The sequence below is a fragment of the Neofelis nebulosa genome, chromosome 10 (genome assembly GCF_028018385.1).
Source record: "Neofelis nebulosa isolate mNeoNeb1 chromosome 10, mNeoNeb1.pri, whole genome shotgun sequence".
NCBI classification, from domain to species: domain Eukaryota; kingdom Metazoa; phylum Chordata; class Mammalia; order Carnivora; family Felidae; genus Neofelis; species Neofelis nebulosa.
In genome coordinates, this window is record NC_080791.1 from 58,517,284 (window position 1) to 58,638,869 (window position 121,586).

Here is a 121,586-nt window from a genome sequence, read left to right on the forward strand (position 1 = left end):
TGAGAACAAAGGACTCTCACAATCACAGGCTTTTAAAACTCCTGGCATCTCACATGAACCTGCGAAATCTTAGCATTACAATCCCTGCACTTAGGGACCTCAGAGACCATCTCATTTGAACCTGTTATGGTGCAGCTGAGGAAGTGAGCCCAGAGAAAGCCAGCACCTCATCTTAGGTGGCACAGCACATGCTCCAGTAAACCAGGATGAGCTGCGATGGTGCTCTAGAGGCACAGTCATGAGCTCCATGTCCCACTGAGGCCCTGCCTGCAGTGGGGACCCTGTCCCAAAGGATCAGAGGCATGGGATGCAGTTGTTTGCAAGGACCCTGAGCAGATGTCAGTCTCTGGGTTGCGGACCAGAAGTGGTAGCGCCCTCTGCTGGCTGCACTGGAATTTTAACATGGAAATACAAAGGAGGAGGAATGCTGGGGGCTCCGACTTAAATTTCAGTGCTCTAGGGGTGCCTGGCTGGCTCAGTCAGTGGAACATGTGACTCTTGATCTCTGGGTTGTAAACTGGAGCCCCACACTGGTTATAGAAATTACTTAAAAATTAAAAAAAATCTTTTTTAAAAATTTCAATGCTCTGCACTTGGCTAATCCCCAACTGGCCAAGTCCTACCCCTCTAAGGGCAGGCTTCCCCCCTATGTCTGTGCCTTAGCTCCATGGGGAGGTCTAAGGAGGAACTGAGGCTAGGAGGCCAGGGTGGGTGGGGCTCAGCCTGGGGCAGGGCAGACGCTGAGCTGAGGCTGCTGGGCCTGAGAGCTAGGTGCAGTCCGAATTTAGGTCTAGACCCTGACATGGGTCTGAAATCCCACTGGGGTTAGGTTTTGGTGTCGCACAGAAAGAGGTCAAGTCTCAGTCTGCCATTGCCAGACTGTGTCACTTAAGCAAGTGACTTTACCTCTCTGAGAGCAAGCTCCCAGCCCAGGGTGTTGTGAGGATCTATTGAAACCCCATTGTCAGGGGTACCAGCTTCTTCTAGAAAGAAGAACCCCTTCCAGGCTCAGAACCCCTATCTGCTCCCTCTCCTCCTGCATCCTCAGTGTTTGCCCTGTGTCGTCCCCACACCCTGGCATCTGGGCTCTGCCCCTACTTGTCCCTGATACCTGCTCTATATCCACCTCCTCAGTTCAGTCCTGCAATCTATCCCTGATCCAGCTTAGGATGCCTGTTCACTTGCCTTTGCCAGGCAGGACTCCTCTTTGGCCATAATGGGCCCAAAATAGCACTTCCCCTTGCTGCTTCCTGCAACCTGGCCTGTGGCTTAAGGTCTGTGAGGACAGAAGAGAGAATTGGTGTTTGGCAGGCATGCAAAATATGTGAAGGTCTCATAGAGGTCATTTGGGTCCGGAGAGGGCAGACACTTGCCTGGGGTCACACAGTGAAGGGAGGCGAGGGCTGAGATTTGAGTGCAGACATCTGAGTCCCCTATCTCCTCCCCAGTCTCTACCCGAAATGTCTAAGCCGGGGCCTTAGCCAAATTTGCTGTCCCTTCACCAAGTCTTCTGGACCTGCAGATTATTGCTAGCCCCAGTTCAAGGCATATGACGGGGCCCCTGAAGACCAGCTAATTTAGTTCTGTGCTTCAGGGGTTCTAAGAGTCATTCTCTGACTGTTCTGATCACAGGAAACCTTCCTGCCTGGGCTGTCCTCTACACCCACCCAGCTTCCACCCCCACCCCACCCCCCAGCCTCAATGCTGCCTTGCTGTGTGATCTGAAATAAGTCCCTATCCCTCTCCTTGCCTCATCTTCCCCCTGAGGTAGATGTCTAGCTAAACCCTGCCCTCTGTCCCTAGCCCAAGGAACCACTTGGAGAATCCCTTTGGAGAAGAGATGGCTCTCTCTTGTCCTCTGAGGTCAGAACACCCCACCCAGGGCTGGTTTAAGGAACTTGAGCCAGACACCTCATGAGTAATTGGATGTGGCTCTGGCTGCTCAGACTCTGTCTCTCCTGTCCTCCAGCCACTCCATGTGACTTCCCCTCTTCTCTTCCCTGAGCCACAGAGACCTGAGCAGACAGATCGCATGTGAATCCAGGCTGTACCACTTAGCAGACTGGTGACCTTGAGGAAGGCATTTAACTTCTCTGAACCTCAGTTTCCTCATCTGAAGAAAGAGAATAATAATGGTACCAACTTCCCGGGACCATTCTGAGGATTGAGATGGTCCATGCTCCTGACTTGTAGCAAATAATAACTGGGAGCTGGGGTTATTGTTTTGTGATATTTAAGACCTAAAAGGAGACCCTAACAGAATTCTCCAGATTTAATTCAACAAATATTTATTGAGCATCTACTACGTGTCAGGTACTGCAGGCAGCCTAGGGATGGAGCAAAAAACCAAAATGAAGTCCCCTTTCATAGAGCTCACGTTCTGGCTTCCCCTACCTCTTCCTCTCCCCCAGCTGGGCCTACACCATGGACTCCTCACTCCAGCTGGCCCCCCTCCCCTGCTTGCCTTGCCTCAAGCTGTGCTCTCTTCATACCAAACCTAAGCCCCACTTCTTCCGACCCCAATGGCCAGCCATGGCCATACCCTTTAAAGTACTGGTTCTCCACCTCAGCTGGCGAAATTAAAACATGGTGTCCTAAGACAGTTACTCTTGGAGGATAGACTCAGAGGGGACATTTGGGGAGTTTTCAGGCTGACAAATACTCGGCTTTTTGATCCGGGTGTATTTACATTATGAAAATTCATCAAGCCACACACTAACAACTGTGTACTTCTTTGTACAAACATTAGACTTCAATCCAGTTCCCTTGGAAAATACTGATACCTGGGTCCTACACTCAGAATTCTGACTTAATTGGCTTGGGATATGGGCCGGACCCCTCAGGTGATTATAATGTGCAGCCAAGGTTGAGAACTACTGCTTTTGAGGAGCCAATTCTTCTAGGACCCTCCCCTGGGCCTGGGGCCTGATAACTATTCATCCCAGGACCTCCCTCCCCACAGCTGACTGGCTCAGGCATAAACACCTGTCCACAGGCTGACCAATGCCCTGGGATGTGGCCTCCTTGGTAACAGTGGGCTGGGCCTGGCCCAGTCCTACTAAGGTACTTGAGCTGGGAACATGCTGGGAATCCGGCCTTGGGTATCCAATGCCAGAACTGAAGTCTGACCAGGACCCCTATGTTGAGGTGAAGAGGCCCCAAGGCCACAGAAGCTGTGAAGCAGTGAGAACAGCAGCCATCTGGCAGCAAGGGAGGAACCAGAGTCTCAAGGTGAAGAGGCCAAGTGTCCAGAGATGGAGTGCCAAAATGTGGGCCACTGTGCTGAAAACTATTTACTGCCAGTTCCCCTTTCCATTAACTATCCCCCCTTTTATTTCAGGGCAGAACAAATCTCTTCTTTGTGGGGGAAAGGATTAATGGCCCCATTTTACAAATGAGGAAATGAAGGCTCACAGGGGATACAAGTCATTCAAAGTCACATAGCTAGTTAGTGGTAAAGTCAAGATTTCTGTCCAGCTTCAAAGTCTGTGTTCTTTCAGCTTTGTTGCACCATGAATTCCACACAAACGTTGCCTTTTACCCTGGAATATGTGTGTTTAATATAATCCCCTCCTTCCCAGATCTTCCAAGTGAAGTGATGCTGCAGGGAGGTGTTCCATGCGTGTCCTGTGGCCTTGAGGGCCCAGCAGACCCAAGATATGTGTATACCAGTTTGCAAAGCATGAACCTGCATTCCCCCTTCAGCAAATGGTATGTGTAAAGTGTTAATCACTTAGGTGGGAAAATGTTCCAACGAGTTCAGCAGAGCTGGGGCATGCTCTGCCCTTCGCAAGTGGTTGTCATCTTCAGCCCCGTGGGTGTACCCTGGTGGGAAGAGATCTGCCCTGCGTGGACTGGCCGGCCCCATGGGTTTGGCCTCTGTATTCTTTTTCTCTTTTTCTTTCCTTTCCTTTTCTTTCCTTTTTTCTTTTCTTTTCTTTTCTTTCTTTCTTTCTCTCCCTCTCTTTTTCTTTCTTTCCTTTTTCTTTCTTTCTTTCTTTCTTTCTTTCTTTCTTTCTTTCTTTCTTTCTTTCTTTCTTTCTTTCTTTTTCTTTCTTCTTTCGAGATAGCACCAGTGGAGGAGGGGCAGAGAGAGAGGGGACAGAGGATCCGAAGCAGGATCCATGCTGACAGCAGCAACTCTGACACTGGGCTCAAACTCTCAATCCGTGAGATCATGACCTGAGCCAAAGCCAGACGTTCAACTGACTGAGCCACCCAGGCGCCCCTGCATTTTATGTCTACTTTAATGACATACTGTTTTGGACCAGAAATCAGACAGACTTGGATTCTACCCTTGCTCTATAACCTGAAATCACCTTAGCTTCTGTCAGAATCCCCAGCCTCACATGAGGCTTTGCTGCAAAGAACACCGTTTCCTGGAGGAGCTGTATAGGCTCCCTGGTCGCCTAATTTTTTGCTTACTGCCTGGGTCAGCTTCAGATTCCCAAGCCTCATCCCAGATCCAATGAATGAGAAGCTGTAGGGAGCCTGGGAATGTATACTTACATGGACAATTATGTATCACACTTCCTGTTTACACATGTGGCCTGTAAGGGATTCTGACACGTAGCCCTGGTTACAAAGCAGTGAACTGGCATAAGCCCTTGTTTTCCTGATGAAAGAACTATAGCCCCCACAGGGGCAGTGACTTGCCTAGGATAACACAGCAAGTGGCAGCCTTCGCATCCCAGCATCCTTCTGGGTCTCCAAGCCCTCCCTTCTGCTCAAGTGAGCAGGTGTTGGGAGGCCCATCAGATGGGGAGCCCCGAGGTTGCTGGCTGGAGGCCACTATGCCACTGATGGGGAGCAATCATTTGGTGTTTCTATTTATTGACTCTTTAAAATTCATCATCCGAGGAAAGTTAATACATGACTGTTTGGTAGCAAGAGAAACATAATCTAAGACCGCAATGACCCACGCACCCCAAACAAAAACAGAACCAAACAAACCCCATCTGAAACCAGACCTTTGGAGCTGTAGCTGAAGAAGCAAGGGGGCTGGGGGTCAGACTGGCTCCTGCAGTCCAGGGGGCAGAGAAGAGGCTGCCCTCAAGTGGTTCCCAGTTAAAGAGGCCATGTCCAGCCCCTCAGCTCTGGGCATTCTTCCTGGAGGGGCTGCCCTGGCAGGAAGGGTGTGAAGAGAGGGACTCAGTGGTCAGAGTGAAGGGGCTCTTAGGCCCACACTCCTAAGGTGACCATACTGCCAGTGCATGAGACACAGGGGCTGGGGAGGCAACTTTATGGAGAGCAGGGGCCCTTTCCTCTTCCCTGCTCAGGCCAGGAGAGAGCCTTGCCCAAGTCCCCATCAGTGTTACCAAATTTGGAAATGACTAAAGGCACTGCCAAGAAGTTAGGAAATACCAAGGCCTGGGGAGGCCCCCAGATGGGAGTCACTGTCCCCAGCAGTCATCATCTTGTTCTGGACGACTGAGGGTACTTGGTCCTTGGCTCTGGATACCGGAGGGCAGCCCAATCAGGACAAGGCCGTGGAAAGTATATGTGAAGAGGCAATGTTTTAGTGCCCTGAACATGCAGTGTGTGTGTGTGTCTGTGTGTGCACACATGCGTGCAAGTATGTAATGGTGGGGGGATTGGTCCTTCCAGGAAGGCTTGCTTAGGGTCCTAGGTGGCCCCCAAAGCAGATACAGGGTTTTTTACCCTTCTGTTATTTCTTCAAATCACCCCCTGCCCAGGTCATTGCATAAATAAGTGCTTGGGAAGGTACACATCTAAAAAGGAACATAAATACTGTACATGGGAAAGGATTCTGCCCCAGCCCTCCCACTGTCCCCAGAAAACCCTCCAAATATTGCACATGGCCCTCCCTAGCCCCATGGGGTCCAGGCCCGGCTGTGTCTTTGGTAGAAGCTCCAGGGACAGAGGTCCTGGGCAGCCCACGTGCCCCCTACCCCACCCCAATCATGACTGGGAACACCGCAGCAGCCAGAGGGTTGGGAAAGGCCTTGGCCCACTGGCCAGCAGGTGTTCCATCAGTAATACTTCCTCAGGGATAGGAGGGAGCCCACACAGTCACAGGTGAGCCCCTGGTGGGACACTCCCAGTCAGAGTCTGCACGTGGGCTAGGAAGAGGCAAGCAGGTTGAGGGCAAGTGGGCGGGCAAGTCCTGGGCCACAGTGGACAGGGTCACACCCTCCATAGGAGGAGGTGGTTTGTGCTATCATCTCGGCCCACAGTCTCGCTGCTGCCACCACCCCCACTGCTGAGTCGGAAGTCCTCATAGCCGTCACCTCCACTGATAACCAGCATTTTAGGCCTGGCTGAGGCAGGTCCTCGGTGCCGAGGGGAGTCCCGGTGCTCCAGGGATGGAAGCTTCTCAGGGCCTTGGGAGTGGAGGGAGAGGATCCGTTAGCCTGGGGGCAACTGGTGGCTGTACTGTCCCCTAAAGGCCTGCACCCCAGAAGACAAGGAACAGAGACAGGTACATTTCCTGAGGGGATCCTACTTCCTGCTAGCCAAGAACTTCTTGTTTGAAAAGAAATGCCCACTTCTTGGCAGTCACACAATTTACCTCTATCTGTACTTTCTAGTCAAGAGCGGCATAGGTTCCCAGGGCCACACCACTTTCTCTCAGTTACTGCACATGCACTGTCCTCCTCATACCACTTCCTGCTTCCAACAGCCCTTTCTCGGCTAGGGAGCTTAGGTCTTCTCCGGACACAGACCACTCCTGCCCGGCTTCCCTGCTTCCCGATTCCCACTGCCACTTCCTCTTGGGAATATGGTTTCCTGCCCGGTCAAAGCAAGACTTGCCTAATTGTAGCCTCCTTGATGTACATCATTTCCTAATACATTTCACTTTCTAATTCTCATAGGCCACTTCTGTCTTATCTACCATTTGTGTTCTACTTACTGGTGCCATTTCTATTTCCTGCTCTGCACATCACTTCCTGACTCCACTTTCTGCCCCAGACATCATCTCTAGTCCTCTTTCATCTCCTGCCATATACATCCCTTGCGGTGCCATAGTCTAATTCTTGGGTTATAGTTCTTACGGTTCACTCCCTGTCTACCGTGACACTTCTAGATAGAGTTTTACATACAACCCCTATCCTAGGAGGTTTTATTTTGGGGTTTCTAGAGCCTATTTCCTGTCATATATGCCCTTTCCAGCTCTGTATTACACTCTTCTTCCCTCTTAAGCCTCTTCTGGCAGGACAGGGGAGTCTTAAGAGACTGAAGAGGATCCCAGGATCCCTGGATTGGTAGGATGCACAAACCTACCCGTGTCTGGGGGAGGTGGTGGGGTTGAGCAGAGCAGGTTGAAGCCGTCCGGCAGCTGGACTGCAGCCAAGAAGCGGACGTGGCCGGTGTGTCCCTGGCCTAGGCCAGCGGGGCTAAGGGGTGCTCGCGGGCAGCTGACGGTACTGGGCGAGGTGGGCATGGTGAGCACGACGCCGGCACTGGTGCCCACCCACAGCAGCTCTTCACACACCAACAGCGCTGTGATCCTCAGGCAGGCAGCCTTGTGCTGCCGGATGATGGCGTCCGAGCCTAGGGTGCAAGAGAGACCAGAGCTGAGGCCGAATTCTCGCCCTGGCTCAGCTTCCTCAATGATGGGGCAGAAAGGCTCCAAGGGAAGGGGTAGTGGTGGACTGAGGTCAGTACCTGCCAGCATCCTGTGCACGGGAGGTGTGACGTCTACCTCTGCCAGCTGCTCAAAGGTGTCTGGATGGTAGAGACACACGTGGGCACTACCCTTCAATGTCACCCACACACCCAGGCTGGAGTCCACCATACAAGCCACGCTGCGGCTGGAATCCTGCCCCACATAGAATGTGTGCTGGTTGGGGAGACAAGTAGAGTGCAGGTGGGTGACCGGCAGGCTTGCCTCCTCTGCCCCTTCCTGCCTTGTGCTTCACCAGTGCCCCCCTCATCCCTTACAGCTGCCACTAAACCTCTCCAGAAAGCCACCTGGACTGACAGCAAAGGCAGCCTTCCTCCTTGATCTAGATGACCAACCTATCAAAGCTTGGCTTCACTGAAGCCCCGACTCAATCCTCAGAAATTCAAATGGAGCTGCCTTTCCCCATGAAACTCCATGACTCCATGATCAGAGAATTTTAGAGCTTGAAAGGTTTTCAGATCAATCATTGGGCTCTCCCTGGACAGATGGAGGCTTTCTTATTGCCCCTATGGTCTCATCTCTCACTTTCATGAGTCAGGCTCACCTCAAATCACCAACTGTGTCCCCACTACCCACCCCCCCGCCCCACTCCCCACTGCTACCTCCAGCTGCAGTGTGTCAGGGCTCAGGACAAGGATTCGGTTCTGGCAGCCACACCACAGACGCCCACCCACAGACACCATCTTGGTGATGGGGCTCCCCTGAGAACCCAGGGTCACTGACTTGAAGTTCTGGGGGTCCCAGAAATGGCCTGGAGTGGGAGTGGGATAAAGAAAACAGAGTAAATTCAGTCCACTATTGCATTACCCCCACACCCTGAAATGAAATGAAATGAAATGAAATGAAATGAAATGAAATGAAATGGTGTCCTCATTTATACACAAGGACACCAAGGCCCAGAGAGGGCCTGAGAGTTCCCCAAAGCCACATCTTCAGACTCATGGCCCCAAGGCCCCACCTGTGCTCAGAAGACAGTGCCAACACCAGCAAGGGGCTCGTGGGGGGTGGGGGAGGGGAGGGTTCCCACCTGCTTCTCTTTGGTAGACCACAAGTTCTCCATTGGCCAGAGACACAAACACCTGGTTATTCAGATACCTAGGCAGGGAAAAGAAGGAGGAGTCAGGGGTTTCAGGAGGCCAGAGGAGGTCACCTTGGGCCAAAGCATCATAGACAGAATGGCTATGGTTCCCGAGAGACCACCCCTCCAGGCAGGGAAGCCTGAGGCTAGGAAGGGGTAGGATTGGCTCATAGTCAAAGAGTATATGAAAGGCACAGCTAGCCTAGGGCCAAGCCCCTGGCCTCCAGCCTCCACAGAAAGGAGGGGCCAGTCGAGTAGGGAGACCTGGGTGAACAGCAGGAAACCTGCATGTGTAGAAGGGTCTGGACTAGGAGGACTACCCAAGGGCCTTACAGGATGCAGGTCACAGAGGCCGCATGCTGAAGCTTCATGCTGTTCCTGCGATCACGGATGCTGTCGGAGGACTGGTACACGTGGACACTGTGGATCAGGGGTGTGCACCTGTGACAAATGCTTGCACACACCAGCCCCTGAAGTATCCCTCCACCTCTGTCTCCACCACCATCTCCTTCCTGCCAGGTGCCTGCCCAAAGCACTGAGATCCAAGAGCCTCCCTATGGATCTCAGACTCACTGGCAGCCCTGGCTGCCAGTACTCCTGAGGTCTGACCCAAAGCCCTCCTGCTTCTGCTTCAGGATACCATATGATTTCCAAAGCAGAGAGCTCAGGATACCATATGATTTCCAAAGCAGAGCTCAGTGTCCCCAGCCCCTCTCCTGACCTTACCAGCCATCCTCAGTGCCCAGCCACACAGAGCTCTGGTAGGCCTCAGGGTCAACGCTCAGCAGGTCCTCAAGGCTGCCCCGGGTAAAGGAGCCACGGCTGGAGCGGCGAAGGGCTCTCCCATCCATTGGGCTGGTACTGCAGGGACCGCCAGGTCCAAAGGAGCCAGACAGTGGCAGGAAGCCAGGCTCCTGCTCTTCCTCTGAACTGGTCGTCTCTGCCGTGGCCTCCTTGGAGCTTGGGGTCTCCTCATCTGAGGGAGACAAAGGTCTCTGCCTCCATTCCACCTCTGCCAGGCCCAAACCTGGTATCTTTCTAGATCTCCATCTCCCCTCAGTGCATCCCTTCTGGCCATGTCCCTCTTGAGGGCCTTCCATAGCTGTTCTCCTGTCCCGGCAGCCTCTGCATAGCTCAGGCCTTGTCATTCTGCTCACGGACAGTCTAGTGCTACAGGCTGCTAGTCCTAAGCTGTCCCACTCCAATCCACCAGCACATCGTGGACAGGGGGATCGGCCATTCTACTCCCTACTCCATCTTCCCTACTTGACCAAGCATTTCATGATGTGTAGGATCTGGCCTGACTGTCCTACTGCCCTTGGGTCTTTGGTATCACAGCCCCCGCCCACCTCACTGGCTCCCACTGCTCTGCATGCTGACCTCCTGAGACTTGAATCCATGCTTTTGCCTATGCTGGTCCCTCCTCACCCATCAGTACCTGCTGTGCTGCCCCCTCCTCTGCGCAGTCCACCCTGCCTGACAGCCCCAAACTGGGCACTCACTGCCAAAGCTAGAGGAGATAGTGGACCGGCTGGCTTGGCTCTGCAGGGTTCCCGAGGGGCTGGGCGAAGACTCATCATCAGAGTCGCTGTCAAAGGGCACCAATTCTGGGCGAGTGTCCCCTTCGGCGGGGCCTGGTGCCATCTCCAGCCCCGAACCTGCAATGGAGATGTGCAGGCAGGGCTGGGGCCCTGGCTCTGCCAGCGTCGCTGCTTCTTCGTCCGCAGCCTCAATGTCCAGTTCTGGACCGGGGGTCTCCAGTGCCGTCTCTGGGGGACTCCTCAGTGAGGCAGGCTGGTCCCTGTGAGATGTAGGATCGGGGATGAGAGCCTCCAGGAGCCAAGGCCCTGCCCCACTGGTCCACAAGCCCACTAGGCCCAACCCCATCCACACCTGCAGCCACGTAGGGGTAAAGGACAGGGACTCTGGCCTGCTGGCCCACGCACACCCCAGGCCTCACCTGTGGCTGCGGCGCTGCAGGCCGGGCACCGCCCCAATGCAGAGGATGCGGGCGGAGCAGACGGCGATGCAAGCCTCCACGTCGGGCTCAGCACGCAGGCTCAGCAGGCATACCTGGCCCACGTAGCCATCGCTGTTGCACACCCACACTTCGGGCATGGGCTCGGGACAGCTGCTCAGGGTCGGAGCTGCACACGAGAACTGCAGAAGACACCAATGGACAGGGGAAGGTGAATGAAGGAATTATTGCCAACTTTCCAGACTGACCAGCAGAACAGAGGGAGGTGGCCCTGCGTGGGTGTGCGTGAATTCCCAGTACACCCCTCTGAGTACACATGCACACACACACACACACACACACACAAACACATGTGATATTCTACACATCAAATGCACGTATGCCTGTGTGATAGAAGTATCATCCATTCATATACACATACATCCATGCACATATAAACCCCAAATATGCTCACATATCTATGTGGGTAACAAATGTGAAAAATAGTAACCTCTGTCCATAGGTAGGCAAACTCATACAAGCACATAAATTAGACAGCTTCATGCTAATCACATAGCCTTTGTCCCCATGCACACATATAGACATGCATGGCCATACCCATATGCGTGTGACACATATACAGTATTCACATGCATGTGCAGAGTTGTAGGCTCCAAGACACAGAGGGCAACCACAATGTTCAAGGCATGTACATAACGTTGTACACAAAACAAAAACACATGAACATGTGCTGGCTTTGAATACGTGCACCCACATGACCCAGGCACATACACGTACCTGCATGCCACTGCGGGTTTTCATGATGGGGATGGCCTTCAGGAACTCAGGGTCTAGACAGCTTTTGCTGGATGCTGTAGGGAGATGAACAAAAAGACACTGCTTAGCATCCACCTCACTTTTGCTCATTTCCCTTCCTCCCCTGCTCCTCGGGGTCTCTCAAGGGAGAATGAGGGGGCTGTAGGATATGTCCTGCTTGTCCCTGGCCTCAATTTTCCCATCTGTACAATGTGGGAGGTAGACCTAGAGGTCCCTAAGGATCTTCTAAGACATGGACCCTGATGAATAGCTTTCCCCGATCTAGGCCTGCTCAGAGTGTATGTATGTGGGGCGCAGAAAGAGGGGTCCTGGCATCCACTCCCACAGTAGCACCCCACCCTAAGCTCACCCTATCCATGGAATTCCCTCCCTGCCGAGGAGGCCCTGGAAAAGTCCCACATTTCTCTGTAGGAGTCTCAGTCCACCCTCCCACCAGCAGGCACTGAAGCACAGAACACAGCAGTCTTGGGACTTCTGGCTCCTGATCTCACAGACCGCTGCAAGGTACTGCCCACTGCCTGGGGGTGCTGGAAGGAGGACGCCAGCATGGGCCTGGCTTACCCAGCTTCCTCTTGGCTTCATCAAACGCCTGCTCAAAGCCGAGGCGGGCATCAGGGTGGGGGAACTCGAAGATGAAGGAGTCAGTGCCCTCAGGCCTCGTGGTACACAGCTCCAGCTTGGTAGGGGGGAAGGAAAGCGCGTAGCACAGCGCCTGCTTCTCTGACAGGTCCCGGTGCATGGCAGCTGAAAGGTCCCGCAGCGCTTCGTCCAGGCTCTGCCGGGAGGGGACCCAGGCCTCAGGCCCTGACATCTCCCCACAGCCTACTTCTGCCCTGGGAATGCCAGTGGGGACCTGCCTCTCCCCTCAGACAGAAAATGAGACTCTGTCTTCCCCCCTGGAGGAGGTAGCCTGGATTCTCCCCCAACAGACATGATGGGTCCTCTCTCCTCCCTCAGCTAGGGACGGAGGTGTATCTCCACCCTCAGGCCTAGAACACATCACTTCCCTCAGCTGGGGTGAGGCTGTATTTCCCCCTTCCAATAAGTGACAAAGATGACTGACCTCTTCCTCAGGCAAATGAAAAGGCTGCTCTCTCTCCCTCAGTAGGGTCTGGCAACCCCCGCTGCCCCATTCCCCCAGCCTCAGACAGAGGGCACAGACCTGGTGGGGGAAACCAAGGTTCTCAGAAAGCTTGCTCATCTGGCCCAGAGTGGTCAGGTCCTCGTCTAGGCGGCTGATAGCCTTCTGGATGTTCTCCCGATTGGTGGCTTGGGATGCCCCTGGTGGGAATAGAGGAGGGCCATGAGCAGATGCAGAGGCAGACAAGGTCAGGCGTGGACAGACACTCTTCTCCTCCCTCATAGTCTGCAGTTCAGCATGGGGAGTGGCCTGCCAAGCTGAGCGCTTGTAAGCCCCAAGACCCCAGGAACAAAGGCAGCTCTCAGGGAAACCGCAGCCCTAGGAACAGGGAAGTGGGCCTGATTCAGAGCCACTTGGCTGGCTGGTCCAGCACAAGGGTGCTGGTCCCTTGGAGAACTCCCTGGAAGAGCACAAAGAATAAACAGCAGGCGGCTCTGCAGCTTATGCAGGCTCCTGCTGACACGGGAAGCCACGGTGGTGTGGTGTAGCCTCCACAGGGGAGTCAGCCAGGCAGCCAGAGCCTCAGGCGCTCAAATCTGCTGACCAAGGGACTCAATTCCCCCACAAAGAAGGGAAAATGAGCTGATGCCCTGGATTTCTCTAGTCCTATCCCATACCTGACCAGGGCCAAGTAGCAGGCCCCACAGGCCAACTCAGCATCCCCACACCCTGCACTGCCTGGCTGGGGGTGTACACCCTGGACCAGTAACCCACAAATAGGCAGAGTAGACAGCAGTGCAGTGTTTTAGAAAAGCTGAGGCTTGGGTTTTCTCCTTCTCCTTTTTTTTTTTTTAAGTTTGTTTATTTGCAGGGGCGGGGGGGGGGGGGCGGGGACAAGGAGCAGAGAGAGAGAGGGAAAGAGAATCCCAACAGGCTCCACAATGGCAGCACGGAGCCTGACACGGGGCTGTCTCACAAACCACGAGATCATGAACTGAGCCGAAACTAAGGGTCGAATACTTAACCAACTGAGCAACCCAGGCACCCCTCTCCTACTCCTTCTGAAGGAAACTGTCTCCCCATAACCCTCATTGCCAGGACAGCCGTGTTTTCTTCCATATGACCATGCCTCTCTCTAGCCATACTTGATTGAATCAGAAGTAGACACCTAACCTAGTCATTTTATCAACTGGCCTGTGTTCCAGTGAGAAGAGACAAACGGGACCGATAATCGGCTTGTATCCCTACACAGGAGCCCACATGAGGCAGGCCTGGGTTCATCCCGGGGGCCACCTCAGGTGAGCCTAGGGGCAGAGCCTGGACCTGAACTGACTGCCAGCCCAGAGGTGCCCACGCCACCATTCCAGACCAACCATCCCCCTCAAGGGGACTTGTGGATCCTGGAGCAGACAGACAGATGGAGACACAGACACACATGTACACACAGCAGGAGGAGCAGCTCTTTGAAACCACCTCAGCTCCTGACAGCCTCTGCCCCAAACAACACAGATCTTTCCAACCAGCCTTGTACTTGGACTGACTTGAGTGAGGCCCTGCTCCCTGGGAGTGAAACTGCTGGACCAGAGCAGTGTGTCATCACCTAAGGGGATGCTTGTGCGGTCGTCAGTGGCTGGTGGAGGGCACGTCTGTGGCCTCTGCACTGCTCCAGCCTAGGTTAGGTCCCTGCCCAGTCAAAGGTGATCTGCACGGATGGGTCTGGTGTGGTTCTGTGGGGGACAAACCCATCCTACATGCAACCCGCCTTGTACTGGACGGGAAAGTGAGGCCCCAAAGCAGAAAAGCAGATGGATAGGCAGCCAGCCTGGCCACAGCTCAAACCCTCCAGGAGGGCTTCTTAGAGGAGGACCCCAACACCCAGAAGTCCTGGGCAGGCCTGGGCCAGCCCCACCTTTGATTATGTCCGCATCTTCCAGTGGCAGCTTCCACAGCAGCTTGTACTTGCTGGCCGTGTCAATGACGCTGGCTGCCGTGTACCTGTGGGGAGCCAATGGGGTGCTCTGGCCTGGGCAGCGGAGTGGGGCCCAGGGAGGGACAACTGCTCCCCCCATGCCAGAGCCCAGCCCCACCCCAGCCACTCACAGGCTCATGGAGCTACGCCGCAGGGAGCCTGACTTCCGCTTTAAGGTGGTGCAGACAATGAGGTCCGTGAACAGGAAGAGGGACCGGTCCTTCTTGCCACCAACTGCCTTCTGTGGGGCCCGAGGCAGGACTCAGGCCCAGAGGCCCACCCTCCTGCCCACAGTGCCCAAGGGGACAGCCAGGCCCACAGAGGGGTGAGGGCTCTGCCCCTGATTCCCAGAGGCAGAGGCAGAGTTGGGACTCGACCCGGGACTCCTGTTGTGGGGAAGAGCAGGCAGGCCCATGGGCGGCAGGTATGAGCAGGAGTACGAACAAAGTGGGGAGATGGGAACAGGTGGGTAGACAACGGGCCACTTCTTACCACTTCAATGACCATCTCCTGCCTTAGGAACCGCCGCAGAGGGGCTTGGAGCTGTGGGGCAGGAGAGACAACGCATCTTGAAGGCCAATTCTTAATTCCATCTCCTTCCTAGACCCTGGCGACCCCTTGGTCCCACTCCATGTGCCAGGCCATAGAAGCACATCCCATCCCTCCTCCTGATGCTGTGCTGTCAGGCCACAGGACACGTGGCCTGAGACCGGCATGGAAGAGGACATGGATTTGGACAAAGATGTGTGGGGGACGCTGGTAGACAGGGATGCAAACACACTGCAGACACTGCGGTGGATGTGGACGTGACCATGATGACCTCAAGTGACCACGGACGGGAACAAAGGCATGGGTGGAGTGGGATGGCACTCACATCCTCCATGCCCTCAATGTGAGCCTCAATCTCCTGCAGCACACGGGCATGTCGCTCTGCCTCCTCGGCACTCCGCACACCCTTGTTGATGCGTTCAGCCACCTGTTTGATGTTCCGCTGAGCATCCAGCAGGAGCGGGTGGTCTGGGTGGTCCTCAGGTGTGTGCTTCAGGAGGTCCTGGGGTAGGAATGAGGACCAGACCCCTGCTTAGCTGCCCCTGTCAGGCCCTGGGGCCCACACTGACTGCTGGACTCGGAGGGACTATAGGTGGATTCCAGAGAGGACTTATTTTCCTACCCAACCCCTGGGGACTCTGATGCCAGGCTCGACCAAGTGGGGGCCTCAGAGCCCCCTGCATCCTCCAGGCCTTGCCTCCCTGCCCACGGACCCTATGCTCACCTTCACCAGAAGCTCATAGCGTGGGATCCGCTGTACAGGCTTGATCATGAGGTCAGATAATGCCTGCTTCTCCTTGTTCTCACGCATGCTTTGCTGAAACCAGAAAGAAGGTGGATGGGTACCCAGGTGAGGAATGTCATGCAAAGAAGGGAATGTCCAGGGATGGGTCCCCAGCCAGCCCCTCCAGGCCAGCCCAAGAGCAAAGGCTGACCCACATACTAAGGCTGTGGTGCCCAGGCTGGGAGCTCTTGGGCAATCCCCCCACCAAAGCTAGTCCACGAGGAGGGTCATGTCCATCCCCCTGAGCTAGCCCACAGTACCTCCAGGAACTTGAGAAAGGCAGGCCTCGCCTCCTTGGCCACACGCACGGCATCCTTTGCATTGAGAAAGTTATCAATGTAGGCAGAATAGATGTTGACCAGGACGTCTTTGGAGAACTGTGGGTGAAGAGGCAGGTTGTGGACCTTCAAGGTATCTCTTATTCCACCTCACCCTGTCCTGGTTTCTAATGATTCACAAGCCAACATCCTTTCCCTCCAACCAGACATAATATGGTCTCTAAGGGCTTGGGCATTTGCTCCTACGTCGTGTGTACATGTTGTAGGTGCGACTGGTCAGGTGTGTACATATACCTGCACACACATGTGTGCATTACCTATGGTTTGCGTGTCATGGATGTACATATGCCTAGATGTGTCCTGCCAGGACACCACACCAGGTTCTCCCATTTCCAACTGGGCATTTCCATCCTTGGTCTCCAACCCCACCAAGTCCAGCCAGGCAGGTCTCCTTGCTCACTGTCCTCTGAGTGACACAGACTCATTCCACCTGCTTGGCCTTTGCTCATGTAATTCCCTTCACCAGAATGCCCTTCCTGCACCCAAATCTCACCCACCCTCAGCGTTAAGCTCCAACTGTGCCTCCCCAGGAAGCACTCCCTGCCCTGACTAGGGCTCTTCCTGGAACTATACCTGGCCTCTGGCCTCCCTTGATCTCCCAGGACAAGTCTCCTCTCTGCAAAGAGATAGGTACACCCATTCCATCCAGTAAAGCCCTGCTCAGGGCAGGCACACAGCTGGTGGCTAATACCCACTGGCCAGATGACAGCTGGGCTAAATGTGAAAGTTCTTGGTCAGAAGCCCTGGCTAGGAGTTGGGACATCCCAGTTCCTGTCTCAGCTGCACCATGGATGGACTAGGTGACCTGTGGTGGTATTTGTTTCTGGCCCCTCTGGGCCTACAAATCCCTGTGTCTCTGAGGTGCTGACTGTCCTCCTCCCCAACCCCGGGTGTACTACAGGGCACAGGCTGAAGCAACCTGGAGAGGAAGACAGCCCCCATCCCCTACCCCCTACCCCATCCTGGCACAGAGCATTCTCTGCTGACCCTTCCCTGGGGCCAGGGCTTCTGCTCCAGTCAGACCCTGGTCAGCATCACAGTCCAGACAGCAGAGGAACCTGGTGACACTGAGGGTAGTGATAGCCTAGAGATGTCAGCACTCAACTGGGGTCCCATCACTGCTGGGCCAAGGTTCCTGCCACATCAGTGTCAGGTCAGCAGGTACCTTCTAAGACCTTCTTAGGCACAGGCCCACCCAGATCATCACAAATACATGAAAAAACACCCACATCTTATAAAAATAGGTAATATATTTTTTTTGTTAGTACAATTCTTGGAAGGATTTTTACAATTTTGCTTTTGAAATTATTTTGCTCTGAATAACCATTTAGTTTGTGTTTGGCTACGATTTATCAGTCATCATCATGCATCCTTGGGAATTCTGGCAAAATAACAAAATGTAACTTAAGTTTTTTCAAATGTAAGTTCGTATAAATGAATTTAACAATTAAAGAAAATGGCATGTTATGGTTTTATAGACATTGAATTAAATGTTTATTAGTTTTACTTTTTCCTAAGTTTATTTATTTATTTTGAGAGAGAGAGAGAGCGAGAGAGCAAGCCGGGGGGGGGGGGGGCAGAGAGAGAATCCTACATTGGAATTCGAACTGAAGAACCGTGACATCATGACCTGAGCCGAAATTTAGGGCTGGACGCTTTACCAACTGAGCCACCCGGGTGCGCCCATCAGCTTTGCTTTTACAGTTCTTTTTGAATTTTGAAGCTAGTACTTTTTCTAAGGTCCCAATCACTATTGTAGGATCCTGAAAAGCTCCCAGGCAGAAGTCTGCTTGTGGTGAAAGGGAGCACAGGGTGGGGTAGAGTGTGGACGCTGGAGCCATATTTCCTGGAGTTGAACCCTCCACCACTTATTAACTGTGACTTTGATTGGTCACTTTTATCTATGCCACAGAGTCAACTTTGAACTCGAGGGAATAACTGCACCTTTCTCCTACACTTACGGATATACATAACATATTTAAACTTTTATTTTTAAGTAGGCTCTATGCCCAATGTGGGGCTCAAACTTATGACCCTGAGATTGAGAGTCCCATACTCTACCGACTGAACCAGCCAGGAGCCCCCTATAACATACTTAGAATAATGGCTAGCACCTAGGTGCCAAGTAGTTAGCTATTCCTATTAAAATGCCTGATGGAAAAAAGGGCTAGTTACAGTAAGGGTTGAGGTCAATATCAGCATCCACTGGAGGTCCGAATCAGTGTCAGCACCAATTCAGGTGCTGTAACCAGAGTTGGGTCCGGGATCAGAATCAGTATCTGGATGGGGTTGGGGTCCATGCCAGAGTCCAGCCAAGCTCTGGGGTTGGGCAGTGTCTAGATTCAGGTCAACCCAGAGGCTGCAGTCAGTGCCAGTGTCTGCTCAAGTTCTGGTGTTGGATTTGGGATCAGGGTCAGTGTCCAGATGAGGTGGGTGTGGGTGAGGGGTCCATGGCAGCAGCAGCCCCTTCCAGGAGGGGCCCAAGCTTGTGAGCACTGCCGCATGGGTAGTAGGGCCACTCACCGACTGGACAAGCAGGTCTCCCACCTTCTGCTGGGCATGCCAGGTCTGCACACAGTGCCGCACCTGCTCTAGGAACTGCTCATGGTGCTCCAGGAGCTCAGGGATCTGGTCGAAGATCTCGTCCACCAGCGACGGGTCACACAGCAAGGAGTTCTCTGGCTGCTTTAGTGGCTGCATGTAGCCCTGGGGGACCCACAGGGTCAGTACAAGTACCCTCAGAGGGATGATAGCCCAACCCACCAGTACAGGTGCAAAGGAAATCTCCTGGGTCTGTAACTCAGTGGCCATGCCTCCTGGATCTTCCTCATTAGACTCAGAGCTCTAGGAGGGAGACAGGAGGACCTATCCCCATGCCCCTCACTGTGCAGCCCAGGGCCTGACATAAGATGGGGGTAAGTAGGCTCAGGAAAGTTAGCTGGATGCATGAACAAACAGAGCTTGGAGTGAGGAAAGCAAGAAGACTGGGCTCCTGGGAGACCCCCCCACACCAACTCAGCAAATATTTTATTGAGCGCTCACTATGTGCCAGGCACCGTTCTAAGAACTGGGAGACAGCAGTGAACAAGGAAGACCAAATTCCCTGCCCTAACAGAGCTTACAATCTAGTCAGATCAAACACACAAATAAAAGAAATAAACAAAAATAAACCACATTTCATAAACTCTTTAAGGAATTTCTGCCAATTATTATATGCCATCTATTATAGGATGAACTTGGATTTCAGAGATGTTAAAAGGTGAAGAATGCATCTTAGAATCAATTACATGTAGAAAGTCAAAAACGAGAAGTGCTGCCGGGAAAATGAAGCAAGGAGGGGCATGGGAGGCCTTTAGTGCCACTACCTGAGCACGTTCTCACAGTTTTCAGATCTACCAGTCAGTCTGATTAAAACTATTTTTCACCTCAAATCAGTGGTATTTCCTGAGAATGCACAGCCCTGCTTAGCAGCAGGCGTGCTCATGGAGAGATCGCCCTCTACTGGCCCAAACTATCACTACAAACCAAAAAACTGAGGATGCTTGAAGAAGTAATGCAATGTTGCAGTAAAATTTATATTAAACATTAAAAAATTGGCTTGTTTTATAAAACAGCCCTGAAAAACTAAAGCTCAACAGAATCCTCTAGTCTGGCTGGGCATTCTTTTTTTTTTTTCTTTTTATTTTTTAACATTTATTTATTATTGAGAGACAGAGAGAGAGCATGAGCAGGGGAGGGGCAGAGAGAGAGGGAGACACAGAATCTGAAGCAGGCTCCAGGCTCCGAGCTGTCAGCACAGAGCCCGACGTGGGGCTCGAACCCACACACCACGAGATCATGACCTGAGCTGAAGTCGGCCACCTAACTGACTGAGCCACCCAGGTGCCCCCTGGTTGGGCATTCTTAAAAGGTCAGGAGGTGATGGTGAGGAGGCAGGCAGGCTTCCTCCCTCTTACAGCTCCTAGGCCAGTCTGAGCCAGGGCCTTCTCTGTGGCAGGGGCTGTTGCCCCACAAGGAGAGGAGCTAAGCCACTCATGTCCGGATCCTAGTGCCCCACACAGAAGCAGGCACACGGTGGGAGGAAAGAATAAACTGATACCGATGTTCCTAGGAGCCAACACCTGCACCCACTCATCACGTACTTGCTGAGTAACTACTGAGTGTCCGGACTTCTAAGCACCAGACAGCCCTGAGGGCAGACAAAAGTCCCTGTGCTTGTGGAGCTAACACTTCAGTGGAGGGAGGCAGAAAATAAGCACCATAAATAACAAAATTATTACACAGGATGTCAGAAGTCAGTAAGTATTGTGAGGGAAACAAGACAGGGGCAGGAGTGCTGGGAGAAGGGGGCTGGGTCAGGGAAAGTGGGGTTAGCTGGGAATTTGGGGGTTAAAGAAAGACTCAAAGGGTGAGGGTGACACTGAAGAAAGATTTAATCTTAAGACTTGGGTTCAAATCCCATCTCCTTCTGGCTATTACCCTTGGTGTTTAACTCCTTCATTTTAAACTCCTGGCCTATACCCGAAACTAATGTCACACAGTGTGTCAACTATACTTCAATTACAAAAGAGAAAAGAAAAGAAAAAAAAAAAGAGGCTCCTGACCTGCAGGAACAATACCAATCAATTTGGGGGGCAGTGGTCACTGCGAGAGAACACTAGGGCTGTGGAGTCCAATCTCAGTTTGAATTGAATACCACCTATGCTCAGGCAGTGCAGACTAGCTGGTGAGAGGAAGCGCCCTACAGTCAGGGTGTCAGGGATTCAACCCAGGCTATGGCACTTCCTGGCTCTCTGACCTTGAACAATTACTATACTTCTCTGTGTCTCAAGTTCATCCTCTGTAAAATGAGGGTTATAATGAGATTTATATGATTTAAGTTATGTAAAGTGCACATATTAAGCACTCAATACATGTCAGCTCTTAATATCACTACTTGTTGGTGTCCCACAGAAATCCTTAGGCTCAAAGCTAATCCCCAACGTGCTGGTATTTGGAGGTGGGGTCTTTGGGAGGTGAGTAGGTCATGTGGGTGGAGCCCTCATGAATGGTATTTGTGCCCTTATAAAAGAGGCCCCAGAGAGCTCCTTTGGCCCTTTCACCATGGAGGACACAGTGAAAAGATGGCCATCTATGACTATGAACCAAGAAGCAGGTCCTCACCAGACACCAAATCTGCAAGCACCTTGATCTTGGACTTCCTAGCCTCCAAAACTTTGAAAACTGAATCTGTATTTGTTTAAGCCACTCAGTCTACGGAATTCTTGTTCTAGCAGCCCAAATGGACTAGAATACCACTTAAGAGACGGATGACCCTGGGCAGGTTTCTTAACCTCTCTGAGCCTTCATTTCCTCCTGTGAAGAGGGAGTTATGATATCTACCTCACAACGTTAATGCAAGGATTAAATGTGATTTTATACACACACACTCACACGTACACACACAGATTTGCCAGGCAGTATGCTAAATTATACACGCATCTTTCTTGTAATCTGCACTCAAGGTAGGTACTATTATTATTCCCATTCTGCAGACAAGGAAGCTGAAGCAGAGACTGGTTATGTAACCTGCTCCAGGTCACATGGCCGGGTAAGAGGTAGTGCCAGGTCTGAACACTGGTGGCCTGGCTTGGACCTCAGTCCTTCCTTCCGACACACCAAGGCTGCCTTGAGTGACAGTCCTTGGGTTCAGCTGACACTCTCCTGACCATCTCCATCCCTGGCCATGAACACTCTCAATTTGGCCTCCTCAGAACTACCCTCCCTTGGCTCTTCCACCCGCAGGTTCCGCAAGCCTCCGTGCACGGCCAGGAGATTTGAAGGCAGAGAGGCATACCCAAGCCCTGTCGGCTTCCTGTCTGTGAACAAGGCATGAGCAGCCTCATTACCTTTTAATCTTTGCACGGGACGTGGGTATGATTAGTCACGTTTTGTACACAAAAACACCAAGGCTCAGAGAAGCGAGTGATTAGGCTAGCATCACCCAGCAGGGAAGCAAGTGACTCAAACTCTGGACTGCTTGACCCCAATGCCTTTAGCTCCTACCTAAAGGACAACAAAGGACCCCACCCCCTGCCAGACTCCTGCGTGACTATGGCTGCCTGGCAGCCAGGGGCAACCTCTTCTTAAAGATAGCATTCTGGTTGTGTCCCTTCTGTGACTTCCATGTGCTTACAGTAAAGCCCAGCTCTTCTGCAGCAGCCACAGTGACCACCTGTCCACCGCTAACCGCTCTGGATTTCTTCCAGCCCCCTGACCTTTGTTCCTGCTGTACCCTCTGCCAGAAAGATTCCCTCTGGGCTCTCCCCCTACTTAGCTCTTAACTACCTTCAGGTCTCAGCTAAATACCCCAACCTCAGAGAAGCCCTCCCTGGCCTCTGACACCAGGGCAGGCCCCCATTCTGTGTTCTCATCTTTCTGTGCACTTTTTTTTTTAACATATAAAAGCAATGTATTTTTTGTGTGGCGAAACGTACATCATAAAATTTGCCATTTTAATCATTTTTAAATATACGCTTGGTATACTCACATTAAATACATTCATGTGGTTGTGGAAGCATCATCACCATCCATCTCCAGAACTTTCTACTCTTCCCCAACCACAACGATATACCCATTAAACATGAACTCCCCACTTCCTCTCTCCCAGCTCCTGGCAACCACTGTTCTATGTTTCTCTCTCTATGAATTTGACTACTCTAGGTCCCTCATGTAAGTGGAATCATACAGTTTTTGCCCTTTAGTGACTGGTTTATTTCATTTAGCATAATGTCCCAAAGGTTCATCCAGATTGTGGTGTGTGTCAAAATTTCTTTCTGGATGAACAATATTCAGTTTTTCCAGACACACTTTCCATGCGTTTTTGCACCCTCATTTGTCCTCACGTATGGTTTGTCAGTCCATGAGACAGGACCTGATCACTCATGCTCACTGCCGAACCCTCACAGAGAACACTACCTGCACCCGGAAGGTGCTTGTTGCAGATTTGTGGAGTAAATGAATGAACACTCTGGATGTTTCCAGGGCTCTACCTTCGACCCTTTGCTCTCACTCTACTTAGGTGGCTTGAGTAAATTTGTCCTCAACAATGCCTACCATACTTCAGCTCAGATCCAGGTTCTCTGTCCTGGGCCTCAGACCCTCATATGCATCCTGGCTCCAGGGCCTTCCCACATCTGAACCTGAACTTGCCATCTTGCCCCACCTTTCACAGGTGGAGTTCCTATAGTGTTTCAGTCACCCAGACCGGGAGCCCAGGTCTCATCCTGGGCTTCCCCACCTTGCCCCTCACAACCAACCACTTACCATGCCTGGCCTGACCACTCCACTTCCTGAATGTCTGTCCCCAACTCTCCCTCTCTGTTGCCTCTGCCTGGGTCCTGGCCTCTCCTCCCCCACCCACCTTCAGTGGCCTTGGCCTCCTCTTCCACTGCCCACCTTCCTAGGAGTCAGAAAGATGTTGTAAAGTATGAGTCAGGCTATATGCCGCCCCTGCTCAAAGCCCTTCACTGATTCTCCAGGGCCCCTGGTAGAGCCCAAACCTTCTTCCTGGTATGCAAGGTCCTTACCATGTGGCCCCTGCTGGCTCCCCCGGCATCACCATAGGACCAACCCTCTGTGCTCTGTGCCAGCCACATGGACCTCCAAAAGTGCAGGCCTCTCCTACTCAACTCTGCACAAGCTGTTCCTGCTGCTGAGAAGACAGGTCAGGAAGAAGCTAGCACCTCCTCCAGGGAAAATTCCCTGACCCCATGCCTCACAGGTGCCCTCTCAATGCTTTCACAGTGACCATATACTCAGCTATGTCCCCGACAGGACTATGAGCTCCTGTGGCAGTGGCTTGTCTCTCTTATTCGCCCCTGTGCTGCCTACACCTGGAACAGGACCTGGCACACAGCAGGTGCTCAACATTTTATTCCATTCAACAAATATTTTCCCAATCAATGAACAAAATGGAAGGAGGTACACTGGGGGTGGGTCACAGATCTAAGCTCAGGCACCAGGGCTGCCAGAGGTAGGTGGCAGAACAGTAAAAGGAGGGAGCACCTGCCCTGGGGTGGCCTGGTCTAGTCTCATTAAGACCCCTCTAAGATCTCTCCTGCCCTGGAAGGGGGGCTTCCTCCTCTGAGGCAGTCACATGAGAGGGGTTCTCCATGGAAGGGTGATGTGTCCCAGGGTCATTCCTCTCTTCTCTAGCCTCCATCCCCTGTCCACAAAGTGGGTTTGTTTCCATATGTTTGACAGCCTCCTAGACTCAGAATGGCCACTCTCAGGGGCCTGGACCAGCCTCAAGCCTCACCTGCATCAGGGTTCGCAGCGACTCCACGTATGACTGCTCTGTGTCCAGCAGGGTCATGGTCACGTGCTTCCGCATGTCCTTGGGGGACAGAAAACAGAGGGTGAGCAGTGCCTTGTTCCCCTCAGACCCCGCCACCTGCAGTCACGTAGACCCAGAGAACCTATCCACATCCTCTCCCTGGCCTTCAAGGCCTGCCTTCCCACCATCCAGGACTGTTGGCTGTTACCCCAAAGCACCGTAGACCTCCACTCAGTCAGGTCTTTGCTCAGACGCTCCCTGTGCAGGGAGGGCCCTCTAACCTGCATCTCAAACTCCTTCCTTTCCAGAGTATGCCCCTCAATCCTTCACCACCACCCCCATGACTGTTGGCAGACCTGGTTATCTACTGTTTACTTCATGGTTTTCTACTGGGCTCCTGGAAGGGACCCAAAACAATCAATAACTCTCACATTTGCAAAGGAAGATGCCTCCAGCCTACCCCCCACTCCAGCTGCCAACTCTGAAAACCCCACCTTCAGGATCCGTGCTGTGGGGTCAGACCCTACTAGGTTGGGCTTCAAACCATCCCTGAGCATGGAAACTGTGACCTCCTGCCACAGATGAAGAAAAGATGGCTCAGAAAGGTGAAGTCGGTGCCAAAGGTCACACAGCCAGGTGGGGGTAGGGTTCACCCACTCTCAGACAAGGCTAGATCCCAGGTCTCTTCGTAAAAAAAAGGTTAACTGAGCTCTACTCCACACCAAGCACTGCTCTAAGCATTATACATTATTTCATCCTTCTGACCACCCTGTGAGGTAGATAGATGTTATTCTTCTTCCCATTTTAAGGATGGGGAAAAGGAGCCCCAGAAACTAATGCCTCCATCCAAGAATCTGATGATCTACAGTAGAGTCCCTAAGGGGTTGCCCAGAATCTGCACCCACACCTCCAGGTGTGCATCCCTGACAGGGCAGTCCCTATTCAATGGGAAGGCTTTGCTAGAAGCCAGACACAGGATGCTTTCTCTGTGTTCAATTCCCTGAGACCCAGCTTACCAGTGGCCCCTTGCCACCAGTTCCTATACCTCTGGCCCACTCCTCCAGGAAGCCTTCCCAGATGGTACCAGCTCCAACAGCTTCCCTTCCTGGTGAGGGATTCCACTCCAGGTCACCTCTGAGTCCCTGGAGTGGTTCTGAGCAAGGCCTCCTCTGGGCCCCAGATCTCTGGGGCTTATTCTTCCCTCCCCACGTTTCCCCCAAGCCTTAGCTCAACTTAGCCAGGACATCTGTCTGGACCCTGTCTCAGTCTCCAGCCATCAAGGCTTGCTGGGTTTGAGTGTATATTCTTTGCATGTGGCAATGGAAGGTTAGGTGTCCATGTCTGTGGTATCCCTCCACTCCCCATCCCTGGAGCCTCTCGTGGTAGGGACTCAACCAGTGGAGCTGCCCTGGTCACTGCTCTGCACAGGGTCTATGTTTGCTGAGTAGACCCAAGCCCAAGGCCTGTTCGGCTTGCCTGATCCAGCCCGTGCTCACCCCTCTGCTCATGGTATGCCTCTCCTCCCTCTGACTCTCTCCCTTTGACCCAGGGACTTGGGGTCAGGTCTTTCCCCAAACCTGTCAACAATAAGACACTCAGAAAAGTAGACCCCAGTGCTAGGAACTTAGGGTTGGGAGGTGTGAATGACTCTCCATTGAGGGAGGGGAGGAGACTGGCTCTGCTCCATTCCCACCAGCTGCAGACTCTGTTTGGTGAGAAGACACTGGGCCCTGCCGTAGAGCCTCCAGCGCTCAGATCATCTAGCCTCAGTGATTTGAAGGCGTTTAGAACACCTGGGCAGCTTCCAGTGGGAGGGAAGACCAGCTGGGCTCACCTTAGGATGGAGAGTTTGGGAGAGCATCAAGGACCAGAAGGGCCCTCCAAGAAAAAGCCCAGATGCCCAATCTTCCCATTGTCCCTCAGGGCCATCTCAGCATTTCACAGATATGACCTCATTTCCACCTCACACTCACAGCTCTGCATCATAGGTGTCATCATCTCTACTTTGCAAGTGAGGAAGTCAAGTCAGAGAGGTGACTGGACTTGCCCAAAGTCACACAGCCACTGACCGACAGAGTGAGGACCCAAGTCTCTTTAGCCATCTCAAGCTCAGTCTGAGGGCCCAAGCACCCAGAGTTCTCACCCAGACTGACTGGCTAGCCATGGGCCACAAGGTCCCAGCCATACCTTACTAGCTGTGTGACCTTGGGCCATCTAACTGCCTTGGGTTTTCACATTCTCCTCTATGAAATGGAAGGAATAAAGCCTCCTTCCCAGTACTGTGAAAGCAAAGAGCTGGGAAGCAGGGTAGCTCTCTCCACATACACTGGGTCTTCAATTCCCGGCTGGACAGGGAGTTCCCTTAGAGTAGAACCAGACCAGGCTCGGCCCTGGGCCGCACAGTCACCCTCCCCGCTCAGGTTCCCTGGACCTGGCCCTGCTATGCCCAGTGGTGAGGGTCATGGGCAGCGAGGCCTCCTGAGGGAGGCAGGGTTGGTGCTGGGCCTGATGGGCCCAGAGGGCTGGGGTAACTCACACAGGGAGGCTGACGCTGCAACACCCGCCCTTCCCAGCCTCCTCCCTGCTTGAAAGCACAGTGGCTTGTCACTCAGCTGTCAGGTAGAGGCATAGAAAATAAGGCCAGCTCTCTGTCACTGCATGGAGTGCCCTTCTGCACGTGCCCAGACACGGGTGTGAGTGTATGTGGGGGTGGGGGAGCCAGGGGAAGCAAGAGACAGGCAATGCAGCTGTCAACCAGATCAGCGGGCCCACCTGTTCTGGGCGGGACAGCCCTGTAGGCCTAGCCTCCCCCAGAGCCCGTCACCCCTCAACAGCTCCATCCCTAGACCTTCACTATATGGAGCACTGAAGTGGGAGGGAGGATGGGGGGGTGGGGTAAAGGGATACAGCAGGAAGACGGGGAGGGGGGGGGGGCCTCTCCTACCAGTAAGATTGGGACATGCTGACCCAAAGCTTAAAACCCTATATACACAGCATGAAGACAGAGACACATGTACACAGAAGAAGCTGTAAAGGCCAGACACTCCGCAAAGAGATGAAAAAGAAATGCAGCCAAGCCACCTAGCCGAGAACCAGGGCCTTCAGCCCAGAGATGTGAGGTGGTGGGGAGAAACACACACACCACAGCACAGGGAGCGGGGGGGGGGGGGGGGGGGGGGTTGGAACAGAACCATAGCCCCCACTGGAGCTCAGAAGAGCAGGATAATCAGAATCCAGGCCCAGAGAAACACACAAAGGCATGGAAAAAGCCCCTGGAAGCCTCTCCCTCCCCGTCCCCTGGAGGAGAAGAGCACTGAGCCAGGAATGGGGACACCACAGCATGACACCTCCAAGGCCCAGCAGGTCCAGTGGCAGAGAGAGAATGGCAAGGGTGGGGGGGGGGGGCTGGGAGCAAAATTGTCTACCCTCAACTTCCCATCCCCCCAGCACATATATACACCTGAGGACTGCAACAGGCCTGCAGGAAAGAGGCTGGTAAAACCTTCCCTTCCTGAGCCTGTGAACCCAGGATACCTCTGGAGACAGTCTCTGTCTACAGGCTGATCCATATCAGGCACTAAGTACCACTAGGCCTTGCTGAGGCTGGATCTCAGGGTACAGGCCTCTCACCCCAGTTGAGTTTACCAGCCCTTCTGCCATTCCAAGCTTGCATTCTGGTGGCACCAAACCTCAGCGCCCTGCCAGCCACACCACCCCTGCCATGGCTCCTCATACCTTCAATCTCCCTGCCCCCATCACTAGTCTCTGAGCCCCCAGGCCAGTGGCCACGCAGCTGGTGTGCCTGCAGAGTTCCCAGTCCTGCGCTCTCAGTAGGACCCATGTCTCCCTCAGGCCCAGATCCGCTGAGTTCTAGGTTTTGACCCAGGTCCCTGGCTGTCTCTTCCCCTCCCCCTACCTGGGCCTCCCCAGGCTCCTCAGCGTCAGCACCGCTGCTCCTGGCGGGCTCCCCGGAGGCGGTGGCCGGGCCCAGATCGCGCATATCTTCCAGCGCGATGGTGAACTGGGCCAGGGTCTTCACCATCTGAAGCATGCGGCCGGGCCGCCGCCAGGGCGGAGATGCCGGGGCGGCGGGGGACGACGGGCCCCCTCTCTCCCACCGTCACTCCCTCCAGGGGCTCAGCCCCGCCGCAGCGGCTATTGCGGTGTCAGTTCCAGCGTAGATCTGATAGCGAAAACTCGGGCGGCGGCGCTGTTGCCTCCTCGGCTCAGCGAGTGCGCCCAGCGAGCCAGGCGCGCTTGGCGCCGCTGGCGCGGGGGAGGGGAGCGGAGGGGAGTCCCCGCCCTCGCCCACCCTGCTCCGCCCACCCTCTCAGAGCCGCCCAGTCTCCCCCAGCACGCAGCGGGCGGCCCGACCTCGTCCCCGCCGCTCCCCCACGCAGCGGCCTCCCTTTGCGGACCCATCCCCCTCTGAGGACGTAAGTCGGCGCACACCAGTCAACAAAGGCAAGTACACTGAGACATGCACGTTTTGTCCACACCTGTACCCACGCAGGCACACACAGGGGCATGCACGGATCTACACAGAAGAAGCCCATGTACATAGAAACTTGCCTTCCCGCTTTGATGTGTATACATGTTTGGGTGAAGGCCAAGGGCACACACATCAACGTAGTCCCATACAGACCCTGACACACATGAACCCGACCCAGTGCTGCACAGTGGCACACGCTTCTGTCTTCACACAACTATAATCCAGCACAAACAGGCACACATACTTAGGGATGCGCATCTCTGGAAACTGACATTGTTCTCCCATCCAGGGGCAAAGCATTAAGGGCCTCATAAAGGAAAGAGACGACACTGAGTCCTGCCTACTCCCACCCCACCCAGTTGACCTGAATCCTGTATTTGAGACAGTCTCAGAGAATTCCAGTCCTATCCCCCTTCACCGCACCCCCCATCATGAGGAGGGGTTCGGGCATTTACAACCCCCACCACATCGCTAGATGATGCTTCAGAATGTTTCCAAGCATGATCCCCAGGATCTGTTCCTCAAATTGAAGGTGATGTCAGAACCCATCCCAGAACCACTTAATCAGGAGAGGGGGCAGGGTGAGCTTTGTTTCATACTAGCTGCCACCTCCTACCAAGGGGCTCTCATGCACCCTGCAGCTGACTGGGGATCCGTCTGCTGTGCCTCAGCTCTGCTGACCTTATACTCCTTTAGTGTATGAGGTCTCCCACACTCAACAAACTCCTGATGCCCTCCCCCAAACCTGCTTTCCCTTGGGTTTCCTGCACAGTGGAGATCTTCTGACCCTATTGCCCAAGGCAGTTCCCTCTATCCCTCTCTCGCCTTGTTTGATATGCCCCAACCATTTTTTTTAATGTTTATTATTTATTTTTGAGAGAGAGAGAGAGAGAGAGAGCACGCACGCACGAGTGGGGTGGGGGTGGGGGGGCAGAGAGAGAGGGAGACACAGAATCCAAAGCAGGCTACAGGCTCCTAGCTGTTAGCAGCACAGAGCCTGATGCGGGGCTTGAACCTATGGACCGAGAGATCATGACCTGAGCCAAAATGGGACACTCAACTGACTGAGCCACCCAGGTGCCCCCAACCATTTCTGTTTTATCTCCTAGAAACAGACCAGGCTCTCTCCTGCCTCAGGGCCTTGGCGGACACCTTTTCCCTCTTCTAGGAGTGTTTTTGCTTTTCCTTTAAGATTAATCTTAGTGTAAATGTTACCTCCTCAGGGAAGCCCTCCCTGATCCTCAGATTAGGCCAGGTACACCTGCTCTGTGCTCTCAAAGATTCTCAGTTTTTCTTAACCAGGTATCACAGTTTGTAATTACACATTTGAGAAATTGCTAGATTGATGACCATCTCCTCCCAGGAGACTGTAGGTTCCCTGAGGGCGGGGGTCCATGTCCCTTTTGTGAACCACAGCGTTCTGCACATAGATGTTGGCTAATACACTAAGCAGTCATCACAGGGAGGCAAACCTTGCAATCCCTGCTCACGAACCTCCCCTGGCAGTCCCATGGCACAGGATCAACCCCTCTTGCTGGCCCTTGCAGCCTCCTATGCTGCTTGGCTCCCCTGCCACCTTCCCCTGTTTAGCCCTCAACCAGGTGAGCCCACATCCTACAGCCCCGTCCAAGGGTATTATTTCTCATCCTCTCCTGAGAGGGCAGGACATGGACCCAGCAGCACTGGCCCTCTCAGGGAGTCCAAAATGTCCAAAACTAAAATTTTAACTCCTCAACAGACAAGCCCAAAGAAGTCAACGATGAAAACAAGAACAGAGAATTCCAAGAGAGTAGAAAGAGAAAACAGGTGTGACCCCCACCTGGCAAGGGCTCCCAGAGCAGTGAGGCTACATTAGGGGGCAGAGCCTGACACATGAGAAGTGCTTGCTAAGTTTGTGCTGCCTAAACAATTGGTGAACCCATCTGTCTCTCCTGTGTCCCATGAGGGCCTGGCCCAGAGTAACCCCTAAGCCAGTTTGTTGAATGAAAGAATGAATGAAAGCATGAGGGTGTGCTCTGCACCAACTCCCTTGCTGGTCCCTCTATGGCAATGGCTCTCAAAGTGCAGGCCCTGTGTACCTCCAGGAAATGTGTTAGAAATGCATATTCTCAACTCCCCCCCGCAAACTACCCTATTGACCTGACCTGAAACTCTGTATGGGGCCCAGCAATCTGTGCACTGGCAGCACAGAGCCTTCAAGGCCTAGAGCCTGCCTGGCCACCACATCCCCTCTCAGGGCACATGTCCTGGCCGAGCCCCTTCTGCCCCTGGTAGGCGGAACAAGGGTCCTCCAGGAGGGCCCCAAGCCCTCCTCTGCCTCTAGTTTGAACCAAGAATTCCAGTGAGTCCATCTGCTTCTTACCCTCCCAATGGGATGGATTATGGACTTCCCTGGGGGTGGGGCTTACAGTTCTCCTCCTCTCAGGGCTGGGCACATGGGGGGAGGGTTTGGAACAGCCAGACCAGTTGACTGAGTGATGATGTGAGCACAGAGGATGGACACACCCCGTGGACACATCTAAACAGCCAGGTCCCAAAGATAATCCCACACTAGGAGGAGGACTGTGGTTTGAGGGCCCATCTCTGGCCCATTGCTTGATCACTCTGGCTAGTTAACCCACAGCTGGCTTTCTCTCAGAGCACCTCCTCCTCCATCTGACCCTCTCTCCAGCTAAATGATCTGGGGCCTCATTTCCTCTGAGTTTTTGGGAGGCAGTGCATAGCTTGTTAGTAAGGTGCATCCATTCCTTACTTCAGTAGGACCAGGCCCTGCACAGATGAATCCACTCTGGCTGGCATCCAGGAGCTCCCAGACAATACATAGGGCTCAGCAGAGGGAGTCACCTCTGCCTGGAGGGTAGGGGGTATTCAAGGAGGGCTTCCTGGAAGAGGCAGGGTTTGAACAACATTTGGAGGTCAAGAAATCCAGAGGCATGTGGGTGCCCAGATGGCAGAGTTCAGGAGGCCGCTGCCCTGGAGAAGGGGGCTGGGCTTGATGCTAAGGCACTGTGTGCTGCAGCTTCATTAAGATGGCTAATTACATCCAAGCCTGTTGCCATGGCAACAGGGGAGCTAGTGGGGTGGGGAAAGGAAGCTGAGAGAAGGAACAGGAACATATAGCTGCTGAATCAGAGTTTCCAGGCATCACCCCCACAAAGGCATGGGCATTGGAGCCCCTCAGAGTGAGGTCAGCTGGGAAGGGGGCTGGGGGCACCATGTATGTCCAGAACACCCCTGAGCAGGTCTGGTTCTGTTATTGTTCCACTAAACTCCCCTTTTAGGTACTGATGTCTCTTTTCCTTTTGGGTATCTATGGTTGTTTGGAGTGGGTCTGGCTCAGAATAGTTTTTATAAGTATATGAGGTGGTTGGTAAGGGCCCTCCTCTCCATACTGCATACCGCACACCCCACCACAACACATATACCACCCTCCTCCCACCAAACAGCTCCTATCCTCCTTAGTCAAGGGAAGGTGAGAGGGGACAAAAGGGCTCTGCTCCACAAGACCACAACCCCACTAGGATAAGCAGGTTGGGCACCCCAGTTGGGTGGGACCACCCTTCTGCTAGTCCTGGGGAACACCTAACCCTCCCTACCTCCCCCCAGGAAGCTGATATTGCCCCATCTCTAAAAGAAATCCAATACCTTGTTTACCTGCTTCCAGACACATCTCCCACTGTGGGCTCCACCAAGACCTCCTACAAGACTTCTTGCCCACTTGGGGCCACTTGGTCCTCCTGCAGCTAGTGCTGGACCAACTGGGGCCCAGTCATGAGAAAGGACACATGGATGGACAAATGGATGGGTAATAAGTAATGGCTGACTAAATGAATAGGATGATCATAGGTGAATAACTAAGTGGAGGGGTGAATAGAATGATGAATCAGTAACAAATGAACACACAAATGGCTACACGGACACACGGTTCAATAGATGGGTAATTAACTGAGTTTTAATTTTATTCATTTGTTGATTAGTTCAACAAGTATTTATTGAGTACCTACCAGGTACCAAGCACTACGCTGGGGATTTAATTTTTTCAAGTTTATTTATTTATTTTGAGAGAGAGAGAGAGAGAGAGAAAGCATGAGTGGGGGGTGGGGCAGAAACAGAGGGAGACAGAATCTACGAATCCTAAGCAGGATCTGCACGGTCAGCTCAGAGTCCAATGCAGGGCTCAAACTCATGAACCATGAGATCATGACCTGAGCCGAGGTCAGATGCTTAACCAACTGAACCATCCAGACACTCCTATGCTGGGGATTTAAAGATAAGAAAAGAGGTCTATGCCCTGCTGGGTACCACAGTCTAAGTGGGAAGATAGGAATTGAAAAAGGAATGACAAATGCAAGGCAGGTTCTGGGGCAGTGGGTCTCATCAGGCTCCTGTGGGGTGGGGAGGGGTCTCCAGCCTTTCATATCTGCACAGCTCTGTATGAGTACTTGCCACAGAGGGTCTGGACCCCAGAGCTGCCCAAACCAGATTGGGAACACCATAATCTTAGAATCCTCACCATCACTAATGCTGTTTGAACACTTTTCAGGTGTCAAGCACCCCATTATTGCTTTCCAAGCCCTGGCTCCTTTAATCTCCACAGGAGCCCTACATCAAAGGCTGTTATTGTTTCTCCTCTATTTTACAAACGAGGAAACTGAGGCTCAGAGTGGTCACCTGACTGATAAGGGGTGCATCTGAGGTGACTGTCTCCAGGGCCCATGCTCTTAAAACCACCCCCTCCCCTGTGAGGAGAGCCCCTCTCCACCTCCCCTTAGCCTTGTGCACTCAGCTTGGCCTCCCCCACCTTCCTGGTGCACTAGTCTGCATTACCTTTCTCCAGCCTCATTTGTACCGAGATGATTACATAAACAGGTTCTCCTGACGCAGAATGGTTTGGGTGGAAAACAAAATGCCGTCAACAGGCAATGCTGGAATCAAGGAGGATGCTCTTCTCTGGGAACCAAGCCCTGGCTAATTGCCCAGATGGACTGTCTGCCCTTCCTGACCCCATCAATGTCCACCGTTATGGGAACTGAACGTTCCCAACCTAGTGGGCTATTCATTTCACTGATGGTGCTGCCCTCCTCAGGTCCTCAGGTTCATCAATGAGACCAAAGTTCCAAAAGAGGGACTTCTTGGCATAGAAATTAAGAGGGCAGACTCTGAAGCCAGACAGCTTGGCCTCACATCCCTGGCTCTACCACTTACTAGTAATGTGACCTTGAACAAGCCACTTCTCCTCTTGGGGCACCAGTATCTCCATCTGTTCTTGTCTGAGACCCCTTCCCTATTCTTCCTGTCATTTGTCCCTTCCCCGTGCCTTCCCAGGTCATGGCCTATCCCCTATAGACACTCTCTTCCGGAAGGAGGAGCCTCTCAAGGCTCCACCAAGTTCCCAAGCCTCATAGGCAACTTCAAGGGCAGTGTCCAAGCCACAGAGCTCCCTCGGGACTGGCTGCTCAGCGTGGGTCCAAGAATTCTGGGGAATATGTTTGGGAATGGGAAGGAGAGATCAAGGACCGAAGGAGCCTCAGGTCCTTCCTGCCACAGGAAGGCCACTGCCCTGCTGAGGTGGGACTGTGTGCACCTGGAGGTGGGACTGTGAGTGACACAATGTGTGTCTCATCTGTGCGGACTCACCCACATGTCTGTGTATACTCTTGTCAGTGGTCTTCTGTGACCATGTGACTGTACAGCCCATCAGTGGGTGATAGTCCGTTTGCTTCCATGGCAGAAATGAAAAGTGAGGGCCACTTCAATAATATTCAAAAGTAGCTATAGCTGGGGAGTCTGGGTAGCTCAGTTGGTTAGGCGTCTGACTCTCCATTTCAGCTCAGGTCATGATCTCTCGGTTCATGAGATCGAGCCCCATGCCGGGTTCCAGGCTAATAGTGCACAGCCTGCTTGGGATTCTCTCTCCCTCTCTCTCTGCTCCTTCATTGCTCATGCACGTGCTCATGCTCTCTCTCTCAAACTAAATAAATAAACTTAAAAAAAAAAAAAAAGCTATAGCTGTTGTTTCCTGAGCACTAAATATGTGCCAGGCACAGGCTAAGACTTTACATCACAGTCTTATTTTATCCTCTTAACCACCCCCAGGAAGGTTTGGCAGATTGCATTTTTCAAAGATAGCTATCACAATATTTTCCATGCCACATGCTCTTCTTGTAGTGTGGTACTGACACTCTTCCATAGAGTGATGAGGTTTATGTCTCCTCCCCCTTGAAACTGGCTGACCTTTGTGACTGCCTCAATTAACAGAATATAGCAGAAAAGATACTATGTGACATCCAAAGCCAGGCCATAAAAATGCCATGTACTTCCACCTTGCTCTCTTGGGTCACTCATTCCTGAAACCCGGCTGCCACGTTGTGTGGAAGCCCAGGTCACATGCAGAGGCCTGTGTATAGTGTTCTAGCTGACCACCTAGATAAGGTCCCACCCAAATGCCAGCACGATTGCCAGACCTACAAATGAGGATGCCTTCAAGGTAATTCCAGCGCAGTCACTATGTGGCTGCAACTGCATGAAAGACTGAGTGAGAGCTACCTAGCTGGGGAAACTGAGGCTCAGAGAGGTAATGATGGCCATACAGCCAATAAGTGGCATAGCTGGGGTAAAAACCCAAGGTTCTTAATTTCCTAAAGGGAGGAAGGAAGGAAGAGGATAATATCTGCACAGACCTAGATTTCATCTACTGGCCTAGAGGAGTCCAGCTGGGACTCCAACCTCAGCAGCACTAGAAAATCTCACCACTCCTTCTAGAAACTGACCCTGATAGCTGACAAGAGGTTCAAGGTGGCAGCTCTCACTCCCTGTGCTGGGGCTCAGGGCCAATTTCTGGCTGATGAACTGTGCCGGCCACCTCTCAACCCAGAAGAGACACCTCCACCCACTGCACTCCTGAGCCCCTCCTGGGCCTCCAGGAATGACGTGCACTCCCCACAACCTTGGTGGGGTCTTACTTTTACTACCAGCTCCTGTTTAGTGAGGTGCTGTTCCTCATGCATTATCTCATTTAATCCTGGCACCAATCCTCTAAGTTATGGATAATCTTACCTCCATCTTAAAAATGAGTAAACAAAGCCTCCAAGAACTGAAGCAACGTGCCCGAGGTCAAGAAGTTAGACATGGCAAAGCTGGGATTTGATGTCACGTCAAGTGACTTCACCAGGGTCACAGAGCACATAAATGAGTCAAGCCAAGCCCAGAATCCCTTGAACTAGAATACAAGCTGTATTCTCTTTCCTGGATGATTGGCAACAATAGGAGACATGGAAATAGGAGGAAGGTCTCTCTGTGTCCGCCACCTCCACCACTATAAGGTCCAAATAGGCAGAGACCAGGTCTCTCTGTGTTCATACCTGTGTCCCTGACATACACTAGGTGCACAACACATATGTGTCAAATGACTGACTTGCTCTGTGACTAAGCAGAGTTGCTCCCCAGTCTGGGATCAGGTCCCCCTCTGATCAGGGTTCAGAGTGGACTCTAAATTCCTCACCATGCTCCCTGAAGGAGGTGGTAAGTGAGGTCACGCCAGAGACAGCCAATGGACAGCCTGGCCATCCTCCTAGATTTCCTGTGCCAGGCAGGACCTTAGTGAGAAAGCTTGGGCTCCAGAACTGCACTTTTGCCAGACACCCACAGATGGCAGCAGAGGCCTGCATGGCAGAGGCTGTGGGGCATGTGGTTTGAATTTAACTGGTCTTTTTTCATGTGGGTTTTTTCCCTTTATTCTTCTCTGCCCTCCCCCATTGACACTTAATTTCAAGAAGATACAGCTGGACCTTCCAGCTTGGGAAGGAAGAGTTTCTTAACATCAAGGATAATGGCCGGAAGCAGGAGGTGGGGGGTAGGTGGATAGACAGACTCCAACAGATGTGAAAAACACCTCCTGACCAGCTAAGAAATTCTGAATTTACTCATTTCCAGGGCCCGAGAGGCTAGACTGTCATCTCCACTTTTCAGGTAGAGAAACTGAAACCCAGATCTTCCGGGACCTACATCTGAGTCTGAGAGGCCAAGTTGGCCCACTCTTGGCGGCCAGGGGTGGGGAGCAGGGATACCATTGGGAATCTAATGAAGCCTTAGAGCAGGATTTGTTAAATCTGGCAACCCTAGCTCCCAGGAAATGCACCCACCCACCCCTGCGCACACTTCTGCCCGCAATAGTGGTCTGGCCTGTCGCCCCAGTCCTAGCTCAGAACCTGTGTGTGAGATTACCTCCCAGAACCCTCTCCTCTGAGCTTGATAAATTATTTCACTCAAAATGTCCAAACCTTGCACAGCAAAGAACACTGCACAGGGATTTGGGCCCCTATGGTCTGGGTCCAGGGCTGTGACTTTCTAGCTATTGCAAACATTCCTTCCCTTCAGCCTCAGTTTCCCCACTTGGAAAATAAGAGTGAACACCTGCTGCACAGTAGGTGCTCTGCCAAGGAGGGCTCCCCTCCCTCATTTCCACCCAGTTCTCTAGCACGCAGGGAGGCTGGGGTAAGGGATCGTGGGAACGGAAGTTATCCAGTGTCTGTTTCCAGACCCTCCCGCGGGCTCCCTCCCTCCCTCGAACCCAGGCACAAGCTGAGGGGGGAGGTGGGCTCCATTTGTGTGTGTCTTCAGGGTGGGATGGGGTGTCCTGCCTCTAGAGCGGAAGATGACTCACTGGGCTGTTGGCCAGGCACCCTGGGAAAGGCCAGGCCTGCCTCAGGCCAGAGCCCCAGGGAGCTGAGATGCAAGGAGGAGGGGGCAGGGCCTGCCTGAGTTGTAGATATAATCCTGGGGGCTCTCAAAGCCCGGCAGACAAATAGAAACTATACTCGGACCACCAACGGCTCAGCCTGGGAAGCTTGAGGTGTTATCAGCTCCTACCAACCTACTAATCTGATCTCTGTTCTAGGTGTGGATGGTGCTGGAACAAAGGCAGAAGTGCTTCCTCCCCTCTGGAACTTGCAGACTTCAGTATCCGTGCCTAGAACAGAGTCTGGCCCACAGTAAGTGCCCAGTACGTATTTGTGAATCAGTGAATGAATGAAAGTAAGTTTCTGTGTAATGAATGTGAACAGCAACCTTAGAATCCCCATGTTCAAGCCTTCCTTGAAGGAAGGAGCCAGAGACAGGACCATTCCTTCTCATTCTACATATAGGCAAATGTGGCTCAGAGAGGAAAGGGTCTTGAGATCCCCCAGGGCAGCAGGCAGTCAGCTGAGGCTAGAACTGGGCCCTTGGGGCTCTTTCACTAAATCTTGTCCAAAGGGGCCCAACCCACTGGGAGGCATTGAGGCCCCAACCTCCCCTGCCCCTACCCTATTCCAAGATCCAGGGGACACCCCAGGAGAGGAGCAAGTTGCATTCATCAGTCACTCTGGCCCTAAAGTACACCCTGTGTACCCTGACCCAACCCAGAGCCCAGGGAAGCTCCTCCCATCATACTAGACAAGCCCAGGGTGGTCAAGATGCCCAGGGACAGTGAACACGGTCTGTTCAACAATCCCTCCACCCCAGCCTCCAAGGGGCTGTCACTGGGTCTGGGCCATGCTGGTAGAAATGGGCTTTAGCTTGGGCCTACCAGCGGCTTCCAAGCCTTGCTGCTCTGTATCAGCAACTAGTGACCAGTCCTAATGCCTGGGCAGCCATAGTCGCCCATGTGTGCATGTGTATGTGCATGCACACGCAACAGGATTCACAGCTGGAAGTCAGACTGAGACAGGTCTACCTAGGTAGGCTCCACTGTCCCAAGCCCCCAGGACCAGGACTAAAACTCCCAGGAAGCTGTCCTGATATCCCAGATCTGGTGACTCCCCTTCTGTTCTGAGCAGCCTTGTGCTTCTGGAGTTGCAGCCTTGCTCTCCTGATACAGATAATAAGTGGCATCCATCATCCAGCACTTTACAGTTTACAAAATGCTTGCAGAGCCTAATCTCATCAGATCCTCACAGCAACTCAGGGGGGAAACCAAGGCTCAGTGGGGAGTCATAACTTGCTCAGGTTCTTGAGGTGGCAAGGCTAGGGCTCAAATCCTCCCCTCTGCCACTAACCTGCTGTGCCTAGGACAAAAAGAGAGCAATAGCATACAAATAGAAGTTAATCTATCTGGAGGTGTTCCTTCATGCTGTTTACAAGTATTTATTTTAATCTGCAGCTAGGCCTCCTGGGTGGGCCCTATTGTTACCCTGCTGTACATAAGAGGAGATGGGCACAGAGAAGTTAAGGACTGGGCTCAAGGTCTCATAGCAGACAGGATTTGTGCCCACAGGGCACCCCAGGGTCGGGATATCCACATCTACTCCTCGGTGCAGGAGAGGAGGCATCTTCTAGTCCAGGGGATAGCAGCAGCAGAAGAGGACAAGGATACTCACACTGCCTTCTTCACAACAGCAGGAAGTGACCACAAAGCTGTGTGAATTATGCACTTATGGAGTTCTTTAAAATGCCACGGAGAGGGGCGCCTGGGTGGCGCAGTCGGTTAAGCGTCCGACTTCAGCCAGGTCACGATCTCGCGGTCCGTGAGTTCGAGCCCCGCGTCGGGCTCTGGGCTGATGGCCCGGAGCCTGGAGCCTGTTTCCGATTCTGTGTCTCCCTCTCTCTCTGCCCCTCCCCCGTTCATGCTCTGTCTCTCTCTGTCCCAAAAATAAATAAAAAACGTTGAAAAAAAAATAAAATAAAATAAAATAAAATGCCACGGAGAAATGTCCAGTGTAATATTAAGTGAAAGAAGCAAGAAGCATACATACTGCACCATCTCCACGTTGCAAAATATACATACGCAGACATACATATGGATGTATATGTACATATACAGAGACTACACTGTGCTGGTGGCTGCCCCAACCTCCAGGAGGCCCACAGCTGTGCTACGGTTTCATCTATAGAATACAGAATATAAAGGGCTTACTTAGCACAGTGTGTGGAACAGAGCTCTCAATAAATATTGGATGGTTATGAATAACCAGAGAACCTCAGAAGGCAGGTCATCTCAGAGGTCAAGTGGACCAACCCACTCCCGGGGTAAGCATCCCCTGGCAGTCCTTGCTTGTATAACCCCAGGGCCCAGGAGCTCACCCCCTCCAATGGTACCATGGTAACTCCTTCCACAATGGGGCAGGTCTGCTTGGAAGAAAGCCCAAGATGGGCCGGGCCCCTCAGTCCCTAGGCAGCATTAGCACTGGATGCTGGTGACCTGGGGAAGGATCTTCCATCTCCCATTCTAAAAACCTTGGTCTCAGACCCTTCATGGGGCGATTCTCCAAGTGCAAGTTTGGAAGAGGCTTTCTAGGTGGCTCTCTTGTCCCCAGCCCAGGTGACCACCTCTGTCCCTCCCACTGTGTCTGGGATAACAACAGAGTAGCATTTGCTGGCAGCACTTTGTGCCTTTTCCATTTTCTCCTTTGGAAAACAAATGCGAAACCAGCTGGGTCTGACCTCCTCCCTACCCCACCCCCATCCCCTCTAGTCCCCCAGGGGCGGGAGGCCCTCTCTGCCTCCTCCCTGGACAACAGCCTGGTAGAGAACCCTGAGAGGAGGGGCCCTGTGAGCCCACTGTTGCCATGGCAATGGCAGCCCTGGAATTTGACCACTGGGGCCCAGGAGTGGGGGTGGGGAGTTGGTACAGGCCGTGTGGGGGCAGGGAGGAGGGTCCAGAGGCCCAAGATAGCCAAGAAGAGCAATGGCAGGGCAGGGGTCAGGGTCCCCTCCATGGCCTCAGTTTCCCCATCTGTAAAGGGGGAAGAGGTAAGGACCTCAAGCTCTTCCCTCCCAGCTCGAACCCAAACTGGAATCTGGGTGAGGGCCAGGGATGGCAGAAGCACACCAGGCAAGTCCAACCGCCCCTTTTGATGGATAGAGACCCCAGCGGACAGGGACTGACCCCAGGTCACACAGCAAGTCCAGGGCAGTACCAGGAGTAGTCCCTAAGAGGGTGGTCTGTCCCTCTTTCTCCATTGGAGAGGACAAGGATGCCTGCTGCATGGTGGAGGGAAGAGGACCTCCATGATACGGCTACAGCTGGGCTGGGCCCCCAGTCCTCAGACAACTAACTGACAGTGTGCCTGCCCCAGCAACCCTCAGCATTCCTGGATCCGGAAGGCTGGCAGAGGGCCTGCCCCCCACCCCTGCCTGCAGTGCCAGGCTGCAGTAGGTATTTTTAAATGGGTGCCCGCCCCTCTCTGTCTTCCTGCCTGCCCACTCCAGGAACACTGTCAATTCTGCTGCCAGCCCCCCAACCCCCTCCACTTCAGCCCAGCCTCAGTGGGTGCTGGATCCATGGCCACCACCCTCTGTGCCCCTGCCTTCAGGACAGTCCTTCTTGCTGGCCATCTCCTCCCTCACAGTCAGCCCTGGGTTCAGGGTGATATCCAGGGCCCCTTCGGCTATACTCTAGGTATACTCGAGGCCCAGAGAGGGGATGGGACTTGTCCAATGTCATACAGCAGAGATGAGGCTTTGAGAATGCTATGGCACCAGCCTATGCCCCATCTCTGTCTATCACATTATACTCCTGTTGCCCCAAGCCCTTCTCACCACTCTGCCATTGACCTTCAATAGCTACAGCCTCCGGCCTTCACACCCACCTGGAAAAGATACTCCAGTTCTGGGAAGAAATAGAGTTGGAGCCATAACTCACACTACACACCAGGATAAATTCCAAACGGGTCAAAGATTTAAATGTAAAACAAAACAAGAAAAAATAAAACACCAGAGGAAAACATGGGAAAACTGCTTTATAACCTTGGAGTGGGAAAGGCCTTTCTAAATGTGACTCCAAATACAGAAGTCTTAAAATAAAAGCTTGATAAAGTAGACCACATAAAAACAAAACCTTCTGCATGGCAAAAATATACCATAAACAAAGTCAAAAATCAAGTGACAAATCTGGAAAAAATATCTACAACTCATAACCCAGAAAATAATAAACCCCTTAATACTAAGATTCCTAGAAATCGGTAAACAAAAGGCCAACAACCCAAGAGAAAAATGGGCAAAGGATATGAACAATTCATTGAAAGAGAATCCAAATGTCTCCTGGACATCTGGAAAGATAGATGCTCAGCCTTACTGTAAGATAAATGCAAATTAAACTACCCTGAGATACCATTTCACCTCTCAGACTGGGAAAATACTGCAGGTCCCACTTGGTGAGGCTGTGGGGAAACAGGCTTCTTACTCTGGTAATGGACCCCTCTGTAAAGCATCAAAGTCATAACCATATACCTTTCATCCCAGCAATTCAACCCCTAAGAAATTGCTCTAAACATATGCCAGTTCAGGGGCACTTGGGTGGCTCGTTAGGTTAAGCGTCTGACTTCCGCTCAGGTCGTGATCTCATGGTTTGTTGGTTCAAACCTCACACTGGGCTCTGTGCTGACAGCTCAGAGCCTGGAGCCTGCTTTGGATTCTGTGTCTCCCTCTCTCTCTGCCCCTCCACTGTTCTGTCTCTCAAAAATGAATACATGTTAAAAAAAATTTAGGGGCGCCTGGGTGGCTTGGTTGGGCGTCCAACTTTAGCTCAGGTCATGATCTCATGGCTCATGAGTTCGAGCCCCACATTGGGCTTTGTGCTGACAGGTCAGAGCCTGGAGCCTGCTTCAGCTTCTGTCTCCCTCTCTCTCTGCCCTTCCCCCGCTCACTCGCGCGCGCGCGCTCGCGCGCGCGCTCTCTCTCTCTTTCTCTCTCAAAAAATAATAAAAATAAAAAATAAAAAAAACATTTAAACATATGCCAGTCCATGTACAAAATAAGCTCTGAAGAAGCTTGTTCACTGCAGCACTATTTGTAACAGGAAAAGACTGAAAATATCCTAAACATCCTTTAATGCGTGGCTAAATACAGATGTGGTAATCTGTGTGATGGGACACCACACAGCACAAGAAGAGACTGTGGAAGCTCTCAAAGCACTGATAAAGCAAGATCTGGGAAAAGATCTCATTAAGTAGACAATAGTGTGAACAGTGTGCCTCTTTCTGTGTGGAAAGTGAAGGAAAGACAGTGCATTTGCTGGTATTTGCATATAGAAGGATTCACAAGAACTAATAACGGGGTGTCCTGGGTGGGACAGGGTAGGTACTAGGCAGCTGGTGAGAAGCAGACTTTTTACCTTTTCTTAAACAAGTTTATGTCCTTATTTTGAGGGGAGAGGGGCAGAGAGAGAGGGAAAGAGAAAGAACCCCAAACCGTGGCAGCGTGGAGCCCAACGCAGGGCTCATGAGATCACAACCTGAGCCGAAATCAAGAGTCAGACGCTCAATCAACCGAGCCACCCAGGCGCCCTGACTTTTTACCCTTTTTGGTTTTTCTTAACCATGTGACTATATTATCTATTCAAAATATTAAATACCTACATTGAATTTTTAAAAACTTCACCTTACAATCTGGCACCTGCTGCCTGCTCCAGGCTCCAGGGTCAGCTTTGAACAGCCTTTGCAACCTCATCTTCCTTCTCATCCATCAAAAGCTTAGCTTTGGCCTTTTTCTCAGAAACTGTCCCTTCTGTACACCCCCTCCAGAGTGTGGACTTTCTGGGCTCCCCCAGCCTCTGGGCAGCAGCCTCTGATCACCCCTGGCACTGCCCTGTGTTTCCAGCCTACGCACAGGACCAGGTCCCAAGGGGGCTCCCGGTGACTAAAAACAAGATGAAAGAAGTGGTTTGCTCTGGGACGCTGCGTTGGAAGCCTTTGTCTTTGCTTTCTCTCTTCAGTTTCCCAGGCGGTCTCCTCTTGCACAATTCCCGTGTCACCTGTGGTCTCATACAGGACACGTTCCCTGCCCACCTTGCAGCCAGAGAGGAAGCCCCTAGCCCTTTCTGCAGAGAACTGGCAAATTGCTCCTTCAGCGCCCCCACGCCTCCTCAGGTTGAGTGACGTCAGGGCTAGGCTTCCACCCAGCCAAAGCTTGGAAATGAGGCCCCAGCCTAGATGAAGGACTTGGGGCTAGAACTTGCTGGGCAACCCTGGCAATCTTGTCTCTCTCTGGGCCATAGATACTGACTGTAAAGTGAGATCATCCATAGGCAACTTTATAGCAGGGTGGGAATTTCTGCCAGGGAGAATCCAGCAGATTCCCAAGCCCACAGACCCCCACCCCACCTCCACAAAGCCCCTTAGCTCTTTTCCTATGGCAGCTGCCTGGGGGGGATGTTTTGAGCCTCTCCCAGGGAACTCAGCATGTCCCCCTCCCCCACAGATGACTCTCTAGGCTATTCTTGGTGATCCGATCCACTTCTCCCCATCCCTGGGGCCCTTCCTCAGCCAGGCCAGGCCAGGCCACCTTCTCTCTCCTTCCAACTTTATGATTTCCCACTGATCCCCTGTGGTCAGTGGTCCAGCCCAGCCACCACAGTCATTATCACATTTAATTTTCACAAAAACCCTATAATGAACGTCATCATCATCATCCCCATTTTACAGGAGCATAAACTGAGCCACAGAGGGATTAAGTACTTGCTCACAGTCATATAGCTAAGAGGAAGAGCAGGCTTTGAACTTAAGCCATCTGGCTCCAATCTATTCTAACCATTTGTACCAACACAGCTGGATGTAGGATCAAGTGTAAGCACTCAGGTTGACCCCAAACACTCTGGATGAACTGGCCCTTGCTGACCCATCAGCATCAAGTCAAATTCTACCCACCTGTATCATACTCTGGTTGCATGATGCTCATGCCATAGTAATTCCTCCAACCCATCACACTCTTACACACCAGGCCTTGGCATATGCTGGTCTCTGCAAGGTGCATCATCCTGTCTTTATGCTTGGCAATTTCTGACTCATCCAATGTTTTTGATGGCCAAAGAAGTGGGAGCCTAAGCTGTGTAGCAGGCCAGGTAGGCTAGTGCCCGAGATGGGCCAAGCCTGGTTTCTGAAGGGCCTTGGATCTGCCAGGCTCAGAGCTCAGGCTTTCTCCTGCCAATGTCCGTTCACATTTCCTTTTACTCTGAGCTCTGGGGGAATCTTTCCAATTCTAACCTAAATTACCTGCCCGCTGCCTCCCCCTGTCCCCAGTCAGTGATGGAGCTGAGCCAGACAGCATTCCCATACTGGGATCATGGCTAGCTGCTAACTCCTACCCCCCTCAAAGGGCCTGTACCTTCCCAGGCAGCAGCAGTCAACAATCAGGGTCTTCCCACCATCCAAAAGGTCATCTTCCCCATCAGGTAGAGCCCAGCTCTACAGGCCCCTATTGGGGGACATTGCCTGCTCATAGGAGCCCCAAGGTGGGGTGCTCCATCATCCTGGATACTTCTGGAAACATGGTCCCAACAGGGTTTGTTCCTTCCCTGGGGAGCTTGGCTGGGCTGAACTTCTGAGCCGGAGGAGGCTCCCTGAAGGGAGAGGCTTGTCCTGCTTGCAACCCCTATGCCAAGGCCCATCTGCCCCAAACAGAGGCAGCCTCTGCCTAAGTCCTAGGGGGCTCCATGGAAGTACATGGAGGGAGACGTGATCAAGAGGGCAGACATGCCCCCACCTTCACTTAAATCAACCAGGTTCCAAGCTGACCTGTCCTATAGAAGAAAGGTTTCCACTATTCCTAAGAGTTTGGAAATACTTCCCGGAGATGAACCCCAGACTTTCAAGTCTGGCCTTCTAGACTCCCCAGGACCCACCTGACTTCTCCACAAATCAGGAGCTTCCATGGCACCCTAGACACACCATTCCGTCACAGGCCTCTCTACCTTCCTGGTTCTCTCTGACTGAAAGGCCTGGCCTCGTTTCTGCCAGTCAGTCCTGCTGGTTCTTCAAGGCTCCAGCCACATTAGCCTCCCTGACCCTCACCCACCTTGGCCTCCTTCTGATCCTCAGTTCTCAGACAAGTCTCCCCACCTCTTCCTGGGGTAGGAACCTCTTTCTGTTTGTCCTATAGCCCACATGCTAACCCTGCCCATGTAGGTACCAGTGGGTGACAATGGAAATGAATTTTAAAGGTTACCCTGGGCTCTCCACACACATTACCCAGGCTGATTCCAGAGTTAATTACCAGGGCTAATTAGAAAAACCGGGGAAGCTGTGTAGTCAGCTCAGTTACTCCACCAGTGACAGTGAGCATGTGGGTCCTCCCCCTGGGAATAAGGTCCCACTCCAGGCAGAAAGTGGGCTGAGGCCCTCTCCCCATTCACCTGGTTCTGGCATCCACTGCACAACCCAGCTCACACGTTGGGCACTCAGGGGTTTCGGTGCAGAGATGAATTGCTCCGTCTGCATCGCTCCAGAGGGATAATGACTATTTACATTACTTGTTAAGCTGACATCTGGCTGCCCGTATCTACTCCAACTTTGCTGTCATCAAAGCTTGCTCCAGGGAACGTATGAGAGGTTCTCAGGCTGGGTCCTCACTGCTGATATCTGCATAAATGTCTTTGGGAATACAGAAGTCTGCTAGGAATTGAAAAGAAATGTGTGTGTGTGTGTGTGCGCGCGCACACACACGTATGCCTACGTGTTGTGTACCTCTGCTTTGCCGATGCTGGGATAGGTGGGGGTCTACAGTCAACTCACCCCATGGCATGTGAATTGTTTGTGATCCTTCTAAACTGCAGGATCTGCCAGGATTCCTCTCTGCATTTCCACCCCAAGCTCAGGGTCCAACGCTGGGTGGTTCTTCTCCAGCACCCATGGCCCAGGCTTGGCCACATGGAAGGTGGCCCTATGACTCAGGGGAGGAGGTCACAATGCTGCCTGAGGCCCAAGAGTTAAACTCATGGGACAGGGCTCAGGGCTAGGGGCCCAGAGGGAGACGGGGGTGGGGGGAGGCGGCCTGGGCTGGCTGCGGGTCCGGGCCTCTCTGGGCTCTTTGTCCAAATATGGAAGGTTTTTTTGTCTCCATTTGAGTCACGCCGGCCATGGCCCAAGAGATCTGCTTTCCAGATACTGCAGGCAGGACCGCGCCAGCACTGCCTGGCCTGCCCCTACCCACCCCTCCTTCCCCTGCCTGTTGCTCATCTCAGCGCCCTTCCAACCCAGAGCTTTCTCTACAAGCAGGGAGCCCAGCACCTACCTCAGCTGCACTCCAGCACCAAGAGAAAGGTCTCTGGGCAGGTGGTGGGAGGAAATACTCATTCCCTCTGCCTGCCCATCACCTCCTCTTGCACCCCAAGGGGCCCTCATATGCAAGTAAGCCATTCAACTAGTATTTACTGAGCAACCACTATGTGCTAGTTCCTGGGGCTAGGACTGTGTGCTGCAAATCCAGTCAGTGGGTTTCCTATGTGCAAAGAGGAATCTACTCTCTCCTCCCACATAGTCACCTTGGTGATGGCACCACTGCCCACCCAGGCAGTCCTGACAGCCAGGAGCCTGGGTGACGTTCATGGATCCTGGAACCTGATTGTCTGGGTTTCAACAACCATTCCCCACTTAGCTTCCCTAACCCAGGCAAAGTACTTTATCATGCTTTGCCTCAGGCTCATCTGGAAACAAGGATGATAGCACCTCCCCACAGGTAGTTGTGAGATTGAATGAGTGAATGCATGGAAAGTGCTCAGACCAGTGCCAGGCACACAGGAAGAGCTTGACAAGCTTTGCTACCACTACCTGTGACTCCTCAGCCATGAGTCGCGCCATATTCAGTCAAATACCGTGGGCTCGACCTCCTAAGACTTTCCATCCGCTTCCTCCTTGATCTCCCTGCTAAATTAGTCAAAATTCACTCCTGCAGCATTGGAGTGAGGCCAGGCTAGCCTCCAGTACCACCATGTCTCTCCTTCTGAGCTCTGTGACCTGAGCTAGGAACCTCACCTTTGCTGGGCCTCAGTGTCTAGTTCCCCCCTCCCACCCCAACTCAGTACTGGCTTGGGACAGCACCCTTTGCCCATCTGCTGGCTCTCACCTGCCTGGATGCTCAGGCCTGTGATCCCTGGGGCAGAGCCAAAACAGGGCTGGATCTAGGGGGTGGGAAGAGCTCAGAGTAGCCTGGGAACTCCCCAAGGGCAGGGCCCAGCTCTTCTCCTCCTGCCTTCCCCACTCTCTCCATGACATTTATTTAATAAATGTGTTTTGATGCCCCGTGTGCCAGGAACAGGAGGGTTTGGCAAGAGTGGAGCCACCTGACCAGAACCATGCACTGGGTTACGGGATGAACCAGGGGCTCCACCCACATCTCTACACCCCAGAACCTTTGAGTTCTTTCGTTCGCCCCCCCCCCCCCCGCCCCGCCCCGCCCCACCCAGAAGAAAGGGGTTGCAATATCTGTGAGTGGAGCCGGGGGTGGTTCCTGATACTTAGGCTGGGATGCCAAGAGGACACCTCCCTCTTGTGAAGGCCTGGTCCTGGCCAGGGGCCTCTGTCTGGCTCTGTCAGAGGCAGGGAGATATAGAGAAGAGACACAGCCAGAAGGGGCGAGGCTGGGGGAGGAAGGCAGGGAGAAGGACAGAGAAGGGAGGAGAGAAGAAAGCCCAGAACTCCAGTAAGGGAAAGGCCTGATGTAAGAAGTGGACAAGGGAGGAGGTCCTCCACAGCCCAGGCCCTGGGTCCAGGTGAAGAGGTGGGGCAGGCAGGATAAGGGCTTGCCCCGCCCTCCTCCCTCCATCCCCCCCTCTCCCCCCCCCCCCATCTCCTCCTCTAGCCTTGGGGCCAGGCCCAGGACTATTTTTAGTGCGGGGCTGAATTTAGCTGTTCCCTCGGAAATTCCTCACCCGCCCCAGGCAACGCCCCCGCTGGCCTTGGGGAGAAGCCTGAAAGCTCTGGTCCAGGAGGAGGGGAAAAGAGACCCAGGCGCAGCAAGGAGCTAGAAGGGTACTTAGGCATCTGGTGAAGAAACTGAGGCTCAGATCAGGCCCCAAATCTGAGTTACTCCTCTCCCTACAGCCTGCCCTATTCTCCACGAAGGCCTCTAGGACTGCAGGGCCACAGAACAGCACTTGTCTTGGAGTCTGGTACAAATATCACAAGGATACTTTGTCTCTGACTGTAGGCCCCACTGTAAGCACTGCTAGCAAGATGGCCTGCCTGTCCACACACCAGTTGCTCTACTGCCAGCTCCCGAGAGCCTGCACAGTGCAGAGCTTTCCTGGACTCCACCACATCTAGGATTCCCACTTGACAGATGGGGAGACTGAGGCTGAGTGACTGGTCTTGGGTCATAGCTAGCAAGGCAGCACAGGCCTGCCCCTTCTCCCCATCCCCCCAAGCTCCCTACCCAGGCCACTCCCAGAAGGAGTGGGATTGGGGGTGTAGCCTGAAGCTCTGCTGTTCTCTGGTGACCCCACTGAGAAGCAGGCACTTCCGCTGCAGCAGGAGGGACTGAAGTTAGATAGGATGCCTATGGGGCACAGCGGCAAAGACCTGAGCTGGCTCAGAGCCCCCTTACCCTTCTACAAATGCAGAGGAATGGTCTGCTCTGCTCAGAGGACCCTGCATTCTGTTCCACTGCCACATTCTCTAATTCAAATAAGGGAGATGGGCCCCACTACCCCCCCCAACCCCAGTTTCTAATAGGGCCCTTGAGCCTAAATTTAAATTGCCAGATTTTACCTCCAAATTATCTCCCTAGTCATCCTTTTCTCTCCATCCCTACATCACCTGTACCCCTTAGCTTGGGCTTCTCATCACCTGCTTTCTCCAGTCCATAACCAGAGGATGTTTTTTAATGTGTCCATCTGGCACTGCTCCTCCTTAGCTCCTAAGCTTTCATGGTTCCCCACTGCCCACAGGACAAAGCCCAGGTCATTTAACTTGGCACCAAAGGCCTTCAACCTGGCTCTTGTACACACAGCCTTTCCCTGTGTGCTCTGGTCAGAGACCTTTCTGCAGACATGTATCGAGGCTTCTTTTTCCTGCCTCATTTAGTCCAACTCCCTAAAATGCCAAGTGAGCCATGCCACCCTCCCCCTCAAGAATTCCCAGTGCCCCCTTACACCCAGCGATCCAAGTTTGGGGTTGGAACAGCAGTGAGGTGCACAGGGCAGATTGCTGCTCCTGGTCTACTATGGCTCAACCTTGGACAAGACCCCTCCCCTTGCTGGGCCTCAGTTTCCCATCGCCTCTGAATAATGCTAGGGTAAGGGATGGTTAGAAGACATCACTGGTTTCTAAAGATCCTTCCAGGCAGACCTCCTGGCATTGAGGGCCCTGTCCCTATTCTTCTTCTTCCTGCCTCCTAGCCTACCAAGAAGTTGGACATCTCACCACTATGCCCCACACCAAGGAGAGAGGGAGAGACAGAGGGGAACAGTGAGGAACCAGAAGTGAGACTTCAGTAACACAGGCAGCCAAGAAAGATGGAGTCAGTATGATTTTTGAGGGGCCAGTGGCGGGGGGGGGGGGGGTGCGGGGGGGAAGGGTCCCTTCCTGTCCTACTACCCCTTCCCTTCCACATCTGCTCCTTGACCTTCAGTGCCCTGTCCTGGGAAAGGACTGGATGTTTGTTCAAGGGGGCTCAGGGGGAGGGGTCTCAACAGTCCCAGAAGGCCAGACTGTGAGGCTGGCTGGCAGCCAGGACCACCCCCCCCACACCCCCACCCCCCCCCCCCCCCCACCCTCCTCCAAGCCCGCCTCCCTCCCTCCTGCTCCATGCTGCTCTGGGGCAGGGCCTGCTCACCCCCTGGGAACCAATAAACAGGAAACAGACACCAACCTGGTGCTTGCTCCCTCAGCCTGGCCCCCTCCAACACAGTTCCCCTACTGGCCCAGGACCTGCCCCGCCTCTCCTTGGCCCCAGAATCTCAGAACCAAGAAGTAACCATCTCAAATGTACAAACAAAATCAAGCTAAGAGGTATGGACTCCTGGAAAAAAACAGAATCCTTCATCCTGAAACCACAAGATTCTACACTCTTAACTGGCAATCTCAAAAGCACATGCCCTTAAAGTGGCCACAGTTCTGAGAGCTTCTACATCTAGGGTCCTGGACTGACAGGGCAGGCAACTAAGGCTCAGAGCTGAGATACAATGACTTGTTAGTTTTCACCCAATGAGTGAGTTAGAGTCAACTCTGACATGTCAACCCTTATCAGTCCAACCCCAAAGCCCACCAGGCACATAGACCCTCAGACCCCCTGGCTTGGAAGGGCTATGAACCCTGCTTCAGAGGCAGGTTCAAATGGGTCTGGGGCTCTGACCAGAGAGGGCTCTGGCTCTGTTAGGCCTCCCAGTTTGGGGCTGGTGGTAACAAAAGAAGAGGGGGAGCTGGATTCCACCCAAATGCCCAGCCCCTCTCTCTCTCTGCCCACCTGCCCCCTCCAAAGTCCCAGGCTACTGGGCCACTGACCCTACCCAGTCAGGACCCTACCTGCTCTCCTGTCCAGAGCTCTGTCCTCTGCTTCACGGCTGGAAAGAGATGCTGAGCATTCCGGAGTCAATGTCTATTAGAATCTTAGAATCCTAACATTTGAGCCTCTCAGTCATGAGGGAAGGAACTAACACTTCTTGAGCACCTACTATGTGTCAAGCCTTCTTGGCATGATTTCATTTAATCTCAACAATAATCCTTGGGGGAGTGAGGGGGCAATGCAGAGGAGTCTGTAAATGCTTGCCCTGGGTCTCAAAGCCAGCCTGGGGGATGAAAGGATCTGGGCAGTGCTCCTTACCCTCCACATACCATGTTCTGGGAAGCACCTCGGCCTCTCAGGCCATGAAGGAACCTGACAGATCCTCTGGTCCAACAGCACCAGGTCACCAATCCCCAACATGGAGCTCCTGGCACACGAGGTGAGGGAGCTCTTCCTCATCCAAGGTCACTTAGAGCAGCCTGACAGAGATGTAATTCCCACTCCCTCCCTAGACCCTCAACTTCCCTCTTTGCCTTGCCTCTAAATCCTCTGCTAACTGCCCTTCTTGGAAGCTGCTTCATCCCAATTTTTAGTCAGCAAGCTCAGGGCCAGCAACCCCTAAAAACCAAGCCCATCCATAAGTGACCCACTTTTGTCCCTCTCCCAGTGCTCAGCCAACCTCTCGATCCCACCCACCTCAGGGGACTAGCACCCTTGTTGAAAAGCGTTGGTAAGCAGGGATGATGTCCCAGCTTTCCCTGTGTGTCCCTACTGTCCATTAAGGGTCTCAACAATTGACTGCAAAATGAATGAATGACAATTGACAAATGAACATCGGAAGGAATGAATGTACAATAGATGTAGTGGGCCTGTGTTCAGAGGCTCTGCCTCATGCCCAGCACCTAGGGGGGATTTGGTCTCAGGAACCAACAGCCTGGCCCCTCTGTCCACCTGTTGTGGGCAGAATAATGACTCCCAAAGATGTTCATGTCCTAATCCTTGGAACCTGTGAATATGTTACCTGTCATAGCAAAAGGGATTTTGCAGATGCGATTAAGGATTTTGAGATGAGGAAATTCTCCTGCATGATCTAAGTGGGCCGAAAGTAATCACCAGTGTCCTTATGAGAGTAAGGCAGGAGGTATAGAGTGAGAGAAAGATTTGAAGGTGTGATGCTTCTGGCTTTGAAGAAGGAGGAAGGGGCCACAAGACAAGAAATTCCAGCAGACACGATAAGCTGCAAAAGGCAAGGAAATGGGTTTTCCCCTAAAGCTTCTAGAAGAAACACAGCCTTATTAACACCTTAATTTTTAGCCCAGTGAAACCCATTTCTTCTGACCTCCAGGACTGTAAGATAATATTTGTATCATTTTGAGCACTAAATGTGCAGTAATTTGCCACAGCAGCAACAGGAAACCAATATACCACCTGTCTGCCAGCCTAGACTGGAATCAGCTCATGTCCCTCTGACCTCAGGTGCCTGTGTAGATTCCGCACGCACTCTCTCCCTGCCTAGGGAGAGTCTCAGAGCCCAGGGACGGCCCCATGCCCTGGACCAACTTTTAAAATCCTGGCAGCAACAGCATCACCCCAGACTAAGCCCCCCAGTTTGCCACAAGTGTGGGGAGAGCCTCATCTGTGTGTGTGGCGGAGCCTGGAACAGCAGCTGGTGGCAAGGAAAAGGGCTTGGGGGCTGGACCTGGTGAGGCCCAGCCCCACTTAGCCTCAGTCTCCTCAGCAGCCTAATGGAACTTCAGTCTACAAACTGGGATCTACTGAGGAAAGCTATTGCCCCTGCCAACAGCCCTGTGGGGAGGTTTTATCCTTGTGCCCAAGAGCATGGAGGAATCTGTGGCTCTGGTGGGAAGGGACTTATTTAAGGCCACACACCAGGAAAATGGAGAGGCTAAGACCAGAATCCATCTCCTGACCCCTAGTGCAGCCTCTATGTGCTACCAAGTCATTCCTGGTGACCTCCCACAGCTACTGGAGGGGGAGGTCATAGATGCCCCTCTTGGAGCTCAGATACCCTGGCTGGGGCTCCAGGCCCCTGCATGTCATGGGCTGGGGCTCACTCACTGCCCAGGGCCCAGCAGCCTGGCAGTTTTCCTCTGCCTCAGTCCACCCCTGGAATGCCCCAGAGGCTTAGGGTGGAAGTGGGGGGAGAGGATCAACTCCCATGGCAGGGGCATTGGCTCCAATAGGCTCTTGCTTCCCAAGAGACCCAGAGCCCCTGTTTTAGGGCCTGCCAGCAAGGCGCCAGGCTGCCTGGGCACATTTCCCAATAAGTACGCCAGGGCTTCAAGCCTTTCTGGGAAACATGGGCTCCCCCTTCCCCCACCCTAACACAGCCATTCCAGCCAACTCTGCTCAGTGGGAACTCTGTGGGGCCAACGTATGGCCTGGGAGTCAGGATACCTGGGGCCAAATCCCATACTTGAGCCACAGGGCATTTAGGCAAACCTCTGTCCACTCTGGGCCTGCTTCTTCATCCATATATTGGGACCATGGCAATGCCCAACTAGCTGGAGGACCAGATGGGGTGGCATGAGCTCCCGGTCTCAGGAAAATGCAAGCTGGAGCTGATGGGTGTCATGGTGGCTGTAGAGGAGACACCAGTGGGATATGGCACTGTGGCTGTCCTCACTACGGCCCTGTGGTGGTTCCCCTCTCCTGTGTTTTGAACCAAGCCAATGTAGGTCTGCAGGGGGCAGTCAGTGCAGCCTACAGCCCCAGTACACCCTGGGGACTTTATCAACTTCCCCCTCCCCACCCTAATCAACCCCTCACACACTGCCCAGCAATGGGTGCCACAGTAGCTCTGTGTTCACTTTGAACGCTGGGATCCAGTCCCTCACAAAACCCTTTGGGCTGCAGCAGAAACCCACTACCCCACCACCTCTGTCCCAGCCTAAGCCACCATCAGCTCTCACCCAGATATTCCAGTGGCCTCCTTACTGGCCTCCCTGCTTCCACCGTGGGTCCCGACAGAGCAGCCAGAGCAGACCTGTGAAAGCCTAAGTCGGATCAGGTCACTGCTCTACTCACAACCTTCCCAAAGTGCCTGCCCTGGCTCACTTCGAGTAAATGCTGAAGTCCTCCTATTGGCCTATGAGATCTACCTCAACCCTGACCCACTTCCACCCTCCCTGACCTCTCTGACCTCATCTCCTACTTTGCTCCATCCACACAGTCCTCTGGATAACTTCTCAAACACGCTTCTGCCTCAGGGCTTTTGCACTTGCTGCTCTTCTCTGCCCAGAATGTACTTTCCCTGAGACGGCTAGCTGGTCTGCCCAGAATGTTCTTTCCCTGAGACGGCTAGCTGGTTTGCTGTCTCACTTCCTCCAGGCCTCTGCTCAAATCTCACTTCCTGAGAGAGGCTTTCCCAGACTTCTTGATCTAAAACAGTACCCTCTCAGGGCGCCTGGGTGGCTCAGTCAGTTAAGCATCTGACTTCAGCTCAGGTCATGATCTCAGTCTGTGAGTTCGAGTCCTGCATCGTGCTGACAGCTCAGATCCTGGAGCCTGCTTCGGTTTCTGTGTCTCCCTCTCTCTCTGCCCCTCCCCTGCTCATGCTCTGTCTCTGTCTCAAAAATCAATAAAATATTTTTTAAAAAAATTGAAATAGTACCTTCTCCCTGTCATTCCCTGCTCCCTTAACCTACTTTCTTTTGCTCCCCAGCCCCTAGTGAGGTCTCCTCACTAGTCTGGAAGTTCCATGAGGCCAGGACTTTGTTTTGTTTGCTACTGTGTCCTCAGGGCCCTGGAGGGTGCCTGGTATGTCTAGGAGCTCAGTAAGTATTTGTTAAAGGGCTGAATGCATTGCTCTATCATGGGTCACCCAAGTCTCTGATAGAAACTCCTACCACACACAACCTGTCATGTCTTTCCTGTCTCCTAGATTTTGCTCATCACTGTGCCCTTCTCCTCCTAGAACCCCTCCCTCTCTTCTCTGGCTATACAGATTCTTCCAGTTTTCAAGGCCAGGCTCCAGGCATAGCCACCTCTAAGAAGTCTCCCCTGCCAGCCCCCAGACCAGTTCTTCAACATCCTTCAGTCCCTTAAGTCTGCTTTTATATTCTGAATGGTCTGAGTGTCTGGTTCCCCAGGCCTGGGGGTGCCTCCACCCCACCGTGGGGCAGCATGTATAGCCTGAGATCACAGATGGAAAGGAATGAAGCAGGAAGGGCAAGTCCCTACACTGGGAGGGTGCTGGGGACAGAGCCTCCCAAACCCAGCTGGTCCTGGAAATGTGGGGCTGAAAAATGTCAGACTCAACCCTGGTCCATCCCCCAACTCTTCCATTCTTGGTGGGGGACCCATTCCTGGACTGTACTCCCTCCGATAGTCCAGGGCCCTTAGGAAGGAGTCGGCCCGGGTGGGGCGGGGGGAAGTTGGGGGTGGGAGAGGGGGGAATAAACAGAAGAAAGGGACCACCCTCTGCCTGCCCTCCCCATCCCACTCTCCTCTGGGTGACAAGACATTTAATTATAGATATTTGGTATCGCTCAGAACTCCAAATGTCCTAATTGCCTCCCCTCCCAGAACCAGTTTCCATGGAAAAATCACAGCAAAGAGCCAAGGAGGGAAAAGAGAGAACTCCCACCCCCATGGGTTCCCTGCCAAGGGGACACAGAGAGAAGGAAGGTGATGAAGGGCTGCAGCCGGGCAAGTCGGACAAGCCGGGGTGGGGTGGCGGGGGAGGCATGTCTGTTGGGGCAGGGGTTTGGTGCTTGGGCCCAGCTGTGGCTTGCCTTGCCATGTGACCTTAGACCCAGTGTTCTCAGAACTGAGTCTCAAAGTTCGTTCCACTCCACCTCCAGGTCCCAGTGAATTAAATAACCACCGGGAAGGTGTTCAGGCTATTAGGGTTATGCAGGTGACACGCCCCAGGTACCCCCTGACTGTACGCCCCTTACTCAGATGGCAGGCCAGTCCCACCAAGAAACAGGGATCCCTTTGGCTCCTTCACCTCTAAGACACTGATATTCTAGGACTCGGTGGGAATCTAACAGTCTGCAATTCAAAGAATCCAGCACTGGAAGATTCTCACAGTTTCCACATCTGAAGAATGAAACATTCCGAGTATCTGGCATATAGTAAGCACTTAATAAATGTTAGCCACTGTTAACTGCTAGTCCAGTATGCTAAAATTCTGTGAGTCAATCCATCTAGGATTCTGAGACACAAGTCGTTTCCTGTTTCTGGGCTATAGTTGTCACATTTGTCAAATGTGTTCAGGTATCAGTACCTGAGGGCAGAAAGTTGGGCTACAAGACTCAGTACTTGAAGGCCAGGGTAGGGGAAGCACTGGAGTGAAGAGTCTGATCATCCAGGCTATTGTGGGTGTAAGTGGAAATGACAAGGGGTGTGGCAGGGCAGGGCACGGAGGCTCCAACAGCTCTGCCTGCTCCCAGCAGATACGCAAGCAGGTGTTCAGAAAACAAAATGACCACGAGTTATTCCTCATTCCCTGGGCTCCTAGGCTCTCACAGCTGTTGCACAGAGCTTTCTTTCTCTTCCAGCAACACTCCAACACTTCCTGTTTCCCTTGACCACTCTGCAGGCTGTCTTCCCTACAGAGCTTCGAGACCACGCAGTCTAACATCCCACTGTACAGATGGGAAAATCGAGGCCAAGATGACTGTCCACGTCTCAGAGCAAGTTAGAGGCTGAGCCAGGCCTGGTACCCAGGCCACCTGCTCCCAATAGGGATACACCATGCAGAGGGCAAATAGAGACTCTGGGCTGGGAGAGACCTGAGTTTGAGGGACTCCTCAAAGCCTGGGTTGGGTCAGGGGCCACCTCTGCTCCCCAGGGACTCTCCTGTTAGCCCCTGGCTGGGTTCAGCCTAGTTTCTACCTCATCAGCAAAGTGTGAAAGCCTCTTCTCTTCCCTTCTTATTCTGGAGCTCACACCACACCATCCCCACCCACAGCCCAGGGAGCGTGACTGGAGCCCCAGGCCTGAAACAAGGGAACATTGTCTCCTCCGTGGAGGCCAGTAGGAGGGGGTGAACAGCTGCTCCCCATCTTCCTGGAGGCAGAAGGAAGGGGATAGCAGAAGGGATTGAGGCTAGCAGATAGGAGAACCTCCAGGCTTTATGAAGAGGTTGGGGAATTAGGGGATGGTGAATCTCTTTTGAACCAATTCAAGTCTACCAGGTTATACTGAGGCTCAGAGTGCCCAGCCCTGTGCTCAAAAACCAGTAGGGGGCAGGGAGGAAGGGCCAGGCCGGTCACTGAGAAGAGCTGCGGGCATGGCAGAGGGGGGAGTGGAGCCTGTTTTTTCCCTCTCTCCTGCCCCCAGGGAGGAAGTGATCACACCAGCCACTCACCGTATAATAGCCTGCCAGAAACCATTACCCTCATTGCCCCCATTTTACAGAAGGGGAAAGTGAGGTATAGAGCAGGGGTGTGACTGATCCTAGCCCACATGGGATCTGGAGCCTAGGCTCAAACTCTGCTCTTCCAAAGACAGACTCACTCATTCTCTCCTCTACAAGGCAAGAGGGGACATCAAGCTGGGTGTACAAAAGTGGGAGGGCTAGAGTAGGTGAAGCTTTGGAGGCCCGAGAGAGGCTCTGTGTTGGACAGGGAGAAGCCTGTGTTATGGACAGACATGGTGGTGGAGGGGGCTAAGCTTCTTGCCAAAGTCGGGTGGGACAGGCAAACAATATGAAGGAAGGCAGGCCAAAAGCCACCTATTCTGCAAAAACTCCTACCTCCTCTCTGGGTCTTAATGCTTCTTCTCAGGAGCATCTCCCCCACCCCCACCCCCACCAGTTTCCCTGAGTCCCTTGGTTCATTTCTGCCTTCTTCCCTAATTTAGCCTTCAAGGCTCCCAGAGGAGATAATTATATGGGAAAGGCAGCTGGGGAAGGGGCCTGGGCAGGAGCTGCCCTTGCTCATGCCCTCCCCCACCCCTATGTTCCAAAGACAGCTGGCTCTGAAATTAGGGGCATCAGAGCTGTCCTACCAGGCTCCCTTTTCCCCACTCCCTGCCTGCTGGCTCTCTCTGTGGTCTCTGTGAGAGACACCAGAGCCAGGACCAGGGGGAAACAGAGACAAGGAAAGAGAAACAAAGAAAGAGTTCAGAGGGGCCGTGAGAGTGCTGGGAACTGGGAGTGACCAAATTAGTCCAGGGTTTAGGGTTTCCAGGCTCTTCACACAGGCCCACAACACAGTGGGAATGCAGGCCATGGTTGAAATAACCCTGAGCCATCCCCACACTAGGCCCAGAACCCAACACCCAGAATCTACCTTCTAAGTCAGATGCCAGGGCATCATGACACCTAGAACTTATCTAAACCCACAGCCAAAACTCCAGGGACATCTGAAGGCAGGAGAGCCCTCAGAAAGATTGAGTCCCCAGGGCTTGGGGTCTGGCAGAGGAAGGGGGAAGCATTTCAGTCACCAGAAAGGGGGTGGGGTGGGAGAGATGAGAGCTGGCAGGATGGCGGAACAGTGCTCCCACCCTGACCCAGAGAGGCAGCCCTGCCTGTGGGGGCTGAAACCACTCCCAAACTCTCTCAAGGCCCCTGTCTGCTGAGCTTCAGCAGCCTTTTCTCTGTCCCTGCCCTCCCCTACAAGCCCCCACTCTAATCAGAAGAGGTTCTGGCAGACCACAGGCACCAAGAGGGCCTCAACTCCAACCTATGAACTGTCAGATTTGTGCAGCACCAGCTGGATGGAGACAAGTAGCACCTTGTCCACAATCCGTGATTTTACAGATGGAGAGGTTGAGTCACAGAGAAAGGCCAGGGCCACCAGTGTACTTTATGGAATCTTCTTTGCTCCTCCATCAGTAATGCCTGTACCTCTCCAATTCTCCCAGGCCCAGGAACAAACCCACATTTTGATCTGCCACAGAAGAACCACATGAGGAAGTACAGACCTATGTCAGTTGTGGGCCCCAAACCCTAACATCCTAGAAAGGGGCTGGCTGATAGGGCAGTAAGACTCAGGAAAGACTCTCACACCTCCTTGGGTATTTATAAAAAAGAATCAGACAGGAATCTCTAAAACCAATCCCTGAGAAATAGCTAAGGACTAGATGAAACCTTTTGTAATTATCACCAAGAATACCTCGAAGCAGACAAGAACTTTTGACATCAGCACCCGCACAAGCCTTTGGGGCCTGAGTAGACAGGAGCCCTGTGTCATTAACATTCTTAAAACTATCTGGGCACTTCCAGGACCAGAGAAGCCCCCTTAGACCTGGGCACCTACCTAATGAGCACACTCAAAAGGCTCCTGTGTGAGTCAGTGCGTATGGCCCTTCTCTGGCCCCACCCCTAAAGCCCCCCACGAAGGACTCACCACCTGTGGCTTGCTGCAGCACTTGCTGGCTGGGACAGGCTCATCTGGAGCCCTGGCTGCCTCAGGGGACTTGGCCTCAGCAGAGGGCGGTACAACAGGGGTCAAGCAAGGCATATCCACCGGTACTGGGGCAGGAACCTCACCAGGGTGGAGGGTCAGCATATACTGCTTAGTGACATCCTCGAGTGATGGTGCCTGCAATGTGGAGTGGGCTCTGGCAGGGAAGCCCATGGGCTCTGGCACAGCCACAGGGGGGCCAACGGAAGTCGGTGGCTCAGGTACCACAATAGGTGTGAAGGTGGCGGGCACACTCGCGTGGCGAACGTGTTTGGAGGACAGTCGGGCCCGAGACAGGCTGTTAGTCTGGTCCTCATTGCCTTCCTCTCTCTGTAGTTCCTGATGACTGCTCCGGGCTGGGCGTTTCTTGGAACCACGTCGGATGAGCCGTGGGGACAGAACATCAGCCAGTTTAGGGTCAAGGTGGAAGTCACGGTGGGCCGTGGAGGAGGCAGGTGGGGTCTTGAGTAGGGCCCTTTCAGACTGCGCCCGGCCCCTGGCAGGACTGGGCTCTTCTGGTTCTGTCTGCCGCTCTGCAAGAATGGGCTCACTGCTAGACGGAGGCAGCATGGGTTCAACTTCTCGGATGGGCTCCCCTCCAGGGCCCTCAAATCCAGGCCCAGCCAGCTCCCCACGGCGGCTGGGGTCACTCAGAGATTTCTTCTTGGGGGCTTTGCCAGCAACCCTGTCATCTGCCACACACCCCAAGGCACCAGGCCCCTGAACAATACTCTGAATAACTTCCTGGTAACCCTTGCTCTCTTCACTGCCCACAGACCAGTCACTGTGGCCACTGGTCAAGCCCTCATCCACAGGTGGGGTCGCTGGAAGTCCTGTCTTGGGGCTCAGTGAGCCCAAAAGGTTGCTATCCACGGAGAACCCAGAGGGCTCCTCAGAGGTGGCAGCCCGGTGGCGCTGTGGAATTGGGTCACTCAGAGACCTGTAGGCCTCCCCGGCCTCTCCATTGCTCAGTTCAGTCCCACCAGGGCCTGAAGGTGGGATTTTCCGTCTCCGGCGGAGGGCACCTGGTGTGGGAGGGGTATCAGGGGACACTAGGGCCCACCCTCCCAGACTATCTTCAGCCCCAGGGCCATGGTGGTTGGTCTGGGCTGAGGATGAAGAAAGGGGTCGCCACAGCCCTGTGGTACCCAGGCTGCAAAAAGCTGAAACAGGAGGCTCAGGGTCTGCCCCAATGCCCTCATCTGTCAGGCTAGACTCAGGGCCAGAGAGCTCCTCCTGGGACCGCTGCCCTTGGGTCATGTCTCCCACCCAGTCAGGGCTTCCAGGGGGGATATCACTTCCATCATCCTGCTGGGCACCCATTCGCTGGATCTTCTCAAAAACCTGACGGGCCTCTTGCACATACTGATCTTGGACAACCAGGGGCAGTGGGTCCTCCTCGGCACTTGGGCCTGCCAGCAGGAGCTCCGAGGAGCTGGGCTTCAGGGCACTGGTGCGGGATAGGCGGCGGGCCACAGGCTTCTCAGAGCAGGTAAAAGACTTTGCCCTCCGCAGAGTGGCCGTCAAGTCTTTGAGTGTGGGCCGGGTGCCAGGTGACGCTGCGGATGGGCCAGGCATGGGCCCAAGTTGTCCGCAGGGGCCACTTGCTGCTGGTGAGTCTCTGCCATCCAAGGGGCTGCTCCCAAGATCATTGGGGCGCCCACCGGGTTTTCGGACCCTCAGCTCTGAAAGGTCTGAGCGAAGGAAACTAAGCAGCGTCAGGGTCTCGGAGGCGATATCTGGATTCGACAGGGACTTCCGCTGCCGACTCTTGTCCAGCTCCAATCCTCCATCTCGCAATGCCCTCGTGGTGCCCACAGGTCCCTTGGTGCGGGTTCGAGGCTGGGGCCTTAGGAGGAGACCTTCTCCAGCTCCAAAGCTAGGCGAGCGATACATGCCCCAGCCCCCAGAACCCCGACTAGCCCATGGGTCCTCATCCTTGAGGGTCTCCGTGCTGGAATAACGGCTGCTACCACGGGAGCCTGCTGGGCTGGCTAGGTATGCGGGAAAGCTCACCTTGGCCACGCGGAAAGCTCCCCCCACAGTGTCAGACATGGGCCGGAGTCCCTCCTGAGGACCTGGTACACAGGGAGGCGAGCCAGTACCCCACTCCCGGGGTCCTTCTTCACTAGGGGCTCTTGGAGATTTGGAGGGCTCAGGACTCCTGGCTCCCCCTGCTGAGTCCATGCTGCCAAGATTTAACCCATAACTGTGTGGCCTACAGTCCTTATCCAAGAAGGAGCTTCCAGGCCTGGGTCCCGGCCTCCCTTCCCAGCGGTGGCCACCCTCACCGTCTTGGTCCTCCTCACTGCCCGAGGAGTGGCCTCCGTGGTAGGCCGGACTCTGAGCCCCGGGCGGCGGCGGCGGCGGGACCTCCTCTTCCTCCTCGCTGGAGCTGGCAGCCCGGCTGCGGCTGACAGGATAGGAGGAGGCGATGGAGGAGGAGCAGGAGCAGGAGGCCCGGGCCCCGGCCTGCGGTTGGGAGAAGCTATGCCAAGAATGTAAACCATCCGCCGGACGCTGCGCCCGCTCCTGTTGCTGCTGCTGCTGCTGCTGCTGCCGCTGCCTCCTCCCCTCGGTCCCTGGGCCGGGCAGCGGCCGCGCGGAACGCAGGCCAGCCAGGGGGAAGCACGTCCGAGGAGGTGGCGTCGGTGGCTGCCGGGGCTCCCGAGCCGGAGGCTCCCACACGGCACCGTCGGGGCTGGGCGTTCCCGAGGCCTCAGAGTCAGCACTGGGCCGCCTGGAGCCAGGGCCTCCGAAGAGCTTGCGCATCTCGGTGACGCTGGGCCAGGCCCCGCGCGCGGCACCCTCCGCCGCTTCTTCCGCGGCCCCGGGGGAGACGCCCCCGTCTCGGGCCCCTGAGTGGTCGTCGTCCAGGCGCGGCGCGTCGAAGCGCCGGGAGAGCTGGCGCACGGACGGCGAGAGGCTGCGGAGCGGGCGCGGCTGCGCGGGGGCGGCCGGGGGCCCCGACGCCAGTTTGGACACGCGCCGGGAGGGCTGGCCCGGGACGGTCGCGGCCGGCCGGCACGAGGCGCGGCGCCGCAGCCCGGGGGTGTCCGTGGCCTCCTCCCTCGGTCCGGGCCCGCCGCTCCAGCGTTCGAGCAGCTTGAACGAGACGCTGCGATAGAGCGGGGGCCGGGGCGCCCCGTCCGCCATGGTGGCAGCACTCACTCTGGGGGGGCTGGCCTCGGGGAGCCGTGGCCAACCCCCCCCCCCACGCCCTCGCCGCGAAAGGAGCGCAGCAGCCGGGGTCCGAAGGCCTGGGTTCTGCAGCAGCAGTGTGAGGGGGTTTGCGGGGAGAGGGCGCAGAGACCCAAGCAGAGGTTTATCTGCTGCGGCTCAAGTTTCTGAGGCCGCGGGCGGCATCTGTTCCATCCAGCGCGGTCCCTCCCGCCTCAGCGCCGACCCCCAGGACCGGCCCCCTCCTCGGCCGGTGCGATTCGGAGCATCGCGGCCCGGTCCGGGCAGGATCCCAGTGCTCTGCTCCTCGGCTCCGTGCCCGCCAGCCAGCCTGCCTGCCTCCCCTCGCGCTCCCGCTCCGGCTCCCGCTCCCTCCCTCTTGGCTGCTAGCTCCTCGCTCCCTTTTGTTGCAAATAAACTTTGTGGCTGAGGAAAGGGGGCGGGAGGCGGGGCCTCGCGCCCAAAAGAGGGGGTGGGCTCCGGTCGCGCGCGAGGCTAGGAATCGGGAGTTAGGGGGGAGGGAATCGGGGAGGAGCTGAAAGAGAAGACTGCTTGAGCACTTGCAGACCGAAGTAACCCTCTAGAGGAGCCCCTCTGGAACCCAGCAGGCCGAACTGCCCCGCCAAGGACTCCCTCCGGCACGCGAAAGCTCTCAGTGTGGTCAGATCCTCTGACATACAGCTGGGGCTGCGCCCCCACTGCGGTTCAGACGCTTTTGTGTGGTAACATCTTCTGCTCAAAGAAACCCCAACATGGCAACTTCCGACCCATAAACTGGTACACACCGACATTCAGGTACACCCAGAAACTCTTCCAGGTGGAAGGGGGCGGGACTCGCCGCCAGGGGGAGCAGTAGGCGCCACAGGAGACCTGGGCGCTAGCCGCTGCCCGCCCCACCCCTCACCCCGCCCAGGCCACGCCCCCCACCGGGCCCTTCTCTGTGAATCCCACTCTCCCAGAGAGCCCGTCCAGCCTCCCTTGCCCCCAAACGCCCCGCCCCTCTTACCTCTGCTGCCAGTCCAGCTCTGACCCTCCCACGCCGCTCCAGGTGCCCCACCCTCTGTGGCCACGCCCCCATCCCCCTCACGTTTCCAGCTGCCCACCCCTAGGCACGGCCCTCCACCTGCCCCCGCCGTCTCAGAGGCCCCTGTCCTCGCTGCTCCGCCCTGTGCCCCGCCCCCTCCTCTTGAGCTCCGTGATACGTGGCTCTTACGCCCTCTACCGGTCGGATTCTCCCTTTTCCCCCTCCCCCCCCCCCCCCAACAAAGTACAGGACAGGTAAAGGTAAAGCGGTACCCATCACCAAAAATGGGAGTTTGGAAGACTTCATTTCCTTTACTTCTTTTCAGTCCTTTCCTAATCCCTTCAGCCGTTTCAAACCTAGTCCCTTCGCAAAGTCCCTTCTGCTTCACACGCAAAAGGAGTTTCAACGGAAACGCCCTTGACTTGCCACTGCCAAACGAACACGACTACCTGTGGCCCTCCGCCCTCCTAACAGAGGGTGTGGGTCGCCTCTCCTGCTTCAAGCTGATCCAACCCTTGAGCTCCCCTTCCACCTCCGCCCTTGTCCGGCAAGTCTCTCATTGTACTGGGTACTGGGGTCTTCCCCACCCCCGCCTGCTTCTGCTATGTGCCATTCATCCTCAGGGCCCAGCTTAAAATGCAAGGAAGCTCCTCAACATTTGAATGAACAAATGAGAGTTTATTTGTTCATAAACAATAACATGGGTTATTGTTGGATGTATGGGTAATATGATTTCATTTTTTTTTAAATTTTTTTTAACGTTTATTTTTGAGACAGAGAGAGACACAGCATGAACGGGGGAGGGGCAGAGAGAGAGGAAGACACAGAATCGGAAGCAAGCTCCAGGCTCGGAGCCATCAGCCCAGAGCCCGAAGTGGGGGGGGGGGGGGGGGGGGGGGGGGGCTCGAACTCGCGGATCGGGAGATCGTGACCTGAGCTGAAGTCGGACGCTTAACCGACTGAGCCACCCAGGCGCCCCTATTTCATTCTTTTTATTTAATCCTCGAACCACCCTGGAGGGAGAAAATATTTCCTCTCTATTGGTCATGAAGGAGATGTAATTTTGACCACTGTCAAAGTCAGGAAATGGCAGTGCCTGGTATGACTCAAATTCAGATTTGAGGAGCTTTAAATGCCATGCTCCTCCAGTCTTCACCGGTCCCAGATCCCTGATAAAGAGGAGGGTTCTCTCTCCTTGAGCCCCCGGCAGTCTCTTCCTCCTTCTCGGGCCTGGGCTCACCTGCCCCAGGAACAGAGGATAGTCTGGTCTGACTCATGCTCTCCTCAGCAAAAGAGGGCTGGGTCTGACTAGGCTGGCAGGCCCTAGAAGCAGGAGGCCCTGGCCCAGATGAGAGGTGCAAGGAGGGGCATAGAGCAGGATGGCAGTCAGGGATTGACTCGGTTGAGGGAAATCTCTGTAGGGAGGATGCTCTTCCTCTCTGAGTTGAGACTAGCCTCCTATAAGTTCCTCACCTCAGCCTTGTCTCAGCTCTGCCTCAAAAGGACCTCTGTCCTTCACTGGGGAACTGATGGCAAGGAAGAGAATCCTGCCTGGCCTAGTGCCTCTCTACCCTTGCCTTGCTGTGTGACTTTGGATATATGCTTACACTTTTCTGGGCCTCAGCTGCCTCATCTGAAAAGTGAGGAGTGGGTCTAGAGATCCCCAAGAGTGCCTCTCTGACTCTATTTGAAGTCAAATTCTTGTTTCCTCTGAAATACTTTTCTACTCTTTGGGGAAAGTTTTGTTATGGTGGGGGAGACCCTCATCCTGACAGACACTGCTCTCCTCCAAAAACAATGGTCCCTACCATCTGAAATTTGTACTTTGCCAAACTTTTTCACATCCTGTCATATTTTGTCTTCACATCACTTCTGGAATAGAAGTTTATATTCCCATATCACAGATGGGCAAACTGATGGAGAGATGCAGAGACTCAGGTCACCTCAGCATCCTGAAGCTTGGCCTTGAGGTAGGCTGACTGAGGCCTTTGGATCAGGAATCCCCTTGGTGAGGGGTGAGGAGGGTGTTTAAGGATCTAGGCTGGGCCACCACCCAGTGGCACACTCACCCAGTCAGAGAGTGACTTGGCTGCTTCCAGCACCTCACGAATCCTCCTAGCCTCAGTACCTTCTGATTCATGATGAGACAAAGTCATCTTCCAGGTACAGAGGGTGCCTGGGTGTTTTTAGCCCTTCAAAGACTCATCTAGGAGGTTGCTGGGAACACTGGGCACCAGGGTGGAGAGGGGAACATTTCTGGGAGTCTAGAACTGGGCCCAATGCAGGCACCCTCACAAATGTGCCAGATGACCCTCAGCAAGTCACTCCCTTCCTCTGGGCCTCAAGCCCCTCACCTATGAAAGGAGAATGAAAACATTAACCCATCTACCCATAAGTCATGGTGCCCAGCAAGATCGGGGCTATAAAACCCTTGAAGAAATCAAGATAGGAAGGTTGTGATGGTCACAGTCATGGCCAGTGATGGCCCTTGGGTACTTAAGAGGGAGAAAGATAAGGAGTGAGAGGACCTCAAGAAGAAATGCCCTCCAGGGGCCACCTGGGTGGCTCAGTTGGTTAAGCGTCTGCCTTAGGCTCAGGCCATGATCTCACTGTTCATGGGTTCGAGCCCCATATTGGGCTCTCTGCTGTCGCTGTGGAGCCTGCTTTTGATCCTCTGTCTCCCTCTCTCTCCTTTCCCCTTCCCCCACTCCCCTGTTCGTCTCTCTCTCTGTGTCTTTTTCAAAAATAAACATAAAAAAAGAGAGAGAGAGAGAGAGAGAGAGAGAAAGAAAGAAAAAGAAGAAGCAATAACCTCCAGGAAGGAACTGTCTTAGGGGGAATCTGACTCCTGAGTCCATTCCCAAGTCAATTAGAAATGACCTGAGATTGTCCCCTTTCCTGTATAGTTAGACCTCAAGTAGACAGTATTGGATTATTTATAACCTTTAGTTCATGACACATTCTCACCACTTCTTTAATTGGCTCCCACCACAAAACAACTAGGACCTCAATAATGTCCTACATCTCATCATATAGGTTCCCTACCACCCATTCTCCTGCTGTCATACCACGCCGAATAATAACCATTACCTTCTGTGTTCAGCATTCCTTTGCTTTCCTTTTTGTGTAGTTTTGTTGCATCTGTGTATTCCTTCAAAGTATATATTTTCATTTTAGTTGTTACAAAAGGGCATCTTGCTCTGTGTAATTTTTTGAGATTACTTTGTACTTAATATTATACTGCTTAGGTTTATCCATATCGTCACACATCCATGTAGTGCATTCTGGCTGCGTGTAATATTCCATTGTGTGAATATAACATGGTGTATTATTCATCCACTCTCTCATGGACGGATATTTGAGTGTTTGCAGGTGTTTGCTCTTGCAAATAGTGCTGCTCTGAGCATTGTGCATGACTCCAGGTGCACATGCGCAGGAGAGCTCAGGGTAACAGGCCATGTGACTACTCGACATCCAGGAGGCATTGTCAAGCTAGGACCGAATATCTCTCTCTGTGTTTTTATTTTATTATCTGTGTTTCCTTTTACGTGAAATGCCAGTTTGTGCCTCTTCTATTGGGTTATTATACTTTTTTGTACTTTATGAAAATTCTGCTCTAACTTTTCCATGCTCAATAGGGTGGCTTAGGGAGGGCTGGTAGTATTATCATTGTTTTATACGTAAGGAAACAGAAACTTAGAGAAGTTAATGGGCTTGTTTAGAGTCACAGAGTCAATAACAGCCCTTTTGCACTGAGCTGATACCTTCTGAGACCACTGGGCCTCAGCTAAGAAACCTCTGCCCCTTAAGCTGAGTCACAAAACCCCTGGTCCCCATCATCTTTCAGCTCCTGACCATTACATGAGCTTATAGTCTCCCCAGTGAGGCCTTAGCCCTTGTTATGTTCTTCTGAGCTCTCCTCCCAGCTGTAATGATCCAGGGTATATATTTATTTCATTATTGCCTTTCTGTTTCATCAGACGAGAAGCTCGCTCAGGGTAGGGACCCACGGCTCAGCATGATGCCTGGCTCATAGTAGGTGCTCAATAAATGTTGTTTACTGGATGAACTGCCGGTTTCCTTGTCTGCACCCCTACTCTCACCCCCAGGTTCTTTCTGAGGATAGGGTCTGGGTCAGAGCTGCCTCTGTGTTCCCATCGCCATCTTGGAGGAGTATAGAGAATGTGTGTGGAAGAATGAATGAAGGAGGGAGGAGCAAGCTGCATCTATTCCTAGGACAGATCCAGTGCCCCTGGGCTTTTCCACATTAGAAAGGACAAGCCCTGGTTCCTGATTCTCTGGCTCTTCCATCTTTGGCCCTGCCCCTGTACTCAACCTACAACAGCCAACTCATATGCCTCCTGTCATGAAGTGCCTTCCCTGGACCAGGCCTCCCTGGGAGGCTTCTTCTCTCTTTTCTTCTCCACCCATCACCTCCACTTCCTCCCTGCCTGCTACTCCCTCATTCAAACACCTCCACTGCCACCATCATTCAGAAACCCCTAGGCTTTGACCTTTCACCTCTCTGGCTCCTCCTCCTGCCCAGCCCCCTAATGAAGTTCCCAGGGTTCTCTCCAGACCCTCCCTTCCTACTCTGTCCCTCAGGAAACCCATCTACCCCCTCGGCCTCAGGCCTCAAGCCGAAAGCACCATGACCACTCCCCAAGTTTTGCAATTCTCTAAGAAGCCTTCCTGGGTATCTCCAGACCCTGCTGAGTCCTAGCTCCCACCCAGGTTGAGGCCTTGTTATCAAGCTGGACCCTGCCCCCACCCCAGTCCAGGACACTGCCTGGCCTCCCTCTAGGTCCACCATCTCAGGATAGGAGCGAAGTAGAGGGACTTGTTTTGGCTGTGGTAACAAAGGCCTGAAAAACTCGTGGCTTAAAAAAGATAGACATTTATTTCCCTCTTGTGCAAAAGTCCAAATTCGGTGGCCCCAAACCGGAATGGTCAGAAACCCAAGCTGTTTCTCATGGTCCAAGATGGTGCCCCAGCTGTGAGGCCCCCATTGTAAGCAGCAAGAAGGGAGGGGAGGCAAAGGACAGACCCCACCTATCTTTTAAAGACCTTCATCCCCTTCCTGTGTTAAACTGCTGTAGGCCACTTTGCTTATATCCCACTGCCCAGGATTAAGATACCTGGTCATACCCAGCTGCAAGTAAGGCTGGGAAATGAAGTTTTCATCCTAGGAGAACTTGTGCCCAATTAAAGGAGAGTTAATACTGCAGTTGGCACTTAGCCGGCTCTGTTACAACTTCCTAGGGGGATCCCCAGTTACTGGCACTGGCTGAGGCAGGTGGGCACTTGAAAGACACGTAATAAAAGGAAAGGGAAGCGAGGCAGGTCGAGTAAGGCAAGGGGGGCATCTAGTATCTGGGTTAGAGAAAGACTGTGTGACCTTCACAGGTCAATTCTCACATCTGGGCCTCAGTATCCCCATCTGTAATTGGAGGTATTGTAAGGATTAAATGAGAAAACGTATGTACAGCACACTGCATGTGCCCAGGACCTGCAGAGCCCAACAAATGGCCACTGCTGTCATTGTTGTGGCTCCCCGGTGCTCCCCTGGGCTGGCACCAAGCCTTTCACTCTCAGGCCCTGCCAACTCTCCAGCCTAATCTCTTGCTATCTTTCCTCCAACAGCCTCTACACCTTAGGCTGTGCTGTTCCCTGCACCAGAACAAACTTGCCCTCTCTTCTTCAGTCTAATTATGGCCATCCTTCAAGCCCCAGCTGCACTGCTGCACCCCAGGAAATCTTCCTCAAGCCCAGAGCATCACCTTGGACCCCTATGAACCCACATGCTCCCCCACCCCTCACCACACTCTACCTCCACACCTTCGTCCGTGTCTCCTCTGTCTTTACCCCAGTGAGCAGACATCCCCAGCTGAAGCCCCTATCCCCGGGTGTGCTCTGGGTTAAAGTGAGGAGAGAGATTAGGGGATGGGGACAAAAGGAGGGAGGAAGAAGGGGGGAAATTCAAGCTCCCCAAATGGCACTCGGGAGTCTCTCGTACTGGCATTAATAAATGGTTTTTCCTTCTTGTAGGAGTAGATAGATGGGGCTCATGGATTATGACCCTTGTTCTGAAGGGGAAAAAAAAAGCGTGTGAAGTTTTTTTTCTTAAAAGACCAGCTGCCTCCCCAGGTGAAGGAAGGAGAAATCCCTTGCTCAGAGCCCCTTGTTTAGAAACTTCCTAGGCAAATTCCTAGAGAGAGAGACTGGAGGAACTTGCGTGCACAAAAGGCAAAGTCATTACAATAGCAACACTCATTGCATGCTTACTGTGTTTCGGCATTACTCTGGGTGCTTTGCACGTATTAATCCTCACAACCACTTTGCAAGACACATAGCATCATCATTCCCATTTTATAGCTTGGGAAGTTACGGTACAAAGAGGCTACATAACTTGCCCAGAGTAACATAACTAGTAAGTGGTAGAGCCAAGATACATGCTCAGGTTGAGCTGGGTCTGCAGTTTCCACCCTTTATGCTGTTCTGCCTTGCGAAGGGATGCTGGAAATGGAATTTACCTGTGGCCCACAATGTTCACTCTTGGAAAAGTAACCAGAGAAAGGGTCGCCATTCTCGGCAGTCTGCTAGGACAGTCATCTGGGATGCTCTGGGCACTGTGGCAGAGGCCCTCTGCCTTCCGCTCTCCTGCTGCCCTACTCCCCCATGACAGGCAACTGAAGAGTCTCATCTCAGACTCTCAACAAGATGCAAGGCAAGCATCATCTGTACTACTTGGCAGGACATTGCACTGTGTTGGGAATATACACCTTCTGACATTTCCTCACATCTCTTCCCTGTGACCCAAAGAATCAAAGTCCCTTCTGTCCAAATTATCATCAACCTCTTCAGCAAGGGCACTTTTGATGGGTTCCCAAGATGGTTTGGGCCCGGTTTTCCCACTTCCTCAGACAGCTGCAAGCACACTTCCAACATTACTATGGGGTTTAACTCCCACAGAGCCCTTCTCTGAATGCCCCCATTGCCCAACAGCCTTGGAGATTAGACAGGGCTAAAAGAAAAATGCTGAGTAAGCTATGCAGTCCTTCCCCTCCCTGCCCTGTCCCTATGCCCTGCCCTCTCTCGGCTCTACCCTCTAAGAAGGTAGACTCTTTGTCAAGGCTGGTTCGGGTACAGGGTCTGAGCAGCCAAGGGCAGGTGAAATTGTTCTACAGGTGGAAAGCTGGGACCTGGGAGGAAGGAATAAGGAATGGAGGAGAAGTGAGGGGGAGTCCGGTGGGGGTGTGTGTGGAGATATGAGGAAAAGGAGCAGAGAGGGTGAGGAGCTGTGTGGGTGGGGCCGAAAGGAGGGGTGGGTGGGGAGAGCAGGTAAAGAGGCCTTATGTGGCAGAATCCCTTGGCTGTCTTCTCAGAGACCTTCAGTGAAGATGCCTTGCCAAAGCTTTTGAAGGCTCAGGTCTGTGTTTGAGATGCCCCTGTGAGATGGCCTCCAGCAGCCTCCCAGGCACCCACAGGCCAGAATGATGAAGGTGAGAGGGCAGGAGCAGAACCCATGGAACAGTCTGTCTTGAGACTGGCCACAGGACTTCTGCACCTCCATGTGGCAGCCTCCTGGTAGCCCTGGCATGGCCCTGAGTCTCTTCAAGTTGACTTCTCCTTCTAAAATGAAGCAATATTGAAGGGCTATTTCCCTTCACTTGGGGGGGAGGGCCTGGTGGAGGGTTCCTCAGGCACCCAGGATACCCTGAGGCTGAAAGAGGCCCATGCGAAGAGATAGGTGGAGGAGAGGTGGGGTCTGGGGCTCTTCCTGGCATTCAATGCTCTGGTCCCACCCACTCCATCCCCTCTTGGACTTAACTGAAACTCACTATTGATTTGCAGCCAGATTCAACAGGTCTCTGCCTCTGGGTTTTATGCACCCAGTGCCTTCCAGCAGGAGCAGCCTCCTTCTCTCTGTCTTTTGGATTCCTCCCTGGCTTAAGCTCCACTCTTTGAAGAAGTGCTCCCTGATTCTTCCCTCTGCTCAGCCCCCACAGCCTGAAGGGTGGCCATGGGACAGATTTTGTTTTCTCAACTTTCACACACAGCAGACCATATGCCTGCCCCCCACTCCAGCTCTCTACCCATCTCCTCCAGCGCAGAGTCTAGATTAGGGCCATCCCAGGCTGGGTGAACACGCTCCCCACTTCCATTTGCTGACCTGCCACTCAGCCTTCAACATCTGGTTCAGATGCCCCCCAGCCCCGCCCTGAGAAATCTTTCCTGACTCCTTGGACTGGATCACGGGTATCCTCTGTTCACCCCTCCCCGCCAGCCATGCTTCCCTCTGTCACAGTCTTGACGTCACTTTGTCAAATGTCAGTATATCCAGTAGTTGGGAGCCTATATGGGGCAGAGCTGGGACTTGTTCTCCTGGGGCCCCGGAATCAACCCAGGCCCAAGCACAAGGTGTAGGTAAAGTTTTGCTGAATGAATGGAACATCACATACCTCCAGAGAGCTCCAGAGAGCTCATATTCATCCCTCAAAATCCAGCTCAAATGCCCCTTTCCAGAAGCCCTCACTTCCTCCTCCCATCTTCCCTCACTCCCTTTATTGGTGACTCCAAAACATTCGGCATGCTCCTCAATTACAGTGCATGTCACACGCCATTTTTGTGAGCAGCTTAACATGGTTTCCCTGCCTCTCCAGGGCTGACTGGGACCTTCTGGAGAGCCAGGTCCGAGCTTGTCTCTCTGTGCCCACACGGCCCGGTCCAGAGAAAGAGCTCAATAAATAGTCATTGATTGAGATTTTGGAGTCTGTGGGGTGACCTCACTCCATGCCCAGCTGAGCTAAGCTCTAATTCTCTGCACAGTTTGGGGTTGGTGGGGCTTCTGGCGCCACGGCCCCAGGTGTCCTTGTCCCCGGTGGGCTCAGGGACCCCGTCGCTGCCACTTGGCCGTGAGTTTCTGCAGCAGCTCATGTGGCCTCCGGCGGAACTTCTTCTGAGTGAAGTAGAAGAGAATGGGATCCAGCACGCTGTTGGCACTGGCAAAGGGCCGTGTGACTTTGTAGGCAGCTGCAAAGGCCTCCAGCACAGGGCAGGGGACCCCAGATGTAGAGCGCACCGCCAGGTAGGCTGTCTTGGTGACGTGGAAGGGCAGGAAGCTGACGGCAAAGGCGGCTGCCACCACCACCGCCATGCGGGCTGCCTTGCCACGCCGTTCCCGGGCCACTGGCCCTGCGGGGCCGTCCTGGCGGCACAGATGGTAGGCCAGGCGGCAGTAGCAGGCCAGCAGGGCCGCAAAGGGCAGCAGAAAGCCGATGACCGTGAGGGCCATGCCGTAGGGCATATAGTGGGAGGCCAGGGCAGGCGGGCTCAGGTCGTAGCAGACGGTGCGGTTACGCTGGACGCCTGTGGCAGCAAAGAGGGCTGTGGGCAGACACTGGGTCGCCACAGCCAGCCACACGGCCCCACACACTACCCAGGCGGCACGGCGGCCCCCACGCTTGTGCCAGGGGGCCAGTGGGTGGCAGATGCCCAGGTAGCGCTGGAAACTGATGCAGGTGAGGAAGAGGATGCTGCCGTGTAGGTTGGCGTAAAACAGGAAGCGGACCAGGCGGCAGGCGAGGTCGCCAAAGGGCCAGTGGTCACCTTGGGCATAGTTGTAGATGAGCAGGGGCAGGGAGCAGGCGTAGAGCAGGTCAGCCAGGGCCAGGTTCAGGGTGTACACGGCCGTGCGGGTCAGGGCCCGGCGGGATGTGCCGATCTGGGCGATGACACAGGCGTTCAGTGGCAGGCCGGCCGCCAGCACCACTGAGTACACAGGTGGCAGTAGCAGTCTCTTGAAGTTCTCTTGGTAGACACAGGTGGTGGGCGGTGAGCCCGGGGCCTGTCCTGTCCCGTTGTCCCACTCCATGGCTGCCCGATTATGCTTCCCGCATCCACAGAGGCTAGGGAAGCAACACAAAACCTGTCAGTAACCACACTCACTGACCGTCCGGCAGGCCCCCTGTCCCTCTCTGGGCCCTGATCTCCACCTGAACCATCTATGATACTCACTACCCCACGGAGACCGCACGCTGCCTTCACTTTAAGGAAACCTGGGATACAATAAAGCTCAAGCTTGGGAAAAACCCAACTCACTTTCTATAATATTCATTTCCCACCAACCTTCCTGGTGAACTTCTATTTGGCCTTCAAAACCCTAGTCAAATGTCTCCTCTTTAAGGGGAGACTGACAGACTTTTGGTTTTTGTCTGTTTGTTCCAAATCTTTTTTTTTAAAGTTTTATTTATTTAGGTAATCTCTACACCCAACAGGGGGTCAGACTCACGATCCCAAGATCAAGAATCACATGCTCTTCTGACTGAGCCAACCAGGCACCCCAGGCAGACTTTAGTTTGAATCCCACCTGTGCTACTTATTAGCTATGTGACCTTGGGCTAGTGATATACCTTTTCTGAGTCTCAATTTTCCCATCTGAAAATTGCAGGAATAACAGGCCACCTCTCAGAATGTCATGAAGTTTGAGGTACTAAATCACGCTAGGTAGGGCTTCCCCTGGGCTTTTTGGAGTTTGGAGATTATGGTTATGGTGAACATGAGTGTCTTTCTCTCCTACACAGACCAGGAACCTCCTGAAGAAGTGCCAGGTCTGATGCCTGTATCTGGGAGCCCAATCTGGGGTCCAGGGCAGTGAAGGCCCTGGTAACTCTTAATTAATCAACGTGAACAGTATCCACACACTGTGAACTGATGAAGGACAGTGCCCACCTCCTCAGACTGGACTCCACCTTCCAAAGCCATGGTTCTTCTTTTGGCTGCAATCTTCTTATCTGTAAAATGGGGGAAGGAGGTGATTCAGGAGTTCCTCTAAGCCTCCTTCTACTTGACTTGAGGCTACAAATGTCTGTCTAGCACACACTGGACCACAGCACCCTCTGGTGGCTAATGTGAAAACAGCTTCCCCAAAGGCAGACGGGCAAATGACTGAGGACCAACCAAATCTGTTGGGTTTTTTTTTAACTGATTTTATTTTTAAGTAATCTCTTCACCCAAAGTGGGGCTCAAACCCACAACCCCGTGACCAAGAGTCATGCGCTCCACTGACTGAGCCAGCCAGGCGCCCCTACTGCTTGCTTTTTATAGAGAGGAAAATCCAGGCACAGCAAGAGGCAGTGATGGCTCAATCTTCCTCATTGAGTTAGAAGCAGAGCCAACCACCTGACTGAGAGGAGACAACTAAACATAGCCCATGGTCATGGAATGTAGAGGTTATAAACCCAACTTCAGAGCTAGGCAAGCCCGACATGGGGCTCATTCAAATCCTGGCTCCCCTACTTCTATGCTGTTCAACCCAAAGCATATCACTGGCCTTTTCTGGGTCTATGTTCTTATCAGTAAAACATGTCATAGGCCTGATATACAGTAGGTGCTTAATAAATGCCATGCCATGCTGTTGTATCCTACACGTAATGCCTCCATTCATCCCTTCAGGCGAGATTTTGGGGAAGCACAAGTGTCTTACGGGGTTCCCTGGTGAGGTAAGTCTGGCTTCTTGATACTTACCTCCCAACTGGCGTGTCCACATTTACTGGTGCCCAGAGAGAACTCGCAACTTAAATCTAATGGACCTGAAAGACAAAGCCTTTGAGACAGTGAGTCAGATCATCCCCCTTCTTTTATAGGTGGGAAAACTGAAGCTAAGGAAAAGATGTGAAGTCCTGTAAATGTACACAGAGGGTGACAGAGGTTTGAGGCCAGAAGGTTCAAATCCCAGCTCTGCTACATGTGAGCCGTGGGGCCTTAGGCTCATTACTGAACTCCTGGGCCTTGGTTTCCCCATCTGTAAAATGGAGTAATAGAGTACCTGCCTCATAGGGTTGTTATGAAGATCAGTGCCTGGCACAGGGCAAGTGTTAGCTATTCTTGATGTGAATATACCTGCTAAGTCAAGTTATGAGATTTTTTAAAAATTATTATTCTTTTTTTTTTTTTTTTAATTTTGAGAGAGACAGAGCAGGGGAGGGGCAGAGAGAGGGAGAAAGAGAGAGAATCTCAAGCAGGCTCTGAATTGTCAGCACAGAGCCCGACATGGGGCTCAATCCTACGAACTGCAAGATCATGACCTGAGCCAAAATCAAGAGTCGTACGCTTAACTGACTGAGCCATCCAGGCCCCCAAGTTATAAGATTTTTAAAAGTTAAGCTAGAGCAAAACGTAACTACCCAAACTAATTTCTACCAACTTAAAATTTGATTCTGATGAAAATATTTTTCCCAGAGTCTGGGCAAATGCAAAATGAAGTTTGGATTCTCTAGTCTGTATCCCACATGCCATATTATCTTTAATTATGAAAAATTCTTTGTGGGGCTTCAGCCCATGTGCTAGCAGTGCCGGGTGCCCAGTTAGCCAGTTAGGCATGGGGGAAGCCACAGGAAGAAGCACGGGAGGACCCCCATTGTAGCCAGGAAGCCAAGATTAGTACAGGCAAGAGAAAGCTCATTTACCCATCTCTTCATTCATTTGTTCAGGCTATTCTTTCCTTTATGCATTCATTCTCCTGTTTTCACCTGCCAGGCATTTAATGCATACTTACTGCCTGCTGGATGCATGGGGGCACAGTACATAGATGTCGATGCACATAGATAGATAGAGATATAGGAATTATTTATACACATACACACACACCTACACGTACATATACATATGCTAGTCTGCATGGGGAGACCAGTGTAAGCCACAGGATAGAAGAGACTTTTCAGAAGAGAACGAAGGATGGAGCATGACCCAGGTGGTTGAGGAGGAATTCCCTGGGTGGAGAGGGGTGTGAGGATCTCTGGGTGTCCCCAGGTGAGGAGGAAAGTAGAGCAGGCAGAGCTTGAGAGGAGAGCAGCCTTCTAGGGCAGGGTCATGGTGAGGCGGAAGAAACGGGTAGAAGGAACAGTGCTGTGCCTCTGAACTCTCTTTTGCCTGGCACAGGGCAAGTGTCCTCAGACACCACCCCGAGGGAAAGCCCTCGCCTCAGGTGACTGGAGGCTCCAGATATTTCCTGCTCTCCACTCCCTGGTAAGACTGGTCCTCTTGGAAGGAGGCAGAGGCTGCACGAGGAGATCCAGAGTGAAGCTTCAGGTCTGCTCCAAGAAAGGCAGGCTTGGCTGCCACCCTGGCTCCCTCATACACTCTACCCTCTGCTGACTACGAGAGGCAGGGGCTGGTCCCAGCGGAGGGCTCCCTTGGCCCCTGCCTCCCAGCAGCTGACACTGTCTCCCTCTAGCTCTCACAGATGTCATTTCTTGGGCCCTGAGCCCTGGGCCAGCTCAGGCCCCAGTGTCTTCCTGGGCTCCGGCCACACTGTCTCTGGTGGGGGGCTTTCTAGCAAGTGGGTCAGATTACAGCCTTCCCTGTATTCCTCTGCCCTTTGAAGAAAAGCTCAAACTCCTGACATTCAGGCTCCCTGCTGAGCCCTCCAACCTTATCAAGGTACCCCTGGTTGCTCCACTCTGCCCCTTCCTATCCTGCCACACTGTTCCTGAGACAACAAGACAGCCACACAACTATCCACAGTCAGAGACCTAGACTTCCTCTCGGGCCGTTCCATCTTTGTTGTTCCCTCTACACAAAGTGCCATTCATCACATGTCTGTTTGTCAAAACCCTAAGAGCACATCCAGCTGCAGATCCAATCTTGCTTCTTCCTATCTGGTCCTCCAACTGGGTAGAGTCCCTTCTTCTGGTCCCCTCAACACCGTGGACCTCCTTTAGGTCAGCGCTGGGCCCAGCCTGCCTGCCCAAAGTCACAGTTCCTTGTGTCCAGCCCCCATGCCCCCCTCACATTGGCCCATAGCACCAACACTCACATGCAGCCTCCTGTCCCCGAAGCACCTTGGTGGCCTCAAATGCGTTGGAGCAAGGGGAGGCCAGACATGAGGCTCTCCACTCTCCTGCCCTCAACTCAGGCTGCAACACCTCCAAAGGAGCAGGCGGCTTCCTCTGTTTCCTGGCAGGGCTGTCTCTGACTGAAATAGCCCCTGCGGGGGCCACCCCCTCCCTGCCACCTCCAACACCAAGGTCTGGCGGAAACTGGGCCTCCAGGAGCAAGAAGGCGGAGAAAATGTCTCCTTCCTGGAACCCTTCCCACCCAGCAGAAGGAAGAGGGTGATGAGGGGATAGAAAGGTGGGGGAGAACCAGAGGCTGCTGGTCAAAGGCCAGCCCCACAGCCCCAGCAGCTTCCTTTCTCCTCAGCCCTCTCTCAGTCTTCTCATCTGTCAAATGGGCATGTGGGTAATTAAAGAGTTTTTGGCTCCCCCTTTAGCTGTAACACCCAGAGTCACCTTGTAGTCACTCACTCCCCCATCCATCCCTCCTTTCTCCATTCAATAGCTCATTCACTGACCTATCCGTCCCTCTACATGGTAATCTACTTATGCACTCACTTATTTGGTCACCTTCTCCCTCTCTCCTTCCCTCTCTTCCTTTTCTCCCAAACCATTATTGAACACCTACTGTATGCCCTCAGATCCTCCCACATACCTCCACTTCTCAGGCACTGTCTCCTGCATGGCAGGTCCAGAGCTCACCGGGAGTGACAGGTGTGGGTTGTGGGGATAGAGGTGATGCCCCTGAGAACTCATCTGAGTGAGATTCTCCCTGCCGGTGCCAAGCCCTCTTCCACCCCCTCCTTACTCCCAAACCAAGACTCAGAGCTGTTAGGATGGACCAGAGGAGGTGAGGCGGCTTCTCATTGTTCCAAGGAGGACAGCTCCAGTAGCAGAGGCAGCATTTGCAGGGATGACTTGGAGGAGGTGGGCTTTGGTTGGGAGAAGCTGGGGCAACGAGAGGGGGACAAGTTCACGCAGGGAGAGAACACTGCCCTGGGTGCTTGAGGCCCAGGTTCTTGTTTACTTTGGCCCCTACCCACAAGCCCCTTCCCCTCTCTGAGCCTCCTTGGCAGAATGTGGTCATAGTGGCCACCAGCATGTTGTGAGGATGAACTGCCAGGGACAGAGAGGACCCTTTTTACCCTGGCAGGTGTGAGCACTGCCCTCACACCCAAACCCATTTTATAGACAGGGGGATTGAGGAACTGAGTTGGTCCCAAAACTTTGGGTCAAGCTGAGGAAATTCGGGTTTGAACTGCTGAGGAACACTTTGGTCAGTTGTGCAAGGATTGAGCACCTACTGCCTATTCAGGGCTGTGCTAAGAGGTTGCCAGCTGAAAGTGTGGACCTTCTGATCTGATTCTAGTGGTGCTAGAGCTCAGGAGGGCAAGGAGGCCTGGCCTTCGCCCAGAAACCAGTCATTTGTTTCATTCCTAGGACAATCTCCAGTGGTCACTCCCGCCACAGTGTCTGCCCCAAGAATGGGAGCAGCCCTGAGGGCTTCCTGGGGGTGTCAGCCCCAGTGCAAGGCTTGGGTCTGAGTTCCTGCTACCGGGTTGGGGCCCAGGTGGGAGAGCTCAGGTCTCGGGGCTCATGGGAAGGAGTGACCTGGAATGGCTCCTGGAGAAGGCGTGTCTGTTGCTGGGACTTAAAGGGCCAGGAGGACTTGGCCACATGAAGCCTGAAGAGAGCACCCTAGGCAGGAGGCAGGCAGGCAGGGAATGAGCCTATCCTGTGGGAGAAATGAAGCATAGTGTAGCAGGGCATGAGCTGTGTGAAGAAGGGCCCAGTTTGAGGCCTGAGGGGGCTGGCCCATTTAAAACCTCCAAGACAGAGCCCAAGTGCCCCTGCTCTGCTCCCAAGCCTGCCAGGGCTCCTAAGTCCAGCCTCAGCCCTTCCCCACCAGGCTTTCCAGCTCTGAGGCGTACATCTGTGCTATTTCCTCTGCCCGGGATGCCTTCCAAATAAGCCCTACTTATCCTTCCTGTAGTTTTCACGTCTGTAAAATGAGAATGATTACTGGTGCCTGCCACATAGGCTGTTGTAAGAAATAAACGAAACCATGCAGGTGAGGTGCTCTGGCACACAGTATGGACTCAATCAACATTTGTTAACTGAATGAATCAATTCCAGGCCCAGCCTAAATGCCCCCACTTTGGGCTCCCTCAGCCCGTGGCAGCGTGCACCAATTCCTGGGTCCTCACCACCCGGTGTCATCTCCTAATGGTCTGCCCGCTGCTGGATGTTTTAGCTGCAGCCCTGGGTGGGCGGCAGGCGGTGGCAGTGGTTATTCTCTCCCTTATACAGATGAAAGAAGTAAGACTCAGGAGAAGTCAACGAGTTTCCCAAGGTGTCCCAGCCAGGTGACACTTCAATACTGTCTTTCTAACTCTACAAACCCCTTATCCATGGTTCCCCTGAAATCCATGCTTAGACGTCCAAGCCAGGAAATTCCCAGAGGATCGTCTCCCCTGCACTGAGGGCTTCTGGCCATGAGATGGTGCCAGCAGACTGCCTGGGCTGGCCAGTCTCAAGCCTTCTGACCGCCGCCCTGGGGTGGGGGCTGTGTGGCAGGTCGGCACACAGCCAGGGCCTCCCTTCTGGGGCTGGCACTGAGCAACCTCAGGACTGGGTTCCCAGCCTCAGTTTCTCCTGACACACTCCCCAGCCTTTCTCCTATTTGTTAGTCCCATATCCACTCACATCCTGTTCTCAGAGCCTCACCTGATCAATCTGGCTCACGGGAGCTAGTGGTGACACTGGCAGGGGGACGGGGCCAGTGTTCAGCCCTGTTCGTCTGAGGTAGAGGCCTTGGGAGTGTTGCCCTGACACCAGGCATCCACCCACCCAGCTCTGTTCCAGGTACACCTTTGGCAGAAACATTGAAGTCCCTCACTCCATAGAGGGGACACACTCTGCCAGTTTCCTTTTGTCAGTTCAGGCAACACATGGGATCGGTTTGTGCCTGCAGCAGAAGCGATTCAGGATAGATGGAAGGAAGAACTGGCAAGGGTTGATGCTCCTTGGGTTGCTTGGATCCTATGGTCTTGGGATACCCTTTTAGCTGACTCTGCAGTTCCCTCCCCATCCCTGCTCCAAGGACCTCATATCTGGAAAGATGAGGAGGCCAGAGGCAGGAGCTGGAAGACTGAGTCACCACTTGCCAGCCAGCCAGGAACCAGCCCAGACCAGGCTGGATGTGGGAAGAGGCCTCCCAACCTTGGCCTGCCTGCCTGCTGGGAAACAAGGCCTGGAAACCCCCTTGCTCGGTCTCAGGCTTGTGAGTTTAGCAGCAAGGGCACAGGATGAGAAGGGTCAAGACCCAGCTTCCTTCCCCTGAGGAGTCAGACAGACTGGGATCCATCACCAACTCACTGTGTGACCTGGGGCGAGCCACCTACTCTCTCTGAGCCTGAGTCTCCACGTGATAAACAGGGCTAGTCCTGGTGCCTGCCTTACAGGGTCATTACATGCTCTGCCACAGTCACCAATCCAGCCCTGACCCAGCAGCATCCAGCCCGGGGCAGGAGTGCCCCCTGGAGCCTGCCTCAAGCCAGCCCGAGGCCAGGTTCCTGATGCCAGAGCCTCCTGGCATCCAGAGGATGGGGGGCAGGGGCAGTGCCCCCCAGTCCAGGTGGAGTTTTGGTCCCACCCGTGGTATCGGGCTGGCTGCAAAAGCAGGCAAATCTGGTAGGAAAAGGACACAGGGAGGGCAGGAAACTTGATTTCTCTTCTCTTTTCTACTTCCCCTTTTCACCTCCTACTCAACAAGAATTAAAGTTGGAACTGAAACAGCCACTTTGAGTGCAAGGAAGGGGAAGCTTCGGGGAATTTGGGAGTTGAGGCTGCTTCCTTTAGTCTCTCTCTGGCCTCTGCCGGCTGAGCAAAGAGGGAACTTGCATCTCCTGCACCACTACTCTGAGCCAGACCCATCAGTGAGCTCATGTAATCCCCACCACAATCCAGACAGATGTTTTCATTGGGCACTGACTCCGCACCATCACTGTGCAAAATGCCACAGCCCATTTACCCTTCACATTTCCACCTCCACTTTACAGATGAGGAAGCTGAGGCTTGGCAAACTTAGCAAGAGGTTGTCTCTCGGGAATGTGAATGAAGAGGTCGAAAACCATGGTGACCTAGGCGGGCACAGGGCTGAGAAGGCACAGGGCAGCCTCGGGGCTGGGGAACTGGACGGGGCAGCCCCTGGCAGAAGGAGAGTCCATGGTGCCAGCTTTCTAAGTCCGTGCCCATGGGCCGCAGCACCTCCCACTGGGGGCTCTGGAAGATCCCAGCACCTTCCAATATGCCCTCTTCCCTGAAGCTAGTGTGAGAGGGTCTCTGTTCTTTGCCTGGACCCCCAGGCTGTCCCCCCACACACCTTTTTTTTTTTATCTCCCTGTAGAGGTGTGCCACTTGCATTCCCTTTCAAGCAAGAACCTGCTGTTTACCTGCAAGGAGTGCAGCTGGCTGACAGCCTCTATTGGTGACTTTAGGACCCACCCGTCCTCCCAGATAACCAGGCTCCAGTGTTTTGGGGAAGAGATGGCCCGGATCCAGCTATCTGGCCCATCTTGCAGGCAGTCATTATTCTCCTCTGCAATTTCTTTCATCCAATTCCCACACACCCTCTCACGATGAAGGCCTCATCTCCTGTTTTTCTTTTGGGGGATCCCCTTTCCCCTCTTCAAGTCTTGACAATCTGGGGGTGCTGGATCTGTGACCTAGATCTGCCAATGAGAGAAGAGTGGGCTTCTCAGGCCCTATAACTGGCTCAGGGGTGGATGAGTGACCTTCCCTGGATGCCTCAGAGTCAATTTTGGAGATTTTGCTGGAACATTGGGAAGGAGGCAGATTTTCCACTGGGTTTGCAAAGCTGGTAGGAAGTGAGCCTGGAGCTTCTAGGGCCAGGTGAACTGTATGCCAGGAACTGTCCTATGCACGGATGATACTACCAGCAGGAAGGAGACCGTGCAAAATAAAGCCAAGGATGGCAGAGCTGAAAACTGGGAACACACGGTTCCTGAGAACAACACTGAGCACCTGGTTCCCGCTATGCCTGAAGCTTCACCTTCCACTGGACTTTTTGAAAGCTTGAGCTGATAAATTCCCTTTTTGCCTCAGTCCATTTGACCTAGGATTCTGTCACTTAAAATCAGGAGTCCTCCCTATAGACCTGCATTTCCCCCTCCACGTCTCCTCTCCTCTTTCCACATCCCATGTTCACAGGGTCAGCCCCAGAACCCTAACATCCTTTCAGGGGAGGATGGAACTGGCCATGTACCTGAAGGCTACCAGCAGAGGGGCATGTAGGGACTGGAGGGCTGTCAGGTCAAGCCTGATCCCCATGGAGGCTGCCAGGGAAGCCCCCCAATTCATTTCCCATGAGGGAAGCCCCTCCTCCAGCAGCTCCTGGAGTAACCACTGTGTCATTTCAGTAGCTCCTGGGCAGGAGTGTGGAAAGCTAGAAATCCAGCTTCTAGTCCTAGATTCATCACCCACTTGCTGTGTGACCCTGAGGAGGTCACTACACCTCCCCAAGCCTCACCTTGCCGAGCTACTTCACTGTAGCTGTGTAGTTTCTTGGCCACCAAGCTATGTGCTTTTACTGCAAAATCTCATTTGCTTTTACAACAGCCCTGCATGGTGGGTTGCATTATCCACATTTACAGATGAAGAAATAGGCTTCGAGAAGGCTGGTGGCTTGCCCAAGGTGACATGGCGAGGAGTGGTGAGCCAGGACTAGGACACAGATCTGAATAATGATAAAGGCTGTGCTCAGGAAGAGAGGCAACGTTCCTCTGTGTAAAAACTGAGGCCAGAGAGATTAGGAACTTGCCCAAGGTGCACAGTAAATCTACCATGCCACCTTGCCTCTCAGGAACACAGTGGCCTGAGAGAGGACACAGAAACGGGGGCCAAGAGTCAGGGCAGAAAAGAAGACCAGCCTGATTGTCAAGGTCAGTCAGACTCCCTCCCTTCTTTAACTTTGTTAGGAATTGGGGACAAGGTCTGCTTTGCCTTTGCCAACACAGGCTCTAGCTCCCAAGAGGCACTGGGAAATGTTGAAGCCTAGTCTGTAAAGATGAGCCACAAGGCACCGTCCTTGGTGCTGTCTGGCTCAATTAAAAAAAAATCTTTGTTTCGGTTGATGACAGGGAAGGCTGGTCAGGGGGGAATGAAGGTAATGGCTGCATGAGTAGCACCTCTGCACCTACCTGGGTCCCCCAGCCTTCAGTTGTCAGGAAGGGCAGACCACCTCCACTGCCTTAGTGTTTGTTGTACGTTATGGTTCTGCCCATTTCACAGATGGACACTGAGGCCCCAAAGGTAGGTGGCTCTGTCCACAAATCTCACAGGTAGGGTCTGGGTATGGAGGAAGTCCAGAGAACCTCTCAACTCCCATGAAAGGCAGCTCCCTTGCCCCGGCCCTGCTCTAACCATCCCCAGCACCTAAGTCCACCTGGCAGAGAGAGGAGACCCAAGTGGACCCCAGAACCCAGTGTGTCAATGACAGGGCTCTGAATTGTAGACTCTCAGGGCCAGAGAGGCCTTAAGGGAATCTGACCCAGAGCTCTCCCCAGCCCCTCAGAGAAGGAGGCTCTCTGAAGCCTCTTTGACAGGACTTGTCTGGCCTCCATTTGCATATTTCCCATGACAGGGAACTCACTCCATCTCTCCTAGGCCGCTACACTCCACCATGAGAAAGCTCTCTGGAAGACGTGCTTCATCACACCAAGCCCTGAGATCTGCTCCTAGTCACTACTTTCCTTCCCCAGTCTGTCCTGCCTCTGGGGTCACAGAGCTCAGCTGCCCCCAAATCCCTGGGCACTGCAGCAGTTGTCCCAAGACTATTCACGAGCTGGTCTTCATTCCCATTGGCCAACTCCAGTGCTCATGTCCAGGCCCAGGAAACCTAGTGATGGAGCTCATAAACCAGACATGAGGCCAGAGAGCCATGACCATTCCAAAACCCTCTGCTTGGAGCACAGTCTCTTCTTACCATTTTGGGAAGATAAAACTGAGGTCTCCCCCGCAGCCTTAGAATCTTGCCAAGTGGTCTTCAGTCCTCTAGAATGTCTTCCACCAAACCCCAAATCCTCACCCTCAAATGTCAAGCATGTAGCACTGGGGCCTCATTTGTGCCCGACCTAGTGTGGGAGGAGCTGTGCTTTGTAGGTATCTGAGGGGTGACCTGGGATGAGGAAATCAAAGGCAGGGCAACTGCCTGGCTCTGAATGTAATGTGGGAGGTCAGCAGTGACACAGGCAGTTCCTGCCGCAGAATGCATTGTTGTACGTGGCGTGTGTATGAGGAACACAGGACAGACCTCAGCTCCTTCAGGTGGCCACGCAAACATACACGTTCTAGATGAGGCCTTCCCCTACCACACTAGCTAACATTGTAACCTCCCACCTTACACACGCACACTTCCTACTGCCCTTCTCCACTGTATTTTTCTCCATGGTATTTACCATCTTCTAACCCAATATTTTATTTGTTTGCTATTGTCTGCCTCCTCCCATCAGAACATAAACTCCACCAGGGCAGGTGTTTTTATGTTTTATTCACTACTGCATCTCCAGGGCTTAGGATGGTACCTGACACATAGAAGGTACTCAGTGACAAATTGTTGGATGGATGGATTTCTAGGGGTGACTCAAGAATATCTACACAGAGTGGACTTGGGGTGGAAATCTGATTGGGGGCATACGGAACTAGGCTTGACATTATGCTTGTATTGCAAACTACAGTTTGTACTTAGAGTATGTTTACTGGAGATTAGAGGCTGATAGAGACTTCAAAGCCACCCATTGGGCCGCCTCTATCTGGCTGTGTATATGAGAATCAGGCTGCGAATAGTCCCAGCTGAGAAGGGTGAACGGGACATGGCCCGGTGGTGCTGGGCTGCCTGTCTCTTCCTCCTGCCCTGTGTGAGGTCTTCCCTGGTACTTTCCCCACCACTCCCACACTGGCCGTGTCCCATCCTGCTGTCCTCCCAGAGCCTCTCAGCCTGTAACCATCTCTCCCTTGGCACTGGGGCCTCTAATATGAAGGTCTCCAGAACCCTGGGTTAGCATCTTCCTAGCCCCTCTCCTTTCCCTTGCCAGCCTGGAGCTCTAGTGCAAGACCCGGGGCTCCTGTGAACACAACCAGTCCGTTTGTATCCCTTGTTCTTGGCACCAACAGACCACTTAGTCCTGCCTTGTGGGATTGAGGACGTGACTCAGCAGAGAGCCCTGAGGGCCCTGAGACCCCCACCAACTGGGTCACCACCCCACTTGGCTGAGTCCCCAAACTTCTGCCTGTCTTGAAGCGGTCCCTCTCCCATCTCTTCCAAGCCTCTGCCCCATCTTTCTTGTCAGTCCTATCCTCCACTCCAACAGCCCTCAACTCCTCCTTCAAAGCAAAGTGTACCCTTTCAGAGGGGCCTCCTTCAACTTCCTGGCCACCTAAAGAGCCTTGAATCTGTTCCTGGGTCTCCCCTTTCCCCCTGGACCCCAGGCGACCTCCTGCAGTGCGGATCCCACCCTCTGCCCAAAGCTTCCGCTCAGCCCACAACACTCCCCATCCTCTGGTCCTCCAGCTATGCTTCCTCCTTCACAGTCCAGCCTGTCCAAGAGTCCTCTGCCTCCCATCCTCCCACTCTGCCCTCATTTCTCACAGCCCTACAGTCTGCCCAGGGCAGGGCAGACCAGAGCAGGGAGCCTTGGGGCCAGCTCAGGGAAGGGTGGTGGGCACCCTATCTTTCTAGGTGAGGCTGGTGAGACGGGACCATGGGAACCAGTGACCGTTTGATCTCTATCCGAAGGAAATCTCAGGGGTGACCTTGACATGACAGGCCCTGGGGAAAAAACAGGTCGCTGCGAGGTCATTTCAGTTTGACACTCCCCGACCCCTGGTGCAGGGCTGGGGGTGGGAGTGGGGGGTGGGGAGGGAGCTGTTTCTGTGGCTTCCAGGAATAGGCCCGGACTCTGCTGGGAATCTGGGGTGGGGTCCAGGGCGGGAAGTGGCACCTCCAGAACATCTGTTTAGGTGGCAGCTGGGGGATTCTGGTGGGGGGTAAATGAGGGAACTGACACTTCGCAGCACTCACAACATGGGTTTGCGGAAACATCACAGAGTAGTAGGGGCTATTGATAAGGGAGCAGGTGAGGGTGGCAGGCAAAAGCTCTCCAAGCTACCCCAGTGACATGCCTGGTCATAGGAGATCCAAGGATCCACTCTGGAACAGGTCTCTGCTCAGAGATCCCTGGAAAACCCAGATTTCTTCAAACCTGGTTAATTCCAGTTCTCCCATATGGTCCCATACACGCCCCCCCCCCGCCCCCCCCCCCCATCCACCCCCCAGTGTAAGTGAAATCCAACTGCCCGTTCCTGGCATCTGCACCCCTGTGCCACACATCACCACTCCCTCTGCAAAGCTTGGCACTTTGCAGGCCTGGTTTCTGTCCTGGCTCTACAGCTCCCAAGCAGTGATTTCACCTCTCTGAGTTTCAGTGTCTTTAATTATAAGGTAGAGACAATAGCACCCACCTCACAGCATTGTTGGGGCTCAACAACGGATCTAGAACAACCAGCCCAGTATCTGGAGCAAGTGGGTATTCACTCAGTGGGGCTTTATTTTTATTACTTATAATTTTATCACAGACCAGCTGAGAAACGGCCTCACTTGCAGCCTTTGCTCATTCATTCATTCATTCTTTCATTCATTCACTCTTTTGACATGCGTTTTCAGGAAGCCTTACAATGTACAGGGACTTCACTGGGCTCTGGTCCCTATCCTTGAGGAGGCCCAGCTGGTGGAAAAGACAGATGAAGGGGTCTCCAGGAAGACAGAGGAGGCCCTTATGCCTGCCTAGGGTATCAAGGAAGGATCCTTGGAGGAGGTGATTCTTTGTTGGAATGTGGACAAGGAAGGGGAGGGTGTTTCTGGCAGAGAGGCCTGCTGGAGATATGAGGGCACAAGGTACCTGCAAACGTTTGTGTTTGCAGGAGGTGAGGCTGGGAGGCCATCAGAGGCAGGTATCAACAGTTCTCAAACGTGAGGCTACAAATTTGGCCTTTGTACAGTGGGTGCCAGCCAAGGAGCCCTCAATGGTTTATAAAGCAGGGTAGAGGTGTGATCAAATTTGAGATTTAGGAGGTCCCTCGTGCTGCTAGATGGAGGATGGACTGGATGCGGTGAGAGTCCAAGTCAGAGACAGTAGGGCACAAAGTGGGGCCTTGGCTCCAGGACTAGTGTGGTAGGGCCAAATCAGGGGCCTTGAATGCTAGGCTCACTGCAGCCTTCTGCCCCTCTTCTACATAGCCCTCCACAAGCCCTGACAGCCAAAGTACTAGAAAGACAGATTGGAAAGTGGGCAGTTTGTCAGTGATGCCCTGGTCCGGTCCTCAGGTCACAGCCAGGAATCTGAGCCCTAGAGCAGACAAGAGGATGGCCTACAGCCCTTAAGTGAGTCCACGGGGGCCTTGTGCCCCTCTACCCTCTTCCCAAGGCTGCTGCTTCAGTCTGACTCCTCTCCTGGGGAAGCAAGGATGTGGCTCTGGTAGATGAAGAGTCCAGAAGGATAACTGGCTCCACCTGCCAGGCCCATGTAGGCCCTCTCCTCTCCAACTGAGGAGGGGAGCCCTCAGAGCTTCCTGAGTTCTCTCTTCTCCCTCACACCCATTTTTCAGCTGAGGAAATTGAGACCCAGAGAAGAGAGGCATTCGGCTCCTGCGATAAACACAGCTCTCTGGACCTTGAGGCGGGTGTCAGGTGTGGGAGATGGAATACTGGGTCCTAGCCCTGGCCCTGCCACTGGGCAGCTGGATTCCTGATTCTTTTTTTTTTTTCTTTAAGTTTATTTATTTATTTTGAGAGCAAGAGCGAGAAAGAGCGCAAGCAGGGGAGGGGCAGAGAGAGGGGGAGAGAGGATCCCAAGGAGGCTCTGCACTGGCAGTGCACAGCCTGACGTGGGGCTTGAATTCATGAACCATGAGATCATGACCTGAGCAGAGATCAAGAGTTGGACACTTAACCGACTGAGCCACCCAGGCACCCCGTGAATTCATGATTCTTGAGGAGACTCGGCTGGTGAAGGGTAGAGCTCCTACAGCACAAGCTTCTGGCCCTGGCCTGGCCCTTGTGGGCAGCACTCCCAGGGCACACTCCCCTTCCACACCAGCCTGTGTCTCTGCAAGGCACAGCTGAGGAGGACAAAACAGGAAGAAACCACATACCGTCTGCTCCAGGGAACCGTGGGCCTCGGCTGGTCCCTTCTCTGGGCCAGACCCCACCCTGCCCAAGGGAGTCAGATGATCTCATCAGCACAGCTCAGCCAGGCCAGGCTCCTGTCCTCAGCCCCACCAGCTCTCCCAGCGTGGGGTTGGTGAAGAGGCCTGGCTCCGGTCCCTGGAGCCTGTTGACGTAACCAAGCCTCCTCAGTGTCTGGGCTTGTGTTTGACCTAGACCCTCCCCAGGGAAGGGGGTGGACCGGGGGGAGGATAGGGGGCTGCACGGGTGTGCAGTGTCAGGTGCCTGCCATCCTCCAGTCTCACCCAGAGAGACCAGTGGGGCCGCGTGCGCCCATTGCCACTCCCCTAGTGGGAAAACTGAGGCCCCACTTGAAATCAATCACCGAGCCCTGTTTGTGTTCCATCCTTACATCTGTCAAACTGTGCCCTTGTCTCATCCTGTGGTCCCTGCCACAGCCTAGACCACATCCACCCAAAGCTCTGTCTTCCATCTCCCCAGCCAGTCCATCTTCTTTTTGCAACCAGAGGGATCTTTGTTCGGCAAAAGTCTGACCTCATCACTCCCCTGCCTGAGCATTTTACGGCACCCTGGGGACTGAGGATAAAGGCAAACCAGGGCCCTGCTGACATCTCTGTTCTCAGCACTCACCCCTGTCCCTTGTGCACGACCTGCAAGGCCAGGAGCTACTTTCAGTTCCTGGAACCAGCCATGCCTTTAGTCCCCACTCCGTGTTCCTTCTGCCACTGGATGGCCCTTTCTTCATCTCTGCAGCTGGCACACTCCCGCTGTTAGCTCAATGACAGGGGAGATCCATGTCCTGCCCTCAGGAGCTCAGTGTAGACAAGGGACCTGAAGACCCATAATCCGAGGCAGGCATCAGTGCACCAGAGTCCTGCAGGAGCCCAGGCGGGGAGGGATGGTCTGCAGGGAGGGGAGGCAGCAATGGAAAGGCCAAGTGCACATGGAGGCACAGGCATCTCTGGCAGAGGGAAGAGTAAGGGCTGAGGCTGGGTAAGGCGTGTTGAAGAACACAGCCGGAGCTGCCAATATACCAGCAAATGTGGTTGGAAAAGAGGCCCAAACTAATGCTACTAATAATACAATTACTGAACACTTACTGTGTGCCAGATGTACAACACTCCAATCCTCACAATGGCTCTGGGAGGTAGGACTGGTATTATCTACATTTAATACCTCAAGTGGGAAAACTAAGGCACAGAGATGTCAGTTAGCTAACTTACCCAAGGTAGCACAAGTAGAAAGAACAGCTACTGGGCTAGGAACCCAGGCAGTGTGGCTCCAGAAGCACACATTCTAAGCTCCTACAATACAGAAGGACTGGGATAGGGAGGTTCTCAGGCGGCAGGGGAATTTAGCTCCTCCTCTTTCTGCCCAACCTTCTTGGGACCCAACTTACCTGGGCTCACCCTCACACTAGTCACAGGGCCCCATAAGTGCTGTCTCCTTCTGGGGAAGGAAGTCTTCAGGGACCAACTAAAAGGATTCCTTCTAATACTCCCACTGGTTCCCATGGGAAGTCTGAGGCCAGGGATGCCCTTTTAAGCACAGCCTCCTAACCACAGCTGCCCATCAACTTCCCAGAACTCTTCTGGGGAGGAATGCTTGCCTGTCAAGCATCTCTTGCCATGGGGAGCTCCCTCCCTCACTGCATGGTAATCTTGTCCATTCAAAGTGGGTGCCTGGCCCCGAGCCGATCAGCTAGAGCATCCATACAGACCCCTTACCAGTGATTGGTTTAGAGGAAACCAATTAAAGTTTGTTCCAGGAATTTTGGTGGAACCAGCATGAAAGGTTTTCTCCCTTTTCCTCTAGGATTATTAGTTGCAAGGGCCATGGAGCCTGGTGCTTCTAGAAAGAACGTGGGTGAGAATGTAGGAAGCAAGTAGGAAGTCAGGAGAAAGGATATAAAAAGAGAGCGCTGATGACATGACGGCACCGGTAGATTTAGCCATGCCTGGTCTAGGTCTACCTTCGACTTTTTCTTTACATTAACTAATCCTTTTCTTGCTTAAACTACTTACATCTGTCACTTGCAATCAAAGCCTCTCTGACCCATATGACACCAAAAGCACAGGCAACAAAAGAAAAAAATAAATTGAATTTCATCGAAATTTAAAACTTTTGTGCGTCAAAGGACACTATCAACAGAGTGAAAAGGCAGCCCATAGAATGGGAGAAAAGATTTGCAAATCATATATCTGATAAAGGACTAATATCCAAAATACACAAAGAACTTCCACAACTCAAGAGCAACAACAACAACATGACAACCTAATTCCAAAAATGGCAAAAGACTTGAATAGACATTTCTCCTAAGAAGATATACAAATGGCCAACAAGTACATGAAAAGATGCTGAAATCACTAACCATTAAGGAGAATCGCCTCACCTCACACTCATTAGGATGGCTATTATCCAAAACCAGGAAATAGCACGTGTTGGTGTGGATATGGAGATATTGGAACCCTTGTGCATTGCTGGTGGCAATGTAAAATGGTGCAATTAAAAAAAAAAAAAGCCCATTGAATTGCCGTAAGATCCAGCAGTTTTACCCCTAGGTAAAAATAATTGAAACTTACTTTTAAACAGACTCAAACAGATTATTTATACACCGATGTTTATAGCAGCATTATTCACAATAGTCAAAGGTGGAAACAACCTAAATGTTCGTCAATGGAAGAGTGGATAAACAGACAGCGGTCTATCCATACCAGAGAATACTATTCAGCCTTAAAAAAGGAGATTCTGATACATGTTATAACGTGGATGAACCTTGAAAACATTATGCTGAGCAAAATAAGCCAGATACAAAAGGATAAATACTGTATGAGTCCACCTATGAGAGGTACCTAAAATAGTTAAATTCATAGAGACAGAAAGTAGTATAGCAGTTACTTGGAGCTGGGGGAGGGAGAAATGGGGAGTTATTATTTAGTGGGTAGGGGGCTTCAGTTTGGAATGATAAAAAGTTCTGGAGATGGACAGTAGTGAGGATTACACAATGCTGTAAATGTATTTAATGCCACTGAACTATACATTCAAAAAGGGTTAAAACGGTAACTTTTATGTGTGGTGTAAGAAACATATTTTTTGTCTTTGCCCCTGATTCCTGACACAAAGCTCCTACCTTCCTTGGAATTTCCTGAGTAATAGGAGCATCTTTTGTTCTAATGATTGACTCTTGGCAGGCCCCTGAATGATTTCAGGATGGGGGCTAGTTGCCAGAAAGAACAAACCTTGATTAGAAGCTTGGAACTTTCAGTCCTGCTCCCTAACCTCCAGGGAAAGAAGAGGGGCTGGAGGTTGGGTTCAATTGCCAATGACCAAAATAATGTAAGCAATCATGCCTATGTAATGATGTCCCCCCTAAAAAAAAGCTCCAAAACTTGGAGAGCTTCCAAGTTTGGTGAAGACATCAAAGTGCTGGTGAAAGGTGCCTGGGTGGCTCAGTCAGTTAAATGTCTGACTTCAGCTCAGGTCATGATTTTACAGTTCATGAGTTTGAGCCCCGCATCAGGCTCTGTGCTGATGGCTCAGAGCCTGGAGCCTGCTTTGGATTCTGGGCCTCCCTCTCTCTCTGGCCCTCCCCGATGTGTACTCTGTCTCTCAAAAATAAATTAAAAACGTTTAAAAAATTAGAAACAAAAACAAAGTCTGGGAAGATGGTGCCACTTACGTCATACCTCACCCTATGCATCTCTTCCATTTGGCTGTTCCTGAGTTGTATCCTTTATAATAATCTGGTAATAGTTAAATAAAGTGTTTTCTTGAGTTCTGTGAGCCGTTCTAGCAAATTATCAAACCTGAGAAGGGAGTCATAGGAACTCCTGAGTTCTAGACAGTCAATCAGAAGCATGGGAGGTCCAGGACTTGTGACTGGCATCTGAATGGCGGGGGGTGGGAGGCAGGCTTGTCCTGTGGGACTGAACCCTTTACCTAAGTGCTAATCCTCAGAGTTGGTGTCAGAATTGGTTGGCATCATGAGGGGAAAAACCTACACGTTTGGTGATGCCTTCCTCTGGGACAAAGGTCAGGCAGGCTGACTGTCCATTATGAAAGATTCAAGTTGCCTCTGGTCTAGGCTCCTTTCCTGTAATGGAACTCACCGTGTGTGCAGGTGTTATTTGGCCTTCTTTCTAGTGCCTTGTGGCAACTGGGGCTTGACAAACTGGTGCTGATACTGACATTCTCCCTGGTTCTATTGCCGAGGAACAAAGTTCTTTGTCTAGAACCAGGAGTCTTAGGTCTTCTGCCAGCATCCATTAAAATATAGTAGGCTAACTTGTTAGCTTCGATGTGTGGTAAACTCACAAGCCCTTCATGGTTCTTGATACTTACTACCTGCATCAGAATCTCAGGTGGGAGATATAGGATATTTGTGTTCTTGACAATTTATTATGATAGTCAGCCAACTCAGGCTTGTAGGAATCTTGCCATAGAGTGAAACCTTGGAAGAGTTGATTTTCTTTCTTTTTTTTTTCCCCCAGATTTTATTTATTTTTTGAGAGAGAGAGTGAGCAGGAGAGGGGCAGAGAGAGAGAGAGAGGGAGAGAGAGAGAATCCTAAGCAGGTTCCACAATGTCAGCACAGACCCTGACGTGGGGCTCGAACTCATGAACCCTGAGATCACAACCTGAGCTGATATCAAGAGTCAGAGGTTTAACCAACTGAGCCACCCAGGCGCCCCAAGAGTTGGTTTTCCTAAGGAACTGGCACTTTCTTCTTCTGGGAGGCTGCTTCTCCCTTCTTGTTCCAGCACCCAGAAAGCTCAGGGTCGAATTTCCCTGTGCTTATATCTTAGCATCAACATTGGTCTCAACCTTCTGTGCAACTTGTGGGTTCCTGCTTCTGTTTTCCAAAAAATTAATATATAATCTACCTACCGTAAAATTCACCCTTTTAAAGTGTACAGGTCAGTGGCTTTTAGTATATTCATGAGATTGTACAACGATCTCTACTATCTAATTTCAGAACATTTTCCTTACCATAAAAGAAATCTTGTACCCATTAGCACTTGCTTTCCATTCCTCCCCCTCCATCTTGTGGAAATTACTTACTTATTTTCAGTATTTATGGATTTGCCCATTCTAGATACTTCATGTAAACGGGATCATAGAATATGTACCACTTTGTTTCTGGCTTATTTCACTTAGCATAATGTCTTTAAGGTTCATACATGTTGTAGCATAGGTCAGAATTTCATTTTTTACAGGCGAATAATATTCCGTTGTAGGGATATACCATGTTTTGTTTCTCCATTCATCAATTGACAAACATTTGGGTTGTTTCTGCTTTTTTGGCTATTATGAATAACACAGCTATGAACATTTCTGTATAAGTTTTTGCATAGATACACATTTTCAATTTTCTTGGATATATACCTAAGAGAGGAATTGTTGGGTCTTACAGTAACTCTATGTTTAAATTTTTGAGAAATTCCCAAACTGTTTTCCAAAGTGGCCGCACCATTTCACATTCCCACCAGCAATGTATGAGAGTTCCAATCTCCCCACATCCTCCCCAACGCTTGCTATCGTCTGTCTTTTCCAGGATAGCCATCCTAAAGGGTGTAAGGTGGTATTATATTGTGATTTTGATTTATATTTCCCTAACTACTCCTTTTCTATGTTGTTGTTCACCTTTTACCATTTTATTTTATGTATTTCCGACTGGAAGCCTGACATCTTTTGTAGAACAAGTACCCCCATGGAGTAGGAGAGTCATAACCTTCAGGGCTAGACTGTCCCCAATTTGACTATTAGCTGTATGACCTTGAACAAGTTTGACAACACTCTGAGTCTCAGTTTCCCCACTTACTAAACTTAAGTTACAGTATTCACCTTTCATAGTTGTTGTTACTGTAAAGATAGATCTACAATAAAGCTGTGGTGTAGGCCTGGCACAAAGTGAGTCCTCAATGAATCTCACTAAGGCTGGGAGTCTGACAGGGAGGTTTCTGAGACCCAGGATGGGGGCTGTTGGATTTTAACCTATCATGTGCTTTATTCCAGGAACTTTTTATCACAGAGGCATTTCAGGTTACCTCACACACTGGCCCCTCTGAGTCTCTATATCCCCGTTGTGACATGAGAAATGAGGCTGTGTCCCATCACGTCAAAGGCTGGCAAATCTGTAGGGTTCATCCTAACATCTTTCAAGTTTTGTCTCTCACTCAACCATCAGACTAGCTGCAGCCTAAAGGAGTATCTCCTCCCTCGGATGAAGGGCTTTCCAGTGTGAAGAGGGAAGTGAACTGAAACTTGTTGAGGACCTACAGTAATGTTATGTGCATTATCTTATTTGTCACTCCATGAGTCGGTCAGGTATGCTCTATCATCCCATTTCACAATGGGGAAACTGAAATTCCAAGAAGTTAAATAACTCATCTGAGATGACACAGCCAGCAAATGCTAGTGCCGGGATTCAAACCCAGCTCTGATTTCAACATCTGATTTCTTTTCTCCTGTACAGAGGGTTCCTCCCCCCCAACCTCTGCCCCCCAGTAGGAGGTGCTCAGGAAACTTCACTGACCTGAATGGCTGGTTCTCAACCCACTGGCTTGACAGCGACAATGTCATCCCTTTGAGCTGAGATCTACCTCCTAGACACCACAGGTCAGCTCTCTCTTGGGGCCACAGCACAGCCCTCACTCTGTCCCGAGCCCCCAAAACCAGTCCTGCGTGGGGAGTCAGGATGCCAGGCTCTGCCCCTACTACCACAGACTTAGCCCACCCAGGCCTCAGCTTTCATCCCAAGCTGGCTAAGCAGAAGGCTGGATCGGCTCGCTCCAGGGTCCCTGGCATCCAGCACGGGGCTGGGCACAGATGCTGCAGACCTAGCCTAGGCCATCTCCACAGACCCACAGCTGCATCTTGCATTGGCCTGCCCTCCCACAGGAGTCGTTAGTGACAGGACCAGCTCTAGGGAAGGGGGAATAGGAGGATATCTCCGTATGCCCAGGCCAGGTTTCTGGCCTTTACTAGACATGCCAACAGTCAGAGAGGAAGAGTCAGAACTGTACCCACCCCAAACTGAAATAGAAACCCATTTTAGAGACAAATGCGGAAATGGCCCCAGGACCAGAGGGGTGGGGTAGAGTGTCATTGGGGAGGACTCTGGAGACACAGCTTCCTGAGAGTCTTGACTGGCTGCTGCTACAGTGAGCACCGTTCACCAGGCTCTGCCAACTCATCCCTCCTCCAGGGAGGACAAATTAGAATCCCAGGTCCCACACTTGAATTTCTCTGAACCTTAGTGTCCTCGACGGCAAAATGGGGATAACAATAATCTTGGCTGCATTTGTTAGCTCAATCTAAGTGACCGAAGCACCTAGCACATAGTAGGTGCTCAATAAATGGTAGCCATTGTTATTATCACTTAACTTTCTCTTTCAGCTCAATGTTGACCAAGTGATCTATTCATTTGTTCTTTCATTCATTTATCCATCCAGCCATCCCCACTAGGTGGGTCACAATAGTTAAGAATAAAGCTTCTGGAGTTAGGGAGGAGTTGAAACCCCAGAAATGCCACTAATTGGCTGAGTAACTCTGGAAAAGCCATTTTTCCTCACCAAGTCTTCATTTCCTTGCCTGTAAAATGGGAATAATAAGAGTACCTCTGGAGGGTGCGGGAATGTCGTGAAGGGTCATTGGGACAATGATGTGGACAGAGTCTTGGAAGGAAAAGTGGGTAGCAGGTGAGCCACACAGAGGAGCCAGGCAAGGTGCCAGCCCTGCAGACCAGGCCATGCTGGGAGCACCAGACAGCGAGGCCTCCAGGGACAGACACAGGATGAGGCGAGGGCGGCCAGGAGGGAAGAAGAGTCAGCAGGCTCAGAAACAATTGCTAGGTTTCTGGACCGTGGCCTGCTCCCTTTCTGGTAAACTAAGAAACAGTGAGGAAACACAAAAAAAGATCGAAAGAAGTTTAGAGGAGAAAAGCCCTAGGCAAACAGGGAGCCTTAGGCAGCATGGAGTTGCCCCACCCAGCCAGGCCAGGGAACATGTACAGGCACACACATTGCACACATATGCACACACACTCACAAGCTGCACATTCTCACTTGTGCATACACACCCAAGGGCTTGCACACACATACAGATGCGTCCTCAGAGGCACGGCACTTTATAGTTTGCCAACAGCGTTCTCATTTACCATCTCATTTTATACCAAGGGATGGAGAGAGTGTCCTGAATTGGCTTGGGACTCTTTCCAGAGCAGGCAAGATACGTGAATCCCAGACATCTTCAGGAGGCCAGGGACCCTCCGAGGGCTGTGCTGACTCAGTTTCTTCCCCCCTGGAGGTATCAGTGGGTGTTGAATGGCAACAGAAACCCCAGGAAAGTTTTCACCCAGCTTCCCCAGATACACTCGTTCACCCCGCTTCACTCTCCTTCGGCAAGACACACTTGGACTCAAGAACTCACTTTCCCCACCAGTCACATGGGGTCAGCTCCAGGTTGTCTTGTGATTTAGCTGGGATGGCACAGGCAAGAGTTTCCCAAGGGTCTTCTCTGTGGATCTGGTCACCTAATCCTTCTTAGCCTCTCCCCACCATAGGCTCCGGAAGGCTCTGAGGGCAGAGCCCAGCCTCCTCCCTGGAGGGCCCTCACTAGCATATAACACTTAACAGTTTTCAAATACTCAGGAAGAGATCATCATGATCCCCATTCTACAGAGTTAAGAATTTAGGCCCAGAGAGGGAACGTGTCCTGTGCCACTCGGGACTCAAACCCAGACCTACATGGCTCCCAGTTCTGTCTTCACTCTTCCACCCCTCCACCGAGGTCCCTCTCAGTCCCCATGTCTCCATCTCCTCTGCCCTGCACGCCGTGCGGCCTGGAGGCTCTAGGCACAACCAGGCCAAGGAAGGAAGGAGGACCCTCAAGGCTTCTCTGGCTCCCACTCCAGCCTGTGAGGAGCCACAGTGCCTGCAAGGTGGGCTGTGTGTGAAGCTCTGAGAGGAGGTGGGGGCTCGGGCACCCTCAGGGCCCTGACCCAGAACACTCACCCAGGAGTCAGTGAGCTCCACGGTGGTCTGTGAGGCGTTGGAGCAAATTCTAACTCCAGAACAACCCTTATAGCTAGCCAGTTCCTATGCCACACACTGTCACGTGCATGTTTCACAGAAGCCCCAGGAGGTAGCAAGAAACCAAGAAATCAAGGAGGGGAAGTAACTTGCCGCAGCACAGAGCTGGCAAAGGGCAGGGCGAATCCCAAGAACATGCAAGCTCATTCAGCCACTACCTAGTTGTGAACAGTTACTTCACCTTCTGAGTGTGCTGACGTTCAGAATGGGTACCACCCATTTACCCCTGAGGGCTGTTGGGAAGGTTGCGTGAGATAACATTTAAGGACAGGGCTTGGCACAGGGAGGCACTCCTCAGTAACCATTTTTCTCCTCCTCCTCTCCACCCTACCCCTCGGCCCTCTCCTGATCTTTCTCTGAAAGGTCTGGAGAGAGCTGGCCCTGCTCCTTGCTGCCAGCGGGAACAATCAACCTGGTTTTCTTAGCAGTGCCTGGAAGATCCATTAAGAGAGGCTGAGACCCTGAGGTTAACAGCTCTGCTCCCCGCAGCTCACAGCTCCAACTCCAGATGCTACCTACTCCCCCTCAGGGCTGAGGATGACTCCTCAGCTTGAGTGTGATTTGAGGGGAAAAAAGGCTGAGCCTGGGCCACCATCCTTTCCCCAGCTCTGATCCACCCTTGAGCTTGGGCTTGATGAGAAGGCAGAAAGGGTGACTGTGCTTTGGGCCAATGGTGGCCTGGGACAGTCCCTCCCCCTCCATAAGGTTGGTCCTCCTCATGGGGCACCTGGGTAGTTCAGTTGGTTAAGTGTCTGACTTCGGCTCAGGTCATGATCTCACGGTTTGTGGGTTCGAGCCCCGTGTTGGGCTCGGTGCTGACAGCTCAGAGCCTGGAGCCTGCTTCGGATTCTGTGTCTCCCTCTCTGTCTGCTCCTCCCCTGCTCACATTCTGTCTCTCTCTCAAAAATAAACATTTTTTAAAAATTAAAAGAAAAAGATTTTTTTTTTAAAGAAGTACTTATGGGCACCTGCTCTGTGCAGGTAATGTCCGAGGCACTTGAGAGCACAAAACAAAGTCCTTGCCCTCCTACCATTTACATTCTAGCAGGGGGACCAGTTTATTTTGGTTAATGAGTTTAGTAAATACACAGCAGGTCAGGTAGTGACCTGTAGAGAAACATAAGGAAGAGTAGGGGCAGAGAGCCAGGGGGCTGCAACCCCAGCCAAGCTGGGCAGATATCATCTGGAGTCGCTGGGTGCTCTTCTCACATCACCACCTCCTCCCCAGCCCAGAGGAGACCCCAAGCCCTGAGTCCCCAGTCTGTGCCAGGCCCTGACTCAGGGGATCTCAGAAGCAGGCCAGGGCTCCCGTGTACAGGCCTCAGCTCAGGACCACCAGGGCTTTGGCATGAAGCATCCTGAGCCTGCCTTCCACTTGTGGCTGTGGGGAAGCCTTCCAAATCCTCTAATCAACTCTCGTATCCCATTGTTGAGAGGGCACTAGGACCCAGAGACAGGCAGGGGCTTGCTTGGATTACACAGCAAAGCAAAGATGTCCTTGTTTCCCCTCTTGCCTTCTCCTCTGGCACGTCCACAAGGGTGGACTCAGGGCTGAGCCTCACGGCAGAATGCTGGTCTGTGAGGGGCAGTCTATGCCCTCAGCCAACTCCTGGTAAAGGAGCGTGAGGTGCTCCTCCATTGGGCCCACCTCATCCTCCCAGCTTGGACAGCCAAAATCTTGTTCTCTAAGCCCCAGGAGGCTGAAACAACTTCTCCCCAGTGTTTTAGTAAATTCTGCTTTATCTTGCTGTGTGACCTCAGGCAGGTCCTGAGGTGTCTTTCTCTTTGTGAGTTTCCATTTCTTAATCTATCCAGTGGAGGAAATGAAGTCACTTTTATCACCAGCTGTCATAAAGAATGAGCTAGCTGGAACAAAAACAGACACTCAGACCAATGGAACAGAATAGAGAACCCAGAAATGGACCCACAAACGTATGGCCAACTAATCTTTGACAAAGCAGGAAAGAATATCCAGTGGAATAAAGACAGTCTCTTCAGCAAGTGGTGCTGGGACAACTGGACAGCAACATGCAGAAGAAAACTTGGACCACTTTCTTACACCATACACAAAAATAAACTCAAAATGGATGAAGGACCTAAATATAAGACAGGAAGCCATCAAAATCCTTGGGGAGAAAGCAGGCAAAAACCTCTTTGACCTTGGCCGCAGCAAATTCTTACTCAACATGTCTCTGGAGGCAAGGGAAACAAAAGAAAAATGAACTATTGGGACCTCATCAAAATAAAAAGCTTCTGCACAGCGAAGGAAACAATCAGTAAAACTAAAAGGCAACCGACAGAATGGGAGAAGATATTTGCAAATGGCATATCAGATAAAGGGTTAGTATCCAAAATCTATAAAGAACTTCTCAAACTCAACACCCAAAAAACAAATAATCCAGTGAAGAAATGGGCAAAAGACACAACTAGACACTTCTCCAAAGAAGACATCCAGATGGCCAACCGACACATGAAAAAATGCTCCACATCATTCATCATCAGGGAAATACAAATCAAAACCACAATGAGATACCACCTTACACCTGTCAGAATGGCTAATGTTAACAACTCAGGCAACAACAGATTTTGGCGAGGATGCAGAGAAAGAGGATCTCTTGCACTGCTGGTGGGAATGCAAACTGCTGCAGCCACTCTGGAAAACAGTATGGAGGTTCCTCAAAAAATTAAAAATAGAACTACCCTATGACCCAGCAATTACACTACTAGGTACTTATCCAAGGGATACAGGTATGCTGTTTCAAAGGGGCACATGCACCCCCATGTTTATAGCAGCACTATCAACAATAGCCAAAGTATGGAAAGAGCCCAAATGTCCATTGATGGATGAATGGATAAAGAAGATGTGGTATATAGATCCAATGGAGTATTACTCGGCAATCAAAAAGAATGAAATCTTGCCATTTGCAACTATGTGGATGGAACTAGAGGGTATTATGCTAAGTGAAATTAGTCAGAGAAAGACAATTATCATATGACTTCACTCATATGAGGACTTTAAGACACAGAACAGATGAACATAAGGGAAGGGAAGCAAAAATAATATAAAAACAGGGAGGGGGACAAAACATAAGAGACTCTTAAATATGGAGGACAAACACAGGGTTACTGGAGGGGTTGTGGGAGGGGGGATGGGCTAAATGGGTAAGGGGCATTAAGGAAGCTACTCCTGAAATCATTGTTGCACTATATGCTAATTTGGATGTAAATTAAAAAAATAAAATATATATATATATATATATAAAGAATGAGCTAGACATGGCAAGAAGGCAGTCCGTAAACTTTAGGCTCTACCCATGTGACAGGGGATGTTATATGCCTAACACCCATCCCTACTTGTCTGAAAAACAGCCTCCTCAGGCTTGTGGGGCCCTGGGGTAGCCCCCAGAGCAGCCCTTGATGCTTGATGGGAACTAAGTGGAAATTCAGAAAAGACAAAACCACCTCTGCTCCCAACCAGCAGACTGACAGCTACCAGGAAAAGCCTCTCCTCTGTCCTTACGGTAAGAGGAGGAGGAAGGCATGGAAAGGGACAAGGCCAGGAGGCCTGGGAAAGCTTATTCTGGGAGGAGAAGGTGTAGGCTTGAAGTAACTGTAAGGACCACCCACCCCCTACCTCAGGCCCCCTGGCTGGGAGAGGATGTAACTAGATAAATGTCGGGTGCACCCATGTCTGCAAGGGGGTGGGGGTGTCAGTCATGTGTGGGTCTGACCTGGAAGATGTACATGTATTCACATGGGCACACATATTCAGAACTGCACCTGTGTGTATATGGCATATGTATGTGGCCCTGGAGTACGTTTGTTCACACGCATGTTGCCTGTGTCTCTGCATGTGATGCATGCACATGCACATGTGTGCCCACTCCTGGGGTGCCTATACACCCCCAGTTCACAGGCCGTGTTTTCCCAGGCTTGTAAATCTTTGCCACAATCCCAGGCAGGCCCAGATACCACAGGAGATTTGTGGGGTTCCTGGTCACTGCAGGCTCTTGATTTTCCCCACGGACAAAAGCAGTTACACAAGAGGAGGAAGAAGGCTTAGAGGATTAACTCAGGTCCAGGCCCTCCCAGCTCAGCCCTGGGTGTAGGCTCCTCATAGTAGGCGTGTGCTCAAGGCCAAAGGCCCACCTCCCGGGGGGCGGGGGGGGGGGCGGTCCTCAGACCCTCTGCTGCGCGTGGGCACTGACCCCTCCACAGTCACCTCCTGCCTTCAATCACTAGCAGGAACCCCTCAGTCCATGTACAATAGCCACGTATCTTACCTTTTAACCTCATATGTCCTCCACAAACTGGCCAAGCTGACCTTTAGAACCCCACCTCCAGAGTTGCCACCCCTAAGCAGTCACTGCCAGCTGGGTCTCAGGGTCCCCCTCCTCACCCTGCGCTGGGCTCACAGTACAGCTCTGGCTACTCCACTGGATAAGTCTCCCCTCTTCCTTTTTTTTTTTTTTTTTAAGTTTATTTATTTATTTTGAGAGGGAGAGAGAGTGTGTGTGCATGAGCAGGGGAGGGACAGAGAGAGAAGGGGAGAGAGAGAATCCCAAGCTGTCAGCATACAGCCTGATGCGGGGCTCAATCCCACAAACCATGAGGTTATTACCTGAGCTGAAATCAAGAGTGGATGCTTAACTGACCGAGCCCCCCAGACACCCCTTCCCCTCTTCCTGAACCCTGGTTTCTCTAGCTGTCAGATAAAGCTATTCCCTCCCATGTGAGTCCACAACTGTAATGAGCCACTGGCCAGCAGGAACGGTGTCCTGCACATCCTAGGCAACCAAGGGTACTGCCCATTGGCTCCTTGCTGCTCCCAGGAGCCAGGAGGGAAACACAACCCTCAGCTCACTGTCTGAAAGAGGAGACCACCTAGCCCAATCTAAGCTGAGAGCCCTGGTCCCTCTGGGATCACCAAAGGAGCTGACCCTACTTGAGGCTTGCCGGTGGCATGCCTGGTGGTCTCCTCTGAAAGGAGGAAGTTGGTCTGTCTGGCTGCACCTCAGCTCTCCTTCTCTGCAGCCTGGGCATCTCACTTTGTCCAGAGTCTGGGGTCTGCTGTTTCCCAATCATAGGAATGTGCAGAGGGGCCACAGAGAACCGGCAGAGGAAGAAGGAGCACATGCCTGTGGGTGCAATCCCTCACTGGTGCACACCAAGCACACCCAGACCCCGACACGGCTCCATACAACCCACACAGGTCCACATACATGCATATGCCCAGGCACCTGCCACACTCAGGGGCATACCACCCCTAGCTTGCACACATGCACCCACATGCAGCCCAGCAGATGCAGGGCTACTGCTCAGCTCCAGAGCAAGTTTCACACAGAGAACTTTCAGAACCAAGAAAGAGAGAAGGGGAAGAGCAGAGTCCTTAGATGTCCAGGCTCTTCCTCGGTTTCCTCCCAGAGAGGCCAAGCAGTTCCCAAGGACACAAGATGGTTTGTCTGGCCTGTTGTCTTCAGCCATCCCACACAAGCCCTGGCCAGGATGCTCAGAGAAAGCAGGCAAAGGTCCTCTCAGGAGTGTGGCCCTCAGCCTGCCCAGCCCTGTTTGTCACCAGCTCGAAGTGAGGCTTCAGACTAGTAAATCACTCTGGATTTGGGAGTCTAGAGGGCAGAATGTGGGAAAGAGGGGTTCTAGAGGGGACAGGGCCATTCCTAGGCAGAGAGAGCCCAGCCACCCCCTGGAGCCCTCACTTCACTAAATATCTAATCCATTCACTCATTCTGTATTTATTGAGCTCTCCTGAATGTTGGTGACCTAGTGGCGAAGAGCATTCAGTCCTTGTCTCAGACTCAGCTTGGAGTCCAGCTTCTTCAGAGCTTCAGGATGGGGTAGGTGGGGCACCAGTCCCAGGCTCCTCCATTGTGGCCTGGATCTCCTCCACGGACTCCAGCCACAGCCTGAACTAAGCCCTCCAGGTATAGACTGAAGTAGGAACTTTGCTCAGAAGCATTGGCATCATCTGAGACTGTTAGAACTGCACCCTGAGGCCCTACCTTGACCTACTGAATCAGATCCCCAAGGGATCCAGGCATATACTGACATTTGAGAAACACTGATATAGAACATTCCATACTGATCTAGTCCCTCTTCCTCCTGGCCTTTTCAGGAGGTCACAGACCCATTCGGGTAATAACTATATATGGGAACACACAGTGCTTCCAACATCTCATTTAATCCTCACACACCCTTATAAGGTACGTACCATTATTATCCCCACATTACAGATGGGGAAATGAGGCACTGAGTGGTTAAGTAACTTGCCGAGGATTCATACAGATAGTAGTGGCAGAGCCAGGTTTGAACACAATGCTTTGAACCAAATCATTGCCCCATTCAGCACCAGTCTGGGTCTCTATGTCTGGGTAGGAGTCAATGTGATGAGACAGGCAATAAAAAAAAGTGAAATACCCAAGGAGCCAGTGGACCTCTTCATAAGAATCTAGGAAATACCAGATTTTACTTATTGTTTGCTTTAGAATTTACTCCCTGCCCCTAAAGGGCTGGAGGCAGCACAGACAATAGCCACATATCCCACATGTTTCTATCAGAAGCAAGGCAGAAAAAACAGTAGAGGAACCTAGACTAAGATGGCGACTCAGCTTCCTGGCAGCCAAAATAAAAAGGGAGGGAAGGATGGGGCTGGCGATGGGGAGGCTGTGAGGATTCCTGAGTTGAGCCAAAGTCACAGGGATGGAGAAAAAGGGACCACTGAAGAGATATTTGGGAGACAAGTTCAATGGGACTTGATAACTGAATGGGGGAAGTGAGCAAGAGGAGAAATGGAGGAAGAAGCCCAGAATGTACCCGAGCCCTCTGCTTCTGCTAGGGTGGCTAGAGGACAAAAGGGCATATAGATAAGGACTGGGCACCATACTTCACAGTGTAGACACTGGTAAATGCATGAGACCTGTCCCCTCTTCATTCATGCTACTACCTCTCAGATGTGGGCCACTCCCATCCTCACCCTGCTTCACACAGCCTGGGTGCCCAGGACTCCCTGGCCTCTGCTCCCACAACCTCTGGGAGGCTCCTGCTCTCCATCCCATTCTCCAGAGCTACTGCCCCTGAAGCTACGGTTCCTTCCTTCCTTCAATCATCACCTTGGGAGCTGAGGGATGGTCATGGGGAAATATTCTTGGAGAGCACCGGGACTCAGGGCAGGGCTGTCAGTGGAAACACTGCAGGGCAAGGGGTGACACCCAGGAGTCTCATAAACTCTCAGCCAATTCTGGGCTCTTCCGGAGGACAAGACCCCCAGTTCTCTTCGGTCTGAGACCAATTTCTCACATGTGGGCTGAGACTGAGGCTTAGCAGGGAGGAAGGGAAGAGATCACAGTCATGGTGCCTTGTGCTATATTTTCATACCTCTTCATCTGATCATTCATTTACTCATTCTTTCCTCACCTATTGGACTAATTAGAGTCTCGTCCAGGTAGTCAGTCCGTGACAGTGCTGATGTCCTCAGCGTTAGGAGAGAGAGGTCAGGGAGCTTTAGTCCTGTGTGCCAGTTTGCCGGATGACGAAGTGAGTTCTGGAGAGGGAAACTGACTTGTCTAAAGTCACTCAGCTGAAGCTGGAACTGGCTGTCAGCCCCCCACCCCCCAGCCCATGCCAAGTTCAAACCCGGCTGTGCATTAATGGCACTGTTCTTGTGAACACCGCAAGAGTCTTTTCTACAACCTAAGACACAATGAGGTTTGCCCCTGGGGTCTCCTCAGCCCCATTTCTTTTTCTCTCCCTTCATCCTCTCTGTGTCCCCTCCAGGAGCCCAGTGATCCCACGGGGGATCCCAAGGGGAATGATGACAACCCTGGATCCCCACCATTCCCTCTCCTGGGCCATCCTCGCCCCCTGATTACCATGAGCTCCAAGTACCTCCACTGTCCTGCTGAGGAGGGGCTTCTGGATTCGCTGTCACCCATCCCAGGGAGCATATGGCCTTTACCAGAGGCCTTCCCTTACCCCAGAGGAGCAGTTCCAGTGCCTGTGCTTGGCTATGGAGGGACCTTTCCAGGGGCTTCTCGAACAATTCTGCAGAAGTGACTGACCTCTAGCATATTTTCTCTGGTAGTTTATAATCTTTAAAATGTCCGGCTGGGGCACCTGGGCCTCTCAATCAGTTAAGCGTCTGACTCTTGGTTTCGGCTCAGGTCATGATCTCACAGTTCATGAGATCGAGCCCTGTACTGGGGCTGACAGTGCAGAACCTGCCTGAGATTCTCTCTCTCCCTCTCTCTGCCCCTCCCCTGATTGCTCGCACACATGCTCTCTTACTCTCTCTCTCTCAAAATAAATGAATACAACTTAAAAAAAAAAAAATAGTGTCAGACTGCCAGAGCCAGGGTCAGAATTCTTGAACACTTAAGCTGGAATCAGGGAATATTACAGCTACAGCTTAGATTACATATGTCTAGAATGTTTGAGTTGAGATTATAGCCTTAGGGCTAGGGCTGTAGAATCAGGAACAATTATAGCTGGAATTGTGGATTAAAGGAAATCAGGGACAGAAGTGATGCTGACACCACTTTGTCCCACCTCCCTGATGGCTGAGAAGAGAGAGCTGGCCTTGTCACCCAGCCAGTCAGGGCTGGGCCAGGTCTCCTGCTACCTAGCAGGGTTCTGTTCTCCAGCCTTCCTAGAGCAGCATGCAGAGCCTCTGGCGCCAAAGCACTCCCTGCATGGGGACAGTGGGGACAGTGGTATGCTTCTGCTCTGTCTCAAGCCTCACTGCCAGTCCATCACAGCACCCCGCCACCACAGTGGATATATTTAGGTGCCCTCCCTAAATATGTTTCCACAGCTCCCAACACTGCCTTTTATGTCCCCTCCTCCTCTGAGTCCTCCAGGAACCTTCTCTAAACTGCCCCAATGAAGTCATCAGGAACAAGGGCTCTTTTGCTCCATCAATGCAAACGTCCTTTCCCCACCCTCGCCAAGCAAAGCCCAGCTTAATGGGTCTCCTGGTCCACCTCAGCCTGGAGCTCAGGCCCACCTGCCCTAAATTTGACCTTGCCACCTCCCCCACCCCCAGCTCCTAGGGTCTGCCATGGGCCAGGGATGAAACATCCTTGATCTTGCCCTTCTTGACTTTCCTCATTCCAGGCAGAGGGCATCCCTACCCCTGCCAGTCCCCAAACACACACACACACACACACACACACACACACACACACACACACAGAGGCCAGCATTTTCCTGTCCCTCTAGTGTTAGTCAGGAGAGAGAGGCCTCTGTCCAAGCCCCATGGCTCCCTGCACTTTACCCCAGGCTCCCTGTCCCATGCTCTATCCCAGGCCTTGCCAGAGACTCAGGATCCATCCCTTTCAGACTGCATCTGTCCAGGAGACAGAGTCACTCAGAGTACAACAATGATGGAGCCTGGGGTCAGGAATGGATCCCCCAGACATACTTAAATGAAGGGCTCTCAGATTCCCACTTGCCCAGCTCATGAGAAGTCATTGGTCCTGTGGGGATCAGGGGCTCCTGGGGCAGGCAGGGGCCCCCCTCATGTAGAGGCTCCATCACATCCATCAGAGTTTTATCACCAGCAGTTTTATCACCAACAGTTAAAGAATTTTATGTGCCAGCATTTTATATCCAGGAACACAGTCCTTACAATAACCCTATGAGGCAAATATATTAAGTCCTCCATTTTATAAAGGAAGAAACTAAGGGGTGCAGAGAGGTTTTGACCAAAGTCTTACATGTAAAGAGTGACAGAGCTGGGATGCAAACCAAGCCTGGATAGCACAACCACATCAACAGTCCCAGGTGGTAGCCTGCTATGAGAACCCCTTCCCTGTGATCTCCCAGGGTCCTGCAATCTCTTCCAGCCCAGCAGTGGAGAAAATGTGAAAATCTCACTGATGGTCAGGTTTCCTCCTCAGAAGCCCTGCTCCCCTGCTGCTGAACTAGAAATAACCAACAGACCCTACCACAGTCCCCTCATGCAGGATATACCCCCCACACCACCGTGACCCCCTCCTTCACATCAGCACATACGGCCACACACAACTCCAGCTTCCCACAATGCAACTGTGCTTTACACATGCACACACAGCACAACCACATACCAACCACACTGCCATACTCCCTCAGGATGCGTAAGTCCTGCCATCCCAGTTTGGAAGACAGGCAGCAGATTCCTACTCTACAGGTGCTGGAGGACTACCACTGCAGGATAAACCCAGCCAAGCCTTGAGTCAACTCACTGGAACACTATTTTTATATTAAAACAAACGCAGAAATATTACAGAAAGGAATGCAACATCCACATGAATTCTGAATATTAAAAAGGAGACCTCAAAGAAGCTGTGTGTGTGTGTGTGTGTGTGTGTGTGTGTGTGTGTGTGTGTGAGGGAGGGATCGTTTATACTTCCTCCACCCATATCCGGGGTGAGCTTTCATTTTCCCAAGCCTTTAGGGGTGCTGGGTAGAAAAGTAAGAACCATCCCGGGTTCATGGGAAATGGTCTGTGGGCGGTAACAGCTACACAAATGCTTCTCACCTTCCATTACCTGGCTCAGCACCCCACATAGGGCCACAGATGTGCCACACACAGAATACACGTCTCACAACAGGCACAACGCACATGTATGCACCATCGCGCGGTGGCTCCTACCACACAGCGTGCACAAACCACGGGCACACACAGAACCCCTGGGTTACTCTGGCACAATCACCCACAGCTATAGATAGGTACCACACACACGTCTTGCATGTGGACACACACTACTAATCCACTGGTCACGGCGCATACACACACCACACACTACTGCATACAGCCCAGCACACACACATGGCCCACGCTCATGTCTTACACACTGTTAACATCACACACACACTCACCCCTGGAAACCTCACCTGGGCAACGGGGGTAGCCTGGAGCCGGCAGGCATATCCCGTACCCTCGTGCCCCAGCACCTCCTGCCCCTGGATGCCCCGCCCCGCCCCGCACAGCGCTTACCTGGGCCACGCAGCACCGCCCGGCTACAGGCTACAAGCCGGGAACGACGCTCGCTGGCGCTCGCGCTGGGAGGCGAACCCGTAAACCTTTCGCTCGGGAGCTGGGAGGTGAACCCACAAACCGAGGGGCAGCGTGGGCGGCCGAAGCTCCCACCCCGAGTGTCTCCCGCCTCCCTGCCTCCCTCGTGCCTCACAGCGAAAAGCGAGAGCGAGAGCCAGAGCGCGAGCGCCGGGGGCGGGGGCGGGGGCGGGGGCGGGGGCGGGGGCGTGGCCGGGCTGGAGCTCACCCAAGTTGGAGTCCCGCGGAGGCTGGACCGGACTGGTTTGCCCGCCAATTGGGCAACCTGGTGGTGGTGATTAGAATCTGGAAGAGGCCGCAGGCGTAGGAAGGGACGCTCTGGGCTGGGACTTAGGACCCCTGGACTCTAGTCCCGGTTCCGGCATCCCTACTCTTCCCTGGCCTCAGTTTCCCTCTTTGCATTGGGGACAGTGGAAGCGGTGATTCCTCAGGACTTCGGGGCTCTGACAGTCTACAGTTCGGAACTGGTCGAGGAGAGGGAGGGATAATAAGTGTTATTTTTTGAGTTCCACTATGTGCCAGGCACCATGCTAGGTGTTTTAATCCATTTCCTTATTTCGTCACTGTAACAATTCCAGGGGCATTCTTAACCCCATTTTACAGGTGGGGAAACTAAAGCACAGAGAGATGAAGTGACTTGCCCAAGGTCACACAGCTAGTAAGTGGCAGACCTGAGATTTGAACCTAAGCAGTCCGGCTGTAGAGCCCAAGTGCCCCTACAGCCTGGCACTTGGTGACACTTCCCACACCACAGACTGATCCCTGATCCTTATAACAACCCCAGGAGCCTGGTGTTACAGACCCCAGGTCACCCAGCTAGTGGGACATCGTACTAAAGATGAGATGGGAGTGATGCTAGGAATGGTGAGTGTCAGTATAGTGTAACAGGACAGCACTTGGCACATGGATGGCGCTTATCATTGTCAATATTCCTCCTTTTATCTTCTCAGATCTCCTGGACCTTGGCCTCCAGTTCCCTAGTCCCTGAAACCTCCCTGACCTGTAGCCCTCTGACAAGCCAGCCCCTCCTCTTGGTGACCACTGCAGCAACAATTATTGAGTTCTTACTATGTGTCAGGTTCTGTGCTAGGCACTGGCAATGCATATGAACAAGACAGTCCAGATAGCTCTGGCTTCGTAGAGTTTATACTCTGGTGGGGAACGCAGACATTAAATAGTCACACAAATTAATACATCATTACACATTGTGATGAGTGCTAAGGAGGAAAAGTCAAGGGCTAGTACAGGAGATTATAATGGGGGTCAGAGGAGGCATCTAGTTTTTAAATCAGGAGATTTGGGAAGACTTCCCGGAGGGAGTACCATTTAAGCTGAGACCAAGGTGAGGAGTTGGCTTCAGGCAGGTGACAGTGAGGGGAAGAGAATCCCTGGTCCAGGAGACTGCACAGAGGGCTCAAGCAGGAGAGGGCTTGGCATGGTCCAGGAAACGAAGCACAGCCAGAGTGGGGGTGCCCCACAAGCTGGGAGGCATGGTGGGAGGTGGGCTGCAAGAGCAGCAGGAGCTATTCCAGCTGGGCCTTGTGGCAACGGTCAGGAATTTGGCCTTTATCTGAAGGGCCGTGGGAGTCACCAAAGTGTTTAGAGGAGCAGAGTGACATAACCAAATTTCGCTTTCATAGATTTCTCCAGCTGCTGAATGGAGACTGAGGAGCGGGTGGGAGGGACAAGGTGGCGGCAGGAGCCCAGCCCGGAGGCCTGTCCACAGTCTGCAAAGACATGATGGTGGCTGGCCCAGGGAGGGGGTGGGGGATGGAGATGTGAGGACAGACCCAGGGGTGTTTAGTGTCAGGGGCTCTCTCTGACTGAAGGGACCTTGAGGCAAGTCCTTGTCCGGTTCGTCTCTTTGCAGGGAGAAGGTGTTTGCCTGTGACTCAAGGGACTTGGGCCCCTAGAAACCTCACCTAGGGAAGCTCTCTCCTCTGTCTTCACAGTGGCCCTTCCAAATCTCCCCTCTCCACAAACCCTAACCCACTGATATCCCAATCCCACCTGCTGACCCCACTCTCTAACTGACTCACCAAGAAATTCACTCAAAAATGTTCACTGGCTCTTTCTTGAGTCAGGCAGACATTAGGACTGAGGCTGGGCTTTCTGCAAGGGGCTCAATTAAATTTCTGCCCCCAACTTCTCAGGTCAGCATCCCCCTACCCAAGAAGTAGCTCTTCTTTCATCTGGGGTGAAGGCTGCAACCAGTGCCCAGAGCTGCTCTTCTGCTTCTGCAGCCCGGTCCCCCCACCCTCTCCTGGTCTCCTCTCCCGCCACCTAGGAATATTCTCCACCATCTCCCCCAGCCCTGCCTTGGGTCCATGCCCTCCAGGTACTGCCCCCTCTCTTCCCTTCAGTGCCAACCAGTTACCACCTCTGCAGTCCTTCCCCATTTACTTAGTCTCTGCCCTCACAGAACCCCCAAGATGGCCCTTCCAAGGACCCAGTAATTTCTGTGTCTCAGAAGGAGTGCATAGGAAGTCACTCCATGGACACTATCAAGAACTGCCCACATGGCTCCCACAATACCCTTCCTGATTCTCCTCTTGCTTCCCAGACTCCTCCCACCCTCTATCCCACCCTCTGCTAGTGCTGCACATTCTCCCTGGGGGAGGGTAGTGCTCCCTAAATTACCCCTGTGTGCTGAATACTCAGTCCCCACCTCCAGCCCAGTCTATCTCCTGCATCCCAGACCCATTGCTCCCTAGACATCTTTGATGTCCTTTGATGACTGAAGCGTCCTCTTCTCTACAATAATCTCCCCCATATCCTCATGTCTGTGATGCCACAGCCCCTGTCACCTGACCCCAATGCCTGCAGCCCCTCCCTTCAGTTCCCATTGCAGCTTATATTCAACATTTACTGAATTCCTTCTGTGTGCCAGGATTGAGGAAGGATTTCTTGAAGAAAAACAACAAAAAAGAAACAAATCGTGTAGGAAAAAATTGGTGAACTCAAGTCTAATAAAAATGTTTAATGTTTATTTATTTTTGAGAGAGAGAGACAGAGCCCAAGCGGAGGAGGGGCAGAGAGAGAGGGAGACACAGAATCTGAAGCAGGCTCCAGTCTCTGAGCTGTCAGCACAGAGCCTGACACGGGGCTCGAAGCCACAAATGTGAGATCATGACCTGAGCCGAAGTCGGAGGCTTAACTGACTGAGCCACCCAGGTGCCCCAAGTCTAATAAAATTTTTAAAGTTCTATTAATATAAACACATGCACACACACGAAAAGACAGACCATAGACTGAGAGAAGATAATTGCAATATGTATAACAGACAAAGGGTTATTATTCAGCATATATAAATAACTCCTACGTAGCAATAAGAAAAAAGCCAAACAACCTAATAGAAAAATGAGCAAAATACACAAGCAGGCATTGTATTTTTTTTTTTTTTTAATGTTTGCTTACTTTTGAGAGAGAGAGAGAGGGCAAGCAGAGGAGGGGCAGAGAGAAAGGGAGAGAGAGAATCCCGTGCTGGCTATGTGCTGTGAGCATGGCACTGGACTCAGGCTTGATCCCATGAACCATGAGACCATGACCTGAGCCAAAATCAACAGTCAGACACTTAACCGACTGAGCCACCCAGGCGCCCCCAAACTGGCATTTTAAAGAAGATAAAGCAAGTATGGCCATTACACATAGGAAAATATGTTAAACCTCACTATCACCCAGGGAAATTTCCTTTTTTTTAATTTAAATTTTTATTTTTGAGAGAGAGAGGGGCAGCGCAAGAGCTGGGAAAGGGCAGAGAGAGAGGGAGACACAGAATCCAAAGCAGGCTCAGGCTCCAAGCTGTCAGCACAGAGCCCGAGGTGGGCCCCAGATTCATGAACCATGACATAGTGACCTGAGCTGAAGTGGGATGCTCAACTGACTGAACCACCCAGGCACCCCTGTCACCTAAGGGAATTTCAATTAAAACCGCAGTGAAATGCCATTTCATACACATCAGATTAGCAAAAATTAGAGTTTTAGAATATCAACTTTGTTGAGAGCATATAGACAGGAAATTTTATGCACTGCTGGTAAGACTAGAAATTGAACACAACCAAGTTTAAGGACAATTTATTAATATCTAGTAGTTGAAGATGCACATAGTCTAAGACTGAGGTATGCCACTCAACATATATATATATATATATATATATATATAACCAGGAGAAACTCTTGCAGATGTATAAAAATGTACACCACAGCATTGTATCTAAAGCAAAACACTGGGAACAATCTAAATATCCATTAATAGAAGAATGGGAAAATTCATTTTTTTTAATTTATTAATTTTCAGAGAGAGCAAGTGGGGGAGGGGCAGAGACAGAGGCAGAGAGAGAATCAAGCAGGCTCCAACGCTCATTGCGGAGCCCGATGGGGGGGTTCGATCCCATGACAGCGATCATAACCTGAGCTGGAACCAAGAGCCGGACTTTCAGGGCACCTGGCTGGCTCAGTCGGTTAAGCCCAACTTCAGCTCAGGTCATGAGCCCACAGCTTGTGGGTTCAAGGCCCACATGGGCTCTGTGCTGACAGCTCAGAACCTAGAGCCTTCTTCGGATTCTGTGTCTCTGTCTCCTTCTGCCCCTCCCCCACTAGTTCTCCCTCTCTCTCTCTCTCTCTCTCTCTGTCAAAAATAAATAAATATTTTTTAAAAAGGGTCAGATAGATGCTCAACCAACTGACACATCCAGGCGCCCTGGAAAATACAGTTTTATTCAGGTATCCCTTGCTACGTGAACTCTCACTCTCTCCACGTTTGTTACAGTGGCTTGCAAAAATTTTACCCGCAGAAAACCTGACGTCATAAACCTGCAGGTGCTCACCAGTATGGGTCGGGGTGAGCAGATGTGGAGTGGGCTGCAGTCCTAATGCAGCTGTTCTCCCAAGAGGATAGGATCGTGCCTCATGCTCAGGTCACTTAAACTTATTTGGTACATAATTGTTACCATCTTCCTCTCATTAAGTGAAAATGTCCTCTAAGGAAGTGGGAAAGCCTGCGAAGAAAGTAGGTAAGCCCAAGATGCTTAGAGAAACCCACCCACTGGAGGGAGATGTGGTAGTACTAAAGTTCACTGAGAGGCCCGGCCAGGCACACGTCCTCACACACAGGAACTGTTCCATGTGTGAGAAAACAGGAAAAAAAAGCTCATTCAGTGTTAGATAATGGAGTAATCAGTGTTTTAAATGCTTTAGAACTGTCGTCACTGATGGAAAGATCTTATATCTGCCATCCACGATGGGGGCCTCCCTCTAGTCCCCTGTGGCTACTGAGCTCTCGAAATGTTTCTAGGGCAACTGAGGACCTGAATTTTTAACTACTAATTAATTTACATTTATTTAATTAATTTTTTTAAAATTAATTTACTTTTTTTTTAACGTTTATTTATTTTTGAGACAGAGAGAGACAGAGCATGAACAGGGGAGGGGCAGAGAGAGAGGGAGACACAGAATCGGAAGCAGGCTCCAGGCTCTGAGCCATCAGCCCAGAGCCCGACGCGGGGCTCGAACTCATGGACCGCGAGATCGTGACCTGAGCTGAAGTCGGACGCCCAACCGACTGAGCCACCCAGGCGCCCCAAAATTAATTTACGTTTAAACCAAAATAGCCTCGTGTGGCTAGTAGATACCATATTGGAGAGCATAGCTTTGTACTGTGCAGAAATCTTTGATGGTTATTAATATCTTTAAAAATGTTTAATGATATTTGGGGGAAATCAGTTGAAGTTTTTGGATGAGCTGGGAACATATGATTTCTCCCAGCCAAAATTCTGTAATATGACCTTTCACTGTCCATGAATTTGCTGTTAGGAATGGTCTATGTCCTGATAATAAGGGATAACGGCATAGTCATGTAATGGAGTACTATACAGCAGAGAAAATTAGTGAACCAGGGCACCACACAGCAATAAAGCTAAATCTTACAAGCATAATATGAAAAAAGTGTATAGAAGGATGCACTCAGTATACTATCAACATAAAGTTTAAAAACATACAAAATAATGTAAAACTCATATAGAAAGTGCATGAAGATATGAATGAGAATGACCAACAGCCTAGAGGTCACCTTGGAGGGGAAGGAGGAGGTGAGATTGTAAGGGACACACTGATAGCTTCTGTTTCTTTCCTAACCCCCCCCACCCCCCGCCCACCCCCCTGTACCCTCTGCAAAGACAGAGGTTGAGTAGGGTGAGCACAGAAAGGAGGCACTTCCTCTCAGTAGCCTTCTCTGTCCTCCTCCTCCTCCTCCCCCGCCACACACAGGGCTCCTCCGGGCTGCCGAGGCCCCAGTGTTGGCCTCTGATACACTCGATTATTTCAGCCTGAGGTTGTCTCTCTCTACATCTTTCCCCCACCAGTAGAGAAGGTCTTTCAGGGCAGGACTGTGTCTATTGTTCACCAGCCCTATTTCCCCCATGCTCGGCACAGTGTTCTGTAAATATCTAAATGAAAGAATGAATACACATTTCTTTGAGGATTTGGAGTTGCCATGATCATTTATTTATTCTTTGACCTTTATTGTGCCCAAGTGTGTGCAGGCCGCTGGGGATACAAAGATGAATGATCTGTAGCCAGTGCCTTCAAGAAGTGTCCAGTGTGGAGAGAGGATAAACCAAGACGTGCTGGGCATTGGGACACAGACACATGCACTGAGACATAGGAGAGGCCCTGACCCAGACTGGGGGCAGGGACACAGGGGAGGCCAGAGTACAAGCGTGTCCTAAGCTGAGAGTTCAAGAACAACTCGAGCTATGTGAGTAAAATCGGGGAGGGTGTTCCTGAGAGAGGGAGCAGAATGTAAAGATCTGGAGAGAATATTGTGAGTTCTGGGAAGCTTGTGAAGTTCAGTCCTACTGTGACAAGGAGGAGTGAACAAGACCAGGCTGAAGAGGGGGCGGGGGGCAGGTCTTATAGGGCCTTGAATGCCAGGCCAGGAAGCTTGGTTTATCCTGAGGGCAATGGGAGCCCTGGAAGGGCTTAAGCAGGGGAAGGACATAATCAGAGCTCTGTCTTAGAAACATTGCTTGTGTTGGCTGCTGTACAGAGGGGCGGAAGAGGAGGCAGGGGACCAGTGAGAAGGCTAGGCCAGTAGTCCAGGCGGTGGGGATGGAGGAGGAGTGATAAGTGAGGAGCTGAAGAGAAGATGGGTTGTGGGGCTTTTAGGAGGTAGAAGCAGCAGGACTTAAGGCAAACTGGGTATGAATGTGAGGGAGACGGAGAGGGTATCTTGGTTTGGGTTCCCTGGAACTGACCCTGAGTCAAGGATTTAAGTGCAAGTAGTTAATTTCTGAGATGATCCCAGGAAGCACGAGTAGGGGTCGGGGAAGTGTGACAGGGAAAAAGAAGGAAGCCAATTCAGGGTGGTCAATGAGCAGATTCTCACTGGGGGTCAGTCTCATTGGGCACCTCTAAGAGGCAGCACAATACACGTCTTAGCGATGTTCCACCTGAGGGAGGGAATCGGGAGCATTTACCTACCAACTCCAGCTGTCATTGGTTAAAGGCTGGTCCCTAAACTGTCTGGCACTTCCGGCCACGTGTGCTCCAAACAACGAGAGAAAGCCCCCTGGGCAGAGTCCCAGGTATCTTCAGTGAGAAGCTGCAGGGTGTGAGGAATAGTGGGTACTGAGTAAGGGTCATGGGTAGGGTGAGAGGAGTCCCATTTACTCCCAACAGGCTGAGCCCTGGTTCTCCAAGGTGGGCACAGGAGGGGAATCTGTGTCAGAGTTGTGGGGGCTTGCCTTGGTGCCCTGACCATTCCCCAGCATCCTTCCCTCAGCTCTCAGCCCTCCTTGCCTCGTCCATCCACTGTCTCTAGGCCCTCCTGAGAATGCAGGGCCTCACCTGATTTCAGTGGAAGTCTCCAACTGAGTGCTCCAACCCCTGGAAATGCCTACTCTGATTAGCTTACCCAAGTAGCTTGATCCCTGCACATACATCAAGGCAGAGAAACTTGGTGACTCTTTAATAAAATCAAGGCCCATCACCCAGGGTTGGCAGTGGACTGGAGACACAGATTTGGTACTTATCAGCTTAATGTTTGGTTCTCTAGGCCATAGGGTGGGTGAGATTGCTTAAGGAGAGAGAAAAGACTGAGAAGAGCACATAGGATGGAGCCATCAGTTAAAGGAGGGAAGAGGAGATACCCAGGGATAAGACTGAGGAGGAACAGCCAGAGAAAGCAGTTAAGATAAACAACCAAGCCATGTCGTGTCGCTGAGGCCAAGGGAAGACAGACCTGGGAGAAGGTGGGAGAGGGCTGCAGGCTCTGAGCTGGCCCAGGAGCCAGGCCCCATTCCCCTCACCTCCAATATTTGTCCTCCTCCATTTGTCCCCCCCACTTCCAAGAACCCTCCTCCATTAAACTGTGTCTGATAGCAAACTCCTCCTTCTCCTCCCCCTCTCAGGCTTGGCCCATGGACTCAAAAACCTTAGCAGCTGGCAAGTGTCCAATGAGACCCAGAGCTGGACAAGCTATGCCTGGCTTCTGAGACTCCCCTTGCCCCTGTCAGTCCCCCTACTCTATGTGCTTGCAGCCTCCTCTTGAGGCCAATGCTGCTCTTTCAGTGGCAGCTGTGGCCCCAGGACTCTCCAGCCCCTTTCCTGAGGTCCAGGGGCCACATGTTGCTCCTGTTTGCTTTGTCAGTCTAGAAGCCATGGCCAGACCACGAAAGTACCCCCTTTCACTGCCCCACAATATTCCAGCTGCCGTCCAAGTGCTAATGCACAGATTCATGACCCAGGACTTTCTGCCATGGCAGCTTTTCCTCAGGGTTCTGAATCCCTCTCCTGCCTCCCCGTGTACAATGATGATAGATGTGAATTATTGCCCATTTCTGGGTCTCCGTTTCCTCAACTATACAAAATTGGGTTGGCAATCCTGCCCTGCCTCCCTCCCACAGCTGGCTCTGAGGGTTCATACTTTGTAAATTCTGCTATTTATACATGCTGCTCCCCCTCTTGGAATGTTATTCCTTTCCTTATCTTCTCAGTGAGTCCTCTTTATCCTTCCAAATTCCACTAACGAAACATACATTAATAAATAATGTATAATATTTAATGTATAATAAATATACATGTATATTAATATAATATATATTATATATTATATTAATTAATAATATAATAAATATACATGTATACATATACATATTTATTGTATACAATAAATATAATGTATAAATAAATATTTAATGTATAATAAATAAACAGCATTTATTTTGTGTGTGCTATGAGCCAGCGTTGTGCTAAGTGTTTTACATACATTATCATGCTTCATTTGTACATACTCCAATTATCCCCATCTTAGAGATGAGGAAACTGAGGCTCATAGAGACTACATGACTTCCTTTAGGTCACACATCTAGGAAGTATTGCTCAGGACTAGAACTCAAGATTTCTGAGGCAAGATTTGGACATTTCTCTTTTCAGCTCAGCTCCTTCCTAGCAGCTTCATGCCTATCAGAGCTGGTCCTGATTTAGAAGTTAACATGCTTTAAAAGGAACAGGGGCTCCTAGTTGGCTCAGTCCATACAGCATGTGACTCTTGATCTTGGGGTTGTGAGTTTGAGTCCCACATTGGGTGTGGAGATTACTTAAAAATAAAATCTTAAAAAAATAATAATAAATAAAAGTAACATGGTGCCTGTGACAAAAGAGGTGACAATTCATAGAGATCTGCTGCTCACATGGCCTCTGGAACCTCATTGGCCTCTCAACACCACCACTGCAGGGGGACTGAGGGGTGACAAAATCAACACGTGGACCAAGAAGCCAAATGACATGACAGTTGAACCTTGAGATCAGGAGGCAAATCTTTCATTTGGTATGAGCAGATGCCTCTCCCTCTTAAATCAGACTTGGTGAATCGGAGGTACAGACGGACATTATTTTTTGGTTCAACAATTTAAACTTCATGGCAAAGAAAGAGTTGATACTTTCATTCATTTCAGTTCTTTAAGAAATCAACAAATCAATATCCAAAGGTTGGAAATGGCTTGAAAATCCTATTCACAGGGAACTAGTCATCTAAATTATGGCTGTAAGCCAAATAAGTAAGCTTTTTCAAAAAAAAATTTTTAATGTTATTTATTTTTGAGAGAGAGAGAGGGAGACAGAGCATGAGCAGGGGAGGGGCAGAGAGAGAGAGGGAGACACAGAATCCAAAGTAGGTTCCAGGCTCCGTGCTATCAGCGTACAGCCCAATGCGAGGCTCAAACCCACGAACTGTGAGATCATGACCTGAGCTGCAGTTGGATGCTCAACTGACTGAGCCACTCAGGTGCCCCTAAACGAGTAAGCTTTTTATGTATTAGTGTGTGAAGACCTTCAAGAAATCTGCAGAAGAAATCTAGAACTATCTGTACAAGTACATAGCCTTTTGTGTATGACAGAAAAAGATAAGAAAGCACAATTTTCAGGGCTTGTAAATGCATACAATTAATTATCTGGAAAGATAAAGAAAAAATCATGAATAGTGATTACTTACTAGAATCAGTGAAAGGTAGACTTTTCACTGTTTACCTTTCAATATTTTTGTTTGTTTGAACCTAACGAATGTTATTTAGTTGAAAATTAAATAAAAAGGAAACACATATAGTGAAATAATGATTTCAGGAATAGAATTTAGTGACTCAACGCTACGTGAAATTAGTCAGAGAAAGACAAAAATCATATGAGTTCACTCCTATGAGGACTTTAAGACACAAAACAGATGAACATAAGGGAAGGGAAGCAAAACAAATATAATGAACATAAGGGAAGGAAAGCAAAAATAATATAAAAACAGGGAGGGGGACAAAACAGAAGAGACTCCTAAATATGGAGAACAAACAGAGGGTTGCTGGAGGGGTTGTGGGAGGGGGGATGGGCTAAATGGGTAAGGGGCACTAAGGAATCGACTCCCGAAATCGTTGTTTCACTATATGCTAACTGATTTGGATGTGAATTTTAAAAAATAAAAAATAAAATTAAAAAAAAATAAGGAATTTAGTGACTCATCACTTACATATAACACCCAGTGCTCATCCCAAGTGCTCTGCTTCATGCCCCTCGCCCATTTAGCCCATCCCCCACTCATCTCCCCTCCAGCAACCCTCACTTTGTTCTCTGTATTTAGGAGTTTTGTATGGTTTGCTTCCTTCTCTGTTTTTATCTTATTTTTCCTTCCCTTCCCCTATGTTCATCTGTTTTGTTCCTTAAATTCCACATATGAGTGAAATATGACATTTCTCTTTCTCTGACTGACTTATTTCACTTAGCATAATGCATTCTAGTTCCAACCACATTGTTGCAAATGGCAAGATTTCATTCTTTTTGGTCAAAACATATCACTTTCTTAAATCAAGATGTCACATTTAATTAAGTTGCCCCCAAATTCTGGGACTTGATCTCATTCTTGAGAAAAATTAAAAAAAAAATTTTTTTCTCTTAAGTAGGCTCCACACCCAGCATGGAGCCCATTGTGGGGCTTGAACTCACAACCCTGACTTCATGACCCGAGCTGAGATCAAGAATTGGACGCTCAACTGACTGAGCCACCCAAGCACCCCTGAAAATTTTTATAAACAAAAATTTATATAGGGATTTACCACTTTATGAGTACTTTGCATAAACACACACATTAATCTTTTCAAACCTTATATAGGGGCGCCTGAGTGGTTCAGTCGGTTAAGCGTCTGACTTCAGCTCAGGTCATGATCTCTCGGTCCCTGAGTTCGGGCCCCGCGTCAGGCTCTGTGCTAACAGCTCAGAGCCTGGAGCCTGTTTCGGATTCTGTGTCTCCTCTCTCTCTGCCCCTCCCCCATTCATGCTCTGTCTCTCTCTGTCTCAAAAATAAATAAACGTTAAAAAAATTTTTAAAAAAACTTTATATAGAACACATGATTACTTCCATTTTTCAAGGAGGAAAGTGAGAGAGAGAGACCCATGGTCTTGTCCAAGGTCATCCAATCTGTAAGGAAAGGAGCTGGAATTGGAGCCCAGGGTCCTGATAACAGGAACAACAGAAACGGCAGAACAAAGCCCTCACTTACACCTCTCAGAGAGCCAGTCACTCATAAAAAGGGGGATAATTCTGTTCTACATGGTTTGAAGTAATATATGTAAGATTCTTAGCGCTGTGCCAGCACAGAGTAAATCATCAAAACCTTCCTTCAACCACTGCAGTGCTTTATTTAAGTAATAGAACAAGAGGTTCCAATTCAACGGATATTTCTTGATCTCTCAAGTTGATATTCAACTTCATATTTCTTGCCATATAAACTAAGAATGGGGGAAGCACTGGAGAAATGAAGGAAGCATAGGAAACAACCTTTGTCTTAACAATGCCTATGGTCTAACTGGTGAGACAAAGTTTAAGTAGACCCACACACCTTTCCTAGGATAACAGTTTATTATTGTCAGTATTCACCTGATTTTTCCGTGCTGAACCTCACTGTGAAATTAAAAGGCAGATGAATTGTTTATCCACTTTTATGCACAGTGGTTTTAAATGACAAATG

General features: G+C 52.1%; 2 protein-coding genes and 1 long non-coding RNA gene across 9 annotated transcripts; 1 reads left to right on the forward strand and 2 right to left on the reverse strand.

The window, feature by feature from the left end:
• Window positions 1-4,816: 4,816 nt before the first annotated feature.
• Window positions 4,817-63,686, reverse strand: ARHGEF17 (Rho guanine nucleotide exchange factor 17). Of its 2 annotated transcripts, none has more exons than XM_058687842.1 (21): window positions 59,566-63,686; window positions 24,541-24,618; window positions 18,765-18,947; window positions 16,164-16,280; window positions 15,844-15,936; window positions 15,445-15,621; window positions 15,063-15,113; window positions 14,702-14,811; window positions 14,511-14,596; window positions 12,683-12,801; window positions 12,082-12,295; window positions 11,482-11,555; window positions 10,687-10,886; window positions 10,385-10,527; window positions 9,453-9,702; window positions 9,060-9,146; window positions 8,676-8,743; window positions 8,251-8,399; window positions 7,630-7,804; window positions 7,246-7,515; window positions 4,817-6,344 (listed from the first exon to the last, which is right to left on the reverse strand). In XM_058687842.1, exons 1-21 carry the CDS (start codon window positions 62,776-62,778, stop codon window positions 6,148-6,150), a joined length of 6,054 nt encoding a protein of 2,017 aa, XP_058543825.1. In that variant the 5' UTR covers window positions 62,779-63,686; the 3' UTR covers window positions 4,817-6,147. The 2 variants fall into 2 exon arrangements, with proteins under 2 accessions (XP_058543825.1, XP_058543824.1); XM_058687841.1 differs by having other exon boundaries at window positions 10,229-10,527; window positions 59,566-63,685.
• A 363-nt stretch (window positions 63,687-64,049) lies between these two features.
• Window positions 64,050-67,891, forward strand: LOC131487288 (uncharacterized). The gene is made up of 2 exons (XR_009249697.1): window positions 64,050-64,549; window positions 64,799-67,891. It is a non-coding gene; the product is annotated as an uncharacterized LOC131487288 (long non-coding RNA).
• Window positions 67,892-68,707: 816 nt separating this feature from the next.
• On the reverse strand, window positions 68,708-109,192 carry P2RY6 (pyrimidinergic receptor P2Y6). 6 transcript variants are annotated; one of them, XM_058687848.1, is made up of 4 exons: window positions 109,006-109,192; window positions 75,353-75,417; window positions 74,558-74,619; window positions 68,708-73,734 (listed from the first exon to the last, which is right to left on the reverse strand). In XM_058687848.1, exon 4 carries the CDS (start codon window positions 73,698-73,700, stop codon window positions 72,714-72,716), a length of 987 nt encoding a protein of 328 aa, XP_058543831.1. In that variant the 5' UTR covers window positions 73,701-73,734; window positions 74,558-74,619; window positions 75,353-75,417; window positions 109,006-109,192; the 3' UTR covers window positions 68,708-72,713. The 6 variants fall into 6 exon arrangements, with proteins under 6 accessions (XP_058543831.1, XP_058543828.1, XP_058543826.1 ...); XM_058687845.1 differs by having other exon boundaries at window positions 75,353-75,431; window positions 109,006-109,118; XM_058687843.1 differs by lacking the exon at window positions 109,006-109,192 and adding an exon at window positions 97,938-98,350.
• Window positions 109,193-121,586: the final 12,394 nt, after the last annotated feature.

Bases quoted from the DNA above. Each gene is read 5' to 3' on its own strand.
- ARHGEF17 (XM_058687841.1), bottom strand. From the start codon at position 62,778: ATGGCGGACGGGGCGCCCCGGCCCCCGCTCTATCGCAGCGTCTCGTTC. The intron at 10,887-11,481 runs GTACGTGTATGT...TGTCTTCTGCAG, and splicing joins AAACCCGCAGTGGCATGCAG to TTCTCGTGTGCAGCTCCGAC. The intron at 7,805-8,250 runs GTAGCAGTGGGG...CTCCCCAACCAG, and splicing joins CTGACACACTGCAGCTGGAG to CACACATTCTATGTGGGGCA.
- P2RY6 (XM_058687848.1), bottom strand. From the start codon at position 73,700: ATGGAGTGGGACAACGGGACAGGACAGGCCCCGGGCTCACCGCCCACC.